Raw genomic sequence first — 121,896 nt, 5'->3', positions numbered from 1 at the left:
GTTGAAAGACCAGTTTTAAACCCTTGCCCAGCTGTGGGGAGCACCCAGATGCTGTGCCTCCCCTCCCCCAGGGTCACTTATTCAAGCCACACTTAGAGGCCTGCCAGAACTGGAGTCTGGGTGACGAATTCATGATTGTCATACTCGGGCAGGAGGTGTGCCCGTGGCCCTGTTGCTTCCTATGGAGGGAGGAAAAGACACAGAATTCTCACTCCTACTTTGTGTGTGTGTACGTGGGGGACGGTGTTTAGCCCACCTGCAGAGGCTGAAGAGGGCCTCCCATTACTTAGTCCTGATGTTTTTGACAAACCAGAGCATTCTAATGGGACCCTCTCCTACAAACGCCCCTCATCTAACCCCCCACTCACCTTCTCTCCCAGGATGTGTCAGCCTGAATTCCTGGACGTTCCTTTCCTAGTTCATCCAGTGACTCCGCGGGCCGGGGGCTGATCCCTAACCGAATCTGGTGGCTGCCCAAGTCTGCAGCAACTCCTCCCTTCGGGCCCAGCCCTTGGGAGGGAAAGGGGCGTGTGTTCCTTTAAGGGGCTGGCCCGGCGGGAGCGCGGGGGTTTCTTCCCAAGCCGCTTCCTTTCTGGCGGTTCAAGATCTCCAAATCCGCCTGCTGCCTCGGACCCGGACAACCTGCGGCTCCGAGCGCTCGAGCCGTCTAGGAGCCCCTCGGGACGGTACGTGGGCCCGGGGGTAGCCGGGCTCCTGAGGCCCTCTGCGGGCCGAGTTCTCCCGTCCCAGCTTTGGGTCTCCAGCGGGGGCCCCACGCGTCCCTGGAAGGAGCCAGGGGAAGTGAGCGGGGCCCTGCGAGTCCCGGCGGCGCTGGGCTGTGCTCGCCAGCTGGGGGCGCCCCCGGCGCGCGTGGGGTGGTTGCAGCGCGGGGACGCGGGCAGTCAAGCCGACCTGCCTGCGCGCCGCGAGGAGGCAACCTCCGAGCGAACCCGGGGGCCTCCGAGACCACTGCCGGGCTCCGGTCCCTTTCCCGCCGTGGGCCGCCCGCCTCCGTCCCGACTGGTCCGGTCCCGGTCCCTCAGCCTCCAGTAGAGCGCACTGCGCGCGGGTCTCTGCCCCGGGGTATCTGCCCGACTGCTCCGAGGGCCGCTGGAGCCCCGGGCGGGGTTGAGGGCAATCAGCGAGGCCGCGGGCGAGTGGACCTGCCTCCCTGCCTCGGCCGGGCGTGCTCTGTCCGCCCCGGGGCACACGCAATGGATGCCCGTCGGTTCCAGGCCCAGGGGCAGGGAAAGTGGAAGGTAGAGGTGCGAGATGGGGTCGCCCAGGGAGGAATTTACGTTTCGTAACAGCGAGGGACACTTGTGAGTGGCCAGGAAGGAAACAGCGAGGGGCACTTGGATCCAACCCTGCAACCAAATCGCTGCGTGGCCACGGCAGCGTCTGACCCCTCTGGACTGCAGTGTCCACCGCTGACCTCGGGAGTGCCTCTGCTCTGTGCAGCTGGGGGCGGTGACCGGGAGGCGCCCTGGCCCCTCTCCCGCGGCCCTGCATTGGCCGGTGGGCTGGGAATGCTGGTAGGAAACCCCTCCGGCGTCCACTTTCCGGGGGCCGCGGGTTTCAAAGACCTTGTAAGCCTTGTCTAAACAAGCGGCACGGATGTCAAATTCCTCGCCCAGAGCCGGCTGGAGGTGAAGACCTGGAGGGCAATGCTGCTACCCTCTGCAGTTGTCTGGAGGAACTTCTACTCCGGGGTGGTCCGGTGAGGATGCGGGGTGGTCCGGTGAGGATGCGGAGTCTAGTGGAGAGGTGGGGAAGGGGGCTGGGTAAGGCACCTACCTCCCTCCAAGTGAGGGCTCAGCTTATTGTTCTGGTGTGTGGAGGGGTCTTGAGGCAAGATTTTCTCTAAGCTCCGCTTATTTACAGATGATAAGGCCTTGGGTTATTCACTCATTTCCACACCTTGGCCTCAGTTTCTCTAACTGTGAGCAGAAGGCAGTGGTGCTGGCTCTTCTAGGCGATGAGAGGAGAAAGAGCCAATGATGTCAGATGTTGCTTTGTAAAGGGTTAAGAGTAGTAATAAGAACTAATATATTTTTAGCAGACTCCCTTTAATCTTCACAAACATGTTTTCTGGTTGGTATTGTTGTGATCCCCATTTTACAGATGAAGAAACTAAGGTTCAGAGAGGCTCCACAACTTGCCCAATGACAGACTGTTAGTGAGTGGGTGGAGTTCAGAACCAAAGCCAGGTGGTCCATCTGATTATAGCTTAACCACTATGTCAGTACATATTGGCTGCTAGTCATTGAGCACCTGCAGTGTTTCAGGGGCTGGAGAAAATTCATCTTAGATAATTCTCACCAAAGCCCTGTGAGGAGAGACTATTATGATCCTTATTTTACAGATGAGGAAATGGAGGCAGAGAGAGATTGTGTCACTTGCCCAAGGTCATGTACCAGGATGCGGGTGTATCTGTCTCTAACCCTGAGCCCAGGTCTGGATGCACAGGCAAAGCTCCAGCTGGTTTGGGGAGCCTTCCTGCTGCTGAAGTAGCTGGGCTGGATTCTGTCTTGACCTTCCTGCAGGGAGCTCTATGGTTGTCCTGAGAGGCAGAGCAGGTGTTTGGGTTGGCCAGGTGGAGGAGCGGAGGCTGTCCACTGTCCCCTTAGTGGGAGTGGTCAGGGATGGGACCAGGGCAGGGGGCATCTAAGTGATATTTACCACTTCTAACTCCCACCAGAACTCTGCTCTGCATTAGCCCTGGCACTTGGGGCCGTTGTTGTCCTCAGCCCCTGAGCTTCCTTTTAATCCTTTCCTGTGACAAGGAAACTTTGATGTAACAGGTCAAATGATTTGTGCAGGGTCACCCAACTAGCAGGTGTCCGAGCCGGGATCTAAACTCTGTGAGTCTAACATGAAGCCTTGGGTGTTCTGCACCCCCTCAAAGAGGGGTAGGAAAGGACACTTGGCTTCCATCTGGGTTGTAGCTCTTGGGCAAAGGGCTGATATATATATTTTTCAGAACTCATTTTGTTTTTCTTGGTGACTCCCCACCATTCCAAAGTTATATGACTGTAGAGTTTTCATCCAGCAAAGAGGGACTTTGATCCAGATCACACTCTTCCACTTGAGGTAGGATTAATAAACCAGAGACTAAATGAAGGTGGGTGCCCTGATTGGAGAGGGGTTGGAAGCCGGTCTTACAGAAAGTGCTGGAGAGAGGAGTTTTTAGCTTGGAAACAAGCAGCCAGGGTGAGGAAGTGCATTTGATTTGAGATGAATGAATGAATATGCCCTAATGAATGATCCTTTTAGAATGTAAATCAGATTCATGTCACTCCTCTGCTGAAAACTCTTCAGGGACTCCCCTTCTTAGAATAACATGGGGCCTTTGGCTGCCATTTGGACATCATTTTCTGCCACTCTTTCCCTCAGTCCCTGGGCGCCAGCCTCACTGGCCTCCAAGCTATTCTTGCCAGAAGCCTTTTGCATGTGCTGATCTGTCTCCCTGGAATGTTCTTCCCCCAAGATTTCCAAGGCTTACACCTTCCCTGTACATCCCCTTCTCTGTTCTCCCCGATCCCCCTGTCTAAAGGAGTACCCCTTCCCTGGCTTCATCTTTCTCTATCATGCGCATCACACATTGAGTTTTTTGTGCATCTCCCCCACTAGAATATAAACTCGATGAGGATTTCTTTTTTGTGTCCCTAATGCCTAGAACTGTGCCTGGCACATGGTGGATACACAATAAATATTTGTTGAATGAATGAAATCAAGCCCCAGCTCTTTCATCTATTACCCCAGGGAAACTTAGTTGAGCACCTTAGCATTTCTGAGCCTTGGTTTCCTTGTCTGTACACTGGGCATCATAATTCTGACACTGTGAGGCGTGCAGACAATGACATCCATGAGAGTGACTTGACAAGTGGGATGCAGACCTTAAAGGTGACAAATCATTATTCAGTAGGGAGAGGGTGGCTGAAAAGAGTTCAATAGTCCTGCCTCTTCAACCTCTTGGCTGTGTGATCTTTGGACAGTTACTTCCTGTCTCTGTGCCTCTGTTCACCTGTGGATTAAATGGGGTGAATAAAATTTTTGTCGACCATGGGGGGTCAAGGGAAATGCTGGATGAAGGAGCCCTTTGAAATTCTAGGAGATTGTGTGGCACCCAGGCGTGAGCTTGTGAGTGTGTGCCGAAAGTCTCTGAGGCTGGGAAGGGGTGCCCCTGAGGCTCGCTCCCTGTGGCTGCTGAAGGCAGAGCTCACCAGCGGGCACCAGACAGTGAGACTGTCTGTCTCAGTGCGTTTCTGGATTGTGAATTTCCTCATCCATGATTGGTAGGAAGGGGGAACGATGTCAGGATAACCGTGCAATCACGTTGGTTTGGTGGTGATTTTTCCCAGCATGTTGATGTTTTAAGTGACCATAACAACCTTTCTTACAATTAAAGAGCAAGCCTTAGCAATGTATGAATTCCGTGAGAGATAAATACTGGAAGTCTTGCAGAAATGCCTTTCTTTAGTATACACACAGCTGTCCCTCACTGTCTAAGCTTTTGCTATTTACTGTCAAAAACTCAGCAAACAAATAGATTTGGATAATACAACATCCCTGCTATCTGAATTCTCCAAAGTCTCAATATCTAAACTCTCACTATCCCAACTCAAGGATGCAACAGATTTGGTGAATGAGAGATGCCTGTATCACTGGCTTAGCTGCTTGAGAACTGCTACACTTTCCACAACATAAAGTTTTCTGATAAAACTAGGAATCAGATGAAGTTGCAAAGACATTTTCCTGTGTTTAAAAAAAAAATGATTGAAGAAGGTAACTTCGCCCTTTATCAGATTTTTAATTTTGGTAAATCTGTTCTCTTTTGGAATCAAATGTCCCAAGGGCCTGTGTCTTGCAGGAAGGAGAGCACTTGCCCCAGGGGTGAAGCCTGCAAAGGGCTGATTGACGGGACATGGGACACCGGGTGCAAATGTCAGTGGAGATTTAACGTGCTGGTGTTTTTCATTAGGATTGCTCTTGTCTTTGTTAGTGCTCTGGTTACAAAGTTAACTGTTATGAGTGATCTGCCTCAACTTTTTTCAGGGATCCAAGTATCACTTTGTGGTGGAAATCCCTGGCTTTGCTCATCCCATGGGAGCCCTTTCTCACTGTGCAGGATGAGCTGCTGTGAGAGGCTGAACAGTTGCAGATGGAGGCGGGGGAGCCCTTCTGCTTGAGAAGGCTTTGGGGGGCAAGAGGACTTCTGCTGTGGGTGCCCAGGGATGAGGTAGACCCCGAGACCCCTGGCTCAGTGTTGACAAGACTCTCAATCCCCATTCCACTTCTCTCCTGGTTCCAAATGTGGAGCTTTAAGGAAGGGAAAGAAAATTAACTCCTACAAAGGCTCACTCAGGGCCAGGCTGTGTACTATGCATACGTCACCTCCCTGAAATTAATATAGTGGTTCTGGGCTTTGGAGCTGCACAGTGTTCAAATCTTGTCTCTGCCACTTCCTAGCTGGATGACCTTGGGCAGGTTACTTAACCTCTCTGTCCCTTGGTTTTCCCATCTGTAAAATGGGGGATGGTAACAGGTCCTCCTTCTAGGGTTGTGGTGAGGATTAAACGAGATAGTAAACGCTTGTTAAAGTCAGCTAGTAACATTTTTATGATGACCATAGCAACCCTATGAAGAGAGTGTATTGCCAGATGAAGCTAAACTGTGTTCCCACAAAGACCCAGAACATGGCTTCAATACGATAGAGCTTTGTTTCTCTCATGGGAAGTGCAGGTGAATGAGGTTCAGGGCTGGTGGGGCAGCTCTGCCATTCCATCCTTGGCTTCTGTCTGAGTCTAAAGGCTCTGCTAGTTGCCACAGTGTTTCAGCCAGCTGGCTGGGGTAATGAACACCAGGGAAAGGCATCCCTAATTGTTCTAACTGCAGGACCCAGACGTGTCACCCATGTTTCCTGCCCACTTCCATTGGCCAGAACTTAGTCATATGGTTTCTGTAGCTGCAAACATGGCCTTTGACAAGTGGCCATGCACCTATTTAGAACTCCATTACTATAGGAGAGAAGTAGAATGTATTGGTGGACAGCCAGCAGCCTGCCACGGTGAGTCTTATGATCTCCATTTCACAAATGAAGAAGCCTGCCCAGAATCACCCAGCTAATGAGTAGTGGAGGTGGGGTTTTGAACCTGGATCTTCCTGTCCCCAAGCTTCTCCACCAGGTTGCCTGACTGTATTTAGGCTGCCCAGATCCGTGTTGCCATGGGGCTTCACAGGTGTCAGCAGGAAATTCCTCTTGGACTGGAAGAGGGGCCTCAGAGTGGGCAGTGTCCTGGCTGTGGCTGCACAGCACAGCACAGCAGGGCAGGTCTGGGCTTCTCTGCGAAGATGTGTAGGAGAACTGAGGAGTCTGCCCTCAACTTCCTCCCCATGCATTCCCTCGGCTCCAGCAAGAGCTTCTAACTGTTCTCCTAGAAACAAAAATGTTTCTTCCCCAATCCTATCACCCTTACAAGCCAATGCTTTTCTCCCTCCCTTCCTTTCTTCCCCCACTTTCCGTCTTTCTCTCTTTTCCTTCCCTCCCCTTCTTTCTTTTTGGGGTTCCTGCCCCTCTGATTCCTCAGGCATTCATAAGCCCACAGATTTGCAATCATAGAAGAGTGGCGATTTTATGTTTTTCTCTGTCCATTTTAAATTGCACCCTAAGCATTTTTGTGCATCACTCCGTGATAATCATGGTTACGCTTTCAAATGGCTGCCGTTACTTAAGTCTTGCTGCTCACAGTCTACCTTCCAAGCAGCCTTCAGGGGGATGTTTCCAAGAGGTGGGCATAACCCTGCAGCTCCTCTGCTTAAAGCCAGCATTGGAACTCTAGGGCCTTTGGGAGAAAGGGCAGATTTCTGGCCCTGACATCCAAGGGCCTCTGGATGCTGGTTCTGATGACCCCCTCACCTCTTTCTCCCTTAGCAGCAGGATTCACCCCTGCTTCTTTAGCTTCATATGGTTTCTGAAGTTTAGACTACTTCTAGAGAGCATGGTGAAAGGAATAAACAGGGGAGCTGGAGGACTGAGAGTCAAGCAATGGCAGTCACCACCTCCCAGACCTGGAGGGGAGCTGGGAGGAAATAGCATTACAGAGCCCTGGGATGCAGGCGCCAGGGCAAGGGGCTCTCTGGCAGGAGCTGTGGTCTTGAAGGGACAAAAGAATGCAGAGAGGAAACTATGCCAGAGGCACTGGGGCTGGAGGGAGCCAGGAAGAAATACCCCATGTTCTCTCTCTCCTGTCGGCACCTCCCACTGGCTGAATCCAGCTGGAAGCCAGAGGGCAAGGGGCCCAGGAAAATGACCCACAGGGATCAGAGCATGGCTGAGGAGGGCTGATCGTGGATCTGGGCATGTATTTAGGGGGCAAATGGGGAACATCCTGCCTGCACCCCCCCAGCCCCCTCTATACCCTCTCTGGGCTGGGTAAACCTGACTGCACCTGGTTAACATCTGTGACTTGGGTTTAGTTTTGACACTCCTTTTTCACCTCCATCTTGGTACTTATCACTCAGCATCGTGACTGTCTGTCTATGACTCTTTGCCCCTCCCTAGACTGAGCTCCTCCAAGGAAATATTTGGTCCTTGAATCTTCGAGAGCGCTCAGTCAATGGCTGGTGAGCAGGGCCAGAACTTGGGTAAGCTGATTGAGGCACTTGCTTTGGGGGCACAGTTTAAGGGGGGTGCCCAAAAAACTCAGTAACCAAGGCATAATATTTTGATGCAATAGTTAAAAAGATCAAATTGGCAGACTATAGCCCATGAGCTGGCTGCCTGTTTTATTCGAGTATCTGTTAAACCGGGAGCAGCCCCCTAGATGTGCTGTCACATGGTATTTTTCAATTTTTCTTTTTTACTTTGACCCAGAGTAAGAATAAATTTCACATTGTGACTCTCCCCATCCCAGACACTTCTGGACTGCAACAAAAGTTTCACAACGCAGGACTTATCTTCAGTATATGCCATGCACTTGATATTGTCTAGTCTAGTCTATTTGATTTCCACTAAACAAACGCTGTTCACAACCTCCCAAATTCAAACATTCACTTGGGAAATGTTGGTGCAGTCATAATCCTGCTTAATTTTCTCCAGGATCTTTTTGCCACCTACTCATTCCTTCTTAGCATCTGCATGCTTGCTTATTCCCCAGCTTGTCTGACTTGTTGCTGCCACCTTCTTGGCTCCAAGAACTGTGCCTAGTAGATAGTGGGTGCTCCGTAAATAACTGCTTATTGAGTGAATGAGTCGGGGCTAGAACAGGGGGTCCTTGCCCTCCCACCCCTGCTCCTCCCCCTGGCAGGGCTTCCCTAATTGTCTTGTTTTCTTCTTCCCAGTTTGCCCCGGGCCCCAGCCTTGCACAGGACACACTAGACCCCGGCCCTGCAAGTTGCGATGAGCCTGCTGCTCCTGGTCCTGCTGCTCCCGCTGCCCAGCATCTCTGGACTGCCCTTCTACAACGGCTTCTACTACTCCAACGGTCCCCACGGCCAGCACCGGGGCAACGGCTACGGCGAAGGTGGGCAGCTGCCTGGGCCGGGCTCTTTACTCCTCGGTAACCAAGGCCTTCCCTGGCTCCTGCTGTGAACTACGGGTTCCAGGCTGGGATGCGGGGCAGGGCGTGGCATCAGCACCGCACTCCCCCCTTTCCCGTCTGGGTCCCATCTGGGTCCTTGCAGTGAGCCAACCTCATGTCTAAGATGAGAGGAGGAGATGATTCAGTTTCTCTGTGTTTGCCAGCCTCTGAGACCCAGAGCCAAATTCACTTAAGGACAATCACTACTACTTAAAAAAATTTTTTTTTTTTTTAATTGGAGAAGTTACGTTTACAGATCAGTCATGCAGAAAAATGGATTCCCATATACCACCCCACCACCAACACTTTGCAGTGATGTGGAACATTTGTTACAATTGATGATAGCACTTTTTTGTAATTGTACTAATTTTTTAAAAAATAATTACCTTTGTTACAATTGATAAAAAATTACTAAAATAGTACTATTGTCCCTAGTTTACATTAGTTGCATTTTTCCATATACCACCCAATTATTAACACCTTGTATTAGTGTCATACATTTGTTATGATTCATGAAAGAACATTCTTATACTTGTACTATTAACTATAGTCCATCTACAATAAGATTCACTGTTATACAGTTCTATACTTTATCTTTTAATTTTTAGTCTAGTAACATATATGACCTAAAGTTTCCCTTTTTAACTTCTTTTACCTATATAATTCAGTGCTATTAATTAGACTCGCAATAATGTGCTGCCATCACCACCATTCATTTCCAAACCTTTACAATCAACCTAACTAGAAATTCTGTACAAATTATGCATCAAGGGTCTGTTCTCTAACCCCAGTCTATTCCCTGGTAACCTATAGTCTAGATTCTAACTCTATTAGTTTACTTATTATAATTAGTTCAAATCAGTGAGATCATACAATATTTGTCCTTTTGTGTCTGGCTTATTTCACTCAGCATAATGTCCTCAAGGTTCTTCCATGTTGTCACATGTATCAGGACTTCCTTCCTTCTCACTGCTGGATAATATTCCATTGTGTATATATATGCCACAATTTGTGTATCCTTTCATCTGTTGATAGACATTTGGGTTGCTTCCATCTTTTGGCAATTGTGAATAATGCCACTGTGAAAATATCTGTTCAAGTCCCTGCTTTCAGTTTTTCTGGATATGTACCTAGTAGCAGGATTGCTGGATCGTATGGTAATTCTATACCTAGCTTCCTGAGGAACTGCCAAACTGTCTCCACAGTGGCTGCACCATTTTACATTCCTGCCAGCAATGAATGAATGTTCCTATTTCTCCACATTCTCCCCAACACTTGCAGTTTTCTATTTTTTTAAAATAGTAGGCATTCTAGTGGGTATGAAATGATAACTCATTGTGGTTTTGGACTTGCATTTCCCTAACAGCTAGTGATGGTGAGCATCTTTTCATGTGGTTTTTGGCCATTTGTAAATCCTCTTTGGTAAAATGTCTATTCAAGTCTTTTACCCATTTTTAAATTGTATTGTTTGTCTTTTTACTGTTAAGTTGAAGGATTTTTTCATATATATATTGGATATTAATCCTTTATTAGATATGTGGTTTCCAAATATTTTCTCCCATTGAGAAGGTTGTCTTTTCACTTCTGTTACAAAGCCTTTTGATGCACAAAAATTTTTAATTTTGAGGCTGTCCCATTTATCTATTTTTTCTGTCATTGCTTGTGTTTTGGGTGTCAAGTCTAAGAAACCATTGCATAACACAAGATTGTGAAGATGCGTCCCCACATTTTCTTCTAGGAATTTTATAGTCTTGGTTCTTATATTTAGGTCTTTGATCCATTTTGAGTTAATTTTTTAACTCATTATTTTGCTTATGGATATCCAGTTCTCCCAGCACCATTTGTTAAAGAGACTATTCTTCCCCAATTGAGAGGTCTTGGCAGACTTGTGAAAAATCAATTGGTCATAGATTTGAGGGTCCATTTCTTAACTCTCAATTCAATTCCATTGGTCAATATATGTATCCTTGTGCCAGTACCATGCTGTTTTGACCATTGTAGCTTTGTAATATGTTTTTTTTTAAATCTTCATTTTATTGAGATATATTCACATACCATGCAGTCATACAAAACAAATCGTACTTTCGATTGTTTACAGTACCATTACATAGTTGTACATTCATCACCTAAATCAATCCCTGACACCTTGATTAGCACACATACAAAAATAACAAGAATAATAATTAGAGTGAAAAAGAGCAATTGAAGTAAAAAAGAACACTGGGTACCTTTGTCTGTTTGTTTCCTTCCCCTATTTTTCTACTCCTCCATCCATAAACTAGACAAAGTGGAGTGTGGTCCTTATGGCTTTCCCAATCCCATTGTCACCCCTCACAAGCTACATTTTTATACAACTGTCTTCGAGATTCATGGGTTCTGGGCTGTAGTTTGACAGTTTCAGGTATCCACCACCAGCTACCCCAATTCTTTAGAACCTAAAAAGGGTTGTCTAAAGTGTCCGTAAGAGTGCCCACCAGAGTGACCTCTCGGCTCCTTTTGGAATCTCTCTGCCACTGAAGCTTATTTCATTTCCTTTCACATCCCCCTTTTGGTCAAGAAGATGTTCTCCGTCCCATGATGCCAGGTCTACATTCCTCCCCGGGAGTCATATTCCACGTTGCCAGGGAGATTCACTCCCCTGGGTGTCTGATCCCACGTACGGGGGAGGGTAGTGATTTCACCTTTCAAGTTGGCTTAGCCAGAGAGAGAGGGCCACATCTGAGCAACAAAGAGGCATTCGGGAGGAGGCTCTTAGGCACAACCATAGGGAGGCCTAGCCTCTCCTTTGCAGCAACCGTCTTCCCAAGGGTAAAACTTATGGTAGAGGGCTCAACCCATCAAACCAGCAGTCCCCTATGTCTGTGGTCATGTTAGCAATCATGGAGGTGGGGTAGGCGAATTCCCCTGCATTCTCCACAGGCTCCTCAAGGGGCCACTACATATTTTTTTTCCTTTTTTTTTTTTTTTTTTTTTTTTTTAACTTTCCCTTCTTTTTTAAATCAACTGTATGAAAAAAAAAAGTTAAAAAGAAAACAAACATACAATAAAAGAACATTTCAAAGAGACCATAACAAGGGAGTAAGAAAAAGACAATTAACCTAAGATAACTGCTTAACTTCCAACATGTTCCTACTTTACCCCAAGAAAGTTACCTAATATAGCAACATTTCTGTGAACTTGTTCCTACTATATCCATCAGAAATTAACAGACCATAGTCATTCCTGGACATCCCCAGAACGTTAAATAGCTTATCTGTTCTTCTTGGATTATTGTTCCCCATTCCTTAATTGCTCTCTACTGCTAGTTCCACTACATTCTACATTATAAACCATTTGTTTTACATTTTTCAAAGTTCACATTAGTGGTAGCATATAATATTTCTCTTTTTGTGCCTGGCTTATTTCGCTCAGCATTATGTCTTCAAGGTTCATCCATGTTGTCATATGTTTCACGAGATCGTTCCTTCTTACTGCTGTGTAGTATTCCATCGTGTGTATATACCACATTTTATTTATCCACTCATCTGTTGAAGGACATTTGGGTTGTTTCCATCTCTTGGTAATTGTGAATAATGCTGCTATGAACATTGGCATGCAGATATGTGTTCGTGTCACTGCTTTCCGATCTTCCGGGTATATACCGAGAAGTGCAATCGCTGGATCGAATGGTAACTCTATATCTAGTTTTCTAAGGAACTGCCAGACTGACTTCCAGAGTGGCTGAACCATTATACTGTCCCACCAACAATGAATAAGAGTCCCAATTTCTCCACATCCCCTCCAACATTTGTAGTTTCCTGTTTGTTTAATGGCAGCCATTCTAATCGGTGTTAGATGGTATCTCATTGTGGTCTTAATTTGCATCTCTCTAATAGCTAGTGAAGCTGAACATTTTTTCATGTGTTTCTTGGCCATTTGTATTTCCTCTTCAGAGAACTGTCTTTTCATATCTTTTGCCCATTTTATAATTGGGGTGTCTGTACTATTGTCATTGAGTTGTAGGATTTCTTTGTATATGCAAGATATCAGTCTTTTGTCAGATACATGGTTTCCAAAAATTTTTTCCCATTGAGTTGGCTGCCTCTTTACCTTTTTGAGAAATTCCTTTGAGGTGCAGAAACTTCTAAGCTTGAGGAGTTCCCATTTATCTATTTTCTCTTTTGTTGCTTGTGCTTTGGGTGTAAAGTCTAGGAAGTGGCCGCCTAATACAAGGTCTTGAAGATGTTTTCCTACATTATCTTCTAGGAGTTTTATGGTACTTTCTTTTATATTGAGATCTTTGGTTCATTTTGAGTTAATTTTTGTGTAGGGGGTGAGGTAGGGGTCCTCTTTCATTCTTTTGGATATGGATATCCAACTCTCCCAGCCCCATTTGTTGAAAAGACCATTATGACTCAGTTCAGTGACGTTGGGGGCCTTATCAAAGATCAGTCGGCCATAGATCTGAGGGTCTATCTCTGAATTCTCAATTCGATTCCATTGATCTGTATGTCTATCTTTGTGCCAGTACCATGCTGTTTTGGCAACTGTGGCTTTATAATAAGCTTCAAAGTCAGGGAGGGTAAGTCCTCCCACTTCGTTTTTCTTTTTCAGAGTGTCTTTAGCAATTCGAGGCATCTTCCCTTTCCAAATAAATTTGATAACTAGCTTTTCCAAGTCTGCAAAGTAGGTTGTTGGAATTTTGATTGGGATTGCATTGAATCTGTAGATGAATTTGGGTAGAATTGACATCTTAATGACATTTAGCCTTCCTATCCATGAACATGGAATATTTTTCCATCTTTTAAGGTCCCCTTCTATTTCTTTTAGTAGAGTTATGTAGTTTTCTTTGTATAGGTCTTTTACATCTTTGGTTAAGTTTATTCCTAGGTACTTGATTTTTTTAGTTGCTATTGAAAATGGTATCTTTTTCTTGAGTGTCTCTTCAGTTTGTTCATTTCTAGCATATAGAAACATTACTGACTTCTGTGCATTAATCTTGTATCCTACTACTTTGCTAAATTTGTTTATTAGCTCTAGTAGCTGTATCGTCGATTTCTCAGGGTTTTCTAGATATAAGATCATATCATCTGCAAACGATGACAGTTTTACTTCTTCTTTTCCAATTTGGATGCCTTTTATTTCTTTGTCTTGCCGGATTGCCCTGGCTAGCACTTCCAGCACAATGTTGAATAACAGTGGTGACAGCGGGCATCTTTGTCTTGTTCCTGATCTTAGAGGGAAGGCTTTCAGTCTCTCAACATTGAGTACTATGCTGGCTGTGGGTTTTTCATATATGCTCTTTATCATATTGAGGAAGTTTCCTTCAATTCCTACCTTTTGAAATGTTTTTATCAAAAAGGGATGTTGGATTTTGTCAAATGCTTTTTCAGCATCTATTGAGATGATCAATTAATTTTTCCCTTTTGACTTGTTAATGTGTTGTAATACATTGATTGATTTTCTTATGTTGAACCATCCTTGCATGCCTGGAATGAACCCCACTTGGTCATGGTGTATGATTTTTTTAATGTGTCTTTGGATTCGATTTGCAAGTATTTTGTTGAGGATTTTTGCATCTATATTCATTAAGGAGATTGGCCGGTAGTTTTCCTTTTTTGTAGCATCTTTGCCTGGTTTTGGTATTAGATTGATGTTAGCTTCATAAAATGAATTAGGTAGTATTCCATTTTCTTCAATGTTTTGAAAGAGTTTGAGTAAGATTGGTGTCAGTTCTTTCTGGAAAGTTTGGTAGAATTCCCCTGTGAAGCCATCTGGCCCTGGGCATTTATTTGTGGGAAGATTTTTGATGACTGATTGGATCTCTTTGCTTGTGATGGGTTGGTTGAGGTCTTCTATTTCTTCTCTGGTCAGTCTAGGTTGTTCATATGTTTCCAGGAAATTGTCCATTTCTTCTGCATTATCCAGTTTGTTGCCATACAGTTGTTCATAATATCCTCTTATAATTTTTTTAATTTCTTCAGGATCTGCAGTTATGTCACCTTTTTCATTCATGATTTTGTTTATATGGGTCTTCTCTCTTTTTGATTTTGTCAGTCCAGCTAGCGGCTTGTCAATCTTGTTGATCTTCTCAAAGAACCAACTTTTGGTGATATTTATCCTCTCTATTGTTTTTTTGTTCTCTATGTCATTTATTTCTGCTTTAATCCTTGTTATTTCTTTTCTTCTACTTGGTTTAGGATTGGTTTGCTGTTCATTTTCTAGCTTCTTCAGTTGATCCATTAGTTCTTTGATTTTGGCTCTTTCTTCCTTTTTAATATATGCGTTTAGTGCTATAAATTTCCCCCTTAGCACTGCTTTTGCTGCATCCCATAGGTTTTGGTATGTTGTGTTCTCATTTTCATTCATCTCTATATATTTAGCAATTTCTCTTGCTATTTCTTCTTTAACCCACTGATTGTTTAGGAGTGTGTTGTTTAACCTCCAGGTATTTGTGAATTTTCCAAGTTTCTGATGGTTGTTGACTTCTAATTGTATTCCATTGTGGTCAGAGAATGTGCTTTGAATAATTTCAATCTTTTTAAATTTACTGAGGCTTGTTTTATGTCCCAGCATATGATCTATTCTGGAGAAAGTTCCGTGAGCACTAGAAAAGTATGTGTATCCTGGTGATTTGGGATGTAATGTCCTGTATATGTCTGTTAAATCTAATTCATTTATCAGATTGTTTAGGTTTTCAATTTCCTTATTCGTCTTCTGTCTGGTTGATCTATCTATAGGAGAGAGTGATGTGTTGAAGTCTCCCACAATTATTGTGGAAACATCAATTGCTTCCTTTAGTTTTGCCAGTGTTCTCTCATGTATTTTGTGGCACCTTGATTGGGTGCATAGACATTTACGATTGTTATTTCTTCTTGCTAAATTGCCCCTTTTATTAGTATGTAGTGGCCTTCTTTGTCTCTCAAAACATCCCTGCATTTGAAGTCTATTTTATCTGAGATTAATATTGCTAAACCTGCTTTCTTTTGGCTGTAGCTTGCATGAAATATTTTTTTCCATCCTTTCACTTTCAGTTTCTTTGTGTCCCTGTGTCTAAGATGAGTCTCTTGTATGCAACATATTGATGGTTCATTTTTTTTTGATCCATTCTGCGAATCTATATCTTTTAATTGGGGAGTTTAATCCATTTACATTCAACGTTGTAACCGTGAAGGCATTTCTTGAATCAGCCATCTTATGCTTTGGTTTATGTTTGTCATATTTTTCCCTCTCTCTCTTAATATCCTTTATTGTACCCATACCGAATCTCTTTAGCACTGAACCTTTCTCCAAGTCTCTCTGTCCTTTCTTTGTTTCTCTGTCTGCAGGGCTCCCTTTAGTATCTCCAGTAGGGCAGGTCTCTTGTTAGCAAATTCTCTCAGCATTTGTTTGTCTGTGAAAAATTTAAGCTCTCCCTCAAATTTGAAGGAGAGTTTTGCTGGATAAAGTATTCTTGGCTGGAAATTTTTCTCACTCAGAATTTTAAATATATCGTGCCACTGCCTTCTTGCCTCCATGGTGGCTGCTGAGTAGTCACTACTTAGTCTTATGCTGTTTCCTTTGTATGTGGTGAATTGCTTTTCTCTTGCTGCTTTCAGAACTTGCTCCTTCTCTTCTGTGTTTGACAGTGTGATCAGTATATGTCTCGGAGTGGGTTTATTTGGATTTATTCTATTTGGAGTTCGCTGAGCATTTATGATTTGTGTATTTATGTTGTTAGAAGATTTGGGAAGTTTTCCCCAACAATTTCTTTGAATACTCTTCCTAGACCTTTACCCTTTTCTTCCCCTTCTGGGACACCAATGAGTCTTATATTCAGATGTTTCATATTATCTATCATATCCCTGAGGTCCATTTCGATTTTTTCAATTTTTTTCCCCATTCTTTCTTTTATGCTTTCATTTTCCATTCTGTCATCTTCCAGGTCACTGATTCGTTGTTCAACTTCCTCTAGTCTTGTACTATGAGTGTCCAGAATCTTTTTAATTTGGTCAACAGTTTCTTTAATTTCCATAAGATCATCCATTTTTTTATTTAGTCTTGCAGTGTCTTCTTTATGCTCTTCTAGGGTCTTCTTGATTTCCTTTGTATCCCGTACTATGGTCTCATTGTTCATCTTTAGTTCTTTGAGTAGCTGCTCTAGGTGCTGTGTCTCTTCTGATCTTTTGATTTGGGTGCTTGGGCTTGGGTTATCCATATCGTCTGGTTTTTTCATATGCTTTATAATTTTCTGTTGTTTTTGGCCTCGTGGCATTTGCTGAACTTGATAGGGTTCTTTTAGGATTTGTAGACCTATTGAAGTCCTTATCTCTAATTTATCAGATCTACAGCTTCGTGGAGTACACTTTCTCTAACTAACCAGCAGGTGGCGTCCACGAGCCACCTGTTCTCCACAAGCCAGTTCTCCCCTGCTTAGCCTTTTTGGTGAGTGGGGGAGTGAGTCTTGTGGGGTCCAATTGGTGTATCAGGCTTGCGTGTGTAGTTGGTGTTGCCTGCCCTGTATATGGGGCGTGTTTCTGGGCAGTCAGGGAGGGGGGGTGGCCCTAACAATCAAATCTCCCTGGTGATCCTAGAGTTTTAATGCTGCTGCAATAGTCTAATCCTTCAGTTCAGTCCTGCCACAGTTTGTCTCTGCCACTGACCCACAAGTCCTTGGTATTGGCGTATGGCTCCTGAGACTTGCAAGTGGGCCCCTCTTCCAGGCCGTGCACCCCGGGTCCTCTGTTGAGGGATGACTGTGCTATGTCACAGGTGAGTGCCGTCCCCCCAGGGCAGTTCTGGGCTGCTGGGCTGTGTAGGGAGGCTCCCAGTCTGCTGAAATGATGGCTGAATGGGGCTTTGTTAATTCACACTGCTCCACCTTCCCATCTCTGGGACAATCAGCTGAGGTTGCAGGGAAGGCTAATGTCCACGCCCAGTTTTGTGGTGTGTGCCTGTTATTTGAAGCACTTCCGTCACACTGGGTTGTCTGGGGCAGCTCTGGGCTATGGGGCTGGTGATGGGCAGGAGTGTTTCCTGTCCACCAGGATGAAGGCTGTGAGCGGACACCCCCCCTTTCTTGGGAAGTTGTGGTGTTTAGTGAATTTTCTCAGCCACTGGATTATTGCCTTTTGTCTTAGAGCTCTCTTAGTTCTGCTCTTGACTTGACATGCCCAAATTGCAAGTCTTTGAAGCTTTCTGTATTGGGCTTCTTAGAGTAATTGTTTTAGAAAAAGAAAAAAGGATTAAAAAAAAAAAAAAAAAAAAAGGGCCCTCCTCAGAGATCTAATGGGTTATTGAAATGCTAAGAGACAAAGCAACCAGGGCCATTAAGGAAAGGTCCACAGGGCAGAGAGATCAGCTTTTCTTCAGGATTTGCATATGCACCTCAGGGCCTGAGCTCCGCCCTTCCCCTTTCTATGTTCACCAGAACTCCAAAAATCCTCCGCTTTTATTTTGGAGTTTTTCGAGTTGTTTTTTTTTTTTCTATGCCTGTCTCCTCTCTGCTGGGCTGGCTGCTCTCAGATTCTCTGGTGTCTGGTCTCAGTCTATCTATGGTTGGAGTTTGGATCAGTAGAATGAGTTTCCGATAAGGGCTGCCACTGCAGTTCTCCCTTCTCCTTCCCGGAGCTGACAGCCCCTCCTCCCACGGGACTGAGCCTGGCAGGGAGGGGCGCGGGTCCCCTGGCCGCAAAAACTTACAGATTTCGCTGATCTCAGCAGTTCGACGTTTTCACGAGTGTTGTATGAAGTATGCCCAAAGTCAGATTGCTCTGTGGTGTCCAGTCCCCGCAGTTCCTGGCTTTCTACCTACTTTCCTGGAGGAGTAACTAAAACATACAGCTCACCAGTCCTCCATCTTGCCCCGCCTCCTCTGTAATATGTTTTGAAGTCAGGAAGTGTAAGTCCTCCAACTCTGTTCTTTTTCAAGATGTTTTTGGCTTTTGGAGGCCCCTTAGCCTTCCAAATAAATTTGATGGTTGGCTTTTCCATTTCAGCAAAGTAAGCTATTGAAATTTTGATTGTTGAAATTTTGTATTGAACCTGTACATCTTTTTGGGTTGAATTGACCTATTAATGATAGTTAGTCTTCCAATCCAAAACACAGAATGTCCTTCCATTTATTTAGGTCTTCCTTGATTTCTTTTAGCAATGTTTTGTAGTTTTCTGTGTATAAATCCTTTATGTCCTTGGTTAAATTTATTCCTAGATATTTGATTTTTTGCTTGCTATTGTAAATGGAATTTTTTTTTCTTGATTTTCTCCTCAGATTGCTCATTACTAGTGTATAGAAACACTACTAATTTTGGCTTGTATTCCACCATTTTGTTGTAGTTTTTTGGGACTTTCTGTGTATAGGATCATGTCATCTGGAAATAGTGAAAGTTATACTTCTTTTTTTTCAATTTGGATGCCTTTTGTTTCTTTTTCTTGCCTAATTGCTTTAGCTAGAACTTCTAGCACAATGTTGAATAACAGTGGTGATAGTGGGCATCCCTGTCTTGTTCCTGATCTTAGAGGGAAGGCTTTCAGTCTTTCACCATTGAGTATGATGTTAGCTGTGGGTTTTTCATATATGCCCTTTATCATGTAGAGGAAGTTTCCTTCTATTCCTATTTGTCTAAGTGTTTTTATCAAGAAAGGACTTTGTCAAATGCCTTTTCTGTGACAATGGAGACGATCATGTGTTTTTTCCCCTTTGTTTTGTTAACATGGTGTATTACATTAATTGATTTTCTTGTATTGAACCACCCTTGCATACCTGGGATAAAACCTACTTGGTCATGGTGTCTAATTCTTTTGTTGTGCTGTTGGATTCAATTTGCAAGTATTTTTTGAGGATTTTTGCATCTATATTCATAAGAAAAATTGTATTTTTTTTTTCTTGTATTATCTTTATCTGGCTTTGGTATTAGGGTGATTCTGACCTCTTAGATAAGTTAGGTGGTGTTCCCTCCTTTTCAATTTTTTGGAAGAGTTTGAGCAGGATTGGCATTAATTCTTCTTGGAATGATTCGTAGAATTCACCTGTGAAGCCATCTGGTCCTGGGCTTTTTTTTGTTGGAGGTCTTTGATGACTGATTCAATCGCTTGTAATTGGTCTGTGGAGGTCTTCTGTTTCTAGAGTCAGGTTGTTTGTGTGTTTCTAGGAATTTGTCCATTTCATCTAGGTTGTCTAAGTCGTTGGCATACAGTTGTTTATAGTATCTTCTTAAGATCCTTTTTATGTCTGCGGGGTCAGTAGTAATGTCCTCCCTCTCATTGCTGATTTTATTTGCACCTTCTTTCTTTTTTTCTTTGTCAGTTTAGTTAAAGGGTTGTTAATTTTATTGACCTATCCAAAGAACCAACTTTTGGTTTTGTTGATTCTCTCTACTGTTTTTTTATTCTCAATTTCATTTATTTCTGCTCTAATCTTTGTTATTTATTTCCTTCTGCTTGCTTTGGAGTTAGTTTGCCATACTTTTTCCAGTTCCTCCAGGCATAAAGTTAGGTCATTGATTTTAGCTGCTGCTGCTGTTGCTGCCTCTTCTTCTTTTTCTCCCCCTCCTCCCCCTCCTCCCCCTCCTCCCTCTCCTCCCCCCTCCCCCTCACCCCCTTCTCCTTCTTCTCCTTCTTCTGTTTAGGGCTATAAATTTCCCTCTCAGCACTGCCTTAACTGCATCCCATAAATTTTGATATGCTGTGTTATATTTACTGATTTCCTTTGCAATTTCTTCTTTGACCCACTCATTGTTTAAGAGTATGTAATTTAACTTCCATGTATTTGTGGATTTTCCAGTTCTCTACCTGTTATTGATTTCCAGCTTCATTCCATTGTGGTCAGAGAAAATGCTTTGTATAATTTCAATCTTTGTAAATTTATTGAGACTTTTTTTTTTGACCCAACATGTGGTCTTATCCTGGAGAATCATCTGTGTGCACTTGAGAAGAATGCATATCCTGCTATTTGAATGTGCAATGTTCTGTATTTGTCTGTTAGGTCTAGGTCATTTATCATATTATTCAAGTCCTCTGTTTCCTTATTGATCTTCTGCCTAGATGTTCTATGTATTAATGAGAGTGGTGTATTGATGTCTCCACCTATTATTGTAGAGGTGTCTATTTCTCCCTTCAGTTTTGCCAGTGTTTGCTTCATGTATTTTAGGGCACTGTGATTAGATACATAAATATTTATGATTGTTAATTCTTCTTGGTGGATTGCCCCTTTTATAAATACAGTGTCTTTCTTTGTCTCTTATAACAACTTTTGACTTAAAGTCTATTTTGTTTAATGTTTGTGTAGCTACTCCAGCTCTATTTTGGTTACTATTTGCATGGAATATCTTTTTACAACCCTTCACTTTCAACCTGTGTCTTTGGTTCTGAGGTGAGTTTCTTGTAAATAGCATGTAGTTGGATCATGCTTTTTTATCCATTCTGCCAACCTATGTCTTTTTTTTCCATGTTTTTTATTGTGGAATATAACATATATACATAGAAGTGATGACTTTCAAAGTGCAATTTAACAAGTAGTTAGAGAGCAAATTTCAAAGAATGTTATGGGTTACAGTTCCACAGTTTCAGTTATTTCCTTATTGTGAAATATAACACATATGCAAAAAGGTAATAACTTTCAAAGTATGATCCAACAAGTAGTTACATTGGAAATTTCCAAAAATGTTATGAGTCACAGTACCACAGCTTCAGCTATTTCCTTATTGTGAAATATAACATATGCAAAAAGGTGATAACTTTCAAATTAAAATTCAACAATAAAGCAAATTTCAAAGAATGCTATGGGTTATAGTTCCACCACTTCAGTTCTCCCCCTTCAGCTATTCCATTATCCTAGCAACTAAGAGAAAGGAAATTATATAGAGATTCAGTATTCATAATCCTCCGTTAAGTTCCATCTTGTATGTTGCTACCCCTTTCTCTAGTTTAATCACATTCCCTACCTTCAGGGATGTCTAGGCAGTGACCAACCTATGTCTTTTGACTGGGAAGTTTAGTCCATTAACATTCATTGTTATTACTGTAAAGGCAGCACTTACTTCAGCCATTTTGTCCTTTGGTTTTTATATGTCATATATATTTTTTTGATCTTTCTTTTCCTTTTTTGCAACCTCCTTTTGTATATAGTTGATCTTTTGTGATGTATCTGACTGATTCTGTCCTCATTTTTATTTCTGTATATTTTAAAAATAATTTCTTTGTGGTTACCCTTAGGTTTATATTATATATCCTACATCTATAACCTACTAATTTGAAAAGATACCAACCTAGATAGATAGCATACATGTTCTCTGTTCCCATATCCCCGTTTCCCATCTTTATGTTGTTTTTGTCCCACTTTACCACTTTATAATTTGCATGTCCATTATCAAGAAATGTCTTTTTCTTGTTTAGTTGTATTCTGACTCTTATAGGAATTAAAGAGTAGAGTTGTATCTTGAGGATATAGTACTTTGGGGTTTGCATTTACTGTTTTAGTTTCTGTTACTGATGATCTTCATTACTTCACACTATGTCAAACCACTCTCTCCTGTCTTTTACTTTCAACTGGTGGAACTCCCTCTAATAATTCTTGTAGGACAGGTGTCTTGTTTTTTTTGTTTTTTGTTTTGTTTTGTTTTTTGTTTCTAAAACTTTATTTATCAAAAAATTAAAAAAAACATTTCAAACAAAACAAAACAAAGGAATAAGAAAAACAGGTCTCTTGTTGACGAACTCTCTCAGTTTCTGTTTATCTATGAATATTTTAAACTCTCCCTCATTTTTGAAGGATAGTTTTGCTGGATAAAGAATTTTTGACTGGCAGTTTTTCTCTTTCAGTACCTTAAATGTATCATACCACTGCCTACTCTCCTCCATGGTTTCTGATGAGAAATTAACACTTAGTCTTATTGAAGATTCCTTGTATGTGACGAATTGCTTTTCTCTTGCTGCTTTCAGTATTCTCTGTTTATCTTTGGCATTTGACATTCTGATTAGTATGTGTCTCAGAGTAAATCCATTAGGATATATTTTGTTTGGAGTATGTTGTGCTTCCTGGACATGTATATGTATGTCTTTCATAAGAGTAGGGAAATTTTTGGCCATTATTTCCTCAGATATTCTTTTCCCTTCTCTTCTCCTTCTTAGACACCCCAACACATATGTTTGTGTGCTTCATGCTGTCACTTATATCCCTGAGATACTACTCAATTTTATCTATTCTTTTCTCCATCTTTTCTTTTCTCTATCTGTATGATTTCTTTTTTTTTAATCTGCATTTTATTCAGATATATTCACATACCATGCAGTCATACAAAACAAATTGTACATTCGATTGTTCACAGTACCATTACGTAGTTGTACATTCATCACCTAAATCAATCCCTGACACCTTCATTAGCACACACACACAAATAACAAGAATAATAATTAAAGTAAAAAAGAGCAATTGAAGTAAAAAAGAACACTGGGTATCTTTGTCTGTTTGTTTGTTTGTTTCCTTCCCCTATCTTTGTTTGTTTGTTTGTTTCCTTCCCCTATTTTTCTACTCATCCATCCATAAACTAGACAAAGGGGAGTGTGGTCCTTATGGTTTTCCCAATCCCATTGTCACCCCTCATAAGCTACATTTTTATACAATTGTCTTCGAGATTCATGGGTTCTGGGTTGTAGTTTGATAGTTTCAGGTATCTACCACCAGCTACCCCAATTCTTTAGAACCTAAAAAGGGTTGTCTAAAGTGTGCGTAAGAGTGCCCACCAGAGTGACCTCTCGGCTCCTTTTGGAATCTCTCTGCTACTGAAGCTTATTTCATTTCCTTTCACATCCCCCTTTTGGTCAAGAAGATGTTCTCCGTCCCACGATGCCAGGTCTACATTCCTCCCCGGGAGTCATATTCCACGTTGCCAGGGAGATTCACTCCCCTGGGTGTCTGATCCCACGTAGGGGGGCAGGGCAGTGATTTCACCTTTCAAGTTGGCTTAGCTAGAGAGAGAGGGCCACATCTGAGCAACAAAGAAGCATTCGGGAGGAGGCTCTTAGGCACAATTATAGGGAGGCCTAGCCTCTCCTTTGCAGCAACCGTCTTCCCAAGGGTAAAACCTACGGTAGAGGGCTCAACCCATCAAACCACCAGTCCCCTATGTCTGTGGTCATGTTAGCAACCATTGAGGTGGGATAGGCCAATAACCCTGCATTCTCCACAGGCTCCTCAAGGGGGCACTATATATTTTTTTCCTTTTTTTCTTTTCTTTTTTTTTCTAACCTTTTCTTCCTTTTTAAATCAACTGTATGGAAAAAAAAAATTAAAAAAAAAACAAAAAACAAAAAAACAAAAAAGAAAAACATACAATAAAAGAACATTTCAAAGAGACCATAACAAAGGAGTAAGAAAAAGACAACTAACCTAAGATAACTGCTTTACTTCCAACCTGTTCCTACTTTACCCCAAGAAAGTTACCTAATATAGCAACATTTCTGTGAACTTGTTCCTACTATATCCATCAGAAATTAACAGACCATAGTCATTCCTGGGCATCCCCAGAACGTTAAATAGCATATCTCTTCTTGGATTACTGTTCCCCCTTCCTTAATTGCTCTCTATTGCTAGTTCCCCTACATTCTACATTATAAACCATTCGTTTTACATTTTTCAAAGTTCACATTAGTGGTAGCATATAATATTTCTCTTTCTGTGCCTGGCTTATTTCGCTCAGCATTATGTCTTCAAGGTTCATCCATGTTGTCATATGTTTCACGAGGTCGTTCCTTCTTACTGCTGTGTAGTATTCCATCGTGTGTATATACCACATTTTATTTATCCACTCATCTGTTGAAGGACATTTGGGTTGTTTCCATCTCTTGGTAATTGTGAATAATGCTGCTATGAACATTGGCGTGCAGATATCTGTTTGTGTCACTGCTTTCCGATCTTCCGGGTATACACCGAGAAGTGCAATCACTGGATCGAATGGTAACTTTATTTCTAGTTTTCTAAGGAACTGCCAGACTGACTTCCAGAGTGGCTGAACCATTATACAGTCCCACCAACAATGAATAAGAGTTCCAATTTCTCCACATCCCCTCCAGCATTTGTAGTTTCCTGTTTGTTTAATGGCAGCCATTCTAATCGGTGTTAGATGGTATCTCATTGTGGTCTTAATTTGTATCTCTCTAATAGCTAGTGAAGCTGAACATTTTTTCATGTGTTTCTTGGCCATTTGTATTTCCTCTTCAGAGAACTGTCTTTTCATATCTTTTGCCCATTTTATAATTGGGCTGTCTGTACTATTGTCATTGAGTTGTAGGATTTCTTTATATATGCAAGATATCAGTCTTTTGTCAGATACATGGTTTCCAAAAATTTTTTCCCATTTAGTTGGCTGCCTCTTTACCTTTTTGAGAAATTCCTTTGAGGTGCAGAAACTTCTAAGCTTGAGGAGTTCCCATTTATCTATTTTTTCTTTTGTTGCTTGTGCTTTGGGTGTAAAGTCTAGGAAGTGGCCGCCTAACACAAGGTCTTGAAGATGTTTTCCTACATTATCTTCTAGGATTTTATGGTACTTTCTTTTATATTGAGATCTTTGGTCCATTTTGAGTTAATTTTTGTGTAGGGGGTGAGGTAGGGGTCCTCTTTCATTCTTTTGGATATGGATATCCCACTCTCCCAGCCCCATTTGTTGAATAGACCATTATGACTCAGTTCAGTGACTTTGGGGGCCTTATCAAAGATCAGTCGGCCATAGATCTGAGGGTCTATCTCTGAATTCTCAATTCGATTCCATTGATCTATATGTCTATCTTTGTGCCAGTACCATGCTGTTTTGACAACTGTGGCTTTATAATAAGCTTCAAGTCAGGGAGGGTAAGTCCTCCCACTTCGTTTTTCTTTTTTAGAGTGTCTTTAGCAATTCGAGGCATCTTCCCTTTCCAAATAAATTTGATAACTAGCTTTTCAAAGTCTGCAAGGTAGGTTGTTGGAATTTTGATTGGGATTGCATTGAATCTGTAGATGAATTTGGGTAGAATTGACATCTTAATGACATTTAGCCTTCCTATCCATGAACATGGAATATTTTTCCATCTTTTAAGGTCCACTTCTATTTCTTTTAGTAGAGTTACGTAGTTTTCTATGTATAGGTCCTTTACATCTTTGGTTAAGTTTATTCCTAGGTACTTGATTTTTTTAGTTGGTATTGAAAATGGTATCTTTTTCTTGAGTGTCTCTTCAGTTTGTTCATTTCTAGCATATAGAAACATTACTGACTTCTGCGCATTAATCTTATATCCTGCTACTTTGCTAAATTTATTAGCTCTAGTAGCTGTATCGTCGATTTCTCAGGGTTTTCCAGATATAAGATCATATCATCTGCAAACAATGACAGTTTTACTTCTTCTTTTCCAATTTGGATGCCTTTTATTTCTTTGTCTTGCCGGATTGCCCTGGCTAGCACTTCCAGCACAATGTTGAATAACAGTGGTGACAGCGGGCATCCTTGTCTTGTTCCTGATCTTAGTGGGAAGGCTTTCAGTCTCTCAACATTGAGTACTATGCTGGCTGTGGGTTTTTCATATATGCTCTTTATCATATTGAGGAAGTTTCCTTCAATTCCTACCTTTTGAAATGTTTTTATCAAAAAGGGATGTTGGATTTTGTCAAATGCTTTTTCAGCATCTATTGAGATGATCATTTGATTTTTCCCTTTTGAATTTTTAATGTGTTATAATACATTGATTGATTTTCTTATGTTGAACCATCCTTGCATACCTGGAATGAACCCCACTTGGTCATGGTGTATGATTTTTTTAATGTGTCTTTGGATTCGATTTGCAAGTATTTTGTTGAGGATTTTTGCATCTATATTCATTAGGGAGATTGGCTGGTAGTTTTCCTTTTTTGTAGCATCTTTGCCTGGTTTTGGTATTAGATTGATGTTAGCTTCATAAAATGAGTTAGGTAGTATTCCATTTTCTTCAATGTTTTGAAAGAGTTTGAGTAAGATTGGTGTCAGTTCTTTCTGGAAAGTTTGGTAGAATTCCCCTGTGAAGCTATCTGGCCCTGGGCATTTATTTGTGGGAAGATTTTTGATGACTGATTGGATCTCTTTGCTTGTGATGGGTTGATTGAGGTCTTCTATTTCTTCTCTGGTCAGTCTAGGTTGTTCATATGTTCCCAGGAAATTGTCCATTTCCTCTACATTTTCCAGTTTGTTGCCATACAGTTGTTCATAGTATCCTCTTATAATTTTTTTAATTTCTTCAGGATCTGCAGTAATGTCACCTTTTTCATTCATGATTTTTTTTATATGGGTCTTCTCTCTTTTTGATTTTGTCAGTCTAGCTAGGGGCTTGCCAATCTTGTTGATCTTCTCAAAGAACCAACTTTTGGTGATATTTATCCTCTCTATTGTTTTTTTGTTCTCTATGTCATTTATTTCTGCTTTAATCCTTGTGATTTCTTTTGTTCTACTTGGTTTAGTATTGGTTTGCTGTTCATTTTCTAGCTTCTTCAGTTGATCCATTAGTTCTTTGATTTTGGCTCTTTCTTCCTTTTTAATATATGCGTTTAGTGCTATAAATTTCCCCCTTAGCACTGCTTTTGCTGCATCCCATAGGTTTTGGTATGTTGTGTTCTCATTTTCATTCGTCTCTATATATTTAGCAATTTCTCTTGCTATTTCTTCTTTAACCCACTGATTGTTTAGGAGTGTGTTGTTTAACCTCCAGGTATTTGTGAATTTTCTAAGTCTCTGATGGTTATTGACTTCTAATTGTATTCCATTGTGGTCAGAGAATGTGCTTTGAATAATTTCAATCTTTTTAAATTTACTGAGGCTTGTTTTATGTCCCAGCATATGATCTATTCTGGAGAAAGTTCCGTGAGCACTAGAAAAGTATGTGTATCCTGGTGATTTGGGATGTAATGTCCTGTATATGTCTGTTAAATCTAATTCATTTATCAGATTGTTTAGGTTTTCAGTTTCCTTATTGGTCTTCTGTCTGGTTGATCTATCTATAGGAGAGAGTGATGTGTTGAAGTCTCCCACAATTATTGTGGAAACATCAATTGCTTCCTTTAGTTTTGCCAGTGTTTCTCTCATGTATTTTGTGGCACCTTGATTGGGTGCATAGACATTTACGATTGTTATTTCTTCTTGCTAAATTGCCCCTTTTATTAGTATGTAGTGGCCTTCTTTGTCTCTCAAAACATCCCTGCATTTGAAGTCTATTTTATCTGAGATTAATATTGCTACACCTGCTTTCTTTTGGCTGTAGCTTGCATGAAATATTTTTTTCCATCCTTTCACTTTCAATTTCTTTGTGTCCCTGTGTCTAAGATGAGTCTCTTGTATGCAACATATTGATGGTTCATTTTTTTTGATCCATTCTGCAAATCTATGTCTTTTAATTGGGGAGTTTAATCCATTTACATTCAACGTTATAACCGTGAAGGCATTTCTTGAATCAGCCATCTTATCCTTTGGTTTATGTTTGTCATATATATTTTTCCCCTCTGTCTATTAATATCCTTTATTGTACCCATACCGAATCTCTTTAGTACTGAACCTTTCTCCAAGTCTCTCTGTCCTTTCTTTGTTTCTCTGTGTGTAGGGCTCCCTTTAGTATCTCCAGCAGGGCAGGTCTCTTCTTAGCAAATTCTCTTAGCATTTGTCTGTGAAAAATTTAAGCTCTCCCTCAAATTTGAAGGAGAGCTTTGCTGGATAAAGTATTCTTGGCTGGAAATTTTTCTCACTCAGAATTTTAAATATATCGTGCCACTGCCTTCTTGCCTCCATGGTGGCTGCTGAGTAGTCACTACTTAGTCTTATGCTGTTTCCTTTGTATGTGGTGAATTGCTTTTCTCTTGCTGCTTTCAGAACTTGCTACTTCTCTTCCGTGTTTGACAGTGTGATCAGAATATGTCTTGGAGTGGGTTTATTTGGATTTATTCTATTTGGAGTTTGCTGAGCATTTATGATTTGTCTATTTATTTTGTTTAGAAGATTTGGGAAGTTTTCCCCAACAATTTCTTTGAATACTCTTCCTAGACCTTTACCCTTTTCTTCCCCTTCTGGAACACCAATGAGTCTTATATTAGGACGTTTTATATTATCTATCGTATCCCTGAGGTCCGTTTTGATTTTTTCAATTTTTTTCCCCATTCTTTCTTTTATGCTTTCATTTTCCATTCTGTCATCTTCCAGGTCACTGATTCGTTGTTCAACTTCCTCTAGTCTTTTACTATGAGTGTCCAGAATCTTTTTAATTTGGTCAACAGTTTCTTTAATTTCCATAAGATCATCTATTTTTTTATTTAGTCTTGCAATGTCTTCTTTATGCTCTTCTAGGGTCTTCTTGATATCCTTTGTATTCTGTACTATGGTCTCACTGTTCATCTTTAGTTCTTTGAGTAGCTGCTCTAGGTGCTGTGTCTCCTCTGATCTTTTGATTTGGGTGCTTGGGCTTGGGTTATCCATATCGTCTGGTTTTTTCATATGCTTTATAATTTTCTGTTGTTTTTGGCCTCTTGGCATTTGCTGAACTTGATAGGGTTCTTTTAGGATGTGTAGACCGATTGAAGTCCTTATCTCTAATTTATCAGATCTACAGCTTCGTGGAGTACACTTTCTCTAACTAATCAGCAGGTGGCGTCCACGAGCCACCTGTTCTCCACAAGGCAGTTCTTCCCTGCTTTGCCTTTGTGGTGAGTGGAGGAGTGAGTCTTGTGGGGTCCAATTGGTGTACCAAGCTTGCATGTGTAGTTGGTGTTGCCCGCCCTGTATATGGGGCGTGTTTCTGGGCAGTCAGGGAGTGGGGGTGGCTCTAACAATCAAATCTCCCTGGTGATCCTGGAGTTTTAAAGCTGCTGCAATAGTCTAATCCTTCAGTTCAGTCCTGCCACAGTTTGTCTCTGCCACTGACCCACAAGACCTTGGTATTGGCGTATGGCTCCTGAGACTTGTGAGTGGGTCCCTCTTCCAGGCCGTGCACCCCCTGGTCCTCTCTTGAGTGATGACTGTGCTATGTCACAGGTGAGTGCCGTCCCCCCAGGGCGGTTCTGGGCTGCTGGGCTGTGTAGGGAGGCTCCCAGTCTGCTGAAATGATGGCTGAATGGGGCTTTGTTAATTCACACTGCTCCACCTTCCCAACTCTGGGACAATCAGCTGAGGTTGCAGGGAAGGCTAATGTCCACGCCCAGTTTTGTGGAGTGTGCCTGTTGTTTGAAGCACTTCCGTCACACTGGGTTGTCTGGGGCAGCTCTGGGCTATGGGGCTTGCGATGGGCAGGAGTGTTTCCTGTCCACCAGGATGATGGCTGTGAGCAGACACCCCCCTTTTCTTGGGAAGTTGTGGTGTTTAGTAAAATTTCTCAGCCACTGGATTATTCCCTTTTGTCTCAGAGCTCTCTTAGTTCTGCTCTTGTCTTGACCTGCCCAAATTGCAAGTCTTTGAAGCTTTCTGTATTGGGCTTCTTAGAGTAATTGTTTTAGAAAAAGAAAAAAGGATTTAAAAAAAACAAAAAACAAAAAGGGCCCTCCTCACAGATCTAATGGGTTATTGAAATGCTAAGAGACAAAGCAATTAGGGCCATTAAGGAAAGGTCCACAGGGCAGAGAGATCAGCTTTTCTTCGGGATTTGCATATGAGCCTCAGGGCCTGAGCTCTGCCCTTCCCCTTTCTATGTTCACCAGAACTCCAAAAATCCTCTGCTTTTATTTTGGAGTTTTTCGTGCTGTTTTTTTCTATGTCTGTCTCCTGTCTGCTGGACTGGCTGCTCTCAGATTCTGTGGTGTCTGGTCTCAGTCTATCTATGGTTGGAGTTTGGATCAGCAGAATGAATTTCCGATAAGGGCTGCCACTGCAGTTCTCCATTCTCCTTCCCGGAGCTGACAGCCCCTCCTCCCATGGGACTGAGCCTGGCAGGGAGGGGCGCGGGTCCCCTGGCCGCAAAATCTTACAGATTTCGCTGATCTCAGCAGTTCCACATTTTCATGAGTGTTGTATGAAGTATGCCCAAAGTCAGATTGCTCTGTGGTGTCCAGTCCATGCAGTTCCTGGCTTTCTACCTACTTTCCTGGAGGAGTAACTAAAACATACAGCTCACTAGTCCGCCATCTTGCCCCGCCTCCCTGTATGATTTCAATTGTTCTGTGTTTTGGTTACCTGATTCTTTCTTCTGCCTGTTCAAATCTGTTGTTGTATGCCTCTAGTGTATTTTAATCTCCATTATTTTGCCTTGCATACCCCATAATTTCTGTTGTTTCTTTTTATACTTTTGAATTATTCTTTATGCTCACAAATTGTCTTAATATTCTCTGTTTATGCCTATTTTCCTTCATCTCCTTGAATTGATTTAGAAGATTTGTTTGAACTTCTTTGATTAGTTGTTCCAAATCTATGTCTCCTCTAAAGTTTTAATTTGTTCCCTTGACTGAGCCATGTCTTCCTGTTTCTTAGTACGGCTTGTGGTTTTTTGCTGATGTTTAGGCATCTGAGTATCTTCATGAGTTAACTCTGAAAGTCAGTTTCTCCCTCTTGTCTAGGGTTTTATTGTTGACCAACTTTGTGTTAGGCTTTTCTTTGACACTTGGTCCAACTTATTCTAGATCTTTAGAATAGCCTGTGTTTAACTAATCAGATCTTCTCAGCTCTTCTTCATCTGATTCTTGCCCTGGATATGTGGTATAATTTTTAAGATTATGCATTTTGTGTAATTGTTTCACATCCAGGAGAAAATTTCTCCTCTGTTCATTCTCCAGCAGTCTTGATATGTTCTGTTTGTTTTTGTGGAGAATTTACTCCCCAGCTCCTACAATTTGTTTAAATTTTCTCCCTTACTCGGTGCCCCCCTTTCTTTACTCCTTTCAGTTCTGGGACCCTCCTGTCTCACAACAATTCATTTTAAACTCCCCTCTCCCATTTTTTTTTTTTTTTTCTGTGAGGGTGTCCCGCCTCTGGGAACCAGATGGAGCCAAACCAGAAAGGTGGGTCACTCCAGAAAAGTCCATCTTGCGTTTAGGTGGTCAACAGAAACTGGATTGAGTGAGTGAGTGCAGCACTTTCTGGTTGCAGTCTTACCGAGATCTCTCCCCATGCCCCCGAGGCTCCTTTTGTGTGCAGCCCTCCCCAGCAGCTTGTGTTCTGCCCTGGGTCTCTGTGGACTCGGGTCCCTGTGCCTGGGTATGGTGGGTTCTGTTGCTGCTATCCCCAGTGGGAGGTGGGAGGGTTCCAGGCTGCCACCTCTGAGCAGCTCCAGAGCCGAGTGAAGGAGGGAATGTACCGGCAGGGCTGGCATGGAAGTTTCCTACCTGATATGTTCCTTTGTCTTTGGTTCAGCACTTGGGAAGTCCTTCTCCATTCTCTACCATCCTCCAGAGTTCTAAGTAAGTGAGATTTGTCCTTTTATTTGCTGAATCTCTGGGGAGGAATTTTCAGGGGATGTCTTAACGTTGCCAGGTTGATGACATCCTCACTTGTACTTTTTCTACTTTCCCCAAAGTCCTGCTAAGTTTTCAAGAGTGAAATCTGACCTCTCTGAGTCTCCAAAGTGGAGAAGTGGTTGGGATGCACAGACGGGAGTTTGCATCTTAATTCTGTCACTTCTTAGCTGCCTGGCCTTGGGCAAGTGACTTTTTATTTATCAGTTATTGCACACATACTATGTATCAGGCACACTTCTAGATGCCTTATCTCATATAATCCTCACAAAAATCCTGAGAGGCAAGGGTGAGAATACAAACATTCAATAGCCAGTGCAGCATGGGCACTGACCAGGCCCAATGGACCGTGGCTGCCCTGTGAACCCCAAAGATCCAGTTATTATTCCTATCTTATAGATGAGGAAACTGAGGCTCAGAGATTTGGGCAACTGGCCCTAATAACTGTGTTATTAGGAAGTTATTAGGAAGCTGAGATTTCTTTGTGGAAGGAATGAGGCAGCCCAGGGGTCTGCCTTTTGCCTTTCTTCCCCTTTGATTAGATTATGGGGCCTGCAGGGAATTTCCCCCCTTCTCTCCAGAATTTATTGTTTGGTACAAGCACAACTTTAGTGAGAGTCAAGGAAATTTAAAAACTTGAACTTCCTTCCCAGACTCCCACCACCCTACCAGGCCAACTCTTCATTTTCCTCTTTCCCTTCAGTCCCTGAATATTTGCAAGCAAAATCACATATAGTTCCCCCTACCAGGAGAACCACTGCTAACTTTTTAGGTATATCCTTCCATCCTTTACTATATGATTAAGAATGTTCTTTAACAAAAATTGGGTCTTGCTCTACATGTGGTTTTTTTAAAATTCAGTTTTATTGAGATATATTCACATACTATACAGTCATCCACAGTGTACAATCAGTTGTTCACAGTACTATCATATAGTTGTGCATTCATCACCTCAATCAGTTTTTGAACATTTTCCTTACTCCAAAAAAAAAGAAGAATAAAAATAAAAGTAAAAAAGAACACCTAAAGCATTCCATCCCCCCAATCCCACCCTATTTTTCATTTACTTTTTGTCCCCATTTTTCTACTCATTTGTCCATATACTGGATAAAGGGAGTGTGAGCCACAAGGTTTTCACCATCACATGGTTACACCATGTAAGCTACATAGTTATACAGTTGTCTTCAAGAGTCAAGGCTACTGGGTTGCAGTTAAACAGTTTCAGGTATTTCCTTCTAGCTATTCCAATACACTAAAAACTAAAAAGGGATATCTATATAGCACATAAGAATGCCTCCAGAGTGACCTCTCAACTCCATTTGAAATCTCTCAACCACTGAAACTTTGTTTTGTTTCATTTCTCATCCCCCTTTTGGTCCAGAAGGCTTTCTCAATCCCACGATGCTGGGTCCAGGCTCATCCCCAGGAGTCATGTTCCACATTGTCAGGGAGATTTACACCCCTGGGAGTCATCTACATGTGGTTTTATAACCTCCCTCATTATGTATCTTTTCCTAAGTCACTGAATGAACCCGGTTATTGTATATGGCTGTGTACTATTTTGTCATTCGGGTGTAGTACAGTTTAGCTTAACATCTTCATTTTATTCAGGTCAGAGGCTTCAAACACAACTTTGCTAAAGAGAATTGGGGAAAACAAAGGAAATGTCCGCTAAATGATGGTTTTGGCTCGCATCCATTGGATGCTGTCTGTGTGCCAGGTGTCCTGCTTATTTTATTTGAGCCTCATTGCAGGGACTGTGGGTGCTTTTATTAAGCAGGTCTACAAACTCAGGCTTGACTTCCCCAGATTTCACCATGTGAAATGGTGGAACCAAGATTCAAACTACGATCCCCTGACCCAGAGCCTGTGGTCTCAAACCTCTGTGTGGGTCTGCCTCTCCGGAGTGTGGGTTCCCCAACTTCAGGAAGCTTCCGAGTCCCTGGACAGCTCACTGGGCTCCACCACCAGCATTTCTGATTCTGGAGTGGCGGCCCAAGAATTTGCATTTCCGGCAAGTTCCCAGGTGTATTAGTCTTCTAGGGCTGCCGTCGCAAATTTCCACAAACTGGGTGGCGGAAAACAACAGGAATTTATTCTCTCACAGTTCTGGAGACCACAAGTCTGAAACCTGGGTGTCAGCCGGACCCTTCTCCCTCTGGAGGTTCTGGGGGGATCTGTTCAAGGCCTTTCTTCTGGCTTCTGGTGCTGCCAGCCATCCTTGGCCATCCTTGGCTTGCAGATGCGTCACTCCAGTCTCTGCCTCCACGGTCACATGGCATCATTCCTGTTTGTCTGTCTCTGAGTCTATTCTCCTCCCCTTATAGGGACACCAGTCCTTGGGTTAGGGCCCACTCTCATCCAGTAGGGCCTCATCTTAACTTGATACATCTGCAAAGACCCTATTTCCAAATCAGGTCGTATGCACAGGTACTGGAGGTGAAGACTTGAGCTTGTCTTTCTGAGGTGCACTGTTCAACCCTTCACACCTGTTGGTGCTGCTGCTGGTCCGGGGGCCACACTTTGAGAACCACTGCACTAAGGAATCAGGCATGTTGGCTACAGCTTTTTCTCAGCATGAGATCCCCTACAGGGAGCCTCCCCGTCTGTCTCTTGGCTTACCCGAGCTTGCTGCCTCCTCCCCACCTTGTGTACTTCAGGCATGTCTTGAAGTTCAGACCCAAGAGAATGAGGTGGGGAGACCCCTATAGGGGGCCCCAAGTTAAAGGTGAAGCATCCTTAGCACATAAGGCTGGTTCTTTGGTGCATGCTCTGGTTTATTTGTTCAGCCCTGAGCCCTTAGAGTAGCCTCCCCTAGAAGTTCCTCCTGTATCTCGCCAGCATGACCATGTGCTTGGGAAGACTCAGGGTAAACAGCTGCACCAGAGATGAAGGGGAGGCTGTGCTGCTCCCCCTGGCCCATGTCACGAGGAAGGAGGCTAAGGGATCCAAGCCCGTGGCTGCTGGTCCCAGCCTCACACCTCAGTTGGGGATGCCCTTGTTGTTGCATGCTACATTGGTTAGCTTTTGTTTCCTTTTTTTGTTAATTTTTAATTGAGGTGAAATTCAAATAACATTTATCATTTTAAACCGTATGATTCAGTGGCATTTAGTACATTCACTTTGTTGCGCAGCCACCTCTTCTCTCTAGTTCCAAAACATTTTCGTCACCCCAAAAGGAAACCATTAGCCGTCACTCACTCACTCTTCTGTGATCCCCCAATCCCCTGGCCACCACCAACCTGCTTTCTGTCTGTATAGATTTATCTATTCTGGATATTTCATATGATTGGAATAATATAATATGTGGCCTTTTGGGTCTGGCTTATTTCACTCAACATGATGTCTTCGAGGCTCACCCATGTTGTAGCATGTATCAGAACTTTGTTCCTTTTTATGATAGAATGATATTCCACTATATGTCTATACCATATTGTGTTTATCCATTCATCTGTTGGTGGGTGTTAGGATTGTTTCTAGCCTTTCGGCTATTCTGAATAACGCTGCTGTGGATATTCATGTATAAGCACCTGTTTGAGGACTTTTTTCAGTTCTTTTGGGTGTATAGCAAGGAGTGGAATTGCTGGGGCATTTGGTAATTCTATGTTTAACTTTGTGAGGAACCGCCAAATCACCTGTTAGCTTTTGATGCATAAAAAACACTCCAAAACTTGGTGGCTTAAGACACCAGCCATTTATATACCTCATGGTTCTGTGGGTGAGCATTTAGGCTGGGCTCAGCTGGGCCCTCCTTCTGGCCATGGCTCTGCTCACGCGCCCACAGTCTATGGCAGGTCGGCTGGGGGTGGTGCTGGGTGGGCCAGGATGACCTCAGCTGGGGCGGCCCATTCCGTCTTCCAGCAGTCAGGGCTGGTGCTCGTGGCGGCTGGGGCAGTTCCACGAGAATGAATGGGGGCCACAGAGCCTCCCAAAGCCCAGGCTCAGGGCATGCACAATGTCGCTTGTCACAGTCATTTGGTCAAAGGAAGTCACAAGGCCAGCCCGGATTTGAAGGGGAGGTAAACAGATCCTGTCTCTTGATGGGAGGACCTGCAGAGTCACACTGCAGATCTGGGATGGGAGAGTGGGGAGAGCTGTAGACATTTTTGCACCTGAGCCTAGAGGAAGCTGGGGTGTTCCTCACAGGGGAACAAAAGTGCTATAAGCCTGTCCCCATCTCTCCCCCAGGCCTCTTCAATGGAGTGAAGCTGGTGGTGGAGACGCCCAAGGAGACCTTGTTCACCCACCGGGGGGCCAACGCCACCCTGCCCTGCCGCTACGGCTATGAGCCGGCCCTGGCCTCCCCAAGGCCGGTGCGCATCAAGTGGTGGAAGCTGTCGGAGAACGGGTCCCCGGAGCAGGACGTGCTGGTGGCCATCGGGCTGAAGCACCGCTCCTTCGGGGACTACCAAGGCCGAGTGCACTTGCATCAGGACAAGGAGGGGGAGGCTTCCCTGGAGATCCGGAACCTGAGGCTGGAGGACTCCGGGCGCTACCGCTGCGAGGTCATTGACGGGCTGGAGGATGAGAGCGGCCTGGTGGAGCTGGAGCTGCGGGGTGAGACCCCGATGGAGGTTGGGTGATGCTGAGAGCTGGGGCAGGAGGTGAGGGGGCCCTGAGAAAGCATCCAGACCTTTGTGCTGTAGACACTTTAACCCAACTCATCCTTAAAACAACCCTATGAGGAAGCTACTGTTATTATCATCCCCACTTTACAAATGAGGAAACGGAGGCACAGAGAGGTAAAGTCACTTACCTGAGGTCACACAGCTTGTAAATGGCAAGCTGGGGTTTGAAGCCAGGTGGTCTGGCTCCAGAATGCTCTATTCTCTACTCACCCCCACTCAGAGAAGTTATACAGCTAATTAGAAACAGAGCTGAGAGTAAAGCAGGGTCTGCAGGCAACATAAGTGAATGTGGCAGGCCAAGTGTGAGATGATAGGGAGTGCTGGGGCTTGGGGCACACTGCTGAGTGCTGAGCCCATGCCCCATCCAAAGAGAGCCTTTCTGGTCAGGCCCAGCCAGTGATGCTACACCAGAATGCAGGCCCAGGGCTACCAGATTTTCTGATTTGAAAAAAGCTTATATTTTTATGTGAAATCTCTGAATTTTTATGTAAAAATCCTTTTAAAAAAATCAACCACAACAACTCATCTGTGGGTTCTGGTTTGAGACCTCTAAGTTCTTTTTACCTTCTCACCCTCTAGGGTGGGCCGTGTGTCCTCCCATGTTTCCTACCTGTTAGAGGAGCAGCTTGAGGGATGGACAAGTCACAGCCCCCGGAGTCAGATGACCTGGCTTTGAACCCCATCCCCACCCTATCCCAGTGTGGTGCCCTGGGTAAATGGTTCATCCTCTCTGACCCCATTTTCTCATGTGTAAAATGGGGAATGATAGTAGTTTCTCTGAGGAGATGAGGACAAACTTAGTGTCAAGTGCACAGTTCAGTAAATGGCAGAGTTCGAAACTCTTGGTGTCTACTTCTCAGTGCCAGGGGCTTAGATGGTGGCCCAGAGGTTGCCTTGGAGTTGGGGGTGGTGGGAGAGAGCTTGGAGGGTCATTTGTCTGGGGACAGGAGGGGCAGCTAGAGAAACAGGGAGGCTGCACCCCTTCCTGGCTCTGTAAAGGCCAGGAATTTAGGGTGGAACCAGGCATAAAGTACAACCCCTCCACACACACGGAATTTGCCAGCTGATTGTCAGGGTCTGTGGGCCTCTCTGCCCCTCTTCTCCTGGCTGTGCCCACGTGCTGACTTCCTGCCCCAGCTGAGATCAGGGTTTGGGGCCCAGGGTGGTCCCAGGCCACAACGAGGAGAATCCAAGGACCCTGGCCACTGCTTCTAAACAATTCCCATTGGGCAGGGTCCCCACCCAGGCCCCTCGGCACCCTCCCACTCCATAAGGTTTCATCTGACATGGTAGGGACTGAATCTCAGATGTTTAGACATCTTTTTGTTATAGTACAACATCAACCAAGAACCATAAGTTTTGCGGGGAGCCTGAGGCTCCCTGACCTTGGCCCCCCTTTATGTAAGGGTCACTTCCCACAGCTTCTGGAGCCTCCCTTCTCCTGGAAGTTTCCTGCAGGAGTCCGAGGCCTGGCTGTCTCCTGTAGATGACAGCACATCCTGCTGGGGTTCCCGACATGGCCTTGGGAATTCTATAGTTGGGGACCTTAGTTGACTAATTAATTACCTTAAAAAGCTGATTAATATTTTCTGAGTATTGCTGTGTGCTGGCCTACATCTAGGAGGGAGGTGTAAACCAGATTATCAGCTCTGCCCTTGAATTTGGGAAATTTTGGCAATGGACAGGAGGTTATAGGTTCGCTGAGCTTCTCCGAGAGACGGCATGTGTGCACCTGGGTGCCCATGCATGTGCCCATGTGTTGCAGGGAGCATATATCCCAGCGGAGGCGGGAGGCAGCTGGGGTCTCCAGCCAGCTCGTCTCCTGCCCACCCCTCCAAGCTCTTCTTTCCGGTCTCCCAGGCGTGGTCTTCCCCTACCAGCCCCCCCAGGGGCGCTACGAGCTCAATTTTTATGAAGCCCAGAGGGCCTGCGAGGAGCAGGATGCAGTGGTGGCTTCCTTCGAGCAGCTCTTCCGGGCCTGGGAGGAGGGCCTGGACTGGTGCAACGCCGGCTGGCTGCAGGACGCCTCGGTGCAGTACCCCATCACGTGGCCCCGGCGACCCTGCGGAGGCCTGCACCTGGCGCCTGGCGTGCGCAGCTACGGCCCCCGCCACCGCCGCCTGCACCGCTATGATGTGTTCTGCTTCGCCCCTGCCCCGAAGGGTGAGTGGAGGGCAGGGCACAGACCTGGGGGTTTGAGGGTGGTCTGGGACCCCTGGTACCTCCACCTGGGGGTCTGGAGCACCAGGCAGATCCTGAAGCAATGGCTGTCCAAGTTTTGAGAGCTTTGCTGCTGCTGCTGCAGCTGCTGCTTCATGTCGATCATTGGCTTGTTCACTCATCAAACATTTCCTGAGTGCCTACTGTGTGCTGGGGCTTAGAGTAGGCTCTCAGGCAACAGAGATGGATAAAAGCAGTCTGTCCTCAAAAAGCAACTCATTTCATGGGAAGATAGGCAAGTAAAAAAATTGGATCAGTGTCATATCCCATGCACTTCGAAAACATCTGGCACATAGTAGGTGCTTAGTAAATGAGTGGAGGGAGACTGTGGTCCAGCCTGGGTGGGTGCCCACCCATGGTGCAGTTAGGGAGTAAAGACATGACCAGAGGGACCCCAGCCGTCTGACAGGTGGGCTGGAGCTCTTCGAGAGGGTCGGGGCCTGGAAAGGTAGTCCCGGAAATGTCTACTGCAGATGCCCCACAGTGTGGTGGCTCCTGGGCTCAGACAGTTGTCAGGTCTGTGGGGACTGGTGAGTGGGTCTGGTGGGCTGGCCTGGCTGCAGGCCCCTCTGCCCCATGGCTGCCCAGCCTTCCCACCCACTTCCCCCACAGGGCAGGTGTACTACCTGGAGCACCCGGAGAAGCTGACCCTGCCAGAGGCCAAGCGGGCCTGCGAGGAGGACGGCACCCAGATCGCCAAGGTGGGCCAGCTCTTCGCTGCCTGGAAGTTCCGCGGCCTGGACCGCTGCGATGCTGGCTGGCTGGCGGACGGCAGCGCACGCTACCCGGTGGCTCACCCCCGTCCCAACTGCGGGTCCCTGGAGGCCGGCGTCCGAAGCTTCGGTTTCCCAGACCCTCTGAGCCGCCAGCACGGGGTCTACTGCTACCGCCAGCGCTAGAACCCGGCAGCCAGCTCCCCGCCCCCCACGCCTGCCCATCCCCTCCCGGGCTGCATATTTATTGAGTGGTTCATTTTCCCTTGAGTGTTGGGGCAATTTTATACTATTTTTATGCTTCTCAACTTGGACTTTTTAAAACGATTACTATTCTTGGTAAACCCAACAGAATCCAAATCCTCCCTCTGCGTAGCTGGACACCCCCAAGGCTCTCTCCATCCTGGAATCCCTCTGCCCAACTCCTCTGGACCCTTAAGGTTCGGGGACTTTTAGAGGAGTTCTGCTGTCACTGAGTCAGGCCCCTCTCTCGAGGGGGCAGTGGCCCGCCCACGGTGCCCCTGTGAGTGGGGGCAGAGCCTGGCCTACATCTTGGGTCCCCCCTCCCCCACTGGTGCCTGCAGCTCTCTCCACCTCAGCCTGGGGGAGGGAGAGGGCATCCAGGGGACATGGGCTCTGGAGCCGGCCACTGGGCCTTGCCGTCTCCCTGCCCCCTGGGACTTCTCTGTGAAGCTGCTGGCCCAAATCAGCCCTGCTGAGAAGCTAGGGCTGGAAGTGAGTCCCTAGGCTTTTGTGTGAAATCCAAGGGGAGGGTCAAAGCCCTCTCCCCATTCTCCCTTCTCTTGGTTCCAAAGACTCTGTGTTTTGTTCTGTTTTCCCCATTTGGGGAGCGTCCCTCAGGTGTGTGTGTATTTTCTTTGGATAATAAATGGTGCTATGACTCCTTCCTCTACTCCAGTCCTCCCCTGCATCTGCTCTCAGTCTTGTTCAGGTTCAGGGCACAGCTGCCTTGCCTTGGAGGGTTGGGTGGGGGTTTAGGGCCATCCCTTGCTGGATTCATTCAGCTGGGTAGGCGGGGAACTCTGGGGGCTGCACCCTTGGGATGATTTGCTCCTGACCTTGCCCTCCCCAGGGCATGCCCTGCCTTGAGTGCTAGCAGCTGGGCTCCCACCACCACCCTTGCAAATCTGTCATTCACACCCTCTGGCTGTGTGTCTGTGCTGGGGGGCCCAACAGAAGGGCTGGAGGTGCTTCTTAGCAGGCTGTATCCTCCAGAAGTTCTCAGAGGCCAGGTAATCTTGGGGACCAGCCCTCAGTACACCTCACACTCTGCAAGAACCCCCTCCTCAACCCTCTCAGGAAACTAGACCAGCTGCCCCCACCCAGGCACACCTCTTACCCATCAGTCAACCAGTCCATCACTTCTTCCATAACCCAGTGTTTCCCAAGGTGTGGGCCCAGCATCACCTGGACTTCATTAGAAATGCAAAATTTCAAGCTCATCCTGGACCTGCAGAAACTCTGCCAGAAACTCAGTCAGAAACTCCGGTGGGTAAAGCCAATGCTCAGGTACCACAAGCCCTCCAGGTGATGCCGATGCAGTGCAGCTCAGGTTTGAAAGCCACTGACATAGACAGTTAAGTGACGAATTATGTGATTATTGAGCCCCTACTATGTGTACCCTCTACTTTTGCCCACCCATTCTTTCCAGTGCTGTAGGTAACGTGGGCATGTATGTACATTCTCCTACAAATAATCATACACACGTGCACTGCTGGAAAGATGCCAGCAGGCACCCACTCACCCTGGCATGCACATACCAACACTCAGACACAAATAAAGACTCAGGCGTGTTGAGAGACTGGTGGGGGAGGTGAAGCACCCAGGGCCCATAATCAGGTGGAGGAAGAACTGTGCCTGGCAGGTTCATCCCCCAGCTCAACTCTCAAGGTTCGTCAGAGAAGCCACTAACAATCAAAATAGCCTCTTGAGGGCAGGATGCCCAGCCTGACTTCTCCGTAGCAGCCAGCTAATTAGTTTACCCCAAACGTGTGTGAGATTTACTGTTCTGAGCCTATCTGCAGCCCCCCCGTCCTCCCGCCTTTTGATAAATACTGGTTTTGCCCGTTCTTGGACCCAGTCTACCAACTGAGTCCTTATGTGTGAGTGGAAAATGTGATCTCAGAGAACCAAACAGCATGCACATTGTCACCAGATGTCTCGTTGAAGTTCTTTGATGATGTGTCCACTTGCCAAGCCACACACAGCACCTGTTGATTGTGGCACATCACTTGTGACACTTCATGTCAGACACACACACACGTGTGCACACAAGCACATCACCCTTACATGCCCACACACCATGCTCCATATTCATATGCAGGCACACATGCATGCACACACACATACGGAATCCATCATACGCAATGGCACCCTCATAAAAATACAGGACAGGTGTGACAGTCCCGAGCTCTCTGAAGGGACAGGATTCACACCAATTAGGGGTCATTTGATCAAAACATGTCCCCATTGACATGAGCCCATTCTGTAGACCCTGGACCATGGTTGCCTTCTTAAATTAAAAAAAAGAAAGGAAAAGAGATCTCTTCCAATGTCTTTATTATTATTATCATAATCTTCAATTTTCAAAAATATAAATAGGCGCTCGGAACCCTGGTGCCTGCACGGTCCCGGGGGCGGGGTGGGGGAGGGGAGGGGTGGGGGGCACTCCAACCGGGAAGGAAGTGCCCCCCACCCCGCCCTGCTCAGACAGACACCCGCCGGGGTGGCGGCCCCGGGTGGGAGGACACTGGGAGAGGGACCTCGGAGGGAGCCCGACCCCACGCGGCGGAAGATGCTCTCTCCTGCCCGCTGCCGGGTCGCGCCGCCCCAGCCGCCCGCTCTCCCCCAGGCTTCCGCTCCACAGAGCCGCCGCAGCCCTCCCGGCTCCTCGTCCGGTGCATTCAGCTCCGGGTTCGAGTCCTCCGTGCCCTCGGGCCGCGGCCACTTCCGGCTCCTTCTGACCCCTCCTCCCTCCTCCCTGGCTCTCCCTGGAGATGAAATAACCAACGATTGCACTGCTCTCGGATAAAGTCAGGAAACAAAAAATAATCTTCTTTATTTAACTTAACCCCTCCCCTTCTCCCCCTGTCCCTGCGCTGGTCCCTTGGAAAGGCACAACAGGAGATTGAAGAAATGTCTCTAAACTCAGTCCACGGGGTTTACACACGTTTGCTTGGCTTTGGTATTTGGGGGAGAAAATCAGATGAAGTTTTGGCAATCTGGGCGGCGGGTGGGTGCATACACAATGTGGGATTTATTTATTTTTTTTCCTTCTTTAATGGAATTCCTTAAATGAAAAAAAGCGACAAGAAGAAGACACCGTCTGTGTGGGACGCGCTGTCAGTTTGGCAAGGCTTCTGGGCTCAGCGTCCTCGGCGCGGGCCGGGAGTCCCTCTCAGCGGGCCGGGCCGGGGCGGCTTCTCCGGGAGCTCCGCTTCTGTACTCGGCGCTTGTAGGTGGCGGCTGGGTGGGGGGGTGGAGGGGAGCGGGACGAGAAACACCGGTGAACTCCGGCAAGGAGGTGGGGCCAGCCCTAGCCCCTCCCCAGGCTGCCCTCACGCAGCGGGCTCCTCCCCCTGCAGAAACCTAAGCCACGGGCCCATTAGGGCATCCGGGAGCTTTGCGTCTTCCCGTCTTTGATTTTACAAAGTGATTCAGGCTAGTGTTGAAAAGCACAGCAAGCCGCCCGTTTTCTCCTTTATCCTCTCAGGGGAAGTGAGCCCTCCCTGGGGAGAGGGAGCAGTGATTTGTGATGGAGCAGCCGCCTCCCACCCCCATCTCACCCGCCCTTGCTGAGCTCTGCAGATGGTGCAGACGGCGGGCGCTCAGGATCCCCAAGAGAGGGGGAGCCATTGCTGCGTCCTGCGGGCAGGGAGAGCACATTTTTGGGGGAATCTAACCTTGTGCCGAGCGGTGGGGGTGGGAGGGATAGGAGAGCCCGATGCTCACGGTCTGTGCAGGTGATCCGCGGCTCCTCCCAGTGGCCACTGGGCTGGCATCGGATGGTGGGGACGTGGCGCTGGACGAAACCCTCCGTGCACTGGTACCGCACCAGGGAGTTGATCTCATACCGGTCCTTCTTCTGCCCGAAAGTCCTGGCATGCTCCACCACGGGGGGGTCTCCGCAGGCCACTGAGGGGCAAACAGCCATTAGAAAGGGCTCTCCCAGGGTCTCCCGTGATGACCCACTCTGGTGATGAGCCGTCTATAGCTGGGACCCTGTGGAGGGGGCATGGCGCCTCAGCCCCCACCCCCACCCCCCAGCATGAGCCCCGACTCCTAGGAAATGGGCGTTTTCATGCAGCACTGAGAACCACTGAGTTCTAACATCTGGGTTCCTCAATGATTTAAAGCAGCAGGAAGGGGAAACAAAGGAACTTCTTAAAGGTATGAAGAGAAGACAAAAGGGAGAGAGAACGGTAGGGGAAGAGGGTAAGAACCAGGGAGATCCTCTGTAACTTTCATGAAAACATCCAGTGTGTTTGTGTGTGGTGGGGAGGAATGGGACTGATAGGAGGTCTGGGGGCGCAAGGCCATGAGCAGAAACAGACTGGAAGCCAAGCTTTGGGTCTCTGGGATCAAGGCCTGACAACTCTGACTCTTTGTGACTGATTGATTTGGGAACCCCAAAGAAGGGAGGCTCCCGACCCACATATCATCGTCGGTGACTTTCTGCTGCCAACATCCAAGGGACCGTGTATGAGTGGGGAGTGGGGCATTCTGTCCTCTAGCCTGTGACCTTCCTCTTCTTCCTGCCCTTGCAGGAAAGGACAGCTGGGCACCGGAGAGACAAGGTGACTTCCTCAGGACAGACACACAGCCAGCCAGGCCTGGGGCTTAAGGCCTTGCTCCTATGGGCTCCTGCTTACCTGTGCCTTTTTTACATGTGAAGGGCAGGTGGTAATTGCAGGGGACGTCATTCCACTCGCCCTTCTCATGCCAGATCATCACCACACAGTCCTCTCCCGTGGCAAAGAAGTTGTCAGGCTGGTTGGGGCGCCAGTTCTCAAATTGCTGTGGGTGGGGAGTGGGGAAGGCGTGAGGAGAGGGCAGGAGCAGCACAGCTTCCCCGACCCCCTCTTTCTTGTTGTCAAGCCTCTCCCCTGCTTCCTTTCTCTTCTCTTTTAGCCCAACTTCTGACTCCTCTGGCAGCAGCACAAAGGCTGTGGGGAGTCTGGTAAGGGTTGTCCTAGCTGCCATGGACCTCATGGGCCTTCCCAGGAACTGGTTACACAGCCTGGCTCTGGTACTTCTCGATCAGTCTAGCAACTGGCGTTGAGAGCCCCAAGGATTCGCATCCCTGCTAATGAACCAATACCACCTCCTTTTTTTCTTCCGGGAAAACAGGCTGATCACAAGGGCTGCCTTGCTCGGAGTGGACTGGATGGTACAGACATGGCTCCCAACCTCTGCCCACCAGAGAAGCCCCCCAAGATCCTATAAGGGCAAGATCGTTCTCTTTCCTCTAATTCAATTGCCCTCCTCCCCTATGACCCTTTCACGTTCACCTCTAACAGGGAGCCCTCCCTGGGGGCCTCAGCTCTTCATTGACCTGCAGAATTTACTTAATGGACCATTCATTTGGCATCTATGTTGCTTTTTATCTGTCCATCTGTCTCCTTGAGTAGACTTAAGTCCTTTGGGGGCAAAGAACCTCTTTAAAGCTTCCATATATGCTTCATGGTAGTTTGCCTTCGTTCATCCATTTCTTTCCTCACTCCCTTCCCTCCTTTCTGCCGTCATTTGCGCCACCTGCCCAGCCCTGGGCTGGTCTCCAGGGACCCAGAAATGAAAGAGGCACAATCCCTGTGCTCGAGGGCTCACAGTCCAGCAGAGGCTCAGTGAGTCCTTGCAAGGGACTTAGAGGCTCCTCTTTCCGGTGGTCTTCATTCCCCACCCCGCTTTCCTGGGCTGCTACTCTGCCTGGGATCCCCGGCAGGACTCACCAAGGAGTGTCCGTCTGACCAGCGGAAGTCACCTTCGATGGTCCGATCATTCAGGCCGATCCACTGGTAGTCCTGGGCATTGTCTGGAGAGAGGACACAGTGTCTGAGAAACACAAGGTTGTGAAGACACAGGGGATGGGGGGTGCAAAGAGGTGGGTGGGCTCCTAGGAGCATGCTCCAGCTTCCAAGAGCCTTGGAAGGGTCTCAGCACACGCACACTTGGAGTGCACCTTGGACCAACCGCCCGCGCTCGCGTGCCCTGGTGCCAGCCGTGGGGTGAGATCTGGGGACTGACTTAGACCAGCAGAACTGCCGGTCCCAAAGACTCAGGCTGTGGAAACGCCCTTCCCTCCTCCCCACCACCCTCCTCCCCCCGCTGGGCCCAAGTCAGCTAACTTCTGACTTCTGGCTGTGAAACGATCTCTCTCCTCTCAGACCCTGGAGGCCCCGCTGCACTCACTGTTGACAAACTCCTGCTCCTCGGGGGTGACGATGCTGCTCAGGTGTGACTGGTGCTCCCGGCAGCGGCTCTCGGCGTCCACCCAGGTCTTGCGGTCGGGGAAGTGGCGGTAACAGTGGCCCTGGAACTTGGCCCAGCCCTCCTCGCACAGCTCCTGGTCTGCAACACAGGTCAGGGGCGTGAAGGGAGGGGCCCGCGGCTGACGGCGGCCAGCGGATGCTGCCTGCTTTATGGCATGGATTCCTGTGTTCACTCCACCATAAGTGTCACCTCTCAGAGGGAGGGGGGCAGCTGGAGACACGAAGCCCTGCCCCCTGGCCGCAGAGCCTCAGCGCCTGTTCCCACCCTTTGGGAAATGCCAGGGACACCTGATTTCCCTGATGTGGACTTCAAAGCTTTTCTCCTGCTGATGCCTGCTGCTCTGGAGGGCCAGCAGCCTCTCGGTGTTCAAGGTAAGCCGAGTTCAGCAGGCCAGGTAAAAGGAGGTGGGAAGGTGGGAGGTTTTGAGGCTATAAGACAAAAAGTGGTTTGGCAGCTCCGAGGGGCTCCAGGGGGACAGAATGAGTTTGTGTGTGGGTTGAGGGGTGGGGGGGGTGGAGTAGCAGGAGCAGACAGTGCTGGGGGCATGAAATGGAGCTGGCAGCTTCCTTCCAGCAGCAACTCGGGTGGGTAGAGAAGAGTAGGCAGAAGTCTGCTTGGGTCCAATGAGGACTCAGTGTTCTGAGTAGTCTGTCGAGCAGAGCTGGCTCTAGCTGAGCACACTGGAGGGGGAAACAGCAGACTGAGGGTCCGTGACTCAGGGGCACTGGCTTTTTTTTTTTTTTTTTTTTTGTAAATGGGCAGATGTAACCTAAATCTGTAATGGGTTCTTAGTTATGGACTGGTTCAGACAACTCTTGGAGCAGCATGGGTAGGGGACAGAGGCAGGGGCAAGCTCGAGCTGGCTCACGCAGGCTTGGGGGAACAGACTGTGTGTGTCTTCCCAACTCCATCTTCAGTGACATCACACTGGTAGCTTCTAAACGGCAGTGGTGGGAATATTTACACCCCAGGAATTGGCAAATGCTACAAATCAGTACTTCCTCTGCGAGAGCCTGTCTACCAGCCTACCACTGGACAGAGGGAATTCCAAGACCTTCTCTTCCCTCTTCCACCGAGGTGCAGGGATGCCCAAAGGGGCCTGGGGCTGAGTGCAGGGCCATGAACCCCTTAGGCTGTATGGCAGCCTCCCTGATTGGGTGTCACCAATCATCTGGCTGTCCCAGGAAAGAAGGACCAGGCTGAAGGGGTGGAGGGTTGGCAAGGCTGGAGGTCAGACACTTGGAAACAGCGGAAAAGAGGCGAGTAGGAGGCCAGTAGCCTGAGAAGAAAGAGGCAGAGCAGCAGAGAGGCCAAGGAGGGTGCCTCTGTACTTCTGCTGCCAATGCTTCCTCCAAGGCGCTGGTAGCTCAGCAGCATGAGGAAGCCAGAGATGTCACCCCAGGGAGGACTTGTGGGGTCAGTACTTGGGCCATGTTGGTGCCTGACGGCTGAGCTGGGCAGGCAAAGCTGGAGGGTGCGGGGCCATGCAGGATGGAGGCCTTGTGAAAACAGAATCCCAAATCCCAGGGAGGCTGGAAGAAGCGGCAGGGCCAGCGCCAAGGCCCAGGGTGCCTGTGGGGTGGTGAGGGCTCAGGCAGGATGGGACAGGAGATGCAGCCCTGCGTGTCTGGGTGCCCAGGCTCAGGGCCCAGCGGGGCAGCTCTGCACCTGCACTCTGCTCCATTGGCATTCCCATGGCTCCTCTCTCTGGCCCAGTCCAGAACCCAAGAGCTGTTGTCTGCGAGTATGTTCCAGACCCTTCTCTCCTGTGGCTAATGTTTTGACATCCTGGGGAGAAAAATCCTTGTAGCTCTTCACTTCCCTCCCAGCCAAGACCCCATGTACCAATTTCTCAGTGTCCTGGGGTGAGGGTGGAGGGTGGGAGATGCAGAGGAGAATGAGTCCAGGTCTTTTCTTCCAGAAGCCTTAAGTTCCTCCACCAGCCTGACTCCTTGGCAATGCCTCCAGGAATGTACAATACAAAGCTACCTTCTCACACAGCTTGGGACCAAAGGGAGACTTCCCTGGAATTTCAGCTACTTTCTGGAAGTTTCTAGGATGTTCAACTAGAGAGTTCACTGAAAACAGGTTTGGGCCCCTGCACACTTCTGGTTCAGTGTGGTCCATCATTGCTACTAGTATTCAAAAGCCCCATTTCTCCCTTTCTGAGTTGGGAGTCTCCTGAGATCCAGGAGGATGGGGAATCCTAAGAAGCACCAAAGATGAGAGAGCTGGGAGCTCAGTCTGGCCCTGGGAGAGCTCCTGGCACACAGAGCTGGCAGCCTGGCCTGGGTGCAAAAGGGAACGGTTTGGCAAGACCCAAGAGAGGAAACTCAGCTCTTGTCCCTTTCAACAAGACTCTGTTCTCTTGGGCCAGGTCTTTGCCTTGCATGAGGGAAGGAGAAAGGTAGCACAGGCCTGAGTGACACTGACATAATTGTCATGGGGATGATGGGGGGTGACATGCAGCAGTCCTTGTTCATACATGACTTGAGCATGCTGGTGACACAGCCCTCACCCAAGGAAAAGAGGAAGACAGCTTAGCCATTGTGGCATGGCGTCCCAAAGCCATGGAAGGGCCACCAAGGTCCCTGGGCAATGCAGCAGGCAGATGCATGCCCATGACCATGCTGGGAAGATCCATGCTGTCATCTAGAGGGAGAACCAATGCTTCCCACCCCACAGCTTCCTTCAAGACAAATGCATGAAATCAGCTCTTTCCTCAGTCTGATGCATGCACCGAACTTGGTGTGGGATCAGCGGCCTGGAAGCCCTGGAGAAAGTTAGTTTTTTAAAGGTCCCCTAGAGTCCCACCTTCCAAAGTATAGGCTGGCCCAGCCTGCTTGTCTCTCCTGCAGTCAGATCAGCTAATATCCCAGAGGAGGGCTTTCAAGGAGAAGAGCAAGAGAAGGAGTGTGAGTGAGTGACTTCTCGGGGTGGCCCCTAGAATTATTGTCTGGATGGACATTAGGGGCCCCAGCCAGGGCCTAGAGCCTGTGGTTAGAAGGGAAGGATGAAGGAGGAGGAGAGGGTGCAGCAGTGAGTAACATTAGCTGAAGCCGAGACGGCCGTACCGATCTCACACAGGTCCCCTCCGTAGCTGGGAAGGCATAAGCATGTGAAAGAGTCGAGGGCATCCAGGCAGGTGGCTCCATTCAGACAAGGGCTTGAGAGGCACTCATCAATGTCTGCAAGAAACCAAGGGCCACCATTAAGACTCCTGCTGGCAACTCCAGATTCCGAAGCACTGTGGTCTCCTTACGGGTGGCCAGCCCTGCTGCTTTCCAGAGCCCTGGGAGGGAATTGGCTTGATTTCCTAAGAGCTGTTGCTGCTGCTGCTGCTGCCGCCATCTTGGAGTGCTGAACCAAAGATCCAGACAAGGGTTTTCTTGGATGTGGTGATCCTTGATTGGCAAGATTGGAGCACTGGAGCCAAGTTTTCTAGTGGGTTGGAGAGATCTGGTTCTTCTGAAGCCAAATGCCTTTTGCAAGAGTGAGCCTGACTTCCTCTAAGACATCTTCTCTTGTGAATATGTCAAGGAGCCATGAAATCTGAACTGGCTATGAACATGGTGGTAAGCAAGGACGCTGGCAGTCAAGCTATTGAAGCTTGGCTAGGGGTCTTTCCTTTCTATCTGGGACTTGGCTTCCTCTGTGGTTATGAACCAGGGAAAGTTGGCAAGGTTGTGCAGGACTAGAATGAATGAACTAGAAGTGGTCTTCAGACTGTCAATCCCTGAGAAAATGACAACATTTATTGGGTGGCAGACACCTTCTTTGTCATCAGCAAGTAAGATTCGGGAATATTTTGTAAAGGTGAAGCCAGTATCTCTCTCTGGGGGAGGGACAGAAATCTGTTGCTGTCCAACATTTCCCTAAGTAATCTTCAAGTTTAGGGCCCAAGAAGGTGGACATCTCTAGGGAGTCACAATTCTAGAGAGGTTCCATCCTGGCCAGTGATAGATAAGACTTTGAAGCCAGTTAAATGCTTTAGGAAGTGGCTGCCCACCAGCACCAGCCTTGGATACCAGCAGATCCCCATCAGCCTCTTTTTCTGAGGCAGGGCTCTTTCCTTCTTTCTTTTAGTTCCAAGATGTTCCTTCTGATCAACCTTCTTTACAAGACTTGAACTAGTAAGTCATTGACCTTTGCCTCAAATTTTCAATGAGAAGCCAAGGTGAGAACAGAATCATCTAATCTGGTCTTTCTGCATTTTTCTGAGAAGCCAGATGACCTGCAGGATCTCTTCTGCCTTCTTTGTAGTTGAACTCCAAAAACTCCTGTTGTTTGCTTTTTTCTCCTGGTCTCCCTCCCATGGGAACACAATAAGTCTTGTGACGCTCCTCTTCCCAGGAGATCAACAAATGCCACAATGAGTGCGTTCCACTGGCTTGTGGAGCATGAGACCATGTGGTTTGAAGATACTAAGCCTTGAGATGTGCAGCTGTGTTCATACAATCTTCAGGATCTGGTGAAGTGTCTATAGGTGGGGTCCATGTGAGCAGCTAAATCTTGTGCTGGGAAGAGGACCTCAGAGTCCTAAATATGTTCTAGGACTAAGTTCTTGCCTTCCATAAGCACTAACTTGAGACCATTAAAGTAAATCTTCTGATAAGATAACCCAAGTGCTTTCCTCTGGCTCCTTACACTGCTGGAGATGCATCATGGGTATCTTCTAGGCTAGAGCTGGGTTTGTGCAGTGGGTGGCCTGAAGATCTCCAGTTCTCAGGCATCTCTCTCTTCACATGAAATTCTTAACGTCATCTCAGGGAGCATGTACCATGGACTAGAACCAACAGCTCCAAGTTTGGAACTGTTCCAAGCAAAACCAAAATGCATGGAGGAACTGACTGAAATCCCAGCATGCACTTGGATTCCCAGCATGCACCAGGATTCCCAGCAGCAGCAGTAGCAGCAATAGGTCAGGCCAGTCGGCAGGGCAGAAGCTGGGGCAGCTCTCCTGCTTCAGGAAAGCTGCTGTCCTCTTTTGTCCATTAGCGCCATTATGGGAGACCGAAAGCACTGGGCAAGGGGAAATTAAGCAAATGTAGGTGCTAAAGCAGTGGTATAGAGCAGGGGACAAGGAGGGCTTCTGGGAAGGAGAGCTGGATATCAGCTCTGGGGCTTCTGGCCAACCCATGGCAGGGAGTGCGGGAAAGGCAGGACACCCCAGGCAGCTTCCAGTTGTCCCAGGGGTGGACCATGTGGTTTTCCTTCTACATTTGGCCAGAGCACAAAATCTGAGGAGGCTGTGGGACCGAAACTTGAGGAACCAATTCCTAGGCTCAGAAGCTGTTTTTTGGCAGGACCTCAAATTCACAGATAAGGAGGGAAGGAAGGGCCACAATCCTGAAAACCAGACAGCCTACAGGTGCCGCTGAGGCCAACAGGCAGCATCTTCTGCAGTGAGAAGAGGTCTGGGTACCCTGTGGGGGGCTTCCTTGCTAGCTGCTCAGGCCTTGCGGTGCTTCCTCCCTGCTCTTCCTCAGGCTGCCTTGCCCACCTCTTTTTATGAAGGCAGCAGCAAGGGCCACCAGGACACCTCCTGGCTCCTCGAACCAATAGAGGAGTCAGTTGGGCCCTGCTGTGAGCTCAGAGTGGGGACCCCAGATAAGGTGACAGCTTTGGAGGAAGGGCAGGGCTTTGGGTATTTGGCAGACTTTGCGAAGGAAGAGAACCAGTATCTGTCAAGAACCTTCTCTGAGCCAGAATCTCTCATACACATTATCCTCCCAATAGCCCTGTGGCCTGGACATCATTACACCATTTTACAAATGACAAAACAAGGGGAGTGACTTGCCAATGCCGGGAAGTGGAGGGGACAGATGGGAAGAGATGGAGGAGAGATTCAGGAAATGGGACCAGACATCAGGCCTCCATCCCATGAGGGACTCTGGGGCCCAGGATGCTCAGCACCTCGTTACCATTTCTGCTGTGCCTGCAAAGGGCTCACCAGTCATCGCTGAGCAGGGACTCTGGGGAGAGTGAGGACTCTTAGGGTCCTCTTCCTGAAAGGGATGGTTTGTTCCTGAACCCCAGCTCAGTGCTCTCCAGGTGAAAGCTTATCCCTTTCCCAAGATACTCCCAACTTGGAAGAGAAAATAGCTGAGTATCCCCTGGTGAAAGCTACGAGAATAGATTCTTGCAAATAATCACTTTGATGTCTGAGCTGGAGACCTTGGAACTCCCCCTAGAATAGGTTTTGTTCAGTTTTTGCATGGTTCAGAGCCCAGGACCTCCAAATGAGTGAGAGTTTATTTGGCTGAATGAACAGTAACAGTAGGTGCTTTCATTCAAATGATGCCCAACTAAAGGTACTGCCATTCATAAAGACTACTGTATAAATAGTAGCAGTAGAGTTGTTCAGTGCACAACCTGTACAGCTGTCTGTGGAGAGCCTGGACATAACTTTCCTGAACTAAGATGGGGGAAAACCCCTCGGAAGCACAGAGAAAATTTCTGAGCTCCTTGATGCTCCAAACCCTCTAAAGACCTAGCATCAATCAGGATGAACAGATCTGAGTAAATACATTCACTTTTTGGTTGGGTCCCTTATATAACAGCGAGAAGGACTTTAAGAACACATTTACCAAAACTAATTTAAGATAAGTATCACTAATTTAAAAAGTATTTCATAGTCATTTATACTATATCAAGTGCTTTTACTTATATTTTAAAATTCCATCTTGAATGTAACTTTATTGTCCTCCTTCTTAAATTCAACTAACTGTCTTTTGAAATCTGTCCATGGACTCCCATTTGTCAGTGAAGAAAGCATAATTTGTATTTTGACTTGCTAAGAAAGCATTTCTTTCCCAGGGATAAAGGTTTTCACTGAAATTCAAAAATTGCTCTTAGAGGAAAAGAAAGCATCAGATCATAGGTCAGAGCTTCAAATCTAGAAAGTGAAAAAATGGCAGCAAAACTGAAAAGAAGAGGGAGTTTTACATCTATTCCCAACTAACTGGGGAGTTAAGAGAAGTACACACAGCACTACAGGTGACTGGAAAATTGGCTGTGACATGTGGTTAGAGAAAATTTCTCAACCTAGGCTGTACATTAGAAACCTGGATAGGTTTTTGTTTTGTTTTGCTTTTTACATACCTGCTTGCTAGTCTCTCTCCAGCCCAACTGAATCAGAATGTCTTAAGGGCAGGGCCCAGGTGTGGTGTGTTTTAAAAGCACTTCAGGGGACCCTAAGGAGCAGCCAGGATTGAAATCCCCACTGGTACTATCAGCAGGAGGCGGGTATGTGGGTGGGTGGGTGGGTGGGGGGCGGTATGTGCTGCTGGTTTTTAAGTGGGTCAATTGTCTAGACTGGTCCTGCTTTTAATTGAGAAAGAATCTGAGTATTCATTAAATAGATGTTTACTTTGATGTTCAAAGTATGGATTAATAATTTATCCAGACCTTGTTTATGAAATACTGACTAAACACGATGGCAGTAATTGTCAGACATTTTCTTGTAGGACCAAACACAGCCTCCAACTCCCTTTGCTGGAAGGAAGTTTTCCCCAAGTATTCAAGTATTGACCCAGGAATAATGTGACATTTTTGAAACTACCCAGGACCTTTGTCTCCCTGGGGATGACTGGTCCATGGTTTTGTTTTTTAACAATCTATAGTTGTCTCTCTAGTGCAAAACAACAGGTTGGTCACCCAAAGGGGCTGGAAACTGTCTGCAGGCCTTTTGGAAGCAGAGTCTTGAGCTAAATTGAACAGGACCCTGGGGGTATAGTCATAGGAACGAGACCTCAGGTTTTGTGCTGGGCTGACCCTCACCACTTGCTTTTTAGAGATGATAAAGCTTTCCTAACCAGTAGAGTGAGAGGTTTCATTTATTTATTTATTTTTAATTAAATGCTTCTGGCCAGATGTTGAACAAATATTATTTTACTCTTTTTGAGAGTGGTTCTCAACCCTGGCTGCACATTGGAGTCACTGGGGAGTTTAAAAAACCCTAAATGCTGGGGCCACAAGACCATTTAAATAAAAATCTCTGGAGATGGGACCCAGGCATCAGGATTTTTTAAAGCTGTGAACCACAACCTTTATCTCTAGTTAAAAACAAGGGAAGTGAGTGTCGCATCAGACTCCACGCTGATTTTACAGCCCCTTGCCATTTGGCTCCACTGAAGTCCAGCTTTCAGCTCTTTGAGACCAAGAACTGCTTTTTATGCTCAAGAGGGAGTTTTCTGTTTAGCCGAAAGTGTTGTACAAGTGAATTAAGAGCTCAACTCTTGATCGGATGCACTCAGTGGAGTCAGGTGGATGATTTAACCTCTCCAGGCTCCACATTCAGTTGGGGATAATTACCAAGCTGTGCACTGAATGGTGTGGGAAGTGATTATGGGGAGGAAAGCCCTTTGGAAATACGCATGCTTAGAGAAACACACGGCAGAATAGCTAACGTCTACTTGTCACCGACTTTTACTCATTTTAGGGCCATCAAGGACACAGGCCCTGCCGTGACTTCTGATGCCAGTGTGACATTTGGGCCTCAAGTATCAGGTTGGGAAAGGAATGTCTGAGAACAGACACAGGGGTCAGAAGCTGCTAAAAGGCATGGGGGCAGAGGAGTTCTGGTCCTAGAGGCTGCCTCGGTTCTGGAAGGCCTGCTGGGAATCTGAGATTGTTCCTGGTTAACCGAGGCTGAGCTGGGAGACTGAACTGAGGTCCATCCAAAACGCACTCCCCCTTCCTCTCTAGCTGCACACCCCAGGCAGGGTGGGTGCTGGGGGTGGGGAGGAAATGCATGTAGACCCAGCACCATGCTCCCCAGAGGAACTTCTCATGGAACAGAGAGCTCGTTTCCTCCTCTGATGGAGGAGGCTTGCTGGAAAGCACACACAGGGGCTCTCCGAATTTTCTCCTTCCAGGATGGAGACAGCATTCTGTCCTCCTGTCAGGGGTGGCTGATAGAGGGGTGCAGCTATGGTCCCTGGGTCATTATGGCCCAAGGAAAGTACTTTCCCCTTAGCGGTAAGTCCAGGACCTTTCTAGGGGGGCACATGTATGGCCAGGTCAGGCCCCCACACACGGCAGAGGCAGACCCCAAAGGGGGAAAGGGTGAATGGATAGCCACCCTACTGCCTGTTAGATATGCATAGATATTGACTGTATAAATGCCATATACAGAGTGGTGGTTTGGAGCTATGAACTACAGAAAAACACGTTCTTAATCCATTCTTGTGGGTGTGAATCCATTGTAAATAGGAGCTTTTGATGCGGTTACTTCAGTTAAGATGGGTCTTAATCCTATTACCGGACGTCTGATTGCCAAGACCACAGAGAGGGAAGTCACAGGGAGCAGCCAGAAGATGGAAGTCAATAGAACCAGGAAGAGAGAGGAGAAGATGCCACCATGTTCACTGTCATAAGATGGAAAAGCCAAGGAACCCAAAAGATCACCAGCAGCCAGCCCCAGAATGTCACCGTCTTCAGGGAGAAAGCATCGCCTTGCTGACACCTTCCCTTTGGACTTCTCCTAGTCTCCAAACTGTGAGCCAATAAATTCCCGTTGTTTAAACCAGGAAACTAATACACACAGTATATTTATATTACATAAGTGTATCATATATAATCATTTAACTTGAGGTTATATTAATACATATAAACACAGACTCCTTCTTTGTGTCTAATGTAAATAAATGCTTTTGGAGGACCATTGCCTGGCATGGGTTACCTGGTCCTGGCTGTTTATTCCCCTGGGATTCATTCATTTCTCCATTTTTATGTGTGTCCAAGGCATGAAGTCCTTTTGTGAAAAGCCCTGGGTCTTTGATTCCTGACTTAGGAGAGAGGCTTGGGGCTCGGGGCAGTGGAGAGAGCTAACCCAAGAACATGAGCGAGGAGGTAACTGGGCATCTCTTCCCGTGAGAGGGTGATGCTGAAGAGAGAAGTGTCACCAAGGCCACAGCTTGGATGTGTCTGTGGAATGGCAAGTGGATTTTAATCACTTCCTTTGGGGGCCGTCTCCAGTCAGATGCCCCCCAGGCTCCGCACCCACACCCCATCCTTAGAGTCCCACAGGGTCACGGCTGATGACAGACAGAGGCTCCAGAGTGGCGCGTCCCTAGGGGAGGATGCCACCGGGTCCTGGCTCCCTGCATCCAGGACCCCCCTGAGCTTGGGGTGAGCAGCACCTCCACCATTTCCGTCAGGCCAAGAAGGGGCACCCGAACCCACTCGGACCCACGCATGCAGGGCACCGAAGGGGCTTTCCTGGTGGGTTCACTCTATGTGACCCCAGAGTCTCCTTCCCGTGAACAGAGGGACGTGACTGACCAACACAGAACTCACCCCAACTCAACATTTCTATGAAGTCTCATGTTTTAGCTTCAAAATTCAAGCACAGTGTATATTCTACTCACTTACTTACCGGTTAATTCCTTGACATTTTTCTCCTAAACCATCATGCAAAATTGGTGCCAGGTCCAAAAAGATGTGCCAGGCTTACCCTGTGGCTTCTCTCCCCGACGTGCCACCTGCACCTCTCCCATCCCAGGAGGGGGGCCTGGGCCTTGGTGGACATTGGTCACCTCCTCCTGCCTGCAGCCCCTTCGGGAGATGAAGGGGTCCCTGCGGCCTGTGGGGGTCTTACCTATGTTACAGCGCTCGCCAGTGTAGCCAGTGGGGCACAGGCACAGGACGCGGCCCTCCGTCTCCTGGCAGGTCCCGGCGCCACAGGGCTCCTCGGCACAGGACTTGGCGGGGGCTGCAACCGCCGGGGGAGAGGTTGAGCATCAGGACACAACTGCCTTGGGTTCCAGGGTATTCTCTGAGACCTCACAGGACCACAAGGCCGGCTTTGGCTCAGCATGTTTTTGGGGACCCTGTACCTCCTGGGCCCCTGCCCCACAGCATCTGGGGGTGGAGGTGGGGGTGAGGGCCGTCTGTGAAAGCTCTTACAGCACAAAATAGGTGCAAGATATCCAAAGAAAAGAGCAGAAGGAAATCAGCAACTACCATGTCTGGTACCCGGGATTAGTGAGGGCCCAGCTTTCTGATTTATGTTGAGGTGAGACAATCACAATAGTTACAGAGGGGTCACCAGGGTACTGGGTGGGGCTGGGCACATAGGGTCTAGATCAGGACGTAGCCACAGTCACACTGGATGGTTCTTTAAATTGTGCAGGTTTTAACCCTGCACGAGAAAAATATTTGGGCATAAATCTCCTCAGCAGATTAATTCTCTCATCTCATATTCACTTTGGGGCAGAGATGCCATAAGCAGAATTTCTAGCACTATCTAAATAGTTATCCTTCGCTCATCCTGTGCCAAGTACATATAGTTGAATTCACATATAAATGTTCTGGTGATGAAATGTCACTGTAACTAATCTTTATGAGTATACACTGTGTGCAAAATATGATGCTAAGTGCTTGCTTTACATATATATATTTACATGCTGTTTAATCTTCCCTGGTACTATTCCCATTTTACAGATGAGGCTCAGAGAGGTTAAGAAACTTGCCTGATGCAGAATCTATACTTTCTGCAGCACATTAAATAATTTAACTGGTATGGTCAGTTTATTCAAACACCATAATTACATGGAACTTTGAACAGGAAGTGAGATCTGGTAGGTTTGTACAGACTAGTAGGAAATTCCGATACATCCCACAGTAATTTGGGTAGAGAATAAAAATATTTTTGCAGAACCCCCTTGAGGAACTGGGGGAAAATGTGGAAATGTTGGTCTTCTCCACCTGGTTTATTTATTACTGATATTCTCACAAACATTGAGGACTGACAACTTAGTGGGCTGACTCCTCGACCTTGGGGCTTGCTCTTATGAAGCTTGTTACTGCAAAGGAGAGGCTAAGCCTATTTATAATTGTACCTAACAGTCACTCCCAGAGAACCTCTTTGTTGCTCAGATGTGGCCTCTCTCTCTTTCTAAGCCAACTTGACAGGTGAACTCACTGCCCTCCCCTCTACATGGGACCCGACTCCCAGGGGTGTAAATCTCCCTGGCAATGCAAGATACGACTCCCGGGGATGAGCCTGGACCCTGCATTGTGGGAATGAGAACAGCTTCTTGACCAAAAGGGGGAAGTGAAATGAAACTATGTAAAATAAAACTTCAGTGGCTGAAAGATTTCAAATGGAGTTGAGAAGTCACTCTTATGCGCTATATAGATACCCCTTTTTAGTTTTTAGTGTATTGGAATAGCTAGAAGGATCTACCTGAAACTGTCGGTCTGCAACCCAGTAGTCTTGATTCTTAAAGACGATTCTTGACACTTACATGGTGTGATTGATTGTGAAAACCCTGTGGCTCACACTCCCTTTATCCAGTATATGGAAAGAGGAGTTGAAAAATGGGGACAAAAAATTAAATGAATAATAGTGGGGTAGGAGGGGTATGGGATGTTTTGGGTGTTCTTTTTTACTTTTATTTTTATTCTTATTTTTACTTTTTTTTTGGAGTAATGAAAATGTTCAAAAATTGTGGTGATGAATGCACAACTATATGATGGTACTGTGAACAGCTGATTGTGCACCGTGGATGACTGTATGATATGTGAATACATCTCAATAAAACTGAATTAAAAAAAAAAAAAAAAACTTGCCTGAGGCTGCATAGCTGATTGGTGGTAGGACTGTGCTCGAACCTTGAAGCTATACTTCCTCCTCCTATGCTATGATGCTGCCTAAGTCTAAACTGCCAACCACATTCAAAGGACAAGCATTCCAACAATACCTGCAACACTTGACGCTAATTCACCTGTCCCTTCTGGAGAAGCTGGGATGGACGCATCTGTTGGAGAGGTGGCTGTTTCACCCGATTGGGTCTCTTCTGCGTGCAAGGGACTTGAGGACTCGACTTCTGGATGCACCTCTGCGGGAGGCTGGGTCTGCTGCCCCCAATCAGCCTCTGGGATGCTGGTGCTGATGACAACCTCCATCCCTGAGGTGTGACCAGACAGGTCTCTGCTGATTTCAGTCCGGTCTCCAGAAGCCATGGGCACGACCGAAGGCAAGCCTGATGCCTCTGTGCCCACATGGTAGGTGGCAGTTGACTCTCCACTCACTTCCAGTGCAGCTGAGCCCTCCCGGGGGCCCTCCTCAAAGGCAGAGGTGCTGCCACTCACACCCAGGCCTGGGGCTGTCTCGAGGTCAGTGTGATGGAAGGCAGAGGTGGTTGCACTCAGATCAGGGGACACTGACGTGTTCCCACTTGCCTCGGGGGCAACAGACGCCCCCACCTCAGTCTCGGGATAGGCAGATGTCTCACCACTGGATTCTGGGATGGATGATGCTTTTACCTCAGACTCTGGGAGCCCTGGGGTAGCTGCAGTAATGTCCCCAGATGCAGAGGTTTCCCCACTGGACTCAAAAGGCTGGGGGTGTGTCACAGGGGGTCTTTGGCCGAGTTCCTGGGAAACAGTTGGTTCAGTGACAACTTCCACAAAATCAGAAGTGATTAAAGTAACTTCTGGAAGTCCTGAGGCCTCCCCACTGGTGCCCATGGCTGTAGAGGATTCTCCACTCACATGGGTGGTACCATAAAAGTCCCCACTAATATATGGAGTGCTTGGTGGCTCTCCACTGGGCTCTACTAGCCCTGACTGGGGCCCACTTAGGTCCAAAAATCCAGAATGGTCTCCAGACATGTCTGGGACTCCGGAATGGACACCACTGAGTTCCAAAATGCCTGAAGGTCCTTCTCCTGCTTCCTGGGCTGTTGAGGCCTGGGTTACAGATTCCACCAAAGTTCTGTCTACCAAAGAGATGGTGGGAAAACCCGATGGACGTCCACTGCCGTCATATGCCCCAGAGGGCAGGCCACTCCCAACATCAGCTCCAGAGGATTCTCCACTGACCTCAGCTATTCCACTGGGCAGGCCACTGAATTCTGGAGCTTGGGACGGAAACCCACTGGAGTCGACATCCACCATCCCAGATGTGCCCCACAGATCTGCCTCCCCGGAAGGGAGACCACTGAGTTCCACGGACCCTAAGCCTTCTTCTTCTTTAAATGTTGCAGGGGTCACTTCAACAAAACTGGTGTCCACAAATGTAATTCCAGAAGATTCACCACTGCCACTAATGGCACCAGAAACCAGATCGGGGATTCCAGATGGTGCCCCGCTTAACTCTGGCAACCCTGACGGTTGCCCACTGAGATCAGGGACCCCAGATATTTCTCCACTCAGGTCAGTTATGCCAAACGGTTGACCACGGCCAAAAAGAACTCCAGATGCTTCTCCACTGACATCTGGTTGTCCAGAGGTCAGTCCACTAAGCTCAGTCACTCCAGATGTTTCTCCACTGGTGGTTTCAGGAAACCCTGATGGCTTCCCACTGACATCAAAGAGTCCTGATGTTTCCCCACTGGCGTCAGGAAACCCTGATGGCTGCCCACTGACATCAAAGAGTCCAGATGTTTCCCCACTGATGTCAGGAAACCCTGATGGCTGCCCACTGACATCAAAGAGTCCAGATGTTTCCCTGCTGATGTCAGGAGACCCAGATGCCTGCCCACTGAGTTCAGTTCCTGAAGGTAGTCCACTAGTTCCCCCACTAATATGCAACTCATCAAAGGGCAGCCCGGATGTTTCTCCAGCACCACTGATCCCGATAGTTCCCCTTCCTTCCAGCTCACCTGCGGTAGTGGCTGTGACCACTTCCACCAATGTGGCATCCACTAAGGAGACAGTTGGAAACCCAGATGGAAGCCCACTAAAGTCAGGCAGACCAGAGGATGGGCCACTTCCAAGATCCACCCCAGAATACTCACCAGAGGGAAGGCCACTTGCTTCTGGAGCCTGCCCACTTCCTAGCGTTTCAGAAGGCAGTCTGCCAAAGTCCAAGATTCCAGAAGCAAAACCCACCGAGCCTTCCTCTCCAGAAGGCAACCTGCTGAGGTCCTCAGCTGCAGAAGCAGAGGTCTCTAGATCCTCTCTTCCAGAAGGAAGTCCACTGAGGTCCCCTACTCCAGAGGCAGAGGCTTCTGGGCCTTCTTCTCCAGAAGGAAGCCCACTGAGGTCCTCTATTCCAGAGGCAGAGGCTTCTGGACCCTCTCCAGAAGGCAACCCACCAAGGTCCTCTACTCCAGAGGCAGAGGCTTCTGGAACTTCTTCTCCAGAAGGCAACCCACCAAGGTCCCCTACTCCAGAGACAGAGGCTTCTGGACCTTCTCCAGAAGGCAACCCACCAAGGTCCTCTACTCCAGAAGCAGAGGCTTCTGGTCTTTCTTCTCCAGAAGGAATCTCAACAAGGTCCCCTACTCCAGAGGCAGAGGCTTCTGGACCTTCTCCGGAAGGCAACCCACCAAGGTCCCCTACCCCAGACGCAGAGGCTTCTGGTCCTTCTTCTCCAGAAGGAATCTCAACAAGGTCCCCTACCCCAGACGCAGAGGCTTCTGGTCCTTCTTCTCCAGAAGGAATCTCAACAAGGTCCCCTACTCCAGAGGCAGAGGCTTCTGGACCTTCTCCAGAAGGAAGACCGCTGACGTCCCCTACTCCAGAGGCAGAGGCTTCTGGAACTTCTCCAGAAGGCAACCCACCAAGGTCCCATACTCCAGAGGCAGAGGCTTCTGGACCTTCTCCAGAAGGAAGTCCACTGAGGTCCCCTACTTCAGAAGCAGAGCCCTCTGGGCCCTCGCCTCCAAAGGAAGTGCTGGACCATTCAATTCTATCTTCATCCCCTGAGGCCAGTCCACTTCCTGAAGGCAGGCCTGAGCCCACCACAGAGGTCAGACCACTGAAATCAAGGTCTCCAGAGGGCAGTCCACTTGCACTTGCAAGGCCTCCTGAAACTTCTCCACTGCCTGTGAAGTCACCACTGACTTCAGGGGCCCCAGATGGCTCCCCAGGGCCTAATAACTCAGTCCAGCTGGGCACTGAGGATGTGGGTATGTATGGCTCCTCCGAGGGGTATGGCTCCTCTGACGGGGATGGCCTCTCCGATGGGGACGGTGTCTCCGACGGTGACAGCTCCTCCGACGGTGATGGCTCCTCCGACGGGGACGGCTCCTCTGACGGGGACGGCTTCTCCGATGGGGACGGTGCCTCCGACGGGGACGGCTCCTCTGATGGGGATGGCCTCTCCGACGGTGACGGCTCTTCTGACGGGGATGGCCTCTCCGAGGGAGACAGCTCCTCCGATGGGGACGGCTCCTCCGACGGTGACGGCTCCTCCAAGGCTGAGGGCACTCCAGTTGCAGAAGGGCCTTCTGTACTTTCTTCTGTTGCTGCACCAGTGGGAGGCCACGTGGGAGGGATTCCTGGAGGAGAGACGGAAGAAAGAGGAGGTGTATATTTATTAACTCTCCCCAATTTTAAGCACATACAGAGAAGATGAACTCTCTCTTCCACAGTAAAACTTTTCTCTTAAGTGCTCAGAGATGTGTTGAGACACTTTTTAATGGAACCTTGCATAGCATCTCAGGAAAGAAGGAAGGGGGGAAGGAAGGGAGGGGACCAGGAAAGTCCCCTGCCACCTTCAGGACCAGTGTTGGCCAGACTTGTGGTGCTCTGCAAAACCCTGGGGGTTACCACTCACACAACCCACTTGATATGGGGACCTGCCCACCAGCGAGGGAAACCATGGTCACCATTCAAGTGTTTCTACATTATTCATTTTATTTATCTAAACCAGTCGTTCTCAAAGTGTGGTCCCTGGACCAGAAGCATCAGCATCACCCAGGAAATTGGAAAAGCAAATTCTCAGGCTCCATTTTAGACCTACTGTGTCAAAAACTCGGGAGGTGGGACCCAGCGCTGTGCCTTAACAAGCCCTCCAGGGGGGTTTTTTATGCACAGTGAAGTTCGGGAAGCACCGATCTGGAGCCAGTTTTATGGGAAGTTCCACCCTTCTGAATGCCTGCCAGCCCTATCACTTGAACCTTTGGAGAGCCACGTGATACTGACGCACGCTTGAGCGTGAGAACCACTGATCTGAACCCATCCCTCTGAGGTAGGGAAGGTCAGATGGTGCTGTCTGTAAAAATATATAAACTTTTTTCCATTCTGAGTGAATTTGGTTGAGAGAGAGAGAGAGAGAGCGAGAGAGAGAGAGAGAGAGAGAGAGGGAAATCCCACCATTCTAAATAATCATGGCTACATTATTTTCTTTTGGTTTTGTTTCCTTTGACATTCTAAAGATAACCAGTCTGGGTTTTGGGTCTTGTATGTACCTTTGAGTTAATTTCCCTAATGGAGAACCTGAGGCACAGAAGGGTGCTGGATCCCACTTGGGCAGGTGGGAGAGGGGGTGGAAGTGGGGGGCAGGGGGAGTTAAGTATAGCCCTGATGGTATACAAGATGATTTTAGATGGGGTCCAGAGAAACACCCTTTTAATTTTGATAGTTACGCATTTTAATGTACATATCAGAAAAACACTGGGATAGCCATTCACAGTCATGATACAAATTTCTCTTTTAAATTATTATTTAGGTTTCTTCTGTAAAGCAAGTCAATTTAAAGAAAAACAGAGCACCCAATAATACAGATGGTTTCCAGAAATCAACAAGGTGGTTGGGAAATGACTGATGTTCAGGAGACATTTCTATGGGGCTGCTGGAACCCCCTGCCCCCTCCTGCTCCTCCTGCACCCCTCTGCTCTGATAAATCTCCTCTAGTGGTTGTCAGGGTCCTAGGCCCAGCCACAGTCTCATGCCAAAGAGGACTTGGTTACTGTCCTGGTGAAGGATGAGGAAAGGGCCACATCAGATGTGGCTGCTGGGCAAGAGAATCCCGCCGCTGCCTTCTTACCTTCTGGCGTGGAGGGAGCCTGAGGGTTTCCAGCACCCACAGGATTGCCTAGCACAGCCCAGGAACTGCCACTGACTGAAAGGCTGGATGGATGAATGGGAAGTTCTGATATACTGTTTTCCTAAGAGGCACACGCCTTGGGTAAGCTGACACACGCGCATTACTGTACATTCTTTAGTTCGGCCTTACCCAAACTCGGTGCCACTAGATATTAGGAAGTTTCCACCAAACAAAGGCTCTGTGGTTCAATTCATTTGGGACACACAGCATGCATCACCTCCCCTCTCCCCCCAAGCTCACTAGCTTGGCAATTTACAGTGCCTATTAGCATATCCAAGGCTCTGAGAAAGTTTGCAGCGAGGACACGTTACTCTTTCCGTAAGCCAGCATTTCCCAAATCTTAGTGGCCACAAAATACTTTTTCCAAAAAAGTTTGGGGACTGCTACTTTCACCCCATCAAGTCACATCTGCTTTAATTATAACAGATTGAGCTCGGGATGTTCTGACTGGGGAGGCCTGGCCTGGAAGAGGGACATGGAGAAAAGAGGATGGGTCACAGTCAAATGTCCAACAATCACACCCTCCCTGGTTCCTTCTCCTCTACTGGAGAGCCTCCTATAAGAGAATTTAAAAAAGGTTGGGGGTGGGGGATGTCAGTGTGGGAGGACAGAACAACAGAGTCCCCTCTGATCAGCACAGTGTGGGGCATTTGGGGTCTTTGTGCAGGAAAAGGAACAGAGAGAGAGGTGTTCTGTGACAAGGTGGGGAGGGCCAAGAGGCCAGCTGAGGCAGCTACAGTTGCCCACAGTGGCACAGGACCCAGGGAGAGAAACCACCCCCCAGGGCCCACCCCAGGCAGACAGGAGACTGCGGCTTCAGGGCGTGCCCAGAGCCCAGGCTTCACCCACCTCGTGGTGGGGAAGTGCCCACTGGGGTGTAGGCTGGTTCCCACTCCGTCTGGTTTTCCGGCTCAGTGGTGAAGTCAGGGAGTGCGGTCGTCACTTCCCCCAAGGGACCGGCGGCCACTCCAGGCCCCACCTGGGTGATGATCCAGTCTTCCACATCAGGGGGTAGTGTGACTGCGCTGCCCTCCTCTTCTCCCGGAGAGGGCTCCGCTGAAACACCTAAGGGGGGGATGCAAGTGGTGAGGTTCCTGCCCTTACCAGCATGCTGGCTCTCTGCCTTCTCCATAGAGCCATTTGCACCAGCTGGACAATATCAGCGTGCACATCTATCCTCAGTGCTTCCCATGTACTACCCCAGCTCATCCTCACAACAACTCTCTGAAGTGGGAACTGTATCTCACCATTCTGTAGGAGAAGAAGTAGAGGAACAGACAGGTTAAGTGACTTCCCCAGGGTCACACAGCTATTAAGTGGCAGAGCCATAATTCGAATTCAGGTCTGCTTGAGTTTAGAGTCCAAGTTCTTATTCATGACTCTTTACTTACTTCTGGGGGAGCTTCAGAAGGATGCAATTACCTTGGGGGCAAAGCCTAAGGTCACAGTAGTTCCAGAGCTGCCTCTACTCCAGAGGGACTGATCTTTCCCCCTTGCTCTGATGAAGGGGGCAGTGGACAGATGGGTGGGCCCAGGGAGTCACCATCTGAGCAGAAGGGGGAGCTGGAGGAGAGATGAGGCACATACCTCGGAAGCAGAAGGCGTGGTGCCGGGACAGCGGGTCGAGGAGGCCAGTCTGGTTGGGGTAGAGGTAGATGGTCCTCACACCGGGCCTGTCTCCACCGCAGGCGGGCCGCGGGGTGACGATGGGGTAGCGAAGAGTGCCGTCCGCCAGCCAGCCAGCATAGCACTTGTCCAGGCCACGGCTCCAGGCAGCGTAAAGCTGGCCCGTGGAGGCCAGCGTGGCGTTCTGGGATTCACAGAACTCCTGGGCTTCCTGGAAGGTGAACTGCTCGAGGCGCGTGGCGAAGAACACCTCCCCTGGGGGACAGGCAGGTGTGGGACCCTCGACGCCCATGGCCGGAGCAGCCCCTGCTCACCCAGGGGCAGGGCTCCCACTCACCTGCACGCCTACCCCCAACCCTGCTCCCTGTGGCACACACAGGGTAGCGACCCAGTCCAGCTCAAATGTGCATCTTCTTTGACCACCCCCTTAAATCTGCTGGGACACTGGGAACTAAGGTGACCAATGTCCTGGCTTGTACGGGACTGGGGTGCTGGGATTCAGGCCTTCCAGAGCTAAAAGGGGAACATCCCAGCCAAACTGGGAGGAGTTGGTCACTCTTTGGGGGCATAACTCCTCTCCTTCTATCCTTCTGGATTCTCCAGTCACTCTTAGGCATTCCCCTCCCTTGGCCCACAGGGCTCCCCCTGGACACCCTCCAATCCCCCCATGCTTCCCTGCACCATGGCACCGAGCGCTGTCGTGCCATTGGCCTGTCTCTCGCACCACCACTCTGTGACCTCATGGAGGGCAGAGTTTGGGTCCCGGAGCCACTGTTTTCCAGCGCCCAGCACTGTGCTGGGGTGGCTATCCGATGTGGGGGAAGGAAGCTCACATTTATCAAGCCCCTACTTGTGCCAGGCACTTTTCATACATGTCTCATTTAACTCTCAAAAAAACCTCTGGGGTGGGTATAAATCAGCCCCATTTTATAGATGAGAAAACTGAGGCCTACAGAGGTTAAGTAATTGCTCAGAGTCCCGGAATAAGTGAGTGGCTGAAATCTTTTTAGCACATCATCTATTTCCAAAATTGGGTTCAGTGGAATATTAACTTGGTGGGATATTACTTGAAACGAAACAAAATGAAACAAAATTAAATAAAGCAAAATAAAGGGTCTGTGGTCAAATATACTTGGGAAATGCTGGGTTAAACAGAGTTAAAGGTTTGTTGTTTTTTTTTACTGTGGGACTTCTCAGAGCCTTTGACTTGCTTGTGGGCATTGGGACTCTCCGAGAGGCAGATGGTATATGCAGAATTTATTTATAATAAATTGATTTATCTACCCACAGAGAACTCATTTTAAGGAACCAAGTGTCTTTACGATGCTGGGGGAGACCACGTCAACCATCTAGCAGGGAGGCCTGGGGCCTGACCCAGCGAGTGGCTGGGTAGCCTTCCTTTCTAAGTAAGATCCTTTCCCACCTGGAAAACTGGGTGGGAACCCCTCCTCTCTGGGGTATCCCCTGTCACCCCCTGCCCATCTAGGGCCCAGAGTATGTACCTTCAAGCCTGTCCACATAGCAGTAGACATCGTAGGTTTCTGATGAGGGGCGCACGCCGTATGTCCTGACTCCTGGGCTGCTGTCCTTGTCACCCACACATGGGGTCCGTGGGCTCACAATGGGGTATCTGCAAAGGAGGGCGGGAGGGGCGGATGAGGGCCTGTTCTTGGAACTGAGGGAGGCAGGGCCCCATGATCAGGCCTTTGGGCACTTGGGGGCTCAGGCGGGATGTGTCTTGGGTTGTCTGATGGGATTCACACCAGGAAGGAGGCCCTCATGCAGCAAGTTTCCTGGGCACTGGGGGAAGGGTCTGGAGGCCTCTGGGGGTCCCCGGCTCCAGAATGGAGCCAGATGCATGCAAGGGCACTGGGCCAAGTTGGAGGGGGCTGGGTGGCTGGAGGGGTCTCTGGAGCAGGGGCTCCCTCTTTATGTCTCTTAGAACCTGCCCCGGGGCCCTCCCCCACCCTCTCAGAATACCCCCTGGTCCTGGGGAGAAATTAAGGAGTAGCTATGGAATTACTAATGAATTAACGAATCCACAATGCATCGGGAGCCCACTCTGCACTGGGAGCTGTGCCAGCTGTGGCTCCCCCAGCCAGACCCTCAGGGGCCTGGCTCTCTGTCACCTGACAGTCTGGTCCTGCAGCCAGCCGGCGTCACACTGCTCGTAGCTGGCTTCATAGGCAGCCTGGAGCTGCTCCGGCGAGGCAATGACGGCCCCGGTGCGCAGGCAGGCCTGCTGCGCCTCCTCGAAGGTCAGCGAGTAGCGCGTGGGCCCCGGGCGATAGTGGAACACCACTCCTGCCCAGGGTGGAGAGGGCGAGAGGGGGAGAGGGCGAGGGTCAGTCTCCAGCACACATGGGGCACTGCAAGGCCTCTCCCCATGGGCCCGGCTCTCCCGGCCACAATGGGGGCATCGGGGGTGTGGCGATGGATGGCCATGTCCACCTGCCCCTCTCCAGGAGGGAGCCCACCCGGGCCTTTACAGACACCCCTCCAGAATGTCCTCCTGGTTCTTGGACTTGGGTTTGGGGAGCTGCTGAGCTCTGAGTGAAGTCCCCATTCTCCAGACACTAATTAGGCACCGGGAACACCATCATCCTAGAACAGGGATCAGCAAATGTTTTCTGGAAAGGGCCAGATACTAAATATTTTAGGCTTTGTGGGCTCTACGGTTTCTGTCCCAACCACTCAACTCTGCCATTGCAGCTGGAAAGCAGCCACAGCGAATATGTAAATGAACAGGAGTGGCCATGTTCCGATAGCTTTATTTAGGGACATTGCAATTGGAATGTTATATAATTTTCATGCATCACAAAATATTATTCTTCTTTAGATTTTTTTCTCTACTACTTAAAAATGTGAAAATCGTGCTTAGCATACGGGCCGTATAAAAACGGGCTGCATCTGGCCTGTGGCTGCAGTGTGCCAACCCTGTCCTAGAGGGTCAGAACGGGGGAAGGCCTCAGGGTCACCCAGGACAGTGGTTTTCAAGTGGCCTGGTTCTACAAAGGCAGCTGATGGAGCAAGGAGGTTTCACGAACAGGAAGGGCCCCAGTCTACCCCACTTCACCCCTGGGGTGGCATATATATCTGATATATGCCCCGGGTTTCCACATGCGATTTCATTTGAAGTAAGAGCTTTGTGGCAAATGAGTTTGGACATCGCTGGCCTGCCGATGCCCTCTGTTTTATAGAAGAGGAGAGCAGAGTCTGAGAGGACAGAGGCTGGCCCCTGGCCACGGGACAAGTTGGAGATACATCCAGGATGGCCTCCCGCCCCCTGCGTGCATCCCCTGGGGGGAGGGGGGCGGCACTCACCCCCCAGTGGGCGGGGCTGCCCGGGGACCTCGGTGGCCCCTGGAGCAATGGTCACATGCACCACCAGGTCCTCGCTGGTGAAGGCTGTGGCAGGCCCCAGGCCAGATGTGAATTCCTCGGGAAAGCCCCAGGGCCTGGTGGTCTCTCCAGTCCTGCTCTCCGCCTCGGGGGAGGTGGTGGCCTCTAGGTCAGGGACAAAGGTGAAGGGCTCCTCGGGCTCCAGGGCGGTTGGGGAGACGTCCAAGATGGGCTTTACGGTGAGGATGACGCTGCCCCGGGCTTCACCCTCGGTGATGTTTCGGGGCAGGGGCAGCTCCACGTCAGGCCAGGTCACCGTCTGCACGGTGATGTTGTCCTCGCCACCCACCCCAAAGAAGTCTTCTGGGATGTCCACAAAGTCTTCACCTGGGGCAGGGGGCAAAGGCAAGCCTTAGCTGCTCAGCCTGGGACTGGCCGGAGGGGCATGAGGGGTGGGCTGGCGGTGAGCATTGATCGGCTCTGCCTCCTTCCCTGCCAGGGTAGGAAAGCACCTACTGAGTGCCAGGCACCTCGGAGGGCCCACCACAGGGGTCCTCACTATTTGAATATTCATTACAGTCACTATCTGAATATTCATTTGCAGTCCCCCACAGTTTCAGGATTGCAAAAGGATACAAGAGTCAGCATAGCACAAGGTATTGATCGATCAACTCACTGCTTACAAAATCAGTTTCCACTCCAACATCCCATCCCACTTCACACCAGCTGCCACCTCAACCCTCTAAGGGCACCCTGCTGACCAGCTGATGTAAGCAGCCAGTGGGACAATGCAAAGCGGTCACAAAGTGAAATCGAAAAGTCTTGCAGAAGATGCTGGAGTTCATGAAATTGATAAAAATGATTTTGGAGAGCTCTCTGCCTCACCGTCGTGGACAGATAAGGGTCTGGCCAAAATGGGCCAGTTAACAATTAAAAAAAAAATATCCACAAGAGTGATGCTACTTCAAAAAAGTGGTCAGAATATCAAAGGTTAAGAGAGGTTCTGAGGCACAGGTATGAAACCCTAATTATTTCGGCAAAAAAAATCTTTATGTAAGATAAACACAAAATGAGATGTGTCATTGTGCTATCACCAATTCTTTGATGTCTGGATGCATAAAGCATCTAGTCAAAATTTTAGGCATCTTTATTATTTATTGTCCTGTGGCCCCAAGAATTAGCACTTAATTGTAATTAACACCTGAACAATGTTAAATATGTTAGAAACTTGTTTTTAAAATGTCTAGTCTTAGTTTTCAAGAGAAAGTCCTGATTAAAATGTGCACCCACTCTTTCCCACAATACTTTGGTCCTCCTTTCAAGTGGATTCAATTTACAATGTCAGAGAACAGCATCTTCCCTTGGGGGCACGGTCCCATGTCAGCACCCCTCACCCCCACCCTCCATGCCATCATCTCCCCATTAGACAGATGAGGAAAGCAAGGCTCAGGCTCTGATATTCCCAGGGTGGCACAGTAGTAAGTGGTAGAGCAGGGATGCCAACTTGAGGAAACAGACTTGGAAGCGCGTGCTTTTAATCCTGCTCTTGGCTGATCAGAGGAGACAGGGCTAAATACGCTGCAGCCTCCATTGTCTCTACCCTTTAGCACTTCCTAGGAAATGGTGCAAACAGGGTGTGCCAAAGACACGGGGTTCTGGTACCCAGTGGCCGCTCAAGGAAGGTGAGAACCCCATGTCCTCCCCTTTCCAAGTTCTCTTCCCCGGGGCCCTGTCTTTGGCCTTGTGATGCCCCTTCCGACCTCCGGCCGCAGCCTCACCTGTGTAGCAGATGGCGTCGTAGCGGGACGAAGGGTCCGGGTAGCCCGTCTGGTTGGCGTGCAGGTAGACAGTCCTCACGCCCAGGAGGTTGCCCCCGCAGTTGGGCCGGGCCTTGGAGATGGGGTAGCGCACGCTGCGGTCAGCCAGCCAGCCGGCGCTGCACATGTCCATGCCGCCCTGCCAGGCCAGGTAGAGCTGGCCCGTGGTGGCCAGCCGGGCACCCAGCCGCCGGCACTCGCTGGCCGCCTCCTGGAAGGTGAACTTCTCAGGGGACGTGGCGTAGAAGACCTTGCCTGTGAAAGAGGTGGCCAGCAGCGTGAGCCTCTCCCTCCTGCCCCCCTGCCCCAAGTCCCCCAGACACATCCATGCATTTCCACCAGGTCCTGAGTCTCTTCTCACTTGGTGTGCCCTCAAGCATCTCAAAGTCCTGGTCCCACATGCCTGAATCTCAGATCCTGACCCCCAGTTCCTATTTTCCATCTTCTGGGTTTTTGAGCAGGGAGATACAGGTTAAGAAAACAGGGGGACCAAGAAGGTTGCAGCCAAAATGGCCAGGAGGTGGGGGAAAGGGTAGAGCAAATTTGAGAGACAGGACGAAACTCCCCCTGCTCAAAAGCATCCTTGCCATTGGCAGTTTGCTGCGGAACGTTCCACCACTCGGTATCTTTCCTAGGAGTCAAGCATTGCCCATGCAAATCAAATACTTTTTTTAAAAAAATTCATATTCTGATGGGAAAAGCAGGCATCAGACTTGGGTGCCTTAGGGTGGCGGTTTCCAAACTGGCATCTCTAGGCCCTGGGGAGTCCATCAGGGCATCAGTTGGGGCCTGTAAACTCTTTTCAGTATTTGCAAGAACCTAACAAGGTGGTGCTGGGGAGGGGAGGCAGTGGGCCTCCGCTGATGGAGATGGTTCTGGTTGCCCCCCTGCTGAGTGGCAGCTCTGACTGGCTGCTGTGTTTGTTCTTGGTTAACCAAAAATAGGAACACAAATACTTGTTATTTAATAGACCAGTTGGCCTCCTGAAATGAACAGGAGGAAAAAGGGCTATGGTGGTGAGAAAGTTGGGGACGGTCCCTGCCTCAGAAGGAGCCAGTGTGTTGGCTCGTCTCCCCAGCCTGGGCTTGGAACTTGGAAAGGCGAGAGGGGGCTGTAGTCTGGAGGGGGGGGAAGGGGTGTCACCCCCTCTCTTGGGTACCTAGGGCAGCTGTAACGAAATTAGCGCCCTTTTGAAAACAGAGAAGGAATCCAGGTTCCTCCATGCTGCTCCTGAGCCTCCCACTGGGAAGGCCTGGAACAGGTCTAGGGGCTGGCAGCTGAGAAGCTGAGAGAAGGGCTGGGGAGCCAGCTCTCCTGGAGCTACGGTTCTGATGGGCCCACCTGGAGAGTCCTGGGGTGTCCCTTATGAGGGTGATAAGGCCGGGCTGGGTTTTATGGTGCAGGGATGAGCCGGCCACAGGACCCAGACCCCCGACTCGGAGGGACGGTCCCAGGGAGAGACCTTCGATCTGTGGTCTTGGGCCCAGGGGTGACTCCGGGACAGTTTGCAGGTGCCTGGGGCCACTCTCTGAAAGCAGGGAGAGTGAGCGACCAGACCCGCAGACCCCACCTTCCCACACTAGCAAAGGAGGGCGAGCAGGTGGGGCAGAGGAGCAGAGTGGGGCCCTCCCCAGAGGAGGCTGGGTGGTCAGGGCTGTGAGTGGGGTGACAGGGATGTGAGAGGGGCTCTTGGGAACCAGGCAAGTTTCTCACGGTGGGCGGGGTGGCCTCACCCTCCATTTCCTCGGCAAAGCAGTACACGTCGTAGGTCTCATTTGTGTCACGGATGCCGTAGGTCCTCACGCCGGGAAACTCATCCTTGTCACCGTAACAGCCTTCCCGGGGAGTGTGGATGGGGTACCTGCCGGGGAACCCAGAGTGGGGCGTGTCACTCCGAGCAGAGCAGGAAGCCGCATGCCCGGAGCAGACGCTTCCGATGAGCTTGACCGTGTCTGCCCTGGGTATGTGGCCTGTCCATCTGTCTTTCCAGTCACTAATGATTAAAGGCAACCTGCTTTACTGAAAATTTACTGGTACCAGACACGCTGCTCTACCAGGGGTTGGCAAACTCTTTCCATAAGCAGCCAGATAGTGAATATTCTTGGCTTTGTGGACCACAGGGTCTCACTCAACGACTCAACTTTGCCGTTGTAGCATGAAAGCAGCCGTAGACGATATGTAACACGTGGGCTTGGCTGCATTCCAATAAAACTGTACTTACAGATCAAGGGCTGGGTTGGATTTGGCCGGTGGGCTATAACTTGCTGACTCCTGCACTGTTATCCTCTGAGCCTCATGTCAACCTAATGAGGCAGGGGCCATAGCAATTTTATTTCAAGGAGACAGGCTCAGAGATCTCAAACCATTTGTCCAAGGTCACATGCTTCCAAGGCTCAGGGGTGGCATTTGAGCCCAGCTCTTTCGGAGCCCGAGTTCTGGGCTCGTGCACTGTGCTGGCTGTTGTCTCATCTTGTTTATTTGACGAGTGGTTTTTGTGTCCTGAGAAATCTTTGCCTACCCCAAGATTGCAAAGATATTTTTGTTTTTTTTCTTGAGACTTTGTGGTTCTAGCTAGTAAATGTAGAGTTATGCTCCACTTGGAGTTAAGTCCCTCGTCTTGCCTGCAGAGGCTTATTCACAACAGATTGAGGCCCCTCGAGGGTAGGGGCTCTGGCTTGTACTGCTTAAAGCCCATTTCTAGGGGCTGCACTCAGGAAGAAGTGTATGAAGAAGCTTAATTTATGTCTGTCTTGTCTTGTTTACCAAAAAGCAAACAACTAAAAGGATACAAGATGGTTTATAAAAATACATAAAACATCAAAGTTAAAGAAAAAACAAGAAGTCAGGAAACGGAGGAAAAGGGGAAAATGGGTAGGCGGAAGAAGGGCATGTAATTTGCACGGAGAAAATGCTCATTTAAGGCAAGGTCTCCAGCAGCCCCCTACTCCCCTGCCAGACAGAATAATAAGGATCCGGGATCGGTCAGTGAGTACCTGACCCGGTGTTGGCCAAAGTATATGACCCCAGCCCCCAGCCCAGGCTGGCCACGGTGCCACCCCCCGACCCGCTCCACTCCCCGGTGATCCCTGTCCCTGACGCCCTCTCTGCTGGGGGCTGGGGGCTGACCTCACAGTCTGGTCGGCCAGCCAGCCGGCATCGCACTGGTGGAAGCCGTCCTCATAGGCGGCCTGCAGCTGCTCAGGTGTGGCGATGATGGCACTGTTCTGCAGGCAGGCCCGCTGCGCCCGGTCAAAGTCCAGGGTGTAGCGTGTGGAGATGGCTCTGTAATGGAACACGATGCCTGCAAGAGACGGGTGGGTGAGAGCAGGTCAGGCACTGATCATCGAGGCCTTGCAGAAGGACGGTAATGTCCTAAAGGGACCTTGGGGACATCTGGTCTGGGCCACTAGCTGATGTCTGGGTCCCTCTCCACACTGGCAAGGGGTCCTTCTGCCTTGGCTGCAACACCCCCAGTCAAGGGGAGCTCATGGTTTCACAAGGCATTCCTTTTTGAATACCTCTGACAATCAGAAAGTTCTTCTTTGAATTGAACCAAAATCTGCTGTCTTGTAATTTTTTTTCTCATCACTCCAGGAACCCTGTATTTGCTCTGGGGAGACACTTAGAGCCTCAGGCACCCTCAGCCCAGGGTCATCTGAGTGGAGCCCTGTTTAAAGTACACCCAAAAGGGAGCCATCTTTCACAGAGCTTCCTATTGCACCTCACACAGGGAATCATCTGGCGCTGTCCAAAGTCCCAAAGCCAACCAAGGACCCCACCATCCTCCTTGGGCCCCAGAGGAAGAGACCAGGGACAGAGTCTTCAGACCTTTCCTTAGCTCTGGAGCTGGGAATGAGGGGGAGCAGGAAGGTGAGGGAAAAGACACCCAGATAGAGAGTTAGGAGAGTGCTCTGACTCATTCGCTGGGCAACTTCAGGCAAGTCACTTAACCTCAGTATGCTTGTCTGTAAAATGGGGATGATCACAAAGCTGATCAAATCACAGTTTGTGGTGGGAAGCACAAACCGTTGTTTTTCATGTGACTGTGCCCGAAGTTTGTGTCCAAGTGACATCTACAATACTCCCAAGAGAATGTATTACCAGCTCCACAGAGGAAGCAACTAGAGATAAATAACTTGACCGAGGCCTGATCCAGTGGGTGGAGGAGCTGGGATTTGAGGGTCCCATTCCAGTTCTCTCCCCGGGTGAAGCAGGGAGAGGTTCTCACCTTTCACCACAACCTCCAGAGTGGCCTGGCTGTCCTCGATGCCGTGCATCACTTCGCAGCGATAGATCCCAGAGTCATTGGAGCGCAGGTTCTGGATTTCCAAGGTGGCGTCGCTGGGGATGGCTGGGTAGTTGGGCAGCGAGACCTTTTCTTCGTAGGCATTGTTGATGCGCACGCGCCCTTCGGTGGCCACCAGCAGCACCACCTCCTTGTCCTTGGAGATGCGGCTCCACTTGATTCTCGGGGCAAGGGGGGCGGTGGTGGGGGCGGTGGTCACGGGGTGCGTGGGGTCGATGAAATAGCAGGGGATGGTGACGGAGCTCCCGAGCAGGACCCGCAGTGGGGAAGGCTGGGGGATGCTCACACTCAGCGAGTTGTCATGGTCTGTGTGGGGAGAGAGGGGTGGGAGATGCACCTGTTAGTGCCTGGAGAGGACCCCCAGCCTCCTCCTTCTGGAACTGCACTTCTCTGAGAGGCCAAAATCCAGTGAGTGTGTTTGTGACTACGGTGGGTGGTGTTCCTGTGTCGTGGTAGGAATTCCCAGGACGTCTTGCAATCCCCTTTCCAGAGCAGCACCCCCCCAAGACCCTGGTTCGTGCACCTCAAGACACAAACTGTGGAGCCAGAAACATGTTCCGGAGAAGGGCGGGGGAGACATCAGGGCCAAGGCCACCTCCCTGCTTCTCAGACTGGGGTCCTCCCACCTTAGGGGATGCCAAGCCTTCAGATGAATAAGGCCCAGCTTCCTGACATGACAACTTTACTCAAACATTTTGGGAACAATTATTTTTGCATTTGGGATAAATTATGGGGTAGAAAAAGAAATCCATGCAATTTTGAAAGCAAAGACAAAATTTCTGATTTGTGATTTGCCTTGCTTGGGGAGGTCTTCTTGGGGATCTAACTCTGACCTTGCAGGGAACGAGCCACTCCCTTCTGCTGGTAGGGACTTGGGGAAACTCACTGGAGAAGCATCAGAAGGGATCAGAAATTTTAGTCTGCAAAGAGTCAGTGGTGGGTAGGTGGGGGGGGGGTGCAGAATATAATTAGATGCCCCCCAAATCATGGAGACCATTGATTGGGAAGATGCAGTGTGTTTACTAAATCCTATTAGATGTAAAAGACCTGCCAGGAATGGGAAAGAAGCAGCCTTTGAGAAAAGAGCACCTTTCATGTCAAGTCATAAACTTACGGAAACCACCCCCACCACTTTTTTATTTCCAGGAGAGCCCAGAGTTTGAAAATAAAAATATTTCAGATATTTGCGGGTGATAGGCTATATAAAAGGGCAAGGGAGGGGGAGCCAGGAGTGCCTGGAGTCCAGACCTAATCTTGTGATGTCCTTGATGGTCACCACTGGCTCTCACAAAAATCTCCCTCTGCACACTGAGGCTCAAACACAGCTTAGCGGTGGTGGCTGTGCTCGGGGGAGCACTGAAGGGGACTGCAATCCCCAGCTCCACAGTCTTGAAAACTCTCAACCAAGCATAGTGACCTGGTCTGCCTGGGTGGGCAAACCACCCCAGCTTATAGATGGGGGCTGGATATTGGCGGGTCCCAGAGCAAGAGTACAAATGGAGGCCCGTGCACCATCTGTCTAAATATTTAAAAGTTATAAATCAAGCCAACAGATTGTTAAATGAAATAGGTTCTGTCTTCCCATTTGACAATTATACCTTTCAAAATGGTCTGGGAAGACAGGTTCATTAGAGTCCTTGGAGTTGTGTGTTGGAATGTGGTAGTGGTGGGGGCTGGGCTGGGGGCAGCCCCCTTCTTTTCCATGCTGACTCTGCCCTGCACTGTGAGGGGTTCATGCACATGGGTGGCTGTCCCAGCCATTACATCCAAGCTCTGCCCACACCCCTTGCAAACAGGCACCCTTGAGCCTCTCCTTTGGGCCTAGGGGGGCTCAACAAGGACCTGAACAACAACTTTGGGCCTAGAGGGCTCAGGCATGGGGGCCGACCCCTAGGGGGATGGACTAGAGAAGAGACCCAGGCAGGCCCTGTCAGTGGGCTTGGGCCCATTTGGACAAAGAATTCTGGGCATCCTGGGTACCCAGAGTGTGGTCTATAGGGTTCTGGGTGCACGTGCCCCACCTGCCCTGCAGAATCCCTGTGCTTTGGGAAGGGCTGAGTCTGGAGGAGGGCCAGACAGGGCCAATAAAGTGCATGACCCAGAGCAGGGGCCTCTCTTGCCTGGGTCTAAGAGAGGTACTTGGTCATCCTAACTTCATTTGGGGTCATGCAACATACAGGGGTCAGTGGATGATTTGTTCATTTGGTTCAGGGCTCAAGTATCAGAAATATACCCATGCCTGCCACATGCCAAGGACCAGGCTGGCGCTTCTTGAGAACTGATTTGCCAAGAAAGGCAAGGAACTGACTGATTTAATGGGGGCTTCTTTCTGACTGTTTCTCGGATGATTTTTTCCTTCCTTGACACTCCATTTGATCCTCTCTTGGGAGCTCTTTCTCTTCTGATTTAGGTAGGTGTCCCAACCCTAAGTTCAGTGTGCAGCAGTTTCAGGTGAGATCCAGGAAGGGGATCCCAGAAAGGCATCTACCTGAAGCCGTTTCCCTCAGTGTCCATCCTAGAAGGCAGCCAAGAGCACTAAGATCTGAGTGAGGGAGGCTGCATGCATGGGGTGTGTGTGTGTGGGTGGTCTCCCGCTGCAGTTATGCTTGTTTTCGACAGGAAAGGGGCAGGGCCAGGAAAAGGCCAGGAGAAGGGAAGTTATTTCCCTGGGACTAGCAGTGCCGAGTCTAGTACCCAGTACCCAGTACCTAGTACCCAATACCCAGTACTCAGGGCTTACTGAACAAATGAAACATGCACGGGATTGTCCTCACCTGAAACTTCTACTGAGATGGCCGCGGTGATGACCCTCAGAGTCACTAACACCAAAAGTAAAGTGGTCATAGTTCACCTGGAAGAGGGAAGGCAGATGTGTTATTTGGGTGGGAAAGTCATGGTGAGGTCGAGGATGGTCACATACTACACAGGACAACAGATGATAATCCCCAAGCCCAAGGATCTGAAATCACATGAGATACGGAGGCTGCATGTGGCTTGTGAGAGAGATTTTCTCCAAGAATCTTGTTCTAACAAAACCTTCACAGGTCAAACTGTGCTTTCTCAGTCTAATTACGGCAGTTAGGTTGAAAAATCTCCTCCCACTTTTTCCAGGGACCCTCCGAACTTCCAGCCAGGGGAGGCTCGTCCTAAAGAATCCCTCAGACCTAGAGAAGAGATGCAAGTCACCCAGCCTCCCTGATGAAAATCTGGGCCTGTCATCAATTTCAAATCCAGGAATCTTGTGCATTTTAGAATGGAGTGTGCACCCAAGGTTTAGGGCAAGATTTGGGGGCCTGGTTCAAGTCAGGGAAATGAACCCAGCCCCAAGAACTCTTGAGAAGCCCATGGGATAGACAGATTAACAATTTAGGAGAGAAATCCACATACAACTCTCCTGCTGGCCTAACTAATGACTTCACATAAATTAGAAAAACAAACCTTCCTTATTGCCGTCTGCTGGAAAACTGTCACGATAAATATGCAAATCTGTGGCAACCACAGTGGAAAGGGAGTCCCCAAGAACTGTGCAAAGCACAATCTGCACAATTGTAGGCAGCTGCCTGGGAGACACAGGTAGACCCTAAGAAGGAAGGCTCAGCTGAATTTACCAAGAGAGCAACAAGAGTGGTGGTGCTGAACTTTGGCTGCATGCTGACATCAGGAGTTTTCAAAGCTCCCTGGTGGTGTCCACCCCACAGACACATTCTGTGACTTGCACCCAGGAGCCATGCCCCAGGACCCGGACTGGGTGGTTCTGTCCCAGGGGACCTGCCTGGGCGCCTCCTCTCTCCTCTCTGCCCTCCTCCTCAGTCTGTGAGCCCTGAGTCTTGGTGTAAGAAGCGTTTGCCTCCCAGAGGCTCTGCAGGGAGGAGGGGGGCAGTCTCGGAGCGGTGCAGGATCTAGAACTGAAAAAAAGCATGCGCTTTCGCTGGCTGAGAGCGACGCACAGATGAGAAGCCTCTGGCTTCCCCGGACCTCGACGACGGTCCAGCAGGGGTAGCTGTTGGCTCAAGCACCACCGACTTGGGCTTAGGTGCATCTGGGGGTGAGGGGAGCACCCCTGAGGGGCCTCTGGGCCCCGGAGGGCGCTGGGGGTGGGGGTGGGGAGGCAATGGCGCCCCCATCCAGGAACGACGTCGGGGAGGGACGGACACGGGCCGGTCACCTGGGAGATAAAGAGCCGAATGCACGAGGCACGGCCCCCTCACACCACCGTGGGAAGTCTGGAAAATCCCAAAGCTCTGAGAAGCGGCCCCTTGTTTCTCCTCAGGGACTTTTCTACCTAGAGACAGCCTTTAAAAGCAATCCCCGGAGCTCCGGGGCTCCGACGCGGGGAGCGAGCGCTGCGCGGGGGCGCTCCCGGGCGGGGCGTCCCCTGGGCTCTGGGGAGGGGGCTAGACTGGCGGGCTCCGCTCTTCCCAGAGCCTCAGGGATTCCCTGTTCAGACACAAGGCCCGCCTGTTCCTCCTCCCGCAGAACACCCTTCACTGGGAAGTTCTGTGTATGTTTGCAGAGTTGTATTTCTTCCCTCGCTCCCTGAACAAGCCGGACTTTGTCCAGGGAGGCAGGCGCTGTCTGTGGGGCTCGGGGCCGCTCTGTTTTGCTCCGTGGCCTGGACCAGGAAATGGGAAGGAATTAAGGGGGGGGGGGGGGTTGGTGGTGGAGGGTAAAGGGGTGGAGTGGGGAGAGAAACTCATTTTATTTCTTCTTCATTTTTTAAAGACAAACTTTGGGATAGAAATATCTCAATAAACATGCTCCTGTGTTTGTGTGTGTTTTCTCAGCTGTAAAGAAAATAGTGAGAAATTCCATTCTGTCTGGGGTCCAAGTGTCCCGGACTCACTGAGCCTTTCATGCGAGGCGGCTGACTTTGCCAGCCAGTCCCGCCATGGTGAACAGGGAGGCCTTTCTCCCTGGAAAACAGGATTAGCTGGGGGAGAGGGGATTGTGTGGCTGGGGCAGAGGAAGAGGAGAGGGGGAGCTTGGAATGCATTCAAAAGAGGAGCTTAGGGGAGAAGGAAGTGGGTGCTCGGTGAAGGTGTGAGTGGAGTTTCTGCGGGACCCGCGGGGTGGGGGGCTTGAGTGGATCATCAAGGAATTGGCTTTCTCAGGAGAGAATTACTAGGAGACTTGATAAGTAAGCATGCTAGCGCTTTGAACCCGAGCTGAGGCAGTGTGTGGGTGTGGGTGTATGTGGGTGTGGTGGGAGGGCCCGGTAGTTTGGAGACTGGGAAACCTTCACTTCCTTATCAGCTAGAGTCTATCCATGGCTGCCTATGCAGCTGGGGGCTGCAGTTTGAACTTGCAGCTCACCCACTCACCTGAATGCCTCTTCCAACAATGTGTACATGGAAACCCTAAGACCTCGGCCACCTGCTGCTTAATAATACAGGACCCACCACCATGGTGTGATGATGTGCTGCTGGGCAGTTTCCCTCCTCAAGAGCCGGGGCTGTGTCTTTGGCTCTGTCCCCAGCACTGCAAGCATCCTTCAGGGTCACTGTCTTCCCCACCTCCTTGGTTGTCAAGACTTACGAGCCTCTCAGAATTTTGGGATCCAAAGAGAGTTTTTAGCGGTTGTAAGGAGGATTCCTGTCCTGGGATGAGGGTTGGACTTGATGACTTTCCCTAAAGAACAAAACTGCTTTCATTTCAAAAATAACATCATCACGTTACCAACACTTACAAAATAGGAAAATGGAGAAATAAAATCACCATGATCCTCATCTGACCATAATTAGTGTTGTGATAACTTTCCTTCTAGTCTTTTTTCTTGAGTGTCCACTTGTGTTTTATGTAGTTGTAATCTTTGTGCATCCTGTTTGCATTTTCCATGTAACACAGTGGACCAAATGACTCTTTTTGTTCCTTCAGACTTGATGATTTGGGGGTTTTGCAATCACAGCCTTCCTCACAGCCTAGGCAGGTGGTCATCAGCCTCTGCTTGAATGGCAGGGTGCTTGTTTCTTCCCAAGGTGAACTGTCCCATTGCTGAGCTAATGAGCTTCCAAGAAGGAGTCAAAACAACCACCATCTCTTACGATTTCTACCTATGAGTTCTACCCTCAGGTGCTACACAACTCACATCCACTCCTCTTTCACGTGGCTCCTGGCAGATCTTCAGGGGTCCAGCAGCAGCTCTCCCATATGCCATTCTCCAGTGGAGACATTCCCAGTTCCTCCAGCCCTTCCTCATGTGGCTTCCAGACCCCTCTCACCTCCCTTCTGACCAATGGTCAGAGCTGGGACGGACTTTAGTGAATATCTAGTCCAACTCCTTCACCTCACAGGTGAAGAAACAGGCCCAAAGAGGTTAAGGGATTTGTTCAAGGCCGTGCAGTAGGTTGGTGGTATAGCCAGGACCAGAACCCAGATCCAGGGGGACTGCCTCCCCCCCACTTTCAGTTTGCAGGCTTAGCAAGTTCCACAAAGCAGTAACTCGGCCTGTCCTGTCCCCCACCATCTCCCCGATGCCCAGCCTAGTGCCTGACACAGAGAGAGGGGGCCACTGGTCAATGCCTGTTAAACGAGTGAATAGTGGGAGGCCCAGGCACCGCAGAAGTCATCTTCTTCCACTCCAGAACTCAGGAAGGCTGAGTGGTGCTGCAGGCCTGCACTTGCTGGGCACCCATGTGGTGCTCAGCCCAGTGGAGTAGACTAATCCCATGTCACACTCAGTACATCTCAGCTATAGGTAGAGTTCACTTGCTCATGATGAGATTCACGATAGTCCCTCAGTATGGCATGGGACTTTGGGAATGTCCCAAACTATTTGCGGCTCAGGGGGTAACAGTCAGACTCCTCCCTTTCTAGGGAAGAATCAGTGCTGTGCTGGAGCTGGCTTGCAGCTCTTCCCAGCAACGTGTTCAGGGATATCACAATGGTAGCTAGAAACTGGCCATGATGGGAATATTTACACCACGGAAATCAGAACACATTTACAAATCAGGCTTTTTTTTTTTTTTTTTTTTGAGTGGATGTACAAGTGCACTATTGGAAGTAACTAATATTAAAATAAGAAACAGGCTGGGGGAAAGATAATGGGGTGCTTCTCTTTTTCCATCTTATGAAACATCATTCTCCATTCTCTGGGTTGCTTGGTGTGAGTCCCTGGGGACATCCAAGCTGTCCCTGAAACCAAGGCTAGGTGGGCCAGCCCTAGGGCAGGGACTGGGCCTTGTTCCTCTCCTTCCTGTGCCCTGGCCCAGCCCAGGCCTGCCACACCAGTGCCAAATCAGGTGATGTTTGCTGGATAAGTGAATGTGTGCACGGCCGCTTTCCTGATCCTATCCTCCATGAAGCCTTATCTGTCCCTGTCCTTTGGTTCTGCTCTCTTAACTATGGCTGCTCCTCCAGTCATTTTAGCATTTAATTTTTTTTTCCTTTTGTGTTATGGATCCCACTAGCTATCCCTCATGTGGCTGTGAGCCATGTAGACTGTGACCTCCTTCAGGCTGACAATCGAGCCTTAATTTTAAAAAAAATCCCTCCATGGTAATGCACAGAGCAAGTGGTATCTGACACCTATGCATTGGGTGCTGGGATTTGGTACATTTCTTGACCAGTAAGGTTTGCCAGTTGACCAAGCAGCTCTGTGGCTGTGACTCAAGTCCTGGAGGAGGGATTCAAAAGGACCAAGGCCACCTTCCCTCCCAGCCGCCAGCACATCAATTATTTGCATGTCCGTCTCGCCCATGGACAAGATGCATCCTGATATCTGCACATAGAAGTGGGTGGCATTTGCACTTGAGATTTCCCAATCTCAGCATAGGGAAAAACCAGCAACCCCACCCAGAAGCCCCTCTAGCCAGAGTCACCCCAACTATAGCTGCTAATTTTCCACATATTCTAAGCAGATGGTGTAATGTGTAGAAACAGAGAGCTGGAAGCCATCTCCAATCCTAGCTCTGTGCTCACTCACAGAGAACTCACCTAAGGCCTGTTTCCCCATCTATTAACTGGAGTCATAAAGCCAGCCATCCCTCCAAGTGACTGCAGTGGTGACCTATGTGTATATGAGAGTATTTTTTTTTTGTATTTCCTCCTCTTTCTCCCCGTTCCACCCTCTCCTCCTTATCTCCCCTCTCTCTACATCTTTGATTTCCTTATTCCAAATTTATTACTCGCTCCATCATCACCAAGGCATCTTAAATCAAATTCTGCAATTTCTTCCCTGCTTTCTGGGAATGGGGTCCACTGAAATAGGTCCATGGCAGTTGGGCTGCAGATAAAATTTCAAGCACACAGTTTTGTCTAGGGTAGGGTTCGAGAATCGCTGTGTGCCAAGACGGAGGAGCCAGTGAAGGGGAAGGAGGATCTTGCAGCCTCGTGGGTGGAGACAAACCCGCACCTGTTGACAGCAGACATGAGTGAGTGGGTGCCAGGTCCTAACCATGACACTGCCTTAACTGGCTGCATGGCCCCGAGCCTCAGTTTTTTCCATCTCTGAAATGGGGGCAGGTTAAGGAGAATTGACCCCAGAGTTATTTGAGATTCTGAATGCAAGCCCCCTGTAGTGCAGAAGGGGGTTGTACACTTTTGACCTCTGGGATCAGAATGTGCCCCATCTCACCTCTCCCAGCCTCCCTCGTGGTTTGGGACCAGCTCATCTCTCACTCATTCTGCTCCAATGCCCAGGCCCTCCGGCAATGGCTCTCAGTCTCTGAGAAGACTGGAGCCCACTTGGAAAGATGCCCTTGCGCCCTGGCTGTGCTGGGGGAGAAGCAAGGGATGTGGGGATGCAGAGAAGGGAGCTGCAAGGTTGTGAGACTGGGAGGAGTGTGGGGAGGCTCTGGGGGAAGGAGCAAGGCTCAGGTCGTGAAACTAGGGGAGAAAAATAAGAAATCAAGAAATGACTCCAGGTAGAGAGGGGACTGGTCATATTTCCTACCTTGGTACTTAAGAATCCAAGTGGTGGCCTCAGACCATCTCCCAGCAGCGCCCTCCTTGGGCCCTTGGCTGGGATCTGGCCCTGCCCTTTCCCCTCTCTTTTTTTGCTCACACAGTCCCACATCTGACATAATCATACCCTTCTTTTGAGGCTCAGTGCAAATGCCACCTCCAGAAAACCTTCCCTAGGTTTTACTTTGTCATTTCTTTTTGTTGCTATCTATTTATTAATAAGGTCCTAGCTTGTGACTCCTTTGCCATCGTGTGGTGGGTGCATGGGGGGATGGCGAGGGTGTGTGTGGGGGGCAAGGCTGTGTGGTGGAAAGAGCATGATTTTGGAGTTACAGAGATCTGGTTTGACTCCCAGCTCTGACTCTTACATGTGAGCATGTAGCCTTGACCCAATTATTTAACTTCTAGGAGGCTCAATTTCCTCACCTCTAAAATGCAGATAAAATAGACTCCATCTGGTATGACAATGGTGGGGTTAAAAGGAGATGCCGTGTGGCCCTCAGTGAATGCTGTCTCCTTTCCCACGTCTTGTCCCACTGGATCCCCCCTCATTGAGTAGAGGGAAGCCCGAGTGGCATCTAAGGATCACTGTGTTTAATCTAGCACAGATGCGCTGAGCACTGAGCACAGGCACCAGGAGTGGTGTCTCTGCACACAGCAGCCCCTCCACCAGCACTTGCTGACTTGATTAAGAATTTATACCTACATATAATTTGCATGCATATCTAATTCAATGGTGCTTCAAGTGAAATGGGCATTTGATCTGCAATGACAGCAAATGAGACATACTTGGTTAGCCTAGGGCTCATTCTTGCCTTCTCTCAGAGCCTACAGGACACAGGATCAGCTAAAGCTGTGGGTTTGGACAGTAGGATCTGAATGCCACCACTGCCCATCTCCAGGAACACAAGGCTGGCCACAGAGCTCTTGGAGCTTTTCCATGGTCACCGAGTGAGGGTGGCCATCACCTCCCTCCCCCCAGGCAACAGCGGGCATCTTAACCAGAGTCAGCTCACATGGTGGTTTCACCGACAATCTGAGGACTACCTCTAGACTGGGCTTACTCAATGCCAGGAGCCTACTCTATGTCAGCTGTATCCATGTCATTTCCCATCCTTCAAACGACCTTGCAAAGGCGTTATTACCCTCGTTTTTAGTCAGAGAGACCACTTCTCAGAGAGGTTAAGTAACTTGCTCAAAATCACACAGATAGTGAGTGACTGAGTTTGTTCTGGAACTCAGATCTTTGGCTACAAATCCCATAGTTCCTCCCCACCCCCCTGACACACCACACACATTTCTAGTCCCTCTACATTCATTAGTTTCACTCATCCATTCCATTGTTCAGTCAAACATATTTTAATTAGGTGGAAGATGGGAAATGTTCTCATGGAATTTCAGATCCAGAGAGTTTTAGGGGTTAGGTAGAAGGAAAAATAAAGGAAAAACAAAATAAAGTTTCAGGGGCTGAGAGATTTCAAATGGAGTCGCCTTAATTAGTTCATAAGAGAGGGAAAACCAAGACCTGTTTCAGCTCTGCTGGGCCCACATTGTACCTGGAGTACAGGTAGGGCTGGGGGAATCTTGATGGCGATTAATGCAGGGTAGAGTTTTGGAGGAACTGGGCTTCCAAGTGAGGGCTTTAACCTCTCTTGGGTCTTTCATGGGGAGGGAGAAACCCTGGGCAGCTCTGGGTCCTGGTTTTCTCTGCTCTCCCGGAAGCCCACTGATAGACTGGCTCCCACAGCCCAATGTGGCAGCTCCTCCCCAAAGCCCTTAGGCAAAGTGTCCAAGGACTCCAAAAAAGATGGCTCTAGACAAATCCACCTTTGCCTGACAGGGCTGCAGAGTAACTCCATTCCAGGGATTTTCCGGGTAGGTTTTTAAAAGAACACTAATCAAGTCATCTCCCATTAAATGGGCCATGTCGCAGCCAACATCTGAAAGGAGTGAATATCGTTTGTTCAAGAGTGTCTGGATTACTATCAGCCAGCTTTCCAGAAAAGACAGAAGAGCCCTTCCTGAGGGCCAGAAAAGTCAGTGGAGCCAACTAAGGACCCTCATCTTTGGCAGCCAACTCCTTGCTGCTTTCTGGGCTACTGATCACAGGGGGGCAGAGAGAGGGGAGCCAAGAGAAGGAAGTCCTTCCTGAGGTTCAGTGTCAGAAATCAGTCCTAGGAGTTGTTCCTGCCAGTGCCGATCTGTGGCCAACCTCACTGTCCTGACCGGGGACCAGGAGGACACTGGCCCAACAGTCAGAACAGAGCTGGGCCTTGGTTTGCCAAATGTCTGCATGGGTTTATAGGTGGAGGCCCATGTGGAGGTGGGTAGTCGTCACATCAGGGAACTGGAAGGAGTGACCCTGGCTCAGGACATGTGTCAGAGAAAATACTCAGGAGTTGATACCAATTTTCCCTTTTTCCAGTCTCTGTGCCTTTGCCCACTGACGTATGTCCCTGTTTGTAATACCTCTTTGACTTGGATCTGTAGTTACATGAGCTATGCTGTTCTTCGTCTGCCCTCTGGGGTCTACTTTGAAGCCAGGGTCTATGTAATTTCCTGAAATGACCTCTTTTTGTTTCCTGGGAGACAACATGGGATGGCAGAAAGCAAGTGCTTAAAGAACACAACCTGAGTTCATATCTTTGCCCTATAACCTGCTATCTCAGTGACCTTGGGCAAGTTTCTTGGCATCTCTGGCCAGAATTCCCGTGGGTAAGGCCTCTGGAAATCACTGATACTCAGAGCTGTCAGGAGAAGAGGCAAGGAACAATGATTCCCTGTGACAGGTTGTTCTAAACTTCCTCTTGTTCCCTCCAAACCACCAAACAAAAGTCCGAACATCCTCTGGATAGTCGGTTACTATTGGGTAGGGTGGAGGGAGAAGCTGGGGGGAAGGGAACTTGTATCACACTGGAATCTTGAATGAGCCAGGGGTGCTGAGTTGAGATCAGAAGGGACAGCTAAAGCAAAAGGAAGCCTGGAAAGGAGAGGGTAAACTTGCTTATAATTGTGCCTAAGAGTCACCCCCAGAAAACCTCTTTTGTTGCTCAGATGTGACCTCTCTCTCTAAGCCAACTTGGCAGGTGGACTCACTGTCCTCCCCCTTATGTGAGACCTGACTCCCAGCAGTGTAAATCTCCCTGGCAACGTGGGACATGACTCCCGGGGATGAGCCTGGACCCAGCATCATAGGATTGAGAAAGCCTTCTTGACCAAAACGGGGAAGAGAAATGAAACAAAAAAAAGTTTCAGTGGCTGAGAGATCTCAAATAGAGTTGAGAGGTCATTCTGGAGGTTATTATTATTATATAGATATCCCTTTTTAGTTATTAGTGTATTAGCATAGCTAGAAGGAAATATCTGAAACTGTTGAACTGCAATACAGTAGCCTTGATTCTTGAAGATGATTGTATAACTATATAGCTTACACTGTGTGACTGTGTGATTGTGAAAACTTCGTGGCTCCCACTCCCTCTATCCAGTGTATGGATGAATGAGAAGAAAAATGGGGACAAAAAGTAAATGAATAACAGGGTGGTGTGAGGGGTATGGGATGCTTTGGGTGTTCTTTTTTACTTTTATTTTTGTTTTGATTCTTATTTTTTTTTGGAGTAATGAAAATGTTCAAAAATTGATTGTGGTGATGAATGCACGACCATATGATGATACTGTGAACAACTAATTGTACACTGTGGATGACTGTATGTATGTGACTATATCTCAATACAATTACAGTTAAAAAAGGAAGCCTGGCCTCTGTGCTTCACAGCAGAACAGGCTGAAGTTTCTGGGAGTAAAATCCAGCTCCTTCCAAGGGCCTGCAAGACCCCGGGATCTGCCCTGCTACTGCTCCCACTGTGTCTCACCCTATATTCCCCATTCTCTTGGCTCCAGCCACATTCTAGCTGTTCCTTGAACACACAAACTTGTTTTCTCTTTGGGGCTCCTGTATTTGCTTTTCTTCTTTCTGGAACATACTCACCCTACAGCTTTCCCTAGCTGGCTGCTTTTCATCGTTCCAGCCTTGGTTCCAATGCCACCTCCCTGAACGCTCTGTCCTCCGACCCCCACCCCAGGTGCACTCTTATCATGGCACCCTATTACGATTTATTGATAGCATCAGCATTATTTGGAAATTATTGTCCTTTTCTGTTTATTTGTTTATTGTCTGTTGCTCCTACCAGAGAATAAGCTCCATGAGGGCAGGGATTTTCACCTGCTTTGTTCATTGCTGTATTCCCAGTGCCTAGAACAGTGCTTGGCACATAGTAGGTGCTCAATAAGTATTTGGTGAATGAGTGAATGGGTGGCTCTCAATGAATGGGCAATGTCCTTTCTGGATGAAGTCTGGGAATGGACAGAGTGTTAAGCTGTAGACGGATGATAGCCGCCGTAAATGTTGCCTGATCTCAAAGCATTGCTCCTCCTCAGGCCCCAGAGAGCATCAGAAGCTCAGGGACAGAGGGGAACCCTGAGCGGGGCCTGTCAGGGTAGCCTGGGGTGCACACATGGTCCATGGAAATATCTATCCAAACTCCTCTCCTGCTAAAAGAAGATCAGGAGTGGGGCCATCAAGCAGGTAGTGCTGGGTGACCCCAGAGACAGCATCCAGGGACAAAACAGAAATTAGAGCCTGGATGTCAGCCTGATGAATGCTGCATTTCTGTGGAGCTGGGAGGAGACAGAGTCTAGGCGCTGGGCAGGAAGGCCGGCAGGGGCCTTGCTTCCTGAGGATGGGGTGGCCGGGGCCGTGCCGTCCTCCCTCAGAATATCCTTGGGAGAGGCACGCCCTCTCAGCTCAGCACACCAGCCTTTCCCCAACACTTCCATTATTCCCCCACCCCTCCCCTCTCTCAATTGCAAAGGAAAACTAGTTTAAAGTGGAGAGGCATAGTCACCATGAATGGTTTCTGATTTACTCACACAGGGAAATTCAGCTTTGCCCAGTTCTCTCTGTCGAAAAAAAACTGGTACTTGGTGCCTGCCCTTTCCTGTTCTCAGCCTTCCATTCCAGCCTGGCCACTTGGAAGTCTTCTCTGCATTAATTTCAGACTTTGTGTAAATATCAGACCTAGGTTTTTGGAAAGGAGCGTCCTTCAGCCCAAACTTCCCACCAGGTACCAGCAGCTTTCCTGGGGCAGGGAGCAGGGGCCAAGAACTGTGTTCCATCTGATGAGTGTTGACTGCCAACCTGGCAGGACAGAGAGTTCCTGCAGGAACTTGGGAAGCGATTAGGAGACCCAGCGCTCCCCCTCAGCGGCTATGTGAGTAGGGATTGAGCCCGGGTTTCAAAACTGATCTTCAGGAAAGGTTTCTGGAAGCAGAGGGTCTGGTGGAAGGGCCTGCTTGTCAGAAGGGTCATCAGGTACTTGGGGTTACAGCTGAATTCCTGGATCAAGTGGCGAGCCAGGTGCCTGGGATGTAGCTGAAAAGGAAAAAGGGGCGACTGGCTCATTCCCCTTGAACTTCAAGGGTGGATACTTGCATTCACGGAGTTTGGTCCTGGGAACCAGTTGAGAATGAGAAAGGAGATGGGTTATTTGGAGTCAAATCTCTCTTTTAGACCCATCTTCTAGTTTTCATTCCCAGATTCCAGGGTTGATAAAGGACCTTACAGAGAACATCCACTTAGCTCATTTTGGGTCATGTTCCTTGTTGAGAGCTGATGGGAGCTGTGGACACAGTTCTTGGGAAATACTGCCCACATCTGTGGGATTTTGTGTATTGTTTCAGGAGATACATGGAACAGCTCTTCCCTCCTTCATTAGAACGTCGAGGATGTTCAGCACTGGCTGGGTGGATATTGGAAGAGGCCCGTTCATTCCATGTCATCCCTCAGTGGCACTGCTTTCCCTTCTTGGGGACGGATGTCCTCTGGAGGAAGTAAGCTATCTTTTTTCAGCCCTCTTGTGGCAGGATTGATAGCCTTCCATCCAGAAAAATTCCAAGCACTTCTTGGCTTTCCTCCTGCCCTCCTCTCCTCTTTCAAACACCCACCACGGGAAAGACTCTGTAGTAGGGGCTGAGGGAGACCCAAGGAGGGACCAGCTGGGAACCCACCCCCCAGCTCCACTCCCTACCACAGGAGCTCACTGGGATAGGAGAGGAGAGGAGAAGAGATGGTGGAAAAATACCAGAGAAAAAGAGGGTGAGGCAAAGAGAGAGGGCTCCAGGAGCTGAGAGCATGCAGAAGTGCCTCCTGTTTGGGGGATCAGGGAGAGCTTTGAGAAGGAGGTGGTATTTAAGCTGAGCCTTGACAGACAGGTGTAACATGGACGTGTAGTGACAGGAAAAGGGCATCCTAGGAGGAAGGGATGACAAGTACAAAGGCATGAAGGAAGGGATAGATCCAAGTAGTGTAGGATCAAACAAGGCTGGGCCAGATGCACAAGTGTTTCCATGATTGCAGGCTCCCTCATTCTGTAGGTAAGGGGACCTCTCAGGGTTTCAGAGATGTGCATCAGGAGGAAAGCACAGCCTCCACACTCTCTGCATAATGAAATGCTCTCCATCCTTGAAGGGCAGGACAGTTGGTCCCTCTTCCGTGAAATCTCCCTGGTGCCCCCATCACAATCAAGTTCACCCTCTTCCATCCAGGAGGAGCACACCCTGCCTGCAGCATTTGTCTGTCTCTGCAATGAGACTGCACCCATGGGGAACAAGCATCAGGTCTTCTTCATCCTTGAGTCTCTCTTCATCCATGAGCACCTAGATACACTATTTCTTCTAAAAGCGGCTGTATATTGAGGCTCGACTTCATGCCAGCTATGGTGACCGGCAGCATTTTGAACAGATGCATCATCTCATTCAGTGCTGACCTGGGTCCTGGGAGAGGGACACTATTACTGGCCCTATTTAGAACTGAGGGGACAGAAACTCAGAGCAGGTCAATAGCTCACCTGAAATGCCACAGTCTGAGTGGCAGAGCCTGAATTCCAACCAAATCTTCTGACTCAAAAGCAGGGCCCTTAGCCAGCACCCTGCCTCCCATGTACCATGTGAGATGCTGAGGATGGCACCCCTCAGGAGTTTTTGACAATCTGTGTCAAAAGGCTTTTGATAATCAGTGACCCTGGATTAAAATCATGGATTCAATTAACAGACATTTGTTGAATGCCTGATCTACAGAAAGTCTTAGCATAGATTGGGTTCAGCTTCAAAATTTGACTAAAAAGACCAAGGCACCTCAGGGCTATAGAATAAGACCCAGAATTAACTGGAGACCTGGTTCTCTGAGCCCCTCACAGACCCCCTCCAATTCCTGCCTTGTCCCATGTGCTGGTTTGAATCTATTATGTCCCCCACAAAAGCCATGTACTTTAATGCAATCTTGTGGGGGCAGACTATTAGTCTTCTGATTAGGATGAATTTTTTTGATTGAGTGTTTCCATGGAGATGTGACTCACCCAACTGTGGGTGAGACCTTTGATTAAATTATTTCCACGGAAGTGTGGCCCCGCCCATTCAGGGTGGGTCTTGATTAGTTTACTGGAGTCCTTTAAAAAGAGATGACACAGACCCAGATGCTTGCTAATGCTTAGGGATGGTTGGAGTTGTGGACAGAAGGACATTTGGAGATGCTAACGTAAGATATGAAGCACACAGTTTGCCCCAGAGAAGCTAAAAGAGACTCCCAGATGCTTAGAGAGAAACGCCTCAAGAGAGCCAAGCAGAGAATGAGAGAAGTTAAGAGAAACAGAAGGTCAGAGACATTTTGGAGAAAGCCATTATGAAACACAACCTGGGAGCAAAGGACAAGCAGATGCCAGCCACATGCCTTTCCAGCTGATAGAGGTGTTCCAGATGCCACTGACCTTTCTTTAGTGATGGTATCCTCTTGTTGATGCCTTGATTGGGAAATTTTCATGGCCTTAGAACTGTAAATGTGTAACCTAATAAGTCCCCTTTATAAAAGCCAATCCATTTCTGGTATATTGCACAACGGCAGCTCTAGCAAACTGGAACAGCCAGCGAAGAGCAGCAAACATTGACAAGATGTTGCCTCCACTTTGTTTCCTCCCTTTCCAGCTGTCCCCAGCATGTCCCTTGTTCTCTGCCAGCCTTTTCTGGTGGTGTGACTGTCCTCTGCAAGGCTGTCAGGATTGTAGTTCCTAATGACAGCCTCCCAACAGGATGATGGAGCAGCTGCTTTAGCTAAAATGCCTTCTAGGAACTCAGGCCATCTGGCACCAACCAGTTCCTCCCAATCGGTGATTCAATGACATTGTCCTCCTAAGACAGCTCCCTTTCCTTTTAAGGAGAGAAATCAATATCCCTATCCATCATAGTATCTGGAGATCTTCATGTGCCATTTCAATTGGACAGGCTCCATTCTTTTTCCGGAATGCTTTGTATATCCAAGGAAGCCTACCTATATGCCAAATGACCCTCTTGTATGCCGTGTTGCCTTCAGTGCCCTGGGATGTCTCATGTACTCCTCACAGCCAGAGGAGCTGCACCTTTACGGCGGTGGGCTCTAAAGCTGCACACAAGACTGAAATAGGTATGATCGAAATTTACCTTGAAAGTCTCTTAAGAAGGTGCCATGTTGGAGCTGAACACACACTCTCCCAGTGAGTCTAACACAGCCAGCCTTTCTTCCTTTGCTGGGTTAGTCTATCATTTCCTTATCTGAGCGGCAGATGAATTTGTTGGCTTGCTACGAGGGCCATGTCGTACGAAAAATACGTATCATTAAACGCTAGAAACACGCTTGGGGTTGCAAGTTGCTCACAACACAAGACGTGCAAGGGAGCAGAGGCCAACTTGGGGAGCAGCAAATGCCTGCCCCCCGTCTGGTTCACTGGGGGCACACACCCCTTGGGTGGAGTGTCTGCAGAATTTCCCACCGAGCTGTCCTCTCTCACTCTCTCAACTACATGCTACTGCGCTGTAGTTTTAGCCTCAGACCCTTGAGAGTTTGGCAGGAGCAGCTGTTCCCATTTTCCTTGATGGAAAAACCCGCAGCAGGAGTACTGGGGCAGGGAACTAGTCTCTCTGCATCATACTGATGATGGCTTTCACTACAGACATGTCTCTCTCCCCAAGACTGTAGGTTTCTTAAGGGCAGGGAAAATTTCTTATTCCTCTTTGGATCCCCTACCATGTCCAATAAAGAGCCCAGCATATAGAATATTTGAGTTCTGGAAAACTACTGACTTGGAAACATGTTCACACTGTATCACTAAGCTCAAAAAGCAAGTTACCACGTGATTCATAGAACATGATTTCATTCCGTTTGTTTGATATATCTATTCATGGAAAAAGATGACAAAGATATACAGAAATTTAAATCCAGTTATCTTTGGCTGGTTTATAGTAAATTTTAATTTTTTCCATTTTGAGTGTTTATATTTCCTAAACGTTCTACAGTATCCTGTATTATTTTTTAAAGGAAAGATGTTTCTAAAAATGACATGAAATTTCATATCCTTTTGAAAAAAATCTACATTCAAGGCGATAATCACAGGAGAAAATAAACTCCAGCTCTGGCAGGCCATTAGGAGGACTGGAGTTTGTGTGTCAAAACCAGTGGACTCCCCAGTGAGAGAGAAGGCAGCCAGCTGCAGGCTGGGAAGGAGGGGCGTTGTCTCAATTCGGGAAGGAGAGGAGAGCAAGCTCTCTATGTGTTAAAACTCTTGGGAATCTGCTGGGAAACAGACTTCCCTTCTGTCACAATTAGTGTTCGGTGCAATCAGCTCAAGCTCTTTCCAGCTCTCGGCTCTATCTCGTCATAAGCCATAGGAATCCCCAGGACGTTCTTGGTTAAGGCACACAGGAAAGAAGCAGGGTTTCACCCACACTCTGGCTGATGGGCCCCTGACTTAGGTGGCAGGCCCCTTTGCTTCTCTTTCTTACAGTAGATGTCAGGACCTAGCTCAAGAAATTCTTCTCTGTAGGCAGAGTGCCTGGAATAGCCAGGCATCCATAGGCCTTGGACTCAGTCCCAAGTTCAAGTTCTGGCTCCACCATTTACCAGCTATGCCTCAATTCCATCATCTAAAAAATGGGGATCAAGAGACCGACTTCATAGAGCTTTCGGCTGCTTCAGCGTGAGAGTGTGCACCTGAGAATCTCAGCTCTGAGGAATAGTTCGGTTCATGGAGGGGCCCCCATCTCCTTTCTGTGCAACTTGCCTAGTTTCCTATTAACATAAAATCACCGCCCTATGGGAGAATAGGGATTTATTTCATCTGTCTCCTCTGATAGAACTTCCTCTAAATCTCTCAGATGAAGCACAGGTCTAAAATAGAGTAACATCAAAAAAGGGGAACTTTTTATTATACTACTACTGATAATAATTTTAAAAACTTCTAAAAACAGGAGATTCCCCAGTCTCACTTGGTAGTCAACCTCAGGATCATTTAGCCTTCTTTAGAAAACGATTTCTGACTTCTTTTTTTTTCTCAGTGGAGAAAGAACATTTCGTGTCTTGGGCTGTTTTTTGATGGCTCTTTCTAGATCCTTCTCCCCTGCCCTTCTACTTTGAATCCAATCTTTTTGACTTGGTCTAGCTCCCTCACCCTCATGAGCTATCAGCAAGTGTCTCTACCTCCCTTCTGTTCTGACTGACACAATGTGAGCTGTCTGTATTTCTAGGGAACCAGGAGAGGGGAGAAACAGATCTCAGATCTTGGTCTGGATTTTGCCTTTTATTTAAAACAAAAAACACCATAAGTGAAAGTATCTTTGAGGTTTCTGGCCCCATTTGGACTCAGTGCATCATTTCTCCTGGGATCCAAAAAGAACAAGAAAGACCAAAGATTTAGCCGGAGTTAGAACCGAGTCTGTTCAACTGCCATAACTTACTCCAAACCATCAAAGGCTCTCCTGGGAAATTTAGACTTCTTTACTCTCCAAGCCCAGAAGAGAAGGGGATGGGGGTGGAGGAAAGATTGCAGGGCCAGAAGCAGCTCCCAGCCCTGCACCACTCCCCACCTCCCCAGCCTGCCTCCTGATAGTGCACCCATGCTGGCTAGAAGGTAGAACACCTGAAGAGGAATTGCTGCCCATCATCCTTTGTAGTACCACATCTGCAGTGCAGTCCCAAGAGAAAGGGTGAAGGAGAGGGGTACAATCAGGGCCGATGTGTGAAGTTGCAAAGGCTGTGCACTGCACAACTCCAGGGGGCACCCATTCGCATGGATCCTGTTGTCATGGCACCCCCTGGAGTTATGCAGTGTGGGGGCCCTGGGTGCAACAGGGCCTTCTGCAGTTGACCTTCCCGGTCTATCAGGAGCCAGGTCTGGCTTTCTTCACTTACCCTGTTCCCCTGCTAGCTTCACGGTAGCAGAGGCCATATGACTCATTACATTCCTGAGGTCCCTTCCAGCTCTGGGATTTGTGTGAATATCTCAAGAGGATAAATGGGCAAGAAAGCAGCTGAGAAACTTCAGTTTGGGCAAGAGGAGGTGGTTGCAGCTAAGACAAGATCATCCAACCCATTTCTACAAAATTTTAACAGCAGTTGCCACTTTGAGAGCACGTGCCCTGTGCCAGGTACAGTGATTTAGCTACATTATCTCATTAACACCCCCCCACCCCTCAACAAACTGATGGGATGAAAGTCATTAAACCCAATTTACAGATACAGAAACTTAGGCAGAACAAGGCTAACCACTTCTCCTGTCACACCGTGGTGAAGTGGCCAAACTGGGCTTGGAGCCTTTCTATATGACTCTACTTGGGAGCCTACGGCCTCCTGGATTCTTTTGTGCTAGATGTCATCAGGAAGGGTGCTGGGAATAAAACTCCAGGGGAGAAACTGAAGAAAGGCAAAATGAAGCTGGAGTTTCAGGAAAGGCCCACAGGGATGGAGCCTGAGGGGACAGACAAAGGTAAGAGATGGAGACGAGATTTTACTCAGTGTGGACAGTGAAGGTGAGAAGAGTTGCCTATTGCAGTCTACAAAGTCAGGAAGACTCTGAGTGATGTCAGCCTGGGGAAAACATATCTCCTTCCCCCTCATATCCCTAGGCCTGCCTGCTTCCTGCCATGGCACTGGGGCTGCCGGGACTCTGCAGCTTGAAAGAGGTAGAGGCAATGAAATGGAAGATGGCCCCAGGCCCCTGTTGGGTAGCCTAGTGATAGAACTTAAGGCCCCACAGGTGGTAGAACCTAAAAATATAAATGTATTCCTAAAAGTAGCTGCTTCCCAATGATGACTGAGTCATCATGAACTACTAAGGGAAGCTGGAAGGTAAGGGGATGGCATATGGAGGGTGACCACCCCTCTCCTCAGGTGGGTCATTGGTGTCCCCATTGGGGTCATAACAGGGGCTGGCCCAGGTGGCTGTTCTAACTACACAGAGTCCCTGAGCAGTGACCCAGGTGGGAGGGGATGCTGAGGTGGGCTGGGACGGCTGATCCGGTTCGGGAGACAGAACACAAAGTTCCAGTCTATTATCATTCAGTGCCACAACCTTAGGCAGAACATAGTTTTTTCTGGGTCCCAGTTTTCTTATCTATGAAGTTGCAGATTGCGCTGTACCAATGGTTTTCCAACATTTATTTTTCTTTTAAGCTAGAAACCTTTATTCAAACAAAATCTTACTTTGAAGCCCAATGCTAAAAGACATAAAATTGGAGTTGCTGTGATTGAATCTGACATGTGACCCTCCAAATCCACTGCCTCTGCCTCCCCTTGACCCACCCTGTGGCCCCAATGGGGTGTCATAGACCACTCCCCCAATGCCAACTCTCTGGAGCACAGTTTGAAAGGACTGAACTGGACAAAAGCACTATTGTCAGGGCAATAAACTTTTAATGAGCATCTACCATATGCCAGACATTCCTAGGTGCTGGGGATACAGAGTGATCAAGACAACAACATGCCTGTCTCATGCAACTTTTGTTCTTGGTGGGGCAGGGAGAGGGATGGGTACAGACACCTCACAAGGAATCAACGTGCTAGGACCTTCCTTGGCCAATTGCCCCTACCCCGCAAGGAATGGGTATAAAGTCAATCTGAGTTATCAGGTCCCACACACCAGGGTGGACTCCCTCTGTTCAAACATCAACAAAGCAAGTTACAGCAGAAGCCAACTGGTGTTGCGTTTAGGAAGCAAGTGGGAATCCCAGAATGAGACTGCTGTAAGGGGAGTGGATGACCCGAGTGAGGGGTGGTGAGGCCCCTGGCTGGGCTGAGTGGGCCTGGGGTGGGGGTGAGGCCCACGGATAGGGTGGCAGGAAGTTCCAGGGCTGGAGGCAAGATCGCAGGCTCAGCTGCAGGGGCCTTGCTCATCCCCAGGACACGCTGGTCCCGGAAACCTTGAGGAGACTGGCAGCCCTGGGGGTTGTAAGGAGGTGGAGTATATGAGTTAGGCCCTTGGCTCACGCTTGGGGAGAAGGGGCAGCCAGGCTTGGATAAATAACCCACCCAGAGGCAGGGCTTGGCTGAGGGGATGGGGTCCAGAACCACCTCTGGGTAAACCACGCTGAATTCCCTGCCTCACTCTCTCTGTATTTTTTCAATCCAGGAGAAAGTGGAACTAAAATGGTCATGGAAGGGAAGGGTGCAGGTTTGAGGTGAAAAGGAGGTGGTGGAGAGGGCTTGCGGGGTCAGAGGCTGCATTTGAGATTTAGGGCCTTAGGCTCCACCTGGTGGGGTCTGCCCCTTCCCTGGGGGCTGCCCCTCGTGCAGCTGCCTTTATCCCTGCTGCAGGATCAGACCCTGGCAATTGCCTACATCAGCATCTCTATGGACTCAGAGTCCCTCAATGTGCTATAGAAAAATGAAGGTCCCCGGTCAAATTAACTTGAGAAGCTTGATTGCAGTTTCCAAAATCTGTCAGCATATTTAGAAGTTCTGCAGGAAAGGGACGCATTTAGTTTTGTTTAACCCTAAATGACCTTTGGGAATGGAATGCTTTTTACACACAATGCCTGTTGACATCCACGGAAGGAAGGTTCTGTGGAGCTTACTTTGGGGAGCCCTGGCCTAGCTTTGTCCGCCCGTAGGGACAAATGTCTTTTCATCCAGAGGAAGAAAAACTATATTATGAAAGCAGGGCCCCGTCTCAGGTAGGAGAGAGGAGATAGGGGAAGCAGGCCGTGACCTTCTCACTCCCCTAAAGGACAAGCTGGAGGTAGAGGCGAAGAAAGAGGGGAGGGTGAGCCACCCAGAGGCAGGGCTAGAGAGAAGGACTTAGAACCAAACACACCAAGGAGGAATGTTTTGGGCTTTCAACCTGGAATTCACAAACCTAACTGCATTGGAATCACCTGGGGCAATTTCAGAAATCCTAGATTCTTTGGGCTCTGTGGTCTGACTGAAGCAGACTCTGGGGGAGTACATTAGGGCTGCCCCCTGCGTTTTTCAAAAGCCCTTGAGAAGATTCTGATTCTAGAGACCAAGGGTACGTCCGGTGACAGCCTCCAGTCCCCTTCTTTCTGTTTCTTTTAAAGCTGAGAAAACATCAGCTACATCCCTGAGTCATCCTAAAATCCAGGTGTTCCCTTGAGCCATCTGGAAGTGCTGGTTGAAGTGAGGGGGGTAGGATGGCGAAGAAAGGGGGAGGCAAAAAACGGGAGGAAGGTCAGGCCAAGGGTGAAGGCTTTGTTGGGGAAACCTCCCCTGGGGAGAAGGGAGACTGGGTCCCACCTTGCCTTGGACATTTCTCTCTTAAGAGACTTTTATCCCAAAGGCTGTTCTGGGATCAAAGCAAGGACCAGGGAAGGACAGAGAAAGAAAACGGCCCTGGGCTGGACAGTGGGTATCCCAGAGCTATCTCTGCCCACAGCCAGGCTTCATTGGATGGCGGAGCTGCAGGAGCCTGGTTGAGCCCCGGCTTTGCCAAGAACAGCTTGTGCCCTCCCCTCTCTGGGTTTGGGTCTCCTCACCTGAATAACAAAGAAGGTGGGGTGTGGTGACCCCCAAACTCCTTCCTGCTCTATTGCTGCATGATTCTGTAAATTGTAGGCTCACGGAGGCCTGGTGATTTACCCGAAGCCACCCCTTTGCCTGGTGGATTTCTGTTTGGCCTTAATTTCATTGTGATTTCATCTCCACGTGGTTGAGCAAAGCCCCATTTTACAGATGGGACAATGGAGGTATTCAATGACGTGTCTGCATTGAGACAAGTCTCTGGGTTCCTGAACCTGGATTGGTCTCCTTTTTGGCAGCTGGGCCTTCCTCAGCTCAGGTGTCTTACCCCCAACTGCCACCCCCCTATGGGGAACCTCTTTGAGGCTCTCAAGCACAGTCGCTGTCTGCAGCGCCCTTTAGAGGCCGCCTTCTGGTGTTGCAGCCTGAGTCTAGTTGTCCCTTGGATCCCCAGGTCCCCGTTTCCTCCGGCCTGCATGTATGGAGGGGTGGCGAGCTGGAGGACTGCTCTTTTTGGAACCTGTTGGTAATCTCCTTGTCAAGAGCTGAAAGGAATTTACAGTGTGCCACGGCCCACTCGTTTGTTCATTCATTCATTCAACAAGCCTGCCTGTGTGTCTGGCATTGGGCTAGGCACGGGGCACACCAGATACAAAAGGTCCCTGCCCTGACTTCACAGCCCCCCCACCCGAGGCAGCATCTCCACTGTTTCTCACTGAATCTTGAGCTGTGAGGGCAGGCCTTACTATCTCCATCTTACAGATAAGGAACCCATTCCCCCATGATCACACATCCAGTAAGTGCCCAGTTCACGTGACAACCCACTGTGCACCTGGGGCTGTGGGACGGGGCTTGTTTGCCACCCATTGTGCTTCTTGCTGGAGCAAACCCTTCCTCCTTCTTCTCACTCCTTCATAGGGGCTGTGGATGGCCCCCTCCCACACAAGGCCTCACTGCAGCAAACATGCCCCAAACAGCATCCTCCTTTGGCTTTATGATTACATGTCCACACCTGAGGATGCTGTAATTTTCCACAACTGGATCTTTAACAGCCTCAAAGATTAACAATGCCAGCTGCTATTTCATTGTAGGTCTATTTTGCACCAGCTCCTTTATTTGCTTTGTCTTGAATCCTAACAGTCCCACAAGCCCCATTTCACAGATGCAGAAGCTGAGGCTCAGAGAGGATAAGTGACTTGCCCAAGGACACACAGCTAGGATTTCAATCTAGATCTAAGCCTCCGTGCCCAAGTTCTTTCTACCTTTTCACTGTGGCCCTACCTTAATTTTGCTTTTCCCCATTTGCTGTCTACTCGTCACTGCCTACCAAACCCTTTCTTCTTGCCCTCCTACCCCAAGGCCTCCTGCCCTTGCCCACAGTTGGACATGGCCCAGCCTGGCAGCTGAATGAATGTCTAGCCTAGGGTTTCTCAACCCCAGGCACTATAGACATTTGGGGCCAGATAATTCTTTGTTTTGGGGGACTGTCCTGTGCATGGCAGGAAGTTTAGCAGCATCCCTGGCCTCTACCCACTAGAGGCCAGTAGCACTCCAACATGATAGCTAAAAATGTCTTCAGAAGTGGCCAAATGTCCTCTGGGGCACAAAATCACCCCGTAGGTGGGAACCACTGCTTTATAGAACTCAGGGGTCAAGGCCAATTTGGTCAAAGCCTGTTTTTCCCACTAGATGGTGAGCAGCCAGGGGGCAAGAAGAGTGACTTTTTCTCTTCACTGTTGTCACCCACACCCAGTGCAGTGCCTCATGTATAGCAAGTGCTGCTGAAAGAATTATGAGTGAACAAATGAATGAATGAGTGAATGAATGAATGAAGGGTCTCTGTGGACATGGTGAGAAGTTCTGGGACAGGGCCTGAAGCCTGGGTTCCTATCCAGATCCCCTGGACCTGCTCTGCGGCCTGGGACACGTTCCTTCCCTCTCTCTGAGTCTCAGCCTCCTTTGCAATCTGTTAAATAAGCCTCTTCAGAGGCCCAAAGGCCCTAGTCACCCACGCCAGGGGCTCGCCATGTCCCACTGCAGAGCTCAGGGGACTGGGGAGGGGGCTGTCCCCTAGCCTCGCCTTGCCAACCTGCCCAGACACGAATCTCTCCTCCTTAACCTCCCCTGAGTCAAATCAATTAGAGAGAGACAAGCAAGGTCTCGCTCCCCCTCCAAAAAATAGACCCTGTACGGGAGAGGTGGCTCCTTTTTTGGGTGTGTGTCTTAAAAGGAAGAACATGTAACCTCAAAGGTAACCAAATATCCAAATCCTGATGCCCAGTATTGCACACCCCAAATCCACCTATTCATGAGTTTAACAAAAAGCTTCTTTAGGATACACTGTAAGGCCATTGAGAGAGAAAGTGGCCGCTGACACACGCACACACCCAGGCCAGCCCGCAGGGCCTGCCCTCCCAGCACACACTCACACACACATAGACACACACACTTGGCTGCTTACAAGGAGGCTCTGAGTTTTTAAAAGTAAACTCCACTGCTTCCGTTCTTGCCCTAGATTCAACTTTTGAAAAGGGGAACCGTTTTCCCGTTTTCCCTGCAAATTGCCTCCCCCTCTGGTCCTTCTCTTTCCTGCCCTCTCCCTCCCCCTCTCTAACCTTAACCTGCCCCACCCCCACAGCGACCCCTCCTCTGCAGTCACACTGGGCTCCACCTCCAACAGTGCCCAAGGGCTCAGACCCCCTCCCAGGGATGGGAGTGTCCTGTTGGGCCTGGGGAAGGGGAGCAGTCACCCCCTGTTCAGGGGAGATGCCACAGGGACAGCCCCCTTTGCCCAGTCTAACAGGCTTCCTTAAGGAGGCAGCATGGCCAGGTGGTCAGATCCTGGCATCCCTTGTTGGAGAGGGGGCTCCAAGGCACAGCTTGCTTTCCAGATGGTGGGCAAGAGTGGTGAGGGTGGGCAGCCTAGCAGGCAAGGTAGACCCAGGTTCAAATCCACCTTCTCCTGGTGAGAGCAGAAGAGGAATCCTTCCTGTTTCCAGAATGTACCCCCACCACAGACCCCCTTGCCCAGTGTAGCCGGCACACACCACCCCATCTCCAGCTCCATCTGTAAGCAAGCATGTCTTCCAATCCTTGCTTCTTCCCAGACACCGAGTTCTCTTCCTTGCACTTGCCTTTCACCCCCACTCCCAGCTTCCATCCCTAGCTGCCTTCACTTGCGAGACACTGAAGCATCCGGTCCAGGCAGCAAGGAAGACCCCAGAGCCTGCCACCTGGAGCCCTGAGACAGGAATTCCCCAAAAATACACTACACAATATTAATTTGTATATATATCTGCATATATACGTATATGATACACACAAACGCACATACACATATTGGGCTGCCAAATATATAACAGATCCAAAGCTTTCCAGAAACAATACTTACCCTTACTACATAGGAGGCAGTTTAAGATTTTCTATTCTTTCCTGTTTCATAAAACCCTCACTAACTTGGTTTCATGCCCTGCAGTTGGGCAAATCCTGTGCTAGATGTTCCCATGGAAGCAGAGACAGACTAAAAATGAGACTTGTGGAAATTTCCCTGACTCAGTGGAGGTCTTTCTAGTGCTCAACAAGAAGGGCCTTGGGAGGGGCCCCAAAGCTAGAAGGCGTCATGTTTTCTTTTTCCCACACCAAAAGTTGGGACACACAATCTCACACTAAGACAGAATATTTGAAATTGCTACTATCCTGAACTTACCGTTTGTGACCCCAAGAGGGCCCAGGAGCTGTTAGAGGAGAGAAACTAAGGTCTGTGGTGCTTGCTGTAATTCAGACCCACAGTGTGTCTTTTGATCCTCACAAAAATCCTCCTATGGGAGATTTTTTCTCCCTTTTTAGAGAAGAGGAAACTGAGCTTCAGGGGGGCTGAATCGCCTGATAAAAGTTATGTGGCCAAGCTGGGATTCGAACCCGGGTCTGCCTTGTCTGCCCACCCTCACCGCTCTTACCCCCCCTCTCAGGAAGCCAGCTCTGCCTTGGAGCTCCCCCTCCAACTGGGGGTGCCTGGGGCGTGGGGGAAGTGAGAAGGTGAGCAGGGGCCAGATGTGTGCCTGGGTATGGGGCAGGGAGTGGGGTCAGGTTTGGCTCACACCAGACAGTGCAGGATGTCACTGCAAATGCATGCACGCACACACACACACACACACACACGCACACACCCAGAAGTAATAATATTCTCATCGCTTTTAACTCTGGATTATTTATTCCTGTATTGACTGGCAGACTTTAAATCAATAAATAAAGAATCCCCTCTTAAGTACGATTTTCGTTGAAAATTCTAAGAAAAATGCCTACTCAATATAAAATTAATAATAATAATAGGATACCAACAGAGATAATACTAAATAATCGAGTACTTGCCCTGTGGCAGGCACCGGGCTTTACTTGGTTCATCCCACAAGCTACTGTTTGTTGAGGGCCGGCTATGTGCACTGAGCACTGAGCCTGGCCTCTAGGTGGCGCTCCAGAAACACAGGCGAATGAATGAAAGCCACCAGGTCCTGCGCCAAACAGTAGCAGGCCATGTATCTAATTTAAACACAATCTGATGCAACCTGAGGAATTCCAGCATTTCTCGGAGACATTTTCTTCCTTTTAAGAATTCCTGTACTGGGGTAACTTTTGTTCTATAATTTTTTTAAAGGATAGGACCATCTCTCCCTTACCACTCCCTTAACAAGCCTTTAGGTTTTCTCCTGCATTCCCTTCCACACCTGCTCAGTCTCTACCCAAGCTCAGTAATTTACAGGCCAACACTCCTCCATCTGTCTTCACCAGCACCTCCTCAAACTGCCTTGCCCAGGGGCCACAGGCTACCTGATGATGCCTAGCCCAAGGCAGCCCAGAAGGCAAGAAACAGAGATAAAAATTAGGGCCCAAACTTCAGGACTCTTAAATCAGGACTAGGGACCCACTAGGGTCTCTGAAAAAAACCCCAGATTCTAGTCCTAGTCCTGTTCCTAAGTTGCAGTGGGACCTTTAGAAAGTCAGTGCAGTTCACTGGGTTTGGTTTCCAACATGGTGAGACCAGATGGGTGTATATCCAAGGCCCTAGTGACATCCCATCAGAACCCAGCTCACAGCTGAAAGGGGATAATGATGTAAAAGTTTGGGTGGGTTGGAGACTCTGTCTCAACCGGAGACACCCCGACACAGCCACAACTTGCTATGGCCTAGAATGTGGGTTCACTTGACATATTGAGAGCCTCCCGTCCCACCCCAGGGTTTGAAAGAGTTCCTGCTCTCCCATCATTGGCTTCACTTGCAGAAGGAAAAAGTGCTTATCTCCCTTCCTCTTCCTTGAGAAATGCCCCTGCTGGGTGGCGTGGGCATGCTCACAGCCCTGCCCTTGTCTTCTCTCGCGGGCAGCTCAGTAGCCCTGTCCCAAGTTCTGCTCATCTCCTCCTGGTTTTTCCCCATCTCCATCTCTTCAAGTGCCCTGTGGCCAAGGAAGTGGGGAGGATGGGTTCTGCTTAGGCACCTCTTTGTGCCTGACACACTGTCCACGTCAGTTCATTTATTCCCCCAGCCACCCTGTCAAGGAGGCTGAATCACTCCCATCTGACCAGCTCAGGGAAATGAAGCAACTTCCAGCTCAAAAGCAGCACAGAGCAGATTTGAACCCACATTTCCCTGACTCTGAAGCTGCTCATCTGTCAACCGCATCTCTTCCTGGGACCCTAAGACTTGAGAGCATATAGGAGTTGGGAGTAAAGCCTCCCTTGTTCTCTATTCTTCAATCTAAGGACACTCTAGAGACCTTTCTCACGTGTTCCTTCTTCCCATTCACTCTGAGTCTGCAACCGCCAAACAGTTTGCTCAACTCCACCGCAGACGCAGCACGCACCTTCCCGTGGGGGGAGACCCAGGCAGTGCAGCCCCCGGCAGAGCCAGTAGCCTCAGAACAGCTCCTGGCGCTCAGGGCGCCCTGGGAGAGCCTCTCTCTGGAGGGAAGGAGACGGTTACCTTGAAGAGTTGGACTCCCTTCTCCAAGAACTTCAGTCCCATACACCTGGCGGGGCGGTCGGGGGCTCCTGGGCCGCGAGGCCCGGGTCTCGCTGCGCAGCAGGGGAGACGCTCGGCGCGGGCGCTGCGCACCCCTCCTCCTGCTGGTGTCCTGTCCGCAGGTCTCCTCCGGCGGTGGCCTCAGCGGCAGCGGTTGGATGCGGAGTCCCGGCTAGTCGAGGGAAGGGACACTGAAAGGTGCCCGGAGCCGCCTGGCACCCGCGTCAGATGCCGGCCGGCGAGGGTGTGGAGAGAGAGACCTTGAACAGCGCCACGCGCGTCGTCAGCTCTGCGAGCCCCTCAGGAGCGGCTGGGAGGTAGGTGGGCGGGCGGGCAGGGCGTGCAGTGACACATACATAGGGGCGGGAGGGGGAGGGGTGACGAGTGGGAGGGGGCGAGCGCCGAGGGAAACCCCACCCCCGGGGGACCCGAGGGGCGGCCGAAAGGGGGAGGGGACGGCAGAGGTGTGTGGCGCGCGCTGGAACCCGGCTCCCGACCCGCGCGCCGCTGGGGAAGCCACCGGGCGCGCCGCGCGCAGGAGGAGCGCTCCTCAAGGCGGCGCCGACCCGCAGCTCCGGGTCCGGCGGAAGGAAGGCGGCGCGGGAAGGGCTGGAGGGCCCGCGTCTGCATTGCGGTCGGCAGCTCCGCAGTCTTGGGGCCCTGGCGGGCTGCACCCACCCAGCAGTCCCGAGCGGGTCGGGCCCGGCGGCAGCCGGGGCCAGATGGGTTCGCGTGTCCCGTGCAAGGGGTCTGCAACTGTGGCAGGGACGCTGTTCCCCACTCCCAGGCCATGATTGGGAAGGACCTTCACTGAGGCGCCGGCTGAAAGTTCTTGGGGGCTGGGGAGGGCCGGGATGGCAGGGAGGCCCGGGAGAAAAGGAGGTAAGAGGGCAGTGGGGAGGTGTGCTAGGGAGCAGGGAGGTGGGAGACAGGGCAGAAGGCTGAGGGTCTTCAAACTGCAGGAGAGACCGAGGATATCTCAAACGAAGCAGGAATTCTCCAGTGCTGTACCTCCATAGCGCCAGGGACCAGCCTCCTTGAAAATTTTGTTTCTGGGCAAAAGGATAAAAGAATTGACAACATTTCGTTTAATTTTTACAAAGAGCCCAGCGAGGTAAATATTACAACCCCCACCCCATGTGAAAACTGAGGCTTAGAAAGGGGTGGAGTTACCTGCATAAGGTGGGGTCTGAACTCAAACCCAAGGTCATGCTCTCTGCCTCACAACCTGCTAGTGAAGCTGCAGCACTTTGGGGAGACCCAGTTTGGCTGATGACCCTCAGGATCCCTAGGGAGGAAGGTGGTGGTGTTTCAGATGTCAGATGCTACGACTTAGTGGCCTCCGTCAACGTGGTGCAAGCTGCTTGACCTCCTCTTTCGGCAAGTACTGAAGGAAGATCAAGAAGTGGGTTGCCCATTACAGAGATGATACAGCAAAGCCTGTCCTTGATTAAAAGGAACTGAAGTGCCTCAGTTTCCCCAGGGTGACTCCTTTGGAATTGTGTGGATAAATTATTGGTCGTCTCTGCTTGGGGCAGCACTGGTCCAGGCCCAGCATTTTCTCTGTGAGCCCTCTTGCCTGTCCCCTGAGCAGGGCAGTGAAGCTGGTGGTGCCACTCATGAGTCTCTAGGAGCTATGGTTAAGGTGTTTTATTGGTTGGTGCTTTCCCTTCACCCCTTTTTTTACCTGGGTCTCTTGGTTTTTCCAGGTTAGGTCTCTAAGTTGCTGGAGCACTTGGGCACTGCCAAGATGCTGGTGACCAAAACTCCTCAAAGGGAAACAGCCCCATCCCCCTAGGACAAAGAAATGGGATGAAATCTTATTACTTACTTGTCTGAATGCCTGGACCACAGGAAATAACCATTCTGGCAAATCATGGGATGAAATCCATTCTTCTTAAAAATCAATCCCTAAAATTCCAACAGAAAGGGTCAGAGATACTCATACCAGTGTTTGTCTGATGCTTTAGGAGAGAACAAACCACCCCTTGCCTGTAAAATGGGGTCATGGCTGACATACATCCCAGGACATGTGGCGTTAATGAAGGACAATTCAATTCAAGGACAAATATTAATTATATAGTTAATCTTTATAATGAAGAGGGCAACTGTTAATTGATCATCTAGTTTATGTAACAAAGCTAAGACAAAATATATTGAGCCCCTCTCATGAATATTATCCCCATTTTACACACAAAGACACTGCGACTCAGAGGCCGCTCAGGTAGGAAGGGGTAGAGCTGGGATTTGAGTGCAGGTTGGTGGGACTCCACATGGCCTATCCTTGAAGGCTAAAGAAAACCCAGGATGATGATAGTGTATTTGGACATTTTAAAGAGTGTTCAGAGAATCCAGAGACATGAAGTGTGAGAAAGCCCTCCGTGGTGTGGGGATGCTCTTGCTGTCCAATGGAGGGTTCCTGCCCCTTGTATAGTATTTCTGATGCTGGTCATCTCTCCTCTACCTGGAGACTTAAGCATTGCCAAATGCCTTCTCTGGGCTGCTCAATCTGATCTGCTGTCATTAACAAGTTCCAACCTCTTGCTGCTTAAAGCGTGGTCCACAGACTACTGGTGTCTGCTGGTAGATTGTTAGAAATGTAGAATCTCAGGCCCATTCCAGACCTGCTGACTTGGAATCTTCATTTTAACAAGATCCCCCAGATGTTTTATATACCTGCTGAGGTTTGAGAAGCACCATGTGACATATTCAGCAGGTTCTACTCATTGATTCACAAAATTATAGAATAAGTGCATCTCCAGAATAAGAGTTGGGAAGGACTCTTAGAGAATCATGAGGACAACTCTTCACATAGTATGTCGGTCTTCTTCACGATGCCCCTCTGCCCCCAAAATGGGCCAGCTGACTGTTCTTGGACATGCCCCTGGGTTTGGTTCCCTTCTGAGGCCATGTCCCATTTTCATATGGTTCTGGTATTTAATAGAAGCAGCTACTCATGCCAGCCACTGTGGATCCATCACTGAACAAGACAGACCATTTCCACCTCCTGGCCTTGTCCTCTAAGCCTTCTGTCATGTGAACAGATCTTTCTCTTCCCCTCCTCCTTTGAACTGAGAATCCTCACTCTTTTTGGTCCTTCCTCATTTGACTTGCTCAACATCCCTCTACCTCTCCCCATCATTCTTCTTTGAGCAGAGACTGGACTGCCTGGGTCCCTTGTAAAGGGTGACTCAGAACTGAACACGGTCCTCCTCTTGATGTGCTCAGCCCAGGTAAGAGCTCACCTCCTTTGTTCTGGGGACTATGCTTCTGTTAATGCAACCTACATTTTTTTGGTGTGTGTGTGCTGTTCTGGCAGTCTCGTCATGACTCATTCTGAGCCTGCAGCCAACCCAGACCTCTTTTCCATATGTATTGTTGTCAGGCTTGACCTGGTGCAATGGGTTTTACAATCTGAGTATGGCGCTTTATATTTGCTTCTTTTAAACACTACCCTAATAAATTCAGCTCATCATTCTAGCCTATCACATCATCTTGGATCCTGATTTTATCATTCTATGTGCTTGCTGTTCCCTTCAGCTGCAGACCATTGACAGAGCTAACTAGGATACCAAGTCCATGTCTTCATTCAGTTTTTCATAAGCCTCTTGCACAGCACTGAGCCTAGGGCTGAGCTCTAGAGAAGTCACTAGGGACATTCCTCCTAGGATGACATGGCTCCACATTCCATTTATTATGGCTGCATAACAAATCACCCCATAATTTGGTGGTTTAAACAACAATAATCATTTACTATATCTCATGGTTTCTATGGGCCCAGAATTTGGGAGGCATTTCTGACTTGGGGTATCTCATGGGGTTGCATTTGGATGTCACCCAGAGCTGTCATGAATTAAATGCTTGCCTGGGACTTGAGGAGTGAGTCTAAGATGGTTCACTCACATGGCTTGCAAGTGGGTGCTGGCTGTTGGCTAGAGGCCTCAGTTTCTCTCCATGTGGCTCTCTCCATGGAGCTGCTTGAGCATTCTCGTGGCATGGTGGCTGGTCACACCACAGTGAGCGATACAAGAGGCCAAGTAGAAGCTTCAGTACTTTTTATGTCCTAGCTTTGGAAGTTGCATACTGTCACTTTCACTGTATTTTGTTGGTCACAGAGACCTAGCTCAGAACTAGTGTGGGACGGAGCTGTACAAAGGGTTGAGTAGCAGGAGATGAGGATTATTACAGGGCAGCTGGGAGGCTGCCTTCCACAATCCATTAAACTGACACTTAGAGAATGGCCATTCACCCAGACCATCTAACTGTATCACCAGGAAGTGCTTGCTTCTTAACCTTACATTGAGGTAACCATGAACGTTCTTTGCTAAGTCCTGATATAAAGTGTTTGCAGAATTTCCCTGAAGCATCCATCCAATACCCCTGTACATGCAAGTGGTCCAGTTCAGCCAGACCAATATGATCTGTTCCGATTTCTACAGGACAGCCTTCAGATAGTCCAGGAGGGTTCACATGTCACTCTGCCGTGCTCTCCTCACAGCTCAGCCCCCTCTCCTCCTGGGTTCTTTAACTGTTTTCCAAGGGACTTGGCTTCTGGCTTCCTCACTTTCTATAAACTCTTGTTTGTGAGTACCCCTTTAAAGTGCAGCCCCCAGTATTGGATGCACAAGTCCAGCTGTGGTCTGACTATTAAGCAGTCAGGCTAACACTTCCCTTTCACCATTTGGACAGTCTACTCCTACTGGTATGACCAAAGACTGTTAGGTTTCAGAACTGTGTCACACTTTTAGTTGATATTGAAGGTCATGGACAATAAAAACCATCAGATTGTTTTTATGCTGGCCACCGTGAAAAGGCTTCCTCTCTATCTTAAGCAACAACACAGAGTTAAGGGGGTGGCTGGGTGGATTTCCTGTGCGTTCAATAGCATTGGATGTGAGTCCCATTTCTGCCACTGGGAACCTTGTGCAAGTTTCTCAATCTCCCTGAGTCTTGGTTTTTTCATTTGGAAAATGGAGCTATCTTATGGAATTGCCATGAGAATTAAAATGAATTACGAATGTCAGCACCTAGTAAATCATCTGGCTCAGGTGCAATGATGGTTACTTTTCTCCCACCCCCAGCCCGCACCTTCCCCCTCTACTTTGCCTCTTCTACCACTATTTGCTGTCCCTGAGTAAGTTCACTCTCTTCCGTGTACTACTTTCTGGGTTTGTAAAAGAAGCTAAAAATACCCACTTTTTAGGAATGTGGCAATGATAAATACTATATGTAATGTGTACAGAGAACACTGTGATCCTTTTTGGAAGCAAAAGGCCATAGATATATGATATGGAAAAACCTTCCTATTGCAGAGCTGGGCTGGGGAAGTGGAGTCCTTTGAGAACTAGTGGAACAATTGAAAAGTGCTATTTTATGACTTTAACACTGTACCAGTGACAAACTAAGAGGGAAATGTTCTAATAATAAAGAACATAGAGGGAGTTAATGAAACACTTACAATTCACCGCAGGCCTGTGTGGAATAATGAAGAGCAGTAACAGGAAAGTGCTGTGTCATGTAAAACCTGGGAATTGAAGGGCACTTTAAGGAAACTCGCATTTCTTACAGCCTCAGTTTTCAATTTCCTTCCAAATTAAAGTACTTATTTTCAATAAAACCTGCCATTCATAAAAGAGGAAACTATGGCAAGCACTTTCCTCATTACTCACTAGGTTTTTTTGTTTTTATCGTTGAGGATACTTAGTGAGCGATGTTAATGGGGTGTTAACTTTGTTGGTTTATAACATCATCATCATCATCATCATCATCATCATCATTATCCTCAGCAACAACATATTTCCAGCAGATTTGGGGTAAGAGGAGAGGAAAGACAATTTGCTTCTGCAGGCAGCCCCAGGCCTTGAAGCTCCCAGGAGCTGCTTGCTTTCTTTCTCCCCAACCCTGAATCCCAAGGGGCAGCATCCCACACCCCAGACCTGAGCAGGCCCATCTCTGCTCTCTGCTTTCTTCCAACTATCAGAGTCCTTTTGGACTGACCACCCAGCTCTTGTCACACTGGGCTTAAGTTTTTATTCTCTTTCAGTGATAAACATTAGATTATTCTGAAAAGCTTTTGTCGCAAAATTTTACACGCTAGAATATAGATAAAAAAATATACACTTAGAAAATGAACAAAATAATATCCCACAAACACTCACTAGAAATGAATATAAGAGAGACAGAGAGCAACTCCATTGCTTAAAAATGATCTGCAAGACTGCTCCCCACAAAACTCGGCACTCATTTGATATTGCAGTGCCAGGGAATATCTTGACATTTTAGTTGTTGTGGCTATTGCTATATTTGGCTTTTAATGCCTACTCCTTTAAGGGGAGAAAAATGCGGAATATATAAGGGGAAAGTAGTATTTAACTGGCTATCTTTTATTATTTGGACATTTACTTGTTAGCATTCCAATCTTGAAATAGCCCATTAAAAAATCAGGCATTACCAAAATGCTGGAGGACACTCTGTCTAGTCTCGAAATCTCAAGTTGAAAAAAAATGGAATGTTGGTTCCTTAGTGGGCTCACACAGCCTCCTTATCATGGTAATGTTTACGGGGCACTTACTGCATGCCAGTACCATGCTAAGAACTTCCCAAACCTCACCACGACCCAAGACATGGGGACTCTCATTAGCTCCATTTAGCTGACGAAGAAACTGAGGACAGAGAAGTTTAGAAAGCTGCCCAAGTTCATGTCGTTGCTAAATAATAGAGCCAGGGATCTAACCCAGGCCACCTGACTCCAGAGCCCTCATTCATTCATCCTTTTAAAAAATATTTTAATGGCAACCGTTTATTGAGCATCTACTATGTGCTGGCTAGTAAGCTAAGCACTGTACCAACAGCTTTTCTTCCACCTTTTTTCCTTCCTTTCTTTCCCTTTATTGATACATAATTTACAAAGAGTAAAAGGCATCTTAAATGTACAACCTGATGAATTTTTACATATGTAAACACCTTTGCAATCACAAGCAAAATCAGGGTGCAGGATCTTCCCAGCACCTGGCAGTTTCCCCGGTGCCCTTCCAGTTTCCCCCAGCCCAGGGAGACCACCCTTCTGACCTAGTCACTGTGGATCAGTTTCTTCTATTTTTGAATTTGATATAAATGTTATCTTCCCAAGTACACTTCTTTGTGTTGGGCTTCTTTCACTCAAACTGGAGGCAAAGGGGCAGCCACTTCCCAGCTCCAGCAGGATGTTGCCATCCAGAAATTCAGGTTCATTGTTGCTAGATGCTACTGTTCCTGTTGTCATCCTTGAGAAGTCAACTATCTAGATTTTTATGGAAAATTAAAAAAATTGATGACTTTAAAAATATTCAAGTACAGTGTGTGTCAATACATTGAAGGGTAAGCACAGTGCATCTATGGGTGGTGGGATAATGAGGACAGTGAGAATGAAAACGAATGGACTTTTGCAAAGAGAAATCAAAGACACTAGATCTTGGAGGAGAGGAAGACTCAGGAACCAAGGATGGCCTCAAATTTCTGAACCTGAATATTTGGGAGATAAGAGTCCAACAGCACCAAGGGGTTTGGGAAGGGTTACTGGCCTGGGGAGAAAAAATGGCAAGTTCTGCTGTAGACAAGTTGGGTTTTCAGAAGCAGGTGACAGTAGCCAGCAGGCAGAGAGAAATGCCCAGGGAGATGGTCAACCTGAGATTCTGCACATCTGGTTTTAGCGTAAGAACAGGGAACATTAAATTCTGTTCAGCAAATGCAGATGCTAAAATATATTTTAATTGCGTCCTGTAACTAATTAAGGGAGAAAGGCAAAGGGCAGAAATGGTGATGGAAGACAAGGCCGTTGCACAGAGTTATAAAGATGCCAAGAGAAACCGAGAGAGACCCAAAGGGAGAGACACCCCGTGGACTCTGACACACACAAGTGATACGTATAAGGAGTTTCTGGAGAAAAAGAAATAGACGCAAGTGTCAAATGATGAACTTTCATCAGACACAGACAGACACAGAGTCTGGTTGCAGGACAACTGCACCTTATGGCTATTAGGACTTTGCAGCTAATGATTTTTTTTAAACTGTTGCATTTTTGCGGCTATGGGCATACACAAGATGGTGCTTCTTGGCACTTACCCCCGGGTCCAAGGAAATGAGCTAACTGGGCATGATCTTATCTATGCTGAGCATTTCTCACCTCTGAATCAGGGAATGGGTCCACATTAGGTCCCCAAAGTGCAACCCCCCCAGAAGTCTCCCCTGACATCCCGAGGACCCCTGGCTTAATAAGTAGTCTGGGTTGGAATCTACTGAGCTGGGTCAGAGCCAGGCTAACCTTTGAACGATGAAGGAGAAGAGAGGACAGACAGGATTAAATTCATTCAGCTCCGGGGGTGGGGGGAGCTGTTGCCCTTTCTTGCCTCCTTTTTTCCACTGTTGAAGGAATAGGACCAAGTCACTCCATCCGCTGTGTATCCACAGAGAGTAAAACCTTCATCCAGGTCCTAAGTTGTGTGGGTCAAAGAAATAGTAGATTTGCAGCCACCAAAGGGTTACTTACAATTTCTGGCAACAGAATACTGACAAATTGGAGTGATTTAAAGCCACACTAAGCAAATATGTAGATATGACATACAGAAAAGAAATGAGAAAATGTCCACATCTTAAGCTGGAAAGGGAATTAGAAAATTATTTTCAATTATTTCATACTAAGTTTTGTACATTTGCGCTGTGTACCTTGTCTTGAGTAGGCTGGCTTGGGGTTTGTTTTTAAATTTTAAAAAGTTTTGGTCTTATTAATCATCAATGATTCATTGATTTCTGTTATTAATTCATATTACTTCACCGTTGTTGTTGTTCTGCCTTCTTTAGTAAAATGTTCTTTCTTACTTACTCCAGCAGCCCAATGGAAAGAGCCTCTACTCCAAAACAAGGACTCATGTGCTAAGAGAGTGTTTAAAGAATTTTTCCATTTTTGTTTTTGGAGGGAAGTGAATGAATATAATGTAACATTTTTGCACATGCATCAGATGCTCTTTGATGAATTAAAAATTGGAAATATATTAACAAAAATATGTACTATGAGAAAATTCATACACAGTAAAATTTACTGACCAGGAGGAGAGGGATGGCAGATGCAGAGCAGAGAATGGTTAGAACTGAGTGGGTTAATGAGGTAGAATTAAAATCAAGAAGTCTATCAATTAATTGGGAGATACATAAATAGAAGCTAAACTGGAGGGGCAGAAGGGCTTCCTCCCAAAGCAGCCCCATCTGCAAATCAGTTGCTCCCTGTGCCCGTATGAGCTGCTCACTCCCTGTCCAACCCTCACACGTGGGCATTTTATCCCCATCCCTGGCCCTTCTGCCTCCCTCAGTTGGAAATGCAGCTTTTCCAGAGTCAAAAGCCAGAACACAAGGCACCTATTCACCCTGCTGGGTTTGAAATTCTCCTCCAAAATTCCTTTAACTGCAACGCCTTCTCCCAAGTACACTGTGCATCTTTTCAAATTTCAGACATAAACAGCGGCATGGCCCTGCCTGGCACCCCCCTCACTCTCCTGATAAAAATAGAAAGGGCCGAGGAGGGGGAAAGCCGTGGCACAGCAGGGGTTTTGTGGATCAGCTGTTTGCATGGGTGTTCCTGACTCTCTCTGCCTATTTTGGGGAGGGGTGTCACTGGGGGGAGCTTGGGACTGGATTCTCAGGGGATTTGTCATCTATCCCTGGCACCTTGGCCCCTTCCATTCTGGGCCCAAGACACAGCTCTGTGGTTGCGTGTTTACCTCCATGTCCCAGGGAGCAACACGTTTACTTGTGGTTATTGCCTTGGGTGTCACCTCTGGTGGTTATGGGGGATGGAAACTGTGGTGGGGAAGGGGCACGGGAAGCAGTTTGTTTGCACAAGCCATTGGCATGAAAAGCTTTCCTGGACACCTAACTGCATATGGTAGAGTCCTGAATGTGATGTGAGTTTGAATCTAGACAGCACCATGACCCCACAAGCAGGTGGTGGGTTCATGGCCCTTACCTGGATGAGATCTTCTCTTAGCCCTAGGATTGTTAGCTCCTAGGATTGCCCCATTCCTTCCCGATGGCTTAGTCCTTGTCTCCTGGGACTGGATCTTGGATGCCACTGAGCTCAGTTGAAGCATCACCAGGAGTTGATTGTGGCCCCGCAGGCTGCAGACCTCCCATCCTGGGACATCTTCCAGGCTCAGCTGCTCAGTCTGCCAATGGGGAGCTCTACAGGCAGGGAATGCAGTACCTTGGGAGGTGAGAGCAAGGAAATAGGGGGGCATGTCTGAAGCACATGGGTTTCAGCTCTCCTGGTCGTGGCTTGTACCTGGCTCCAGGAAGCCTGCCCTTCCTCACTTAGAGAGGGAGGGGAGTGAGTAGGAGCTTACCTGCTCATTGGAAGATGGGGAAGATAAAAGCTTCAAGATACCAAGCTGCCTCTGTAATACAAGGCACATGGGACCAAATCCAAGGAGTTGAGCTGGGTTCAGGGTCTGAGAAGTTTCAGATTGGCCTCATTTCTGGGCCAGAGATGTCTGGGGCCCTGGCTGGGTCCTTCCCTGAGACTACAGGAGTTGATAAATGGAGGCCTAGGAAGAACTGGGGATGGGGAATGGTGATCCGCTGTGCAGGGCAGAGTCTAACTGGAAAGCTTTATGGGGAAACCAAAGTTAGAGCCACCTATAGGAAAAGACCAAGGAGTCAGGTCAAAGAGGCAGGGATCTTGGAACATCCTGGCTGGAACTACAGATTGGGGCCTAGGGATGGAGTAGTCAAGAGAAGGGGACAACCAGGTTAGTTCTTTGCAGGAGGGGCCTCTCTAGGGTGGCTTGTTGAAGACCAGGTCTCATTGTAGGGCTTTGTTGATGGAGAACCTAGGGAAGGTGCTGTCATGCCTGGCCCATGGCCTGTCTTGGGCAAAAGGCAGTATCGGAATGCCTAAGGAGAGGCCATGGTGAGTGGACTTCACTTGGATGAGGAGGGAGGCACAGAGAGCCCAGAATGAACTCAGGGACCATGAGCAGGAGGACACTGGTGGTCAAGTCCCTGCTTGCCAAATCTGCTCCATCAGTAGGAGCCCCTCAGGAGCCCCTCAGATGCTACCCTCTGCAAAGAGCATTTACCAATCTCTGGCATCAAAATTCATCTTCTTGTTCACATCTTGTCACACCTGCCTTGTACTGGAGTTAGTAATGTGTGTGTGTGTCTCCCAGCAGTCTGACCTGCGGATAGGTCTTTACTGCAGGGCACCCCCAGCTCAGCACCTGACACTCAGGTATCTGTGGAACCAAAAGGAAAGGCTGAAGCAGCAGGATGTGGTAGGTCCTGTCCTTCCTGAGTGCTGTTTCTCCAGTGAAGTTCAGGACCACCTGCCTCCTAAGCACCTGGACTGCTTGTTTAAAATGCAGAGTCCCTGGAGCCCTCTCCAGACTTGTTGAGTCAGACTCTCCAAGGTTGGCTCCCCTAATCTACACTTTTTTGCTTTCTTTTTAACTCAACTTTGTTACAGTATAATTTATGTACAATGAAATGCAATGATTTTAAGGTTACAGTTTGATGAGTTTTGATAGATTTTCTGGGTCATATAACCATGACCACACTCATGACACAGAGCATTTCAATCACACCGGAACATTCCTGTATGCTTCTTTGCAGTCAGTCAGCCCCTACCCTGGGCTCCAGGCAACTGCTGATCTGCTTTCTGTCACTGTAGATTAGTTTTACCCATTCTAAAATTTTATAAATGGAATCATGCAATGTAATGGGCTGAATGGTGGCCACAAATGTATCAGGGCCTTATCCCTGGAACCTGTAAATCTTGCCTTATTTGGAAAAAGTGTCTTTATAGATGGGATTAAGTTAAGTTTCTTGAGATGAGGAGATAATCCTGGATTATCCATCTGGGTTTAATTCCATCACCAATGTCCTTATGAGAGAGAGAGAGATTCAACACACAGTGAAGACAGAGGCAGAGAATGGAGTGATGTGGCCACAAGCCAAGGAGTGTCAGGGAAAGCTGGCAGCCACTGGAAGCTGGAAGAGGCATGGAACAGATTCTCCCCCAGAACCTCCCGAGGGAGCCCGGGATGGCTGACACTGTGAATTCAGACTTCTGGCCTCCAGAACCACGAGAGAATAAAAGCTTTTGATTAAAGCAACCAAGTTTGTGGTCATTTGTTACAGCAGCCCTAGGAAAATAATGCAGCTGTATATATTTTTCTGTCTAACAGCTTTTGCTCAGCTGGATTTTAATATTCTGCCATGTTGTGTGCATCCATAGTTCATTCTTTTTCATTGCTGAGAAGTTTACCATTGTATGGGTGTGCCACAGTTCCTTTATTCATTTCACCTGCTGATGGATATTTGGATTGTTTCCAGATTCAGGCTATCATGAATAAAGCTGTTACAAACAAGTTGTGTGTGTGTGTGCGCACGTGTGTCTGTGTGGATATGTATTTTTATTTCTCTTGGATAAATATCTAGAATTGTAATCATTGGCACAGATGATAGAGTATATTTAATTTAATAAGAAACTATCAAGCAGTTCTTAAAAATGGTTGTAACATTTTGTATCCCCACTATTCTAGTTTGCTAATGCTGCCAGCATGCAAAACACCAGAAATGGATTGGCTTTTATAAGGGGGGTTTATTTGGTTACACAGTTACAGTCTTAAGGCCATAAAGTGGCCAAGGTAACACATCAACAATCGGGTACCTTCATTGAAGGATGGCCAATGGCATCCGGAAAACCTCTGTTAGATGGGAAGGCACGTGGCTGGCATCTGCTCCAAGTTCTGGTTTCAAAATGGCTTCCTCCCAGGTCGTTCCTCTCTAGGCTACAGCTCCTCTTCAAAAGGTCACTCTCAGTTGCTCTTGGGGCATTTGTCCTCTCTTAGCTTCTCTGGAGCAAGAGTCTGCTTTCAATGGCCGTCTTCAAATTGTCTCTCATCTGCAGCTACTCTGTAAGCTTCTGTGCATTCTTCCAAGTGTCCCTCTTGGCTGTAGCAAGCTTGCTTCTTCTGTCTGAGCTTATATAGTGCTCCAGTGAGCTAATTCAGACCCACCCTGAATGGGTGGGGTCACACCTCCATGGAAACTATCCTATCAGAGTCATCACCCACAGTTGGGTGGGTCACATCTCCATGGAAACATTCAAAGAATTGCAATCTAATCAACATTGATACATCTGCCCACACAAGATTGCATCAAAGATAATGGTGTTTTGGGGGACATAATACATTTAAACCGGCACACCCACTTTCAATCCCATGGGAGTTCTAGTTTTTTCACATCCTTGTCAACACTTGGTATTGTCAGTTTAAAAAATTTTGGAAATTTAAATGAGTGTGTGGAGGTACTTCACTATGGTTTTAGTTTGCATTTTCCAAATGATTAACAATGTTGAACACTTTTTGGTGTGCTTTTTGGCCAGTTTTATATCTTATTTTTTGAAGTGTCTGTTCAAAACCTTTTGATTAAACAATCTTTTTAATGAGCTATAAGTGTTCTTTATATATTCTGGAGACAAGTTTTTTGCTGAATATAAGCATTACAAATATTTTCTCCAAGTCTATGACTTGCCTTTTCATTTCCTTAGCTATGAATTTAAGACAGCGGAAGTCCTTAATTTTGATAAAGTCCAGATTGTCAAATGTTTCCATTATAGATAGTATTTTTTATATTCTAAGAAATTTTGCCTACCTCAGTGTCACAAAGATTTTCACCTGCTTTTTCTTAGAAATTCTATAGTTTTAACTTTTACATTTAGATATATGTTACTTTTTTGTGTATGGTGTGAGGCAAGACTTAAGGTTAATTTTTTATCCTTATAGACACTCAGTTTCTAGCACCATTTGTTGAAAAGATTAGCTCTTCCCCATTGAATAATCTTGGCACTTTCATTGAAAATCAGTGAAAATCTGGACTGTCTTTTCTGTTCCACTGATCTGTATGTCTGTCCTTACATCAATATCAACACATCTTGACTACTGTAGTTTTATATTTTATAGTATGTCTTAAAGTCAGGTAGGGTACGTTACTCTTTTTTCAAAAATTATTTTGGCTATTTAGGTCATTTGCATTTTCATATAACTTTTAAAATCAACTTGACAGTTTCTATTGAAAACCTGCTGGGATTTTGTTAGGGATTGAGTTGAATCCATTGGGAAAGAACAATTTTAACAATGTTAAATATTCCCATCCATGAATATGGTATATCTCTCCATTTATTTAGGTTTTCTTTAATTTTTTCTAGCAGTGATTTGTAGTTTCCAGAGTATAGGTCTCACACATCTTTTGTTAAATATATCCCCAAGTGTTTCATGTGTTTTGATGCTATTGTAAATGGTAGTGCTTTAAAAATTTCCTTTTCCAAATTGTTCGTTTCTCAAGTTTTTATTTTTACCAAACATCTCTGGTGATTCTTAGGCCTACTAAAGTATGAGAACTTTAGAGTAATCAGGAATGTAAATAATAATTACCCAACACTGGAGCCCCAACTCTCGAGAGTCTGATTTGGCAGGTCTCCAGTAAGCCACCAGACTTGTGTATTTTAAAAAACACTTCCCTAGACTGACAGCTGCTGAATCTTTGTTTAAGAATAATGCACAAATCCCCCCCTTTCATTCATTTGTTCATTAGTTAAGTAATAACTGACTCCTCTGCTGGACTCTGAGGTACAACAGTGTGGCAGGTTTTGTGGTGGCAGATAGATAAGCAAACAGGCCATTGTAGATGGGGTCAGCAGGACCCTGTGGGAAAAGTGGGTGAATCTTGTGGTCTTTGGAGCTCTGTCACTGCTGCAGTTTAAGAGTACTTGGGGGTGGGGGGTTCTCTTTGTCCTGCAGATGCCCCCTTCATGCTAGCTGCATACCCATGCTTGTTAGACACTTGAGTGGGTGGCTCCTTCTTGAGGTTAATACTGTGTGTTGGGTCCCTACTGACATTGACTTTCTGACTTTGTCTGGGGATGGCCACATCTCACTGTCTCCAAACGTTCTATCCCTAGTGGAAAGTTTCAGTCTCTGGAGGTGCATAGTGAAGTCTGCTCTGTTGGCTCCATTGGGAGTCTCATGACCACTGAGTTATCCACATAACTTGGTCTCAGTCCACCCTTCCCTGTTTGTTTGTCGTCTGGGTTGTTTCTCCCCATAGGATTGACTGTCCCTCATGCCTGATTTCACACCACACCTGAAGCCACTTGGACTTTCTTCCTTGCCCTCCTCTACTTGACCAGTGCTTCTGGGAAAGTTCTCCTGCTTGATTGCTCATAATGTGCAAACCCAGCTACATAGCCAAGGCACCTAGGCCCAGGAGACATTAACCAAGCTCAGCTTTATTTGGTGTTCTTTCTGGCCTGGGCTAGAGCTTTGCAGTTCTGTAAGGAGAGAGTAAGCTGTTTGTTTTTCTCCTTCAGAATGGTCCAGAAATCTCTGCAACCTGGGTGTTGGGAAAGGCATGTGCTCCAGCTCCAAAATTGCTGTGAAGCCACCTGGCTGCACATGATTATCACCTGGAGGACATTTAAGTCTCCTGATGCCTGGGCTGCATCTCAGACCAATTCAACTAGAATCTGTGGAGGTGGGACCCAGGCTGCAGGATTTTTAAAGCCCCCTAGGTGATTCCAACATGCCACTAATTTGGAGAGCAACTGTTCTGAAGAGAACAACACTTCTGTTCTGAAGAGAGGAGGTGAGGCAGAGTGTCAGGCTCCTTCCTTTTGGGAGAGTCAGAAACCAGTCTTCCATAGGCTTGCCTCCGTGGACAAAACATGCCACTCCCTGTTTTGTTTTTACTTAATCCAATTGAAGTGATAGCAAGATCACCCCTTCTCTCTTGGAATTTGTTTTCCAGCCATGACTGACACCCCTAGGATCACCTTTTGGGTGCAAAATATGCTCCCTCAGGCCAGAGAACAGATGCATGGAACATTGGATTTGTTTGGCTCTGTTTTTGGTTATCAGGACTCTGCCTTGAAGCTATACTTATTCCATCTCCAGTCTGACTTTTCTTTTGAGCTCAAAGTGTGTATGTCCAACTGCCTTTTTGTCCTTTTCAGGAAGTTTAGTTTTTATTTACAGAAGAATGTGTATATGTGTGTATATATGTATATATGTATGTATATACACATACACATACAATTTACAGTCAGTCATTCTCTAAGGCTTATAACCTCACCCCCAACCCAAATCAGACCCCCCCCCATTTTTTGCTCCCCAGTGAGTGCCAACCACTTTACCTCTTTCATCTTTTTCTTTTGGGATTTGCCTCCATCTCCTTAAATAACATGCACATAGTGATATATCTTGGTTTTTAAGTTTTAGGCATTATCTATTGGCTTCTCATTCTGTTAGAGATGAGGATTTATCTCTCTTTCACTATCACCTCTCAATATGTGCATGATTTCTGTCACCTCCATCCCCCTGATAGAGTTAAATAATAATTTGGGGTAGGTCAGTATTCAGCGCTGCTATGACTATGCAAATTTGCCTTACAGCTGAGCCATGTAGTATACTATCATGTCTTGTCTCTTCCTGCACAAATTTTTGTTTTCCCTTGAGTTAGTATTTTTATTTGTTTTCTACATATATATTATTAATTCAGTGTCAGACTGTCCCTCAAGGTCTAAGTCTCCCCTCACTTTCAAACACACCAGGTATTATATAAATTTCATTTTTTTTTGAGACATCTCTCCAGCAGGCTTTGATCTACTCCAGTTCCTGCTGCCCAATTGTAAATCTGTGATCTCCCTTCACTACCATCTTGGAGACTCCTTCTGTTTAATTTTTGGGTTGGATCCTTTGTTTTCTGGATCCTATATCTTTCCCTTTTACTGGCTTATTCATGTAATTTGGTGGAATACCTCCTTCAGTAGCTTCCTGAGAAAGGGTGCATGGGAGGTAAGTTTTCTTAGCTCTAGTATATCTGAAAATGCCTTTCCATGTATACTTCATTAATAATTTAGCTAAATTTAGAATCCTATATTGTAAAAAAAATTCTTTTAGAATTTATCATGTCTTTCAGCCTTGCTGTGGAGAAGAAAAAAACACTCAGAGTTATGATTCTTTTAAATAATTTTTGGTCTCCTGTCTGGAAACATTTTAGGATCTTCTTTTTGTCCCCAACATTCTGGAATTTCACTGTGATATACCTTGATGGGGGTCTGTTTTGACTCATTGAATTGGCACTTGGTGGGCCTGTTAAATTTGAAAAAACAGATATGCTTTAGTCTCTGGATGATTTCCCCTTTCCATTTTCACTACCCTTTCC

At 48.1% G+C, this 121,896-nt stretch overlaps 2 protein-coding genes across 3 annotated transcripts; one reads left to right on the top strand and one right to left on the bottom strand.

Annotated features, from left to right (window-relative positions):
* The first annotated feature begins 564 nt into the window (after positions 1-564).
* Positions 565-40,430, top strand: HAPLN3 (hyaluronan and proteoglycan link protein 3). Of its 2 annotated transcripts, XM_037835341.1 has the most exons (6): positions 590-686; positions 7,565-7,647; positions 8,344-8,525; positions 36,145-36,513; positions 38,445-38,747; positions 39,417-40,430. In XM_037835341.1, the coding sequence occupies exons 3-6, from the start codon at positions 8,402-8,404 to the stop codon at positions 39,701-39,703; spliced, it is 1,083 nt and encodes a 360-aa protein (XP_037691269.1). In that variant the 5' UTR covers positions 590-686; positions 7,565-7,647; positions 8,344-8,401; the 3' UTR covers positions 39,704-40,430. The 2 variants fall into 2 exon arrangements, with proteins under 2 accessions (XP_037691268.1, XP_037691269.1); XM_037835340.1 differs by lacking the exon at positions 7,565-7,647 and having other exon boundaries at positions 565-686.
* A 2,184-nt stretch (positions 40,431-42,614) lies between these two features.
* On the bottom strand, positions 42,615-104,643 carry ACAN (aggrecan). The gene is made up of 19 exons (XM_037835339.1): positions 104,608-104,643; positions 77,681-77,757; positions 74,829-75,212; positions 73,727-73,901; positions 72,334-72,461; positions 70,562-70,855; positions 68,766-69,170; positions 67,571-67,745; positions 66,944-67,071; positions 65,403-65,696; positions 64,665-64,880; positions 58,738-62,265; positions 56,631-56,744; positions 49,102-49,215; positions 45,947-46,105; positions 45,487-45,569; positions 44,410-44,554; positions 43,490-43,672; positions 42,615-43,003 (listed from the first exon to the last, which is right to left on the bottom strand). Exons 2-19 carry the CDS (start codon positions 77,748-77,750, stop codon positions 42,936-42,938), a joined length of 6,663 nt encoding a protein of 2,220 aa, XP_037691267.1. The 5' UTR covers positions 77,751-77,757; positions 104,608-104,643; the 3' UTR covers positions 42,615-42,935.
* Between the last annotated feature and the right edge of the window lie 17,253 nt (positions 104,644-121,896).

This window comes from Choloepus didactylus, chromosome 4 (assembly GCF_015220235.1).
Source record: "Choloepus didactylus isolate mChoDid1 chromosome 4, mChoDid1.pri, whole genome shotgun sequence".
Taxonomy (NCBI): Eukaryota; Metazoa; Chordata; class Mammalia; order Pilosa; family Megalonychidae; genus Choloepus; species Choloepus didactylus.
This window is presented reverse-complemented; position numbering and strand designations above follow the sequence as displayed.

Bases quoted from the DNA above. Each gene is read 5' to 3' on its own strand.
- HAPLN3 (XM_037835340.1), top strand. From the start codon at position 8,402: ATGAGCCTGCTGCTCCTGGTCCTGCTGCTCCCGCTGCCCAGCATCTCT. The intron at 8,526-36,144 runs GTGGGCAGCTGC...TCTCTCCCCCAG, and splicing joins GGGCAACGGCTACGGCGAAG to GCCTCTTCAATGGAGTGAAG. The intron at 36,514-38,444 runs GTGAGACCCCGA...CCGGTCTCCCAG, and splicing joins GGTGGAGCTGGAGCTGCGGG to GCGTGGTCTTCCCCTACCAG.
- ACAN (XM_037835339.1), bottom strand. From the start codon at position 77,750: ATGACCACTTTACTTTTGGTGTTAGTGACTCTGAGGGTCATCACCGCG. The intron at 64,881-65,402 runs GTATGTGCCTCA...TCCCCCCCTTAG, and splicing joins CCACGCCTTCTGCTTCCGAG to GTGTTTCAGCGGAGCCCTCT. The intron at 49,216-56,630 runs GTAAGACCCCCA...GGTTTCTTGCAG, and splicing joins TGGCGAGCGCTGTAACATAG to ACATTGATGAGTGCCTCTCA.